The following is a 139,623-nucleotide window of genomic DNA, read 5'->3' as shown; positions in this document are numbered from 1 at the left end:
TTCAAGCTGGTCGTTTGGAGAGCAGGTACCGAGCCAATGTTTCTGTTTTACAACGGAATTTATTTTTAAAAGTCCGCTAGCTAAACCGGTCTCGTTTGCTTTGATGGTGTGTATATTTCTGTGCTGTTTAATCGAACGAAGCGCATTTTCGGGTATAATTCTGAGGTTAATTCTCTACAAATCACAGCCCCGTTTATATTAACGTGATAGGGGGGATAAATCGCCATATTGAACATATTTGATAAAGAAAAACACAGTTTGAAGCTGTTTTAACTGGTCTAGGTCTTTAAAAATGCGGCCCAGTTAGTGCGCAACATGCAGTTGAAACGCCATTTGGCTGCAGGCGGGCGGCGGGGCGACGGAGGCTCCGCGACTAAAGTTTGAATGAAGCTCCCGCCGGCCTCGGAGGCTCGTTCGGTGGCGGAAAAAGCCCGTTTGAGGTCGGCCAGCGCTTATGTGCGGGTTTTGCGCCGAGCGGCGCGGAGTTGGGGAAGTTCTGGACGCAGTTGCGTTTAGGCGGGAAGATACAAAATGGAGTCGCGTCTTTTTGTTTAGTGAGGCAGAAAGCCGATTATAGCTTGGAAGCGGCGCGCGCTTGCCGCCTCACGCTAAACAAGCGGACATGATCTGTTTATTTCTGCGGGAAACGAAAACCGTTCAGACGTGACTTGCATTTCCACCGCCATTCTAGTGACCTCGTTGTTGTTTTCCAGACAAATCGAAGCCATGACTAAAGACCCAAACAAGCCGCGAGGAAAAACATCCGCTTACGCCTACTTTGTGGCGACGTGCCGCGAGGAGCACAAGAAGAAGCATCCGGGAACCAGCGTGAACTTTGCGGAGTTCTCCAAGAAGTGTTCCGAGAGATGGAAGGTCGGCCCCGCATACCTTTTCCTCCTTTTTGAGGGTTTTAAACAAATTCTCCGTTTTGGAGCAGCTGTCCTCTGGAGTCACTGTTGTGTAACTTGTTATTTCTTTTACTTAGACAATGTCCTCCAAGGAGAAGGTGAAGTTCGACGAGCTGGCCAAAACTGACAAGGCCAGATATGACCGGGAGATGAAGACCTACGTCCCACCTAAAGGTGCCAAGAAGGTCAAGAAGAAGAAGGACCCCAACGCCCCCAAGAGGCCCCCGTAAGTGCTGACGGGGCTTTTTCCAGACGGTTTAGGGTCATGCTGGTGGTAACTGGCGTCTTTGCTCCGCAGATCTGCTTTCTTCGTCTTCTGCTCGGACCACCGTCCCAAGATCAAGGAGGATAACCCGGGCATCTCCATCGGCGACATCGCCAAGAAGCTGGGCGAGCTGTGGGCGACGCAAAGCGCCAAAGACAAGGCGCCGTACGAGGCCAAGGCGGCCAAGCTGAAGGAGAAGTACGAGAAGGTAAGCCGGCTCCGCCCGGGCGCCGCGACCGCACACGGGCAGCACGCTGACGCCGCTCTTCTCTGCAGGACGTCGCCGCCTACAGAGCCAAGGGGGGCTCCGGGAAGAGCGACGCCGGCAAGAAGAGCGGCCCCGGCCGGCCCGCCGCCAAGAAGGCCGTGCCCGTCCACGATGATGACGACGACGACGATGAGGAAGACGAGGACGACGAAGAAGATGACGACGAAGACGACGACGAGTAAAGCGCGTAAAGGAAGTGACGTTTGTTTGGCTTCAGTTTGATTTTGTGTGGCCTGCTCAGCGCCCCCCCCACCCCCACCCCCTCCTTCCATTCAGGGATTTAGCTTTTGTCCTGTTAGTCGCTGTTAAGTTTCTGCTGAACCGGGTTTGTTACATCTGATGCTTGTTGCTGTTGAGGCGGTGATCATATGGACTGGAGCTCCGTGCGCGGCAGGATGTTTTTTTTCTTTACTGTTTTCTGGAAGCACTGCGGTTTTCTGTTGGAGCGGTGCTCTTTCTTTCTGTCATTTTACCACCAGGAGTCTCTGTAGTGTGAATTCCAGCCGTTGGCGGCCATTTTTAATGTGGACGATGACACGTGTAGAACGAATTTTCTTTTTGTAATAAAAGTTTTTTATATTGACAGTTTAGTCTGGAGTCTTTGTTCAGGAGCCTAGAGGTGGAACCTGCAGGACGGACCTCTGACCGGACCGGCCGGGTCCGGTCAGAGGTCCGTCCTGCAGGTTCCTCCTGAACTTCACCGGCTGCTTCCATTCTCACTGAAATCATGAGTTAAATGAAAGTCACCCGTGGTACCGGTTCTTCTGCAATACTCCACAGATCCCAGATGAAAAGTGGTTATGGTAGTTCTGCAGAACCTTCCGGACTTCAAACCAAACTGGGTGAGACAGGAAGTGTGTCGAGGACGGGGGTCTGAAGTCCAGACGACTCACTTTCATAACCTCACCAGAATGAAGGAGAACCTTCACTGACTCACAGATCAGAATTTCAAACAGAACTTTTCGTGGGCCGGTCTGGTTCATGTCCATCAGCAGGAAGTGTCAGAATCCAGGTTGGACCCTCGCGGCTGATGTCAGACGGGTCCTGGTCCTCCGTCGAGGCGACATGGTGGTTAGGAGAACCCGTCCAAAGAACAAAGATGTTTCTGGATGAGCGTGAAGCCGGGGTCTCAGACAGGAGTGTCCACACTTCTCCAAACCTCCACGCAGAACACCTGAAACCGGACCTTTCAAAGCCCGGTTTGCTCCGGCTGCGTGGCGGCTCTTCTGTCGTGGGCCGACGCCAACGGTGGAACCATCCCAGAGGTCTGAGCTCTTTGGGTTTGTGGCTCCTCTTCCAGAACGTTTGGATGAAATGCTGTCAGTGGATCAGAACAAAAACCAACAGAACATGTAGCTAACTGGACTGAGTGACACCACCCATAAAAAAAACATTTCCTTCCAGCTCCAAATGAAATCAATTCAGTCGCCATGTTTTCACAATACGGCCGCCGCCTCGTTGGGAAGCAGAGATTGGTTAGTCAACAACCGGAACGCCACACCCCTTGCACTTGATAGCGTTTTGGCTGTGGGGCCAGCAGACTCCACCTACTTTGAGACATTTGATCAGTTCAGAACTACAAAAAAAAAACATAAGAAAAAAAAAAGGATTATCAAGAAGAAGTTCTAAGGTCTCAGACCCAGAACGGTTCTTCTGACCAATAGGAATGAGGAACAGCTGTTTGTTTCTCTAGACACATCTCTGGGATTTTGGCTTCTTGGAGCCACTTCCTGTTTGGAACGCCGGGGGGCGGGGCCACTCAGTCCAGCTCTCATACACAGTCAATGGTCAGGAAGGTGAACCCAAACCAGTCATGACAATTGAAAACAGAACTTTATCAGAACTGGTGCTGCTGATCTGCATCGAAACTAAACTACCGTTCATGATAGAGGAAGAGGAGGAAGGCGAGTTCTTCATCAGAGAAAAGGAGAGATGGGAGTGAAGAACGTAGCGTAGAACTTTCTGGCATACCTCCTTTATTGCAGCGCGGCAGGTATTTGGTTCCCCTGCCTCTGTGCTCCATCCATGCACATTGATGGTTCCATTCTTTTTACTGTGAGATCGTCCTGCTGCTAACTGACGTTATATCCACAGGTACAGTTACATTTATGTGAAATACAAGCGGATTTGAAGAACGGCAATAATGTAAAGAGTAACAGAAAAAAAAAAAGCTCCCTTCTCCGTCACACAAGAAGAACCCGACGCTTCAACAGCCGGAGGTAAACGTTTGCAGAGCAGGAACGTCCCATTTCAAAGTGAGCCGGATGTCACATCACCAAAAAGAAAGACGGGCAGAACAAAACCAACCGTCTTTGCAAGAGTGAGACCCAAGCAGAGAAAAAGTTCTGTTTCCATAAATGAACATTTAACACGAAGAATGGAGCCTTCGGCAGAAAAAACAATTCTAATGGACCAGAACTGGAAACCAAATCACGAAAAATAACCACATGACTAAACATCAAAGGAACTGATGGTTACACTAAATTTCCAAACGGATTTGCCCCCCCATCCAGATGATCAGAATCAGGTGTCCCCCTCACCTGGCCTGACCACAGGTGTCATGAAATCATCACTCAGACATGCAGACTGTTGAACAAACATTAGTGACAGAGCTCAGAGAGTTCCAGCGTGGAAACGTCACAGGACACCACCTGTGCAGCAGATCCACCGATGAAATCCATCAGAACAACATGGAAGAGTTTGGGAGCAACAGCGGCTCAGTGGTCGACCACGTAACCTGATGGAGAGGGGTCAGAGGACACTGAAGGTCAAAGAGGTCACCGACTTTCTGCAGTCAGAGGCTCCAGAGACAACGGTACATTTGGGACGGCAGGTGCTAAATTTGGTGGAGGAGGAATCATGGTGTGGGCTTGTTTTTTTGGGTTTGGTCCCTTAGTTCCAGTGAAAGGAACTCTGAATGCTTCAGGACACCAAGACATTCTGGACAATTCCATGGTCCCAACCTTGAGGGAACAGTTTGGAGCGGCTCCTTCCTCTTCCACCATGACTGAGCAGCAGTGACCAAAGAGAGGTCCATGAAGACATGGAGGACAGAGTCCTGAACCCCATAGAACGCCTTTAGGAGGAATTAGAGCAGAGACTGACAGCCAGGCCTTCTCCACCACCTCACCATTGGTGTGACCTCACCAATGACCTTTTGGAGGAAAGGTCAGAGACTCCTGGAAACGCTCCTCAACCTTGTGGACATCATTCCCAGAGGAGTTGAAGCTGCAGGAGGTGGAGGACATCGTACTGAACTCTGGGGGTCAGGAATGGGACGGTATGACGGGTCATACGTGAGTTAAAGCAGATGAGACGATACTTTGGTGATACGGTTTAGAAAGTTGAGTGAATCACAAACGGACAGGTTTTAACGGACATTAAACTGGTTTCTGCTGCTGCAGGTGACGGCTGACTGTCATTTAACAAACAGATGATCGTTGAACATTAGAACCATAATGACTTCATCATGTTCTTTGTCTCTGTTCTACTCTAATTGATCTCATTTCATTCTATTTACTGTTTTATCATGTTTATTTCCACATATTAATGACTATGTAGAACATGTAGAAATAAATAAAAATAAAAAAATCATCTGGAAGAACCAAGCCCGCTCCTTGTCTGGAGTTTTCTCGTTCTGAAGTTCTGGATCTGGTTTTAATGTCGGCGGTCAAACGCACCTAAAGGTTCTGGTTCCGATGACGTCATTTGACTGACGGCCCGCACCGCCAACGCGGAACACGAAAGGCGGTTCTGTGGACCAATCACAGCCGTCTCTGCAGTCTGGCCCGCGCGGACGACGGTCAGCACGAGCCGTTTCAGCACCTCGGAGCTGTCCAGCGCGCACGAGCCTGCGAACGCAGACGGTGAGAAGGTAAACGACACGCACGAGGACCTCGCGGGTAACGTTAGCCCGCCGATAAGAAGGGGGGGGGGGGGTGATCGCGCAGTGCCTCGGATTCATGTGCGCGCGGCGGAAACCTGTTGAAACCTTCCGCGTGCTCCTGATGCGCGCGGGGGAGAGGTCTGCTGGCCGCGCGCTCATTTACATATGAGACTCAGCGTCTGTGTTCGCACCAGCAGCGCGTGCGGCGTAAACCGGAAAATTCCCGGTTAACACAGTAAAACCGGGAGAAACTGCCGGTGACCCGGGCTGACAGCTGATGTGAGGGAGGTTACAGTGCAGAGGTGTTTCCCATTTTGAAGGTGCAGGTCACAGGGGACCCCCCCCCCCCATCCCCATCACAGAGACCCGTTCCTTCCTAAGAGGTTATTTAAGGTCACCACTGAACCGGGTTTCTGGACTGTTGGAGGAAGCTGGAGAACATGAGCTGGGATTTGAACCAGAACCTTCTCTCTGTGAAGTGAGGGTGCTGACCACTACACCCCTTCAGCCTTTCTGTTGGTAATCCATGCTTACAATAAACCTCCAACAGAACCAGAACCCAGATCCTCTCAGCTGTTCTTCAGACAGAACCAGAACCCAGCTGCTGCTCCTCTGACTGGACACTTTCCCGCTAAGCGGCTCTTCCTGTCATGATGGCGGTTTCAGGAGGACACTGCATCTGAAACAGAGGCGTGGCAGCGATTATCTCTAAAGAGGCGGCGGGAAGACGCCACTCAGACGGCGAGAATCCTGCTTCAAAGCCGACCTTCAAACACCAGAGGAGCCGTTAGCGCCAGTCGGTCCAGTCAGGTGCAAATCCGCCGATTTACATGGAAATGTGTCCTTTAAACTGCTAACTGTGAGCGGATGCAGAAGCAGGTGCAGCAGAAGAACAGCAGCAGCAGGAACAGCAGCAGGTGCTGCAGCAACAGCAGCAACGGGAACAGCAGCAGCAGGAACAACAGGTGCAGCAGCAGCTGCAGCAGGAACAGTAGCAACAGCAGCAGGAACAGCAGCAGGTGCAGCAGGAACAGTAGCAGGAACAACAGGTGCAGCAGCAGCTGCAGCAGGAGCAGCAGCTGCAGCAGGAACAGTAGCAACAGCAGCAGGTGCAGCAGCAGGAACAGCAGCAGCAGGAACAGCAGCAGCAGGAACAACAGGTGCAGCAGCAGCAGGAACAGCAGCAGCAGGAACAGCAGCAGGTGCAGCAGCAGGCGCTTCGATGGAGGCAGCAGGAGGCTCAGGCCGTCAGAAACCCCTCCACCGTAAACCAAGCGGCGGAGCTCTAACAGATGCTAGCATTAGCATGCTAACTGATTGTTTATTTTCAGAGGAACATTACTGAACCCTTTAATGACTTTGACCTTTGAACTCTAACGTTGTTAGTCATTCTTAATCTGGTGGAGTATTTAAAAACACACCTGATGCAACATTTAAGACAGAATTGAACTGATGTCACTTTAATAAAAACTTACAAAAATGTCCATCCACCTCAAAAATAGCAGATATTCTCCATATTTTGAAATGAGCTGCAATTATGATACATGTGAAAGGTTTAGGGTTTTTAAATTCTCGGGTTTTTTCAAGAGCTGACAGAACTCGAGACACATTTTCAACCTTAGAAGTGATGAACAGCAGACAGTTATCAGATGGTCGTCACGGTAACCACAGATAAGCAGCTGTTCTGACCAATCACAGCAGAGATTATTTCAATCCTCCTCTTAATCCTCTTACCCGTCTGTGTGATCCAGGAAGGAAATCAGGAACTGGACGCTGTCAGGTGTGTAGCAGAGGCAGGCTCACCTGTGTGTGTGTGTGTGTCACAGGTGAGGATGGCCAAAGTGAAGCAGGTGGGGCTGCTGGCGGCCGGCTGTCAGCCCTGGAACAAAGACGTGTGCGCAGCGAGTGGAGACCGCTTTGCCTACTGCGCCACTCTGGCCATTTACATCTACCAGGTAACCCCACCCCTCCCCACACACAAGGGTTGGTGCTGGGGGGGCTACCCCCCCCCCCCCCTCCATGATATGCAGAATTTGAATAATCTTTAATCAACAACAGCATGTTTGTGTGACTCTAAAATCCAGAAAGGATGGATTCCCAAGACTTCATGGTTCAGTTAGTGACAGCAGAAAGAGCCCATCTCATCAACCCTCCACCACCGTGCTTTGCTATACAGCTTAATCTGTCATTCCTGCTGTAGTTTGACAACTAAAGGAAAAACATCCTATTAAAAATAATGAAGATAATGGATGAAAAGCTCATGTTCAGGTTCTTTTGTCCTCAAAAAATGCCCACACGTGTTCTGCCGTCTTTGTCTGAACACGCTAACGGATCCACAGACGCTGACAAAGCAAATATATCTGGTCGAGGTCTTCTAGATCAGTGTTTTTCAACCAGTGGCCAGGTGTGCCGTGGGAAATGACCCATTAACTGATCTAAAAACATTTTCCATCTCCAGGATATCAGCTCTCTGTTCATCCAAACAGGCCCTGATAAAACACTGAGTAGTTAGAATATGAAAGATCAGAAAATACTTTTTTCTTTCTGTTTATTTGATACTATTAAAGACATTTTGATAAGAATGACGGTACCGCGATTTAACTGCAACTAAAGCCATTTTCTGGAAAGTCCCGCCCCTTTGACTGTCTCCACCAATCATTCTTGGAGGCTTAATCACATGTCATCAGTCTGACCAATCAGAAGTGGTTAAAGTCTTCACTTCCTTGTTCTTAATTCTGCTCATAAAGTCTCTCAGGTCCAACAGAAATACCAGCTAAAGCTCGTCTTTAGCGGTGTAGCTTTCCACAGAATCCGGTGTCAGACCGTGGAACAAGAGAACAAAACCATGAAGCTCATAGAAGAGAGTCTGTCTGACATCACTACATCTCCCATGATGCATTGGGTTAAAGTGACAGCATCTCGGCGCACAATGAGGTTGAAGGTAGAAAAACACTGATCTAGATATTTATCGTGAAAACGTAGCAGGAAGAGCGTTTGATGGTTGGCAAGACATCAGCCAGACGTCAAGCTGTGACCCTAAAAGAACGACCATCAAAGAGCAGAAGAAGGTTAAATCACAGAATGTTCTTCATTAATCCCCTACCCAAGAGACTCCTACACCTCCATCCATTCTCCATCCATCCATCCATTCTCCATCCATCCATCATCCATCCATCCAACAGTTTCTCTGTGATTGCTTAGAAATCCTTAGGAGGAGGAAAACCTAAGTCCAACCACATCGCTCAAAAACTGTATAATCAGAGCAGAAAATGGCATCAGTGGCTCAGTAATTCATGAATAATAGTTTATCAAGGCTAAATTGATCAGATGAACTGTCCTGACAGAACAGAATGATGTGAATCAGAAAATGTAGAAATGTTTGAAAGCAGGAGAACTACAATCACAGAAGAACCTGAAGAACAAACTATAAAACGTAGAACGTCTGTGTGCCCCCCCCGTCAGCTGGACCAGCAGTACAACCAGTTCAAGCTGAGGTCCATCATGTCTGAGCACAAGAAGACCATCACAGCCATCAGCTGGTGTCCCGACAACCTGGACTTGTTCGCGTCGGCGTCTGCCGATAACCTGCTCATCGTCTGGAATGTGGCAGAAAAGAAGGCCGTGGCAAGACTGGACAACACTAAAGGTGAGCAGACCGGCCTGGGGCCCCGCCCCCCGTGAGTGATCCTTCAGTTTGAAGTTTCATTGAAACCCTGAGACACACTCTTGAGATGTTTTCTGCCTCGTCTTCCTCAGGCATTCCCGTGTCTGTCAGTTGGTGCTGGAACTCTACGGATGGGGTGGCCTTCGTCTCCCAGCGAGGTCCTCTGTACGTCTGGGCCTACAGGGACCCTGACCCGGGGGTCACCGTGCATAAAGAGGCGCACTCCTTTCTGTCCGACATCTGTCTGTTCCGGTGGCACCCAACCAAGAAGGGCAAGCTGGTGTTCGGACACACGGACGGAAGTTTGTCGGTTTTCCAGCCAGGTTGGGAACAGGGTTGACGGGCGTCGGTCACAGAGGTCACCGCCTCTGACCTCTGCTTTCTGTTCAGGCAGCAAAAGCCAGAAGCACGTGCTGCGGCCCGAGTCCTTGGAAGGGACAGACGAGGAGGACCCGGTCAGCGCTCTGGAGTGGGACCTTCTGTCATCTGACTACTTACTAGGTCAGACTGTGGGTCAAAGGTCATTTCAGGGAGACAACTTGGAATGAATCAATTTGTTTAATGATCTGCTCTACAACAGCCATAAAAAGAGCTTAGAAGACATCAGGAAACATCTGAATACAAACGTCTGTTTTCTTATTTAAGTGAACGTTGTTACTTTAAAGAAAGACAGAAATACCTGAAGGTTTAGATAATTCTGGTTTACAAAAAATAACTTGTTTTTCATCTGTTTAAAAAAATCTTCTGACACGTGTATAACTCACAGATCCTCTTATCGTTTTTTACCAAACAGGATCTTTAAATACTTTACGAACTTCGTTTGTGCTTTACTATCACACTCTATTCATGTTCACACACACATGTTCACACACATTGCCCTTTAGTCAGGCAGACATTAGTTCTTCAGTCAGGTAGACATTAGTTCTTCAGTCAGGTAGACATTAGTTCTTTAGTCAGGCAGACATTAGTTCTTCAGTCAGGTAGACATTAGTTCTTAAGTCAGGTAGACATTAGTTCTTCAGTCAGGCAGACATTAGTTCTTCAGTCAGGTAGACATTAGTTCTTTAGTCAGGCAGACATTAGTTCTTCAGTCAGGTAGACATTAGTTCTTCAGTCAGGCAGACATTAGTTCTTCAGTCAGGCAGACATTAGTTCTTCAGTCAGGCAGACATTAGTTTCTCAGTCAGACAGACATTAGTTCTTTAGTCAGGCAGACATTAGTTCTTCAGTCAGGTAGACATTAGTTCTTCAGTCAGGTAGACATTAGTTCTTCAGTCAGGCAGACATTAGTTCTTCAGTCAGGTAGACATTAGTTCTTCAGTCAGGTAGACATTAGTTCTTCAGTCAGGTAGACATTAGTTCTTCAGTCAGGCAGACATTAGTTCTTCAGTCAGGTAGACATTAGTTCTTCAGTCAGGTAGACATTAGTTCTTCAGTCAGGTAGACATTAGTTTCTCAGTCAGACAGACATTAGTTCTTTAGTCAGGCAGACATTAGTTCTTCAGTCAGGTAGACATTAGTTCTTCAGTCAGGTAGACATTAGTTCTTCAGTCAGGCAGACATTAGTTCTTCAGTCAGGTAGACATTAGTTCTTCAGTCAGGCAGACATTAGTTTCTCAGTCAGACAGACATTAGTTCTTTAGTCAGGCAGACATTAGTTCTTTAGTCAGACAGACATTAGTTCTTCAGTCAGGCAGACATTAGTTCTTCAGTCAGGCAGACATTAGTTCTTCAGTCAGGTAGACATTAGTTCTTCAGTCAGGTAGACATTAGTTCTTCAGTCAGGTAGACATTAGTTTCTCAGTCAGACAGACATTAGTTCTTTAGTCAGGCAGACATTAGTTCTTCAGTCAGGTAGACATTAGTTCTTCAGTCAGGTAGACATTAGTTCTTCAGTCAGGCAGACATTAGTTCTTCAGTCAGGTAGACATTAGTTCTTCAGTCAGGTAGACATTAGTTCTTCAGGCAGTCATTAGTTCTTCAGGTTGACGTTCTCCCTGAATCTCACCTGTCTCCCTCTTAGTGTCTAATGTCCATAACGGCATCCGTCTGGTGGACAGCGAGGCGCTGACCTGCATTACGTCCTTCTGCTTTCCCTCGGCTGCAGCCTCGGTTCAGTGTCTGGCCTGGGTTCCTTCGGCGCCCGGCATGTTTATCACCGGAGGTAAGGACTTGTCTTCCCAACGGGAAGGGTTCGGACGCGTGACGTGTTTGCGGTGTGTCAGACTCACAGGTCGGCGTGCTGAGAGTTTGGAACGTGTCTCGCTCCACACCGCTAGACAGCTTCAAGCTGAAGAAGACCGGGTTCCACGCCCTGCACGTTCTTCACTCCCCGCTCACCAAAAAAGGTAGGAGTCTCAGAATTCCATGGATCAAGCAGACCTGCTGGGAGAACATCAGGTTTGGTTCTTTGCTGCTATGATGTTAGGAGGACAGATTTCAAAAGGTTCAGGTCTGTTTGAAGGCTGTTGCCTTTAGATTAGATAGAAATGACGTAAATTTTCTGTTGGTTTCGTAAACATTCATTTATGTTTAAAGTTTAGATGCGGCTTCTTGTCATCATGTGTCAACGTTACCCAGCTGTGGGCTGAAGCCCCGCCCTCTGTGTCTGCAGCTCAGAGCTCCAGTTCTCCCAGTAAGAGCCAGCACACCAGCTCCACCAGCGAGGCCGTGCCCCCCCCAACCCTGTCTCAGAACCGCTCTTTTTCTCTGCCCCCCGGCCACGCCGTCTGCTGTTTCATGGACGGGGGGGTGGGGCTTTATGACATGGGCGCCAAGAAATGGGACTTCCTACGAGACCTGGTACTCTGCACGCGCTCAGGAGCGCCCCCCCTGCATCTTCATGTCTGACTCCTCCCTTCTTGTCAGGGTCATGTGGAAACCATATTCGACTGCAAGTTCAAGCCTGACGACCCCAACCTGCTGGCCACCGCCAGCTTTGATGGAACCATCAAAATCTGGGACACAAACACGCTGACGGCGGTCAACACCTCCCCCGGCAACGAGGGCGTTGTCTACTCGCTGTCCTGGGCTCCAGGTATGGAAACACCATTGCAATGTTAACGGGCCGCTGCTGCACAGCGCCGTTTGAAACGGTGCTAAAAACACCATGTGAGAGTCCAGGTTTAATTCAAAACGTTTACAGAAAGAGGCTGGAAGCTGATTTGGTAAAATGTGTTACATGCATCCTGGTTATGTTCCAGGATTTTATGGGACATTTGTGGTACATGTGTGAACTTTTTCATATTCAACAGTTTTTAGATGCATTTGGCACGGTTTGAGTTTAACCAAAGGATGACGGTTTCCTATCATTTCAATCAAGGAAAGTCTTTAAACTGAGATGAAAGGAAGAGAACCATCATCACAGCTGCTGTTTGCTGAGCTCCATCCCGCCATCGTCCGTTTGTTTGTTTCCTAGGAGACCTAAACTGCATCGCCGGAGCAACGTCTCGGAACGGAGCGTTCATCTGGGACGTCCGTAAAGGGAAGATCATCACGCGCTTCAACGAGGTTTCTTCAAAGAACGATTGACCTTAGTGTCTGCGGTCCTGTGAAAGCGGTAGAGTTCAATCCTGTGTGTTCCTGCAGCACGGGAAGAACGGGATCTTCTGCATCTCCTGGAGCCACAAGGACTCCAAGAGGATTGCCACCTGCAGTGGAGACGGGTTCTGGTCAGTCTGGCCCGCTGAGGTTCTGGACGGTTCCGCCTTCGTGGAGAGCCACTGACAGTTTGACCTTGTGATGCAGCATCATCCGGACCATCGATGGGAAGATCCTGCACAAGTACAAACACCCGGCTGCCGTGTTCGGCTGCGACTGGAGCCAGAACAACAAGTAAGACCCGGATCATCAAAACAGCACCAGTTACTGCCCAGGAGGCCCAGTTCTAGTCAGATTCAGGCCGTTTGGACACTTACTAGAGCGAGTGTCCAGTTCTTAGAGGCAGGGGTCCTGCTCCTTTTCCATCTGCCTCAGTCCATTTCACCTGGTTCAGGTGGTGGGCAGCAGACGCAGAACACAAAGGAACATCTTCAGGGGCCTCATTTCTAAAACTTTGCGTAGGATTTGCGTCAGAAGTGGCGTACGGATGAAACAGAGGACGTGCGTACGCACAGAAATATTTGGATTTATAAAACCGTGCGCACGCACATCCTACGCATCTTTCCCTTAATAAATCACAACCAATTCTAAATGCAGCGCAGCTTTTGCGGCTTCATGACACGCCCATAGTTGCCCATAAATAGTCCGTGAAACGCCCACAAATGAATATTCATGGCTTGCTAAATCATGGCACAAACACAGAGAGGAAATCAAAAAAACGTAACTTCACTCAATGTGAAGTAAAAGTTATCGTTGACGAGGTGGAAAAGAGGAGAATAATGTTGTTTGGAGGGCACAGTGTGGGCATTACTAATGCCAAAAAGGCACGTGAGTGGCAGACGGCGGCAGACGCCGTTAATGCTGTAGCCTCACAACCTCGGACCGTGGCCGAAATGAAAAAGAAATGGTCGGACATCAAAGTCGAGGCTAAAAAAACCTCTGGCGCTGCATCGCCAGAGTGTGTCTGCCACGGGTGGGGGGTGGGGGGGCACCGGAGCTGACCCCTTGATGAGAGACTGGCGGCAATTATTGGGGAATGCCTTTAAAGACGAGTGGTGACTGAGGTGCAGGGGAACAACGATACGGCAGATGCACCGGGTGACACCCCCCCAAAAGCTCCAACAGGACGGCTGGAGGAAGTGGGAACCGGCTCATAAGCCACTCGTCCTCGTTTGCCAGCAAGTCTCCTTGCTGTCTAAAGATGCGTTCACTCCGAATTCTTCCATTTGCCACATCTTCTAAGAGCGCAAGATCAGCCATTGTGCGTCATTACGCATTGTGATGGGGCATTTTATTTCCCTCCATTTAATTAAATCTGACAAGCTACAGATGTCGGTAATAATCCACGTGGAAATGGGAAACTGTTCAGCGCAAATGTAGCGTAAATTCCGGACTACAAAGCGCACCCATCCATTTTCATGTGTTTAATTAGTTTTCTACATACACAAGCCGCGTCAGAGTACAAGCCGCACTTGTGTTTGGCGATATTGTCATCCTGACAGATCACGTCCTGAATCCCAGAGTGAGAGCAATTCTTTAGCACATTGTGGGTGGTTCCAGCTTTGCCTCAGGCTCATGTATTTGAATGTATCGACATCTGTCAAACAACATGGACCTCTATTCTGTTCACAAGTTCCTCAGTTATGGTGTTTTTATTTCATTTTTTTTTTACTTATTGACAATCTAGGTATCATACATAAAATTACAAACAGTAACCATATAATCAACATTACATCCCTCAGGTATAATGAGGAAATTTACATCCGCGATTCCACATTTCCCATGAGTCTTAGGGGCTAAAGGCGGGGCCAATGCCCGGCTCGCCATTCTGTTGTACGTGTTTAAGAATGAGCAGCAGCAGTGCATGGAGGGGTGAACGGGTACAGCTCTCCTTCCGCTTGTGTCGCAGCAGCGTTATGGGAGTAACAGGGCTGGTTAAAAAACACACCGGTAAAATACAGCAGCGGCGACTGAAAAGCGCGCGCCTCAGCGCGGCGCGTACGTCTGAATTCAGAAGCCTCTGCGCTCCGCTCCCGCCCCGCGCGCTCCTTGTCTCCCCTTCCTATCTACTCCGACACCTCTGGCCTGGGCGGCTTCAAGGAGGAAAACTTCGTCCCCATTGCGCCGGTGAACGGAGCAAATCGTTTCTGTGCAAAGCAATCGGACTTAATACTGTACGTTTTGTGTATGAGGGGCGGGTGCGTTGTTACGTGTGGGAGCCTTCAGACTGCCATCGGCCCCGCAGCTCAATCAGCAGGAGAAGATGTCTCCAGCTCACATGGAGGCTGTGAGTTTTTCAAAGCAAAGTTTCCTTAGAAACCGTAAATGGAGTGTAAATTCACTCCATGCGCTGTTCTCTCCGTCACGCAGCAAACCGGCTTTTCCAAACCCGTTGGTGACGGTGGACTTTTTCACGCTGCTTTTAACGATTGCTTTTAACTTGAAAGCTTCATCATATTGTAACGGCGATCTGGTGCACGTTGGGTCTAATGGCCCCAAAGGATTCTGGGATGCGGCCGGGCATGCGTGTTTCATTTTGTTGAACCATGACTGAAGTGTCTAAGACCTGAAGTGAGGTCCATGCTGTTTGGCTGCTTAGAGGTGTGTTGAATATAAATGTCTTGTGCTTGGTGTTAGATAGAGAATACAAACTATTCACTGAGTTCGATCGAAAGTACGTACATGGCGGCCGCTAATTAAATCCATAAATTAGCCGCGTCACTGAATAAGCCGCAGGGCTGTAAGCGCAGGAAAAAGTAGCGGCTTGTAGTCCGGAAATTACAGTAATTTCTTGTTGCTTTCTGAATGGTTGAGACATACGCCATACATTGTTTTATCAAAAATAAAACAAACTAAAGGCAAATGCATGAATACCATAATTCCATAGCTTATGAAGAAATGTTTTACTATGAAAACAACTTTCCCCAGTGGACAATTAATGCATCTGTCTGTCCGTCTTTCACGTGTTTCTTCTATCTGCCGACGGTGTCGCCGTTTCTCATTTCACCCGTTTTTGTGCGTACGCCTGGGTCAGAGCTTGAATGAAGGACCGCACATTTTCCCCTCAAGTTTGCTTTTTATAAATCTCAATTATTGCGTAGAGAGTGGCGTACGCCTTCTTTTGTGTGTACGCAACGTTTCTAAATGAGGCCCCTGATCAAGTTTGATCAACACTGACTGACAAAGCATTCACAACTCAGACAGTTCTACTGAAATTATTTTAAGTACGTTAAGTCCCAAAAACGGTCCAAGGTAAAAAAGGAACATAAAAAAGTCTGCGACTTCCGCCTGCGACCTCTGTCTGCAGTCTCAGTCTACAATTACTGTCTGCAACTTCTCTGTCTGCGTCCAATGTCTGCGATCTCTGTTTCCGTTCTCAGTCTGCGGTCCTTGTTTCAAAGGGTTACAGGCTGGGGTTTCAGGGGTTCCTTGTTCTAAACTTAGAAAGAGGACTTCTTGTAGTTGAACTGGATCTTCACGAGACACCGGTTGGTTCTGAACTTTCACTCGTCTTCAGGGACATGATCGCCACGGGCTGCGAGGATAAGAACGTGCGAGTGTACTACCTGGCCACCAGCTCAGACCAGCCTCTGAAGGTCTTCACGGGACACTTGGCAAAGGTTTTCCACGTGCGCTGGTCTCCCCTCAGAGAGGGCATCCTGTGCTCCGGATCAGACGACGGGTGAGTCCCACAGATCCAGAATGCTGCTTAGATGGTGGTAGAGGAGACGGTGAGGACCGCTCTGTTCCTTTGCAGCACCGTCCGGATCTGGGATTACACGCAGGACGCCTGCATCAACGTGCTGAGCGGTCACACGGCTCCGGTCCGGGGCCTCATGTGGAACACCGAGGTTCCGTACCTGCTCATTTCCGGTAAACACCTCTGAAGGTTCTGCCTCAAAGGTAGAGTTGACCTCAGGTTCAGGGGGTCCAACGGGTTCTGAGTGGAAACTTCTGTGGATGGAAATAAGCCCCTCAACAAGTTTGAGGAGCTGCACAAAAAAGAAAAACGAGAACCAATCCATCCCTTCTTTGAGCAGCTCAGTGGTCATCCATGTGCCACAAGAACGGAGGATTCTGGGTTCAAAACCCTCCAGACCAAAGAGCCTTTCCACTCAAAGCTCAACACGAAGGGCAATAGTTACCACTCAATGACTTCAGCCCTTTGACTTTGATCTATTTCTTTTATGTTAAATTTTGGGATTCTGGGTCTGCCGGACTTAAGAGACAGTTTGTCTGTTTGAAGGATCCTGGGATTACACCATCAGAGTCTGGGACACCAGAGACGGGACGTGTCTGGATACGGCGTACGACCACGGAGCGGACGTTTACGGTGAGACACGGCAGAGGGGGCGGTCCTTCAGGGGTTTGGGGACAAACAAAGTTTTAACACCCGATCAGACGGACCTCCTGTTTGGACCAAAGGGTTCCCCTAGAACTCGGTTCAAACCAATCAGGGTTGAGATTGTAAACCATTTTAGTTTCCGAAAACCCTTTTGAACACGCACAGCTGAGTTTTTTTGGCGTTAAATGAGTGAACCCTTTAGCACCCGAGCTGTGCTCAATGACAGGAAGTGACAGACGCTCCTCAAACGATCCTAACAGCGGTGGGTTGTGGCGTGGAAAAAAGCAGCTTCACGCTGACACTCGACACTTGACTGTAGTGAAGTGAAGGTAAGGGGGGGGGCGCTCTGGAACCTCAGGAACTGAGGTGAAGCAGCTGCAGCTCAGGTGTTCACCCTCTGCTCTCACCTGTGAAGGTCTGACGTGCCACCAGAGCCGGCCGTTCACCATGGCGAGCTGCAGCAGGGACAGCACGGTGCGGCTGTGGTCGCTCACGCCGCTCATCTCGCCCCTTCTGCTCAACGTTCTCACGGAGCAGCCGTGGGAGAAGGTCATCGGGAACACAGGTGAGGTTCTGGACCTGCAGCTCCCGGCTGCGGCGGCCGGAATAACCACGCCGGCTCCGTCTCTGCAGACATCGCCATGGTTCCCGGCGCGCCGCCGCTGCTGTGCGGGAAAGTCTCCAGAGACGTGAAGCAGGAGCTGGACAAGCTGAGCGGGGACGTCAGGGACAAGAAGCTGCGCTGGTTCTCCGAGTGCTTCTCGGTATTTGACCTGTTCTGGAGCTGCTTTCTCAAAGCCTGAAAACTGCACAGAGGTTCCACAAAGGTCAGGGAGGAACCTGGAGGAAGGTTCCTCCCTGACCTTTGTGGAACCTAGAGGATGTCTCCAGCTGGAGTCCTTTCTGGCTTCATGTCGACTCCCTGCAGACGTGACGGTTGTGAAGCTCTAGAAGCATTAAAGAGGATTTCTGCCGTAAATAATATTGAACTCTGAACCCAAACAGAACAACCACCGTCTGCTAAACTGCTGCTTTGCTGATTTTCATATTTTAGTCCAGCAGATTTTGCTGCCAGATTGTGTCCAGCAGTTCAGAAACCCAAATACAACAACCTGAAAGTGTTTGTTGGTTCATCTTTTCACAGTCTTGGTTTTATTTATGTATAGTTTTTCATCTTTCTGTCGGGAGTTGTTGCATTTGGGTTTGGCGCCGGAACGGCGTGAGGATGAAGGAGGAAGACTTGCACGCCCCCCCTTTGAGGCGTGAAGGTTGAGCATGGCGAGCGAAGCTGAGCGCGTAAATGTGTTTCAGCCTCCAGGGGGCAGCACCAACCTGTGGGACTTGGTGTTCGTCAACAACGGTCAGGACGACTCGCTGCTGCCGCCCAGCTACAGCAAAGGAGTGATGCACATGAAGCACCTGCTGAAGTTTAAGACGGTCAGCCAGCCACACACCCACGATGCACTGCTGCACGCCCCGCCCCTCACACGTCAATCGGATCAACAGAGCAGTTATTCTTGTGTTTTCTATTAGACTGGTCAGTCCAAACATCATCTAGTGACACGTTTATTTTAACATTGTTTGGGTGAAAAGGATGAAAAACCGTGAACACGTGATCCAGGGGCGTGTCTGGGGGGACAGAAAGGCCTCATGGGAAATGCTCTCCGATCCTTTACAGACATTTTTAATAATGGTGTTGAATCTGAGGCCTGAGCTTTATTCTGGAGGAAGTTGTGCTCTTATTTTGAAAGTGTGTTAGTTTTCTGACAGATTAGAGCCCCAAGCGGTTTGTCTGTCCGTGAAGTGAGCGCTGACGCGGTTTCCATCCGTCCTCCCCCCGTCTCAGTCGGAGGCTCAGGAGCTGACCATCGTCAAGATGTCCAAGTTTGGAGGAGGAATCGGAGCTCCCAGCAAAGAGGAGCGCCTGAAGGAGGCGGCGGACATCCACCTGAGGCTGGGGCAGATCCAGAGGTACTGCGAGCTGATGGTGGAGCTGGGACAGGTCCGTGATGCCTTCAGTGACCCTCTGAAACCAGCGCTGACTCTAAGTCCATGGAGAGAGGGCGGAGCCTGATGGCTGTGTGTGTTTCAGTGGGAGAAGGCGCTATCTGTGGCGCCTGGCGTCTCCATGAAGTACTGGAAGAAGCTCATGCAGAGGTGAAGCTGCCGTCAGCCTCCCATCATCACACCTTTGGATTTTCTCCTGATCGGATCCTGAACGTTTTCCCGCCGTCTGCAGACGAGCCGACCAGCTGATGGACGAGGACAACGACGACGCCATCCCGTTCTGCATCGCTACCGGAGACGTGCAAAAGTTGGTGACGTTCTTCACGCGCCGAGGACAGCTGCTGGAGGCCCTCCTGATCGCACAGGTATGGGGGCGGGGCCACAGGGGCCCGATGACCAGCGCTGAAGACTTTGATCAATATCCGCTGCGTTCAGGGAGCCTGCGAGGGAAACATCCGGGCGCCGCAAACGTCCGCCGTCAACAACACCAGCAACGACGCGGACAAGAGACAACAGTTCCACAGGTGAGACGCAGCAACCGATCGATCAAGAAGGTCTGATCGATCAGATGATCAGTGAAGGTCTGATCGATCATTGAAGGTCTAATCGATCAGTGAAGGTTTAATCGATCAGTGAAGGTCTGATCGATCAGTGAAGGTCTGATTGATCAGTGAAGGTTTAATCGATCAGTGAAGGTCTGATTGATCAGTGAAGGTCTGATTGATCAGTGAAGGTCTGATTGATCAGTGAAGGTTTAATCGATCAGTGAAGGTTTAATCGATCAGTGAAGGTTTAATCGATCAGTGAAGGTCTGATCGATCAAGAAGGTCTGATCGATCAGATGATCAGTGAAGGTCTGATCGATCAAGAAGGTCTGATCGATCAGATGATCAGTGAAGGTCTGATCGATCAGTGAAGGTCTGATTGATCAGTGAAGGTCTGATTGATCAGTGAAGGTTTAATCGATCAGTGAAGGTCTAATCGATCAGTGAAGGTCTGATTGATCAGTGAAGGTCTGATTGATCAGTGAAGGTTTAATCGATCAGTGAAGGTCTGATTGATCAGTGAAGGTCTGATTGATCAGTGAAGGTCTGATTGATCAGTGAAGGTTTAATCGATCAGTGAAGGTTTAATCGATCAGTGAAGGTTTAATCGATCAGTGAAGGTCTGATCGATCAAGAAGGTCTGATCGATCAGTGAAGGTCTGATCGATCAAGAAGGTCTGATCGATCAGATGATCAGTGAAGGTCTGATCGATCAAGAAGGTCTGATCGATCAGATGATCAGTGAAGGTCTGATCGATCAGTAAAGGTCTAATCGATCAGTAAAGGTCTGATTGATCAGTGAAGGTTTAATCGATCAGTGAAGGTCTAATCGATCAGTAAAGGTCTGATTGATCAGTGAAGGTCTGATCGAGGATCCTGTGTCCAGTTCTGCTCCTCGGCAGAGATCCGCCTGATCCCGGATCCCTCCGACCGGGTCTCTCTGACGTTCTGTGTTCTTCTGCCGTCAGCCTCCTCCATGACGTCTGCACGGAGCTGGCGGAGTGGTACTTCCAGGACGGGTGCTCCGTTCTGGCCGCCTGCTGCCACCTGGCCGTGGATAACGTGAAGGTACCGCCGTGCGCCGTCTGAGCGTGCACGTGTTCACCCGGAGGCTGTTGGTAAATGTGGGATCCGTTCCAGTTGGCCATGTCCAGCCTGATCCGGGGGAACGAGCTGGAGCTGGCCGCGAGCGTGGGCGTCGCCCTCGGAGAGGCAGCCAATCAGAGCACAGCTTACTGCCTGGAACTGCTGGCCAGGAAGTACATGACCCCCCCGACATGGTAAACGGTTAACGAAGAAACTTGTCCAGTGATCGGAAGAAGCTCGAGGTTATCCATCAATCTAAAAACATCAACAAAAATTCAAACCTGCTGAAGAAACGCGGCTCATGTAAAACCGGATACTTTACTTTAAATATGGAACAATGTTGCTAAGCAACGGGAACGTAAGGCAGCGCTGGACGGCCTTTTAGGAGTCGCAGAGTAACTCTACCGGTGGACCTTCTCCACTGCAGCAGTGTGGTGGGGGTTGAAGCCCATCACCATTTCTTCGGTTTAGTCCACGTTGATCTGTAGGTTATGGGATGTACACCCCACTGCTAGCTGCTCCTCCTCCGTTCTGTAAGCAGACTCCTCACTGATGCTGTCAGACCATCCATGAGACTGCGCAGTCATGCGTCAGCCGGCTGCGCAGTGGGCTCAGGACCCCCCCCCCCGTGGTGGGCCCGTGATCCTCACCTATCAAAGGAGACGTCGGCGTCGTCTACAGACCGTGGAGCGGCGAGCTCCGCACATGTGGGAGGGGCTACAGATGAGATGGCGGTTGGTGGTTTTCCAGAGGATCCAACAATCCCACACGACACGCTCAACTTCTGATGAGCCGTGTGACGCTGTGGCACCGCTGGTGGCGCCGCTGTGCAGCGCCCAAGACCGCCAGTGCCTACCGGGAAGCGCATCGCCATCCGGTTGTTGGTCATGCGACTCGTTTAATTGGAAGAGTCTTTCCATTGCAGTTTTGTAAATAATGCCTCAAAAACCGGCATCCAAGTGCAAATATATAGGGTTAGGATGAACACGACTTTCTCTAAATTCTCGTGTTCCCATTAGGCAAATTAATTATTGAAAATCCAATTAACGCAGTTTTATAGTGGATGGAGACACAGATATTGTTCCAATACAACCTCCCAGCATTTCTCTGCTGCCCCCTGCTGGGCCCCTGAGGTACCACACCCAATCGTTCTCCAACATTAGACTGTTTGTTCTGGGGCCGGCAGAGGTTCAAGCCGCTGTTCCGTCCTTTGCTCAGGACGCTGTCCGCTGACCTGCTGCAGATGATCCCCGACAACCACGCCCTCCTGGTCAAGCTGTGCGCCTTCATCCCCGGAAGTCCTGCAGAGATCCAGCAGCTCCACCAGAAGGTGGGCGTCTGCACGCTCACATCATCACAGAGCTTCTGCTGCTCCTAACGCTCGCCGTTTGTGCTTGAAGTGTGGGCTTCCTGCCCCGGAGGATTGTGGGAGTTTGGCGGAAGACGCTCTGAGGGACGGAGATTTGTTTTCTGCGCTGGAGCTCCACCTGCTGAGCTCCGAACCCGAGCGTGCTCTGCAGATCGGGGTCGCTCACGTTAAAGGTACATGATGACGCTCAGGTGGGGGTTTTCTGACACACCTGAACCCAAACAGAGGGCGGAGCTCATGGAAAACCCCGTTTGTTCCACAGAGCAGCTGGTTGGACCTGATTGGACGGTGGACGTCGTCCATCCAATCCTGGACCTGCTGAGCTACATCCGGACGGAGCGCCTGATCATGACCAAGATGACCGAGTACAAACATTTCCCGCTTTTCTCCTCCTGGAGTCCCAGAGATGTTTATTTGGGAGGTTTTCTTTCCTGGGGCAGAATCAGAGCAGATGTTTCTGAGCTCTTCAGAGCAGCTCTTGGTTGTCAGCGTTGTGTGTCTGTTGTGTTGCAGAGCTCGCAGTGAGCTGCTGATCCTGTGTGGTTACATCGGAGCCCTGCTGGCCATCAGGAGGAACTACACCAGCATCGTTCCTGCTCTGTACGAGTACACCAGGTGTGGAGGCCATACCTGCTTCCTCATCTGACTCAGAACCGTCCCCGAGTTCTGCTTGGTGCTGATCAGCTGCTTCACCTTTGACCCCAAATCTCTGCCTTTCTCAGTCAGCTGATGAAGAGGAGGGAGGTCAGCGTTCCTCTGAAGATCGAGCAGCTGTCCGTGGAGCTGGACGCCTGGAGGGCCTGTGCACAGAACAACGGCGTGTACGTCACACCACCATATTTTTTCAGACCGATTACTCTGACCAATCAGGTTGTTGAATTAGTCTGTCATTGTAAAGTACAGCCAAACTTGGGGCTGAGGCTCCGCCCACCCCCACAGCCACACTCACTCTTATATGAGCCCGCCCACAAAAGCTGGAAAGGTAAAATGATTGGCTAGAACTGAATAGTAAACAAGTGATTGATGCGTCTGAAATGAAGCACCGTCATCCATTTATCGTATACGGTACCGGTACCGCCGTATACGGTACCGGTACCGTATACGGCGGTACTGGTACCGTATACCAGAGAACCTCTGGGTTTAGAGACTGAGATGTTCTTTGTTACGCAGACGATATTCTGCTGTTTCTTTCAGGATGGAGTCACTGAAACTTTTTCAGAAGAGATTTGAAAACACAAACTTATTCAGCATTTCATTTAGTTTTTACATCCCATAGTTTCTATTTTATAGTCTTTTGTTTTTTTTCTGCTACTTTATTATTTCAGCAGCTGATTTAGCATCACTTAAAACTAGAAATGTGATTTTAAAGCTTCGTTCTACATGAACTCGTAGGAGGATTTATAAGCTCTATTCATTATTTTAACATTTGATTTGATACTTTTAAAAACAGATCTGAGGCGACTGCTTCGTCTACAGCATCTGTTTCTGCATCTGCAGCGTCTGCAGCATCTGCAGCGTCTGCAGCATCTGCGTCTGCATCTGCAGCGTCTGCAGCATCTGCATCTGCAGCGTCTGCAGCATCTGCGTCTGCATCTGCAGCGTCTGCAGCATCTGCGTCTGCATCTGCAGCGTCTGCAGCATACACACTCAACTGTCTGTTTTGCAGACCTCCGACTGAACATCAGAGGGAAGAGTTCAGCTGCCTGCAGAGGAGAATCCAGCCGACAGAACCCGGTAAGCGTTTGTGCGGCACCATCATTGGGAGCCTCACGGTAATCTGAACGTTCCCTAGAAATTCTGTAGAACGTCCCTGTAGAACGTTCTTCAGTGTTCTCCATGGTCCGTATGGATAGAAGGATCAAACGGGGAGAACCACCGAGGGACGATAACAGAATCAGATGATCCATGAAGGTCATCTGGAGCGTCGCGTTTGTTGCAGCTTTAATGACCTTTGTGATGAAGGTCAGACTGATGATGAAGGTCAGACTGATGATGAAGGTCAGACTGATGATGAAGGTCAGACTGATGATGAAGGTCAGACTGAGGATGAAGGTCAGACTGAGGATGAAGGTCAGACTGATGATGAAGGTCAGACTGATGATGAAGGTCAGGGTGATGATGAAGGTCAGACTGATGATGAAGGTCAGACTGATGATGAAGATCAGACTGATGATGAAGGTCAGACTGATGATGAAGGTCAGACTGATGATGAAGGTCAGACTGAGGATGAAGGTCAGACTGAGGATGAAGGTCAGACTGAGGATGAAGGTCAGACTGATGATGAAGGTCAGACTGATGATGAAGGTCAGACTGATGATGAAGGTCAGACTGAGGATGAAGGTCAGACTGAGGATGAAGGTCAGACTGAGGATGAAGGTCAGACTGAGGATGAAGGTCAGACTGAGGATGAAGGTCAGACTGATGATGAAGGTCAGACTGATGATGAAGGTCAGACTGATGATGAAGGTCAGGGTGATGATGAAGGTCAGACTGATGATGAAGGTCAGACTGATGATGAAGGTCAGGCTGATGATGAAGGTCAGACTGATGATGAAGGTCAGACTGATGATGAAGGTCAGACTGAGGATGAAGGTCAGACTGATGATGAAGGTCAGACTGATGATGAAGGTCAGACTGATGATGAAGGTCAGACTGAGGATGAAGGTCAGACTGATGATGAAGGTCAGACTGATGATGAAGGTCAGGCTGATGATGAAGGTCAGACTGATGATGAAGGTCAGACTGATGATGAAGGTCAGACTGAGGATGAAGGTCAGACTGAGGATGAAGGTCAGACTGAGGATGAAGGTCAGACTGATGATGAAGGTCAGACTGATGATGAAGGTCAGGCTGATGATGAAGGTCAGACTGATGATGAAGGTCAGACTGATGATGAAGGTCAGACTGAGGATGAAGGTCAGACTGAGGATGAAGGTCAGACTGAGGATGAAGGTCAGACTGATGATGAAGGTCAGACTGAGGATGAAGGTCAGACTGATGATGAAGGTCAGGGTGATGATGAAGGTCAGACTGATGATGAAGGTCAGACTGATGATGAAGGTCAGACTGATGATGAAGGTCAGGCTGATGATGAAGGTCAGACTGATGATGAAGGTCAGACTGATGATGAAGGTCAGACTGAGGATGAAGGTCAGACTGATGATGAAGGTCAGACTGATGATGAAGGTCAGACTGATGATGAAGGTCAGACTGAGGATGAAGGTCAGACTGAGGATGAAGGTCAGACTGAGGATGAAGGTCAGACTGATGATGAAGGTCAGACTGAGGATGAAGGTCAGACTGAGGATGAAGGTCAGACTGAGGATGAAGGTCAGACTGATGATGAAGGTCAGGGTGATGATGAAGGTCAGACTGATGATGAAGGTCAGACTGATGATGAAGGTCAGACTGATGATGAAGGTCAGACTGAGGATGAAGGTCAGACTGATGATGAAGGTCAGACTGAGGATGAAGGTCAGACTGAGGATGAAGGTCAGACTGATGATGAAGGTCAGGGTGATGATGAAGGTCAGACTGATGATGAAGGTCAGACTTATGATGAAGGTCAGACTGAGGATGAAGGTCAGACTGATGATGAAGGTCAGACTGAGGATGAAGGTCAGACTGATGCTCCTCAGAGACAGAAGCAGCTTCTTTATGAACATTTATGTCAGCCTGCTTAGTGATGGGGGCTCATGGGGGGGGGGCTCATGGGGGGGCTCATGGGGGGGGGTCATGGGGGGCCGTAACTCAGACTCGTTCTCCTCTCAGGTGCTGTGGTTCTGAGCGGCGCCGACTACGTGACAGGATCCAACCTGCCAAGCCACTCGGACCTTCAGCTGTCCTGCTTCACCGGACAGAGGATCCAGGTGGGTGTTGCTGGTTCTGACCCGCTGCTTGTGTTCTGACCCGCCACCGTGTTCTGACCCGGTCCCAATGTTTCTCCTCAGGGTCCCGTCTTCCTGCTGGAGGACAACAAATCTGCCATCTCCTTGAACGACGCTCTGATGTGGGCCAAGGTCAACCCCTTCTCCCCCCTCGGAACCGGACTGCGGATCAACCCCTTCTGAGGGGGCGGGGGGTGGGGCGCTGTTCTGGTGAAGGTTGCAGGTCTGAACTGTGACTCTGGATCAGGGTTCTCCTCTCAGGAGGAGGAGGAGGAGTGGATCTGGAAGGAGTCGGTCAGATCTTCACCTCCTCTGGTCCGCTCAGAGCAATGCCACAAACGTCCAGCAGAGGGCGCTGTGGACTGAAGGTTTGGTGTCTGATGAAGGTTTCGGGTCTCTGAGGATCCCTCAGCTGTCCAGGACCGGATCTGGACCAGGCGACCCGTACAGACCAGGATCAGGTCTGTGGAAAGACCTGACAGACGTTCAGCAGAAACAGACTTCCAGCTGGAAGGAAGAGAGTCCTGTTGTTGGCGGTTCTGCAGACCTTCCTCCTCCTCCTCTTCCTCGGAGCGGTGACCTCCACCAGACCTCGCCTGGTTCCTGGAGAGCGGCGTGTGAAAGGGTCGGAAGATTTACGAGGAATGTCAGCGTGGAACAAAGAGGTGTTCCACTGAGCGGTTTAAACAAATGAGGCTCCGGTTTCCTCCGTCACGACCCGAGGAAACGCTGGAAGAGGATATTTGTGCTGCGTTCAGAGCCGGACAGGAAACACGGCCGCTCCACCGCGGCGCACCGCCTCTGCAGGCGCCACACGCCTTCATTCTGTGTTTATAACCATGAACCTGTGACTGCTGCCGCTCTGCTGTGGGGAATCAAACCCACATCCAGGCTTCCCTGCGGCTCCGGCAGAGACGCCACCTGCTGGCAGAACTGCAGGACGGCACTGAGGCTCGTCTGAGAACCTGGACTCGATTCGGTTCCAGGAGAAAGTTCCAGACCTGAAGCATCTCCTAGACTCACGAGCCAGAACCTCGGGTTCTGTCTGTCGACCCGATCGTTAAGAGTTTGTGGTATTTTATTTTGAAATCATGAAAAAGGCTCTTTTGAATCTGAACTGCTCGACCTGTTCAGTGGAAATCAATAAAGTTTTGAAATGCTGGGGGTGGGGCTTAGAACAGCTGACTTTGAGGCAGATCAGAACAGAATCCGCTGCTTCCTGGTTGTTTTTAACCACAGATAAAAAGTGGGCGGGACTACGACTGAAACAGCTGCTGCCAGAGGTCAGTCAGGTCACGCTAGCTTAACGTCTCACCAGCGGAGCTTTAGCTCCAGATTTGACGTCCTCTTCAATGAACAGAACTCTGACGCAGACAAAAGCGTCACCCACAAAATATCGCATTTTGGCGCCGAAAGGCTTTTCTGTGCGCCACAATCACGTTAGCGGCGTGAACGGTAAGAGTTTTTCGTTTCACCGTCACCGGGGACGTCTCCAGTGGTAACGCCTGTGCTATCCTATGGGGTCCAGGTGACCCCCCCCTTCCATTGAGGTGTTCCCCCTACCATGACAAAGGTGGATAAAGGTGGAAAGATTTCATGTAATCCATGGACACCAGTGAAGATCACAAATCATTGAAGAAAAAAGGTTCAGAGCACTGTCTAGTGGGTCTAGATGACCCACTCCCAATGTTAAAGTGCCTAGGATAGCACAAGGGTTAAAGGGTTAAAACACAAATGTATCCTGAGGTGAGGCCACACCCATCACTGACAGCAGAGGGCGTGGCCTGCCCCTCAGGTTCATCAAAGAATGAAACATCCATCAGAGTTTACAGATTCTTTACTTTTCTGGACTTGGAGTCATGAAAACCAGAGAACCTGAAACAGGAGAACGTTTTGGTTTTTGCTTAGAACCTGATTTTGTTCCAAATGTCGGAAACGGTAAAAACGTCAAAGTGGCGGCGATAACTCTCCCGTCCACAGCTTCAGGTCCTCCAGCCTTTCCGGAGCAGAACCGTTGGTGAGAACGTCCGTTCATCCCTAAACTCTGGTTCCGTCACAATTTGGACTATCGGTCGCATGAAGCCGCAGCAGAACGTTCTAGAGCAGGAAGCTCCGAGGAGCGACGCTCGTGCTCCTCCCAGGTCTGTCTGGTCCTCCTGCAGGAGGAGGAGGTGTCCTGGTCGGGGCTCAGGTGGACATGGGCTCGTAGGTGTGGAAGTGGATTCCTTTGGAGCAGGTGATCTTCATCACGGCTCCGTTCAGCGAGGGGTCGGTGATCAGCGTCATCATCCCCTCGGCGATCAGCGACGGCCTGCAGAGGAAAAACAGTCGCAGCTTCAGTCTGACCGGCACCACATGCACACGTCTGCGCACGTGGCCTGCTGCTCAGGAGCTCGCTGGTGACAGACGTCACTCAACGACCACGCCTCCAAGGCCAAACCGCACCTTCAAAGACGGCGGCGCGGAAGTCAGCAGAAGCACGAGGACGACCGACCCGCTTTGGTGCCGATCTGAGGTTCTGCAGCTCAAACTGGATCCAGTTTCAGGATTTTTTTCTGCTCTTTTAATTCTATTTCCTGTCTTTGGGGTTTTTGGTACAAACATTAAGGGACGCCTCCTTCCAAACGCCCCACCAGAGCAGGGAAGGGCAAACTCCGGCCCGGGGGTCAGAACTGCTGTAGTCTGGCGTGTCCCCATAGATGGGTAGACCTGTTTAAGTGCAGAAAGTTCTTCAACCTTCATGTGACGCTGGAAGAACCGTTTTTCCAATTATTAACCCTACACCACATGAACACAGCATTTCTCTAGATTAACATTTTTCATCGACCAATTGACCCTGAAATAAAAAAAATGAAAATGAAATGAACATTTTCAATCAAAATTCAAGCAGAATCTTTCCGACTCCATGTTATTTCTTTCTCTTATGAGGTGGATTACCAAAACTGGCCAAGCATCCGCTCCTGCAGCGGCCCTTCTGTCAGGTTTTAGAAACCATTGTGGCCTAAGAGTCCAAACGTTGGCCCGGTTCTACAGCATTTGGTCCAATCAGCATATTTGAGATGACTCAGCATTAGAGGTGACAGACAAGGCGTGTCGCCTAGCGCTTCTCAGACATGCTCAAACACGCGGCGTTGTAGCAGGCGGGACTCGCTCGGTGACCTCCAACGGTTTTACGACGTTCTCATCAACCAGCAGTTCATGAAGGAAACGTTTCTCCACAAACCCAGTTTCCTCTGGAGACGAACATGTTCACCTCCAACCGAAAGGACGGTTGATCTTCAACTCCTCTAAAAGTATTTTTGTGAGGAGCAAAGAGTTCAGGTCCGAGAGAAGCTGCTGGAAATCCATTTAACCCTTTAACACCAGAGCCGTCACCGGTGACGGCAAAATAACAAATCTTTGGACTACCATAATTAACGAGAAAGCAGCGCTAGCTAGCATCAGAACCCATTTGAACGAGTGTCATGTAGTGTCTAACATACAGACGGCAATTGCGCCCCCTGCTGGTCACAGAAAAGGGGCGGCGGTGGGTGAACCGCAGTTACAGCGTCTTACGGCGCCCTGCAGTCCGTGTTGATTCACGGACGCCATCATCTGCATCACTGCCTACAACTTTATTTAAACCGTCACACGGACGATTCGGATCTTTCCTGAACCGATCCGATCTTTTCTGACAAACATTAGGAGACGACGTCAGGGGTTCAAACCCCCGGAACGTTCCTCTGAATCCTGTTCAGGACGTTCCTTCGGGTTCCCGCTCAAGAACGGTCAGTAAATCTGGAAGTGGACGTACTGCAGAACTCCAAACTTGTCCATGCTGCGTTTGAAGTCCTCCTTGAACTTGATGAACTTGCCCATGTTGTCCTCGTCCTCCACCGACTGTAGCAGGGGCGTGTCCACGAAGGCGGGGCACAGCGCGTTGATGCGAACGCCGTAGTTCCCCAGGATGGACGCGTCCTGCAAACAAACGGAGGTGTTGAGATCGCCTCAAAACCCGAAACCGAACCTCTGGTCCTGAGGCGAGTCTCACCGCCATCGCGCGGGTGAAGCCGATGACGCCGTGCTTGGTGGCGGTGTAAACCGGCTGGTGAGGCGAGTGCAAGAAGGCTGCGGCGAGAAGACAAACACGCTTAAAGCCGAGCAGAAAACAGAGTTTATAAAGCCTTTACATTCAGCAAACATGTAACGTCTGTCATTCACACTGACTCCGCCCTCTGCACTGTCACCATGGTGACCTCTGTGCTCCCGTAACCACAACTCATGACAAGTGAAGCTTTGTGCAGAGCGCCATGATTGGTCAGATAACAACACAAAGATGGCCGCCCTTCATTTAAACATGAACGCCGTAACCCGGAAACGACCTCCGGGTCACTTTTGTCCCAAGATGAACACAAGACTTCAAGCTGAAGAAGTGGGCGGGGCAAGTTAAGGCCACAACAGATTCAGAAATAAAGACTCCAAATGAAAGAAACCTAAAGCCGGTCAGTCGCTGCTTTGGAGCTTCAGAACGCCGTCGTTAAAAAACACCTGGGAGGCGGTTTGAGGCGCCATCAGGTGACCCCGATCCGGAGCTGCAGACTGCGGTCTGGCCTGACAGTTAAACTCTAAAGCCCGTCTTCATGGCGCCCCCCTGACCGTGTTCGGACACGTTCCAGGAATGACAGATGCGGGCGCTCGAGCATGAAGATGTTGTCTGCTGCAGGTGAAACGCCACGGAGGCCGAGGCGCCGTCACCGAGAACCACCGACAGGAACCGCAGGAGACCAGAATGAGTCCAGACCAGGAGCGAAGCTTCAAGACACGCAGAGAGAAGACGGAGGTCCTAACAAAGACAGCCATGAGGGCGGGGCTTACGCTGCCGCCGAGTCTACAGGAGGAAGCAAAAAGCAGAGACGAACCGGAGAAGCAGCCCCTTCTCTAAAGATTCTCCGGACTTTTCTTCTGCTGTGAGCTTTGATGAGGCAGACGTCCATATAAGGCAGGGGGGTCCAATTCCAGGCCTGGAGGGCCGCTGTCCTACATGTTTTCCAATCACCTGATCCAGGTAATCAGCAGCAGATGAGGCAGGGATTCTGGAGAACCAGCAGGTTGCCGGCCCCCCGGGCCTGGATTTGGATACCCCTGATGAGGGCATGAGACCGAAACGGCGCCGTAGAAACAGAGACGTGGTCACGACCAACGGCGAGCCAGAAGACGCCAAACAGGAAACACAAACATTCAGAGACCACAGGATAAATACTACAAACCAACGTGACATTCAAATATTTCTAAAGTATTAATGTATCACAAATGAATGACGACATATTTTTAAATATATTATATTATACTAATATTTTTAAAGTGTTATTAAAATATTATAAAGGATTAAAAAGCTATAAAAGTTTTAAAACGTTTTTAAAGTTGTATTCAAGTATTATAAATTAAACTATTAATAATAAACTATTATTAAAGTTTTAACAAAGTATTAATTTGTTTTAAAGTCATATAATATTACAACAGGAGAAACCTCTTTTTCGATGACATCATCACTAATATTGCGTTCAAGTCCAGAACAAACAAAGTGCAGACGTTTGTGGGAAGAACCGGATATCCAGCAGGATCCGGATCCAGACGGTTCTGCCGGCCTCAGGCGGAGGAAAGACGATAGCGGTGGGAACGTTCGCTCCTCGCCGCGGCGAGGGAGGCGTTCTCGCTGTGTGAGGCCAAACCCAGCAGGAAGAAGGTCCAGGTCTCCTATTCACACCTGCAGCTCCAGAACCGGGTTTCACTCAGGGTTCTAACAGGTTCTGCAGAACTCTGACAGATGTTCCAGCTGTGGCCGTATTTGGTTTTGTCAGTTGTGTTTATTCTGTGTTGTGTATTCTTTTCTATCTGAATGGGACTTTGTTGTTTTTGTGGATCTTTGTGTGTGTGTGTGTGTGTGTGTGTTTGTATTTCTACCCTTGTGGGATCCGTGTGTGTGTGTGTGAAGGTATCTGCTGTAAATCCAACTGATGCTCACATCCGTGTTTATGACGTAAATAATGACTGAATTCATTCATTTGTGGGAACGCCACACATGTTCTTTTTCCGTGTCAGGACAGCGGCTCCGTAGTTTGTTGTAGTCATGTTCAGTGAAGCTGTGGGGGGGGGGCCCTCATTTCCTGTAGTCCATGTTTTCTCCTGTTCATGTTAGACTAGAGAGGTTAGAGTTTCTCATGGATGTTCTGTCATTTACAGGTAAGATTCCATGTTTCAATGGGGGGGGGGGGGGGGGTTGTTATTCGGCCTCGGTTCACCCTGAAGCCTTTTAGCTTCACTTTTAGTTCTTGTTTATGTTTTTGTAAATAATGTGTTAATATTTGTATGGAGACATGCGTTTGGTGTTTTTGTTCATTTAAATTTGGTGGCAGAAAAACATTCTATTGTTCTGCGCCCCCCCCCCTAGAGCCCCTAGACAGAACAAAGGGGCGGGAATTCTTCCATCCAGCTGAGAAAAGGGAACCGAACGCTGTCAGAGCGCCGATCAGCAGAACCCAGAGCATCAGTTGGAGTCATTATCCTCTGAGCTGTGACGACGTCAGAGCAGCTTCATGTTTGGAGAACCCGGCAGAACAGGCAGGAACCCACTGAGGAACGTTCCCCGCGCAGAGAGCCCCCCAGGAGGAAGGTTCCCACCCCAACAGCCCCCAAGGAGGAACGTTTCCGCCCAGAGTGCCCCCCCAGGAGGAAGGTTCCCCGCGCAGAGAGCCCCCCAAGACGAAGGTTCCCCGCTGGGAGAGCCCCCCAGGAGGAAGATTCCCTGCTGGGAGAGCCCCCCAGGAGGAAGATTCCCTGCTTAGAGAGCCCCCCAGGAGGAAGATTCCCTGCTCAGAGAGCCCCCCAGGAGGAAGGTTCCCACCCCAACAGCCCCCCAAGAGGAACGTTCCCGCCCAGAGTGCCCCCCCAGGAGGAAGGTTCCCCGCGCAGAGAGCCCCCCAGGAGGAAGATTCCCTGCTCAGAGAGCCCCCCAGGAGGAAGGTTCCCACCCCAACAGCCCCCCAAGAGGAACGTTCCCGCCCAGAGAGCCCCCCCAGGAGGAACGTTCCCTGCTCAGAGAGCCCCCCAAGACGAAGGTTCCCCGCTGGGAGAGCCCCCCAGGAGGAAGATTCCCTGCTCAGAGAGCCCCCCAGGAGGAAGATTCCCTGCTCAGAGAGCCCCCCCAAGAGGAAGGTTCCCTGCTCAGAGAGCCCCCCCAAGAGGAAGGTTCCCCGCGCAGAGAGCCCCCCAAGAGGAAGGTTCCCTGCTCAGAGAGCCCCCCCAAGAGGAAGGTTCCCCGCGCAGAGAGCCCCCCAGGAGGAAGGTTCCCTGCTCAGAGAGCCCCCCCAAGAGGAAGGTTCCCCGCGCAGAGAGCCCCCCAAGAGGAAGGTGCCCTGCTCAGAGAGCCCCCCAGGAGGAAGGTTCCCTGCTCAGAGAGCCCCCCCAAGAGAAAGGTTCCCCGCGCAGAGAGCCCCCCAAGAGGAAGGTTCCCTGCTCAGAGAGCCCCCCCAAGAGGAAGGTTCCCCGCGCAGAGAGCCCCCCAAGAGGAAGGTTCCCTGCTCAGAGAGCCCCCCAAGAGGAAGGTTCCCTGCTCAGAGAGCCCCCCCAAGAGGAAGGTTCCCCGCGCAGAGAGCCCCCCAGGAGGAAGGTTCCCCGCTCAGAGAGCCCCCCAGGAGGAAGGTTCCCTGCTCAGAGAGCCCCCCAGGAGGAAGGTTCCCCGCGCAGAGAGCCCCCCAGGAGGAACGTTCCCCGCTCGGAAAGCCCCCCCAGGAGGAACGTTCCCACCCAGAGACCCCCCCCAGGAGGAACGTTCCCCCATCAGCAGCTCTCCTCCAGGTTCTTCTTTCACAGCGGCTTTCCTCTGAGCTAGATGTCCCATGATGCACTGCGCTTCACACCTCTACCGCAGCATCTCCTTCCTCTCTGCAGTGCAGAGCGTTCGTGCACGTGCACGTGCATGAGCAGGCTACCTGCCATGGAGGACACGTTGACGATGGTCCCCCCCCGCTTGCCGTGCTCCCGGCTCATGTGCTCCAGGCCCAGGTAGGTTCCCTTGATCAGCGAGGTCTGCAGACAGAGAGAGGAACCTCAGAGATCCGGTCTGATAAGACCCCCCCCCCCCCCCCCGCCCCCCCCCCCGGCGGTTTCAACAGGAAACAGAGGAAGAACGTCTAAAACAGAAAAACCACAACTGAGACGACAGGAAGTGAAGTGTTTGTTTAGGAACGGAGACGATCCAACACCAACATCAGGATCCCAGCAGCAGCTGGAACATCTGGAACAGATCCTCTGAACCGGACCAGAACCGGGTCTGATAACCGTATCAGACGGAGGAAGACGCTCCTCCAGGAACGGTTCCTAAACGCACAGATGCCCAGTTCTGGAGCGGCCCGCTGTAGCACGCCGCCGCCTCCAGGGGGCGACGTTTTGCCTCTCAGAGCCCAAAATGCTGCGACCAACGCTTGAAGAAGAAAAGGTCCAGAATGGTCTCCTGAGCTTGGACAGGTTAACGCGGTCCCGCCTGCTCATGCTAGCTCCGGTTTGGTTCTCACCGTCATTTCTGCGTCACGTTCTTACAGGGAACCAAACTTTTCTGCTTTTCTTCCTGAAGGTTCTGACCCTCCACCAGCTTCACCACGCCCACCTGTCTGCGCACGTACTTCCTGATTGCTGCTGATTGGCTCTCCACCCTCCATCTGCTCCAGTAGACCCTCCCCTGACTCCGCCCTCCTCTCTATGGAGAACCTTCCGGTTCCGTCTCAGTGTCTGCTGTGGTCTTACCAGGTTGACGTCGATGGTCTTCTCCCAGTTCTTCTCGTTGTTGATGCCGGCGTTGTTGATGACGATGTCCAGACGTCCAAACAGCTCCACGGTCTTCTGGAAGGCGTCTGTGAGAGGAGAAGCGGTCAGACGGAGGCGGTTCTAGAAAAGACCTTCTGACCTTTGGCTCTGTAAACGGGTCTGTGTAACTTCTAGAGAAAGTCTGTGACGCCCCCCCCCCCCCGTCATCAACAGTGATTTGAGGACGTTATGAACTTTTAGATTCTCTGTCAAAGTCTAACCGGAGAACTCGGAACCTTCGGTTCTGTTTGAACTTCACACCGAAAAGAGGCTTTCTGGATGCTGCCCCCCCCCTGCCCTGAAGCTCAGGGTAGGTGGGCGGCTTCCAGTAACGCCCCGACAAGAGCAGCTGCGGTGGTGGTGGGGGGGCTGAAGATCTACCCCGGTTCTGATCTGCAGAGCTTCTGCCTCTGTGTGCGCACGCGGGGACGCGTCGCGTCCTTTGGACTGTAACGCCCCCCTCCCCCCCGCACAGCAGCGGCATGCATTCCTCAGCTGCAGAGCTGCAGGGATTTACCTGAGAGTCCCCCTCCCCCTCCCCCTGAGGTCACCGTCACCGTCCCAGGTAGACCCGCCCCCACAAAGGAGGGAACATGTGAAGATCAGGACTTTCGGTCCTGGGACTGCCGTTCGTGCAGATGCTGCAGCCCGCAGGCGCGGCTGCGCTCACCTCTCAGAGCGTGTCCGTCGGTGACGTCACACTGGATGAAGGCGCAGTTGTCGCCTCCGAACTCGGCGTCCAGTTCGGACTTGCAGACGTCGCCACAGCTCTGGTTGATGTCCACCACGGAGACCTGGAGGAGGAGAAGGAGCAGAAGGAGCAGCTGAGCCTCCGCTTCCTGCTCCTCCAGGACTCAACTTTCTGAAGTTCCTCACCTTCGCGCCGCTCCTCAGGAGCGCCTCCACCACCGCCCTGCCGATGCCCTGCGCCCCCCCGGTCACCAGAGCCACCCTCCCCATCACAGACATGTCGCGCGGCCGCTCTGCGTCCCGATCCGGTCCTTCTGCCGCCGCGTGAGTCGCTGCGCGCGCGCTCTGCAGCGCCTTCACACGCTCCCCCCTCCCTTCCTGTGCGCGTGTCACCTCCGCGGCGCGGTTCAGTCACACGAACACTACAGGTTCCAGTCAGCCCGCCGTACCTGCCCCGCCCCCTGCACCTGAGCGCGCGGCGGTGTTTGTGCGAGGTTGCGCAAGCCCCGTCGTTCACTGACGTCACTTGGCAGCACATTCCGTATCTGTTCCAGCTGCAGGTCCGTGCACGTGCGGTGCAGGTGGAGGGCGGGACCGCCGGTGCGCGTGCATCAAAGAGCAGCTTCTAAAAAGTTTTAAAAAGTTCAACCAAGCGGACACGCGCGTGCACGGAAAAGGCTTTCTTCCATTCAGATGCCCCAAAACAGCAAATGAAGGACTTCCGGGGCGGAGACTGCCCAATAGCCCCGCCCCCGTAATCATTTTTTGAATAGTCGGAACTGATTTTTTTGGGGTTTGTTTGTGCCTTACGAGTGTGTGTCTGTGTGTGTGTGTGTAGGGGGGGGGGGGGGGGGGTCCTACAGAACCCTGCAGAGCTGCATCTGTAGACTCCTGCATGGTCCGGTTCACTGCAGGTTCTGGACCTGCATCATCACGGTTGGACCTCCTGGAACTCCTCGTCTGACTTCATTGATGGAGTCAATAAGGAGGCCCCCCCCTCCAGAACCATGAGAGGTCAGCAGAAGGTCAAGTAGACCTGACACGACGGGAAAAAGAGCAGACGCAGCAACGGCCCACCTTCACCTTCATCACCACCATCACCTTCACCATAACCTTCATCACCATCACCTTCATCACCCCCAGCCAGCAGCTGAGTGAGAAGCTGCAGGAGTTTCTGGCTGGCTCAGGGTTAAAGGTCAGCTCACTCGTACCGTGGCGCCGTTCCTCCACGAGGCGCCGCGTCGCACAGGGTTTTTTCCAGAACTGCATTTAGATGGGAGCCTGACGGGTCGCCGGGTTTTCAAAGGTTCTGGAGTTCTGGTTTGTTCCTAACTTCCGTCGGTGTTTCAGGAACAACAGGCCAGAGTCTGAGCTGCTGTGAAACTTTATTGACAAGAACAACAGGAAGTACATGTTCTCTTTGACAGTAAACATGGCGGTGAGGAGCCCCCCTCCTGACAAAAACCTTCCCAGGAGGCATCTCAGCTTCAGCCAGGAAGTTCTGGTTCAGGGGCCGGTCGATCCGGATCCACGGATGGAAACGCTTTCCCCACATTTTCCACTGCAGTGGGATGAACACCTGAGGTTCTGCAGAACAGCGTTCACAACGGTCGGATTCACCAAGAAGAACCTCCGCTTCAGCTCAAGGTGGCTCCCTGCGGTTCTTTTTTTTTTTTTTTTTAACTTGTCCTGTCCAACAGCTGGGCAGACAGATGAGAGCTGAGGGCCTCTTGTGTTGGACATATTTTACTTTAACAAGAGGGGTTATTAATCTACAGACAAACCAGAGGTATGTCTGAATAAACCCCTTTTGGAATTGAGGCCAAACTTTATTAATTTCAATCATGTCTGAAAATCTTTGGTGTTGGACCGGACGGAAAAGGAAAGAGGGGAAGAAGAGAGAGGGACGTTAGAGAGAGGGGGGGTAGGGGGTGATAATAGGAGGGGAAGGGGGTAAGACCATGAAGCAGCATAGAGCAGACAGGTTTACTGGTTGTTAATCATTATGGTAAGGTTCAAATGTTGTACAAAAAGGGCGGGGCCTGTCCACACACACTCAAATGTTATAAACACACCTGCTAGCTGCAAGAAATGTTCACATGTCAACATGTACACAAAACAGATAGTGTTCACACACGCACACTTATGCCTTAAAACCAACTAGTGTGAAATATTTCAGTCATTCAATCATGCAAACTATTAGTGCAAAGGTGAGCTAACACCTGTGCTCAGGTGAGTGTTTATGTTCTTCTAAAATGGATGGTGGAATGTGAAAAGAAGGAGGGAGAGTGCCCAGCCATCCCCACCCCAAGACCCCCACCGCAGCAGCATCGGCAGCCGGATTCCCCCCAACGCCACACGGGAACCGGCAGGGAACAACCGCCGCCCGGGCGACCAAGCCCGCCACCCAGGCCAGGGCCAGCAGGACCGCCGCAAGGCCCCCAGAGCCAGAGAGCAGGGAGGCACGGAGGGAAAGAGAGTGCCGCCCCAGCCCAACCAGGAGAGCAGCCGCCGCGCCGGGAGAACCCAACGCAGGGCCCCACCGGAGAAGGACGCCCACAGCCCCAGACGAGCACCCCACCACCACCCAGGAGTTCCGGGCATCCCTCCGCCCCTACCCCAGGTACGAGCCAGGACCCCCCAAGGGAGACCCGCTCCGCACTCCAGGCAGCCATCCGCCCGGCCCACGGTTGGTCCAGGGAGGAGCAAGGCAGGGGCCCGCCGCCCCCGCCCAGGAGGGGGGAACCCCGGGGAAAAAAGAGGGCCCACAAGGGGTGTTATAAATATGGCCCGACCAGACTCGGCCATGTTGGAAGTTTGGCGGGGCCCAGCGCTCAGGGGCAAGGACCAGGACCCACCCCCCAGGGACACGAACACCCCCGGCTCAGGTGTAATATGAACCCCCCACCGTACGGAGAGAGCACCGCCGGGCCCAGGGAGCCAGCACCCAAGGGACACGGCCGCCATCGCCAAGGGGCCCGCACCCCCCCACCAGGGAAGGGGTAGGGGACAGATGGACCCAGGTCCCACCTTCCTTGCAAAATGTGTGTGCGTGTATGTGTGTTTGAAAGGGTGTGTGTGTGCATGTGTGTGTGTTTATGTTGGAATGTATATATTGAAGGGGGAGGGGTGTGTGTACTAAGGGGGGTGCAGTTAAAATTGGCGAGTAGGGCACTAAGGGGACATCTCCTGATTACTCACAGTGATGTCCCCTCACCCTCCCCACCAAGGGGCCCTAAATGTCTAAGGTGCGGTTAAAATTGGCGGGTAGGGTGCCAGGAGGACATCTGCTGCTTGCTGGCAGTGATGTCCAAGCACCCCCCCTACCAAGGACCCTACATGTCTAAGGTGCAAATAAAACCGAAAGAGGGGGGGCCCACTCCATACGGCAACCATAGGAGGGGGCCCACTGCCAAGTAGCCCCCCCCCAAGGCGCATCGCAGGCTAGACCCCCCACCCCCTCACCCCAATATGAGGTTATATGAGGAAGGGGGTAAGTTGGGGACAGCTGATAGACTGTCCCCCGGTGGTCAAACAGCTGTCCCCCAGCCCCCCCCCCCCCCCCCCCCCCAGCAAAGGGGCCAGGGCCACCCAGCCCAGGGGCCCCACCCCCGGAGGCGCCGACACCCCAGGCCCAGCACCACCCCCCCACACAGAGAGAGAGGAGCCAGAAAGCGTCGCCCCCCCCGGAGCAAGCCCAGGCCCCCACCCCCAAACGCCGGCCCTAGAAGAGCTCTGGTCAGGCCTCGACGGGACCAAGGCAGCCAGCCCTCCCTGCGGTTCTGAAGACCCGAGGTCCAGATCAGCCGGACCTTCTGAAGGCCGGTTTCCTGCAGCTGCTGACCACAGCAGAACTGGATCATTTCCTGTCAGGCGGCACCGCTCTGACCCGCTCAGAACTGCTCCTCGTCTCCGTCGGGGTTGTCTTGGGGGTGGGGGAGGGGGTGCAGCTGGAAACACTGATGTTTTGGCTTCATGAGCCAAAAATCTGAGAAAATCAACGATCACGTTTGGGATCTGGACGCCGCGGCGGCGAACATCTGGACGCCGCGCTGGAGGGGTCTGATCAAATAGGTTTGGACTTTAAACACAGTGAATGAAAACCAGAACCAGGCTGCTGCCTTAAACATGAAGAGCTCATGTGTGAAGAATGAAAGCGGTCCACCGAACACGGGTCAGAACCCGACCAGAACCTGCTGGATCCAGGTTCTGTTTGCAAACAGAGAAACCTTCCAGCTCCTGAGGAGCTGTGGGGGGAGGGGGGTATATGTGTGTGTAGGGGGTATGTGTGTTTGGGGGGGGTATGTGTGTGTGTGTGTGGGGGGGTATACGTGTGTGTGTGTGTGTGGGGGGGGTTTGTGGGGGTATACGTGTGTGTGTGTGTGGGGGGGGGGGTTTGTGGGGGTATGCGTGTGTGTATGTGGGGGGGGGTTTGTGGGGGTATGCGTGTGTGGGGGGGAGGTTTGTGGGGGTATACGTGTGTGTGTGGGGGGGGGGGTTTGTGGGGGTATACGTGTGTGTGTGTGGGGGGGGGGGGTTGTGGGGGTATACGTGTGTGTGTGTGGGGGGGGAGTTTGTGGGGGTATGCGTGTGTGTGTGTGGGGGGGAGGTTTGTGGGGGTATACGTGTGTGTGTGTGTGGGGGGGGTTTGTGGGGGTATACGTGTGTGTGTGTGGGGGGGGGGTTTGTGGGGGTATACGTGTGTGTGTGTGTGGGGGGGTTTGTGGGGGTATACGTGTGTGTGTGTGGGGGGGGGGTTTGTGGGGGTATACGTGTGTGTGTGTGTGGGGGGGGTTTGTGGGGGTGTGGGTGTGTGGGGGGAGGTTTGTGGGGGTATACGTGTGTGTGTGTGGGGGGGGGTTTGTGGGGGTATACGTGTGTGTGTGTGGGGGGGGGGTTTGTGGGGGTATGCGTGTGTGTGTGTGGGGGGGAGGTTTGTGGGGGTATACGTGTGTGTGTGTGTGTGGGGGGTTTGTGGGGGTATACGTGTGTGTGTGTGTGGGGGGGGTTTGTGGGGGTATGCGTGTGTGTGTGTGTGTGTAGGGGGGGTATGCGTGTGTGTGTGTGGGGGGGAGGTTTGTGGGGGTATACGTGTGTGTGTGTGTGGGGGGGGTTTGTGGGGGTATACGTGTGTGTGTGTGGGGGGGGGGTTTGTGGGGGTATACGTGTGTGTGTGTGTGGGGGGGTTTGTGGGGGTATACGTGTGTGTGTGTGGGGGGGGGTTTGTGGGGGTATACGTGTGTGTGTGTGGGGGGGGGGTTTGTGGGGGTATGCGTGTGTGGGGGGGAGGTTTGTGGGGGTATACGTGTGTGTGTGTGTGGGGGGGTTTGTGGGGGTATACGTGTGTGTGTGTGAGGGGGGGGTTTGTGGGGGTATACGTGTGTGTGTGTGGGGGGGGTTTGTGGGGGTATGCGTGTGTGTGTGTGGGGGGGAGGTTTGTGGGGGTATACGTGTGTGTGTGTGTGTGGGGGGTTTGTGGGGGTATACGTGTGTGTGTGTGGGGGGGGGGGTTTGTGGGGGTATGCGTGTGTGTGTGTGTGTGTAGGGGGGGTATGCGTGTGTGTGTGTGGGGGGGAGGTTTGTGGGGGTATACGTGTGTGTGTGTGGGGGGGGGTTTGTGGGGGTATGTGTGTGTGTGTGTGTGTGTAGGGGGGGTATGCGTGTGTGTGTGTGGGGGGGAGGTTTGTGGGGGTATACGTGTGTGTGTGTGGGGGGGGGGGTTTGTGGGGGTATACGTGTGTGTGTGTGGGGGGGGGGGTATGCGTGTGTGTTTGTGGGGTCCTCCACGTACAAGGCCTGACCTGAAACCCTCAAGTGGGTCATCTCCGCTCGCCCTGCCTCACCTGAGCAGGTAATCAGCAGCAGGACCCTCCCCCCCTTTAAGTGTAGCCTCAAACAAAAACAGGAAGTGACATCACAAGGTAAGCAGCCTGAGAACTCCTCATGGTTTCCCTGAACTTGAACAGAGTCCTCCATCTGCAGCAAATCCCCCACCTTCTGTGGGTCAATGATCCACCAGCTGCAGGCGCTGCGGCCAACAAACAGGAACTTTGAGCGGTTCTGCTGTTCTGAACACAAACAGTGAAGTCCAGAACGGCGCCAACATGAAACCCGAGGGTTCAAGTCCTCTCTGCAGAGCTGGGGGGGTCCTGAACCCAGATGGTTCTGCTGAAGTCCAGATCAACACAACGGGTCAGCGCTGGAGCAGGACCAACCGGTTCTGGATGTTCCATCAGGTTTCCATCCAACCACTGAAGTTCTAACACGGCCGACGAATCCTGAGCCGGAACAGAAACCTGTACCTAGACCCAGAACTGTTTGTTCTAGAACCGGTTCCACCACTGAAAGTCCTCGTAAAACCACAAAAGCAAACACACCACCCCCCCCATGACCTCATTTCACCCATCTGACTGTTCTGGATCTGCTGCCAGGGGGAGAAATAGGCCACGCCCCCTCCCCCAACAGTCAGTTCTGCTCCACGGTTCTCCTGGGAACTTCACCTCCACAGTCCTGAGGAAGAAGATCTCTGCCGGCGCCTTACCTGACCTCTGACCCCAATGTTGACCCCTGAGCTCTGGGTTGGGGTGTGCGTGCATGTGTGTGTCTGTGTGTGCATGTGTGTCTGTGTGCGTGGGTGTGTGTGCTGTGTGTGCATGTGTGTGCGTGTGTGCATGTGTGTGTCTGTGTGCGTGTGTCTGTGGTGTGCGTGTGCGTCTGTGGTGTGTGCTGTGTGTGCATGGGCGTGTGTCTGTAGTGTGCGTGGGCGTGTGTGTCTGTGCTGTGTGTGCGTGTGTGTCTGTGGTGTGCGTGGGTGTCTGTGCTGTGTGTGTCTGTGTGCGTGTGTCTGTGGTGTGTGCGTGGGCGTGTGTGTGCTGTGTGTGCGTGTGTGTCTGTGGTGTGCGTGGGCGTGTGTGTCTGTGCTATGTGTGTCGGTGTGCGTGTGTGCATGTGTGTGTCTGTGCGTGTGTGTCTGTGGTGTGTGCTGTGTGTGCATGGGCGTGTGTCTGTAGTGTGCGTGGGCGTGTGTGTCTGTGCTGTGTGTGCGTGTGTGTCTGTGGTGTGCGTGGGTGTCTGTGCTGTGTGTGTCTGTGTGCGTGTGTGCGTGTGTGTGTCTGTGTGCGTGTGTCTGTGGTGTGTGCGTGGGCGTGTGTGTGCTGTGTGTGCGTGTGTGTCTGTGGTGTGCGTGGGCGTGTGTGTCTGTGCTATGTGTGTCGGTGTGCGTGTGTGCATGTGTGTGTCTGTGGTGTGTGCGTGGGTGTGTGAGTCTGTGTGTGTGTGTGTGTTAGAATCATTGCATAAAATGTTGGATTTCTAAACTGATAAAGTCAAAAGAACAAAGCGGAGCAGCAGTTCACCTGTGACACACCTGAACCTCCATCCTGTGGAAACGTTAATCTGAGAGCTGTGATGTCATCAGGCTGGGAGGCGGGGCTTCAGTGGGGCTTGTTTTCCGTTGGGGATCATCACAGTACTCTGCAGAAATCGTTTCCTGATGAAACTGTGGAATCTCCTCCTGAGGCGGCACGCTGCTGCACAGCCTCTGCTGCCCTCTACAGGACAGCAACCCAAACTGCAGCAGAACATGCAAACGTGTACAGATGTTCTGCATGTTCTGCTGCTTTGGACCAGAGAAAACATGGAACAAAACAGCAGGAAGTTCTGCAGATGAACCACAGGGACAAATCCACGTCTGCTCACTGTAAACCCAGAAGATCCTGAATGAGGAACCAGAGACGCCGCCTCCTTCAGGCCAGAACTCCAAGTGACCCTGCAGAAGACCGGCTGTCACTCCAGAACCACAGGTGAGTTCCTGGCAGACGGCTCCAGAACCACGAAGGAGCAGCCAGGAGGTTTGTGGAAGACGATGAAGACCAACAACCTGGAAGCATCCTGAGGGGATGTGGCGCCGCTCCAACGGGGTTTCCGAGGCAGTGACGCAGGGGCCTGCACTCTGCAGCTCAGTGCACAACGCTAACGAACCCTGACACGAGAGGTCATGGCGAGCGGAGCCACCAGATGATTCATGGAGACGGGATCGGAAACAAACACCAGGAAGCCGTGATGCTGGCTGAAGGCAGCAGATGCTGCAGGCGAGGAGGAGGAGTCGGGAAGGGGCGCCTCGCCATGGAGACGGGAGCAGATGTGACAGTCATCCCACTGTGAGGTCCATTAGATGCACCGGCGCTGGTGGCTCCATCTTTGCCCTGAGGATTCCCAGAAAGCGGAAAAGAGAATCATCCTCAGATCTTTCTGCTGGAAGCCATCGGGTCGGAGAAGCAGCTGCTCTGCTGGACGCCGCTGGACGCCGCTGGAAAACCATCATCCATGAAAGGTTTTTAGGAGGATTATTGGAAAGGACCTCCCTCTGTTCTCCTCCCCCTTCTAGATCTCCTCCCCCCTCTGGTTCCCCTTCTCCCAGAGGTGACCCGTACCAGGGTACCCTGGAGGAGGTGAGAACCATCAGACCATCAGTCGGTTCCTCTCTTCTTTAGGTCAAGGTGGAACATCGTGAATCAGGAGAACAGGAGGGTAAGTGGGATGGGAATGTGTTTGGACGGTAACCATGGCGACACGTCTCCGTGCCAGAGGTCCCGTCAAACCCTGATGTTTGCTCAACAGTCCCTGAGCTTTGCTTCATCACCTCTGAATCTGCTGAGTCATCTTTCCAAGTTGTGCTTAAAAGTCTTGTTTTTTTGTAGATCCTCTGGCTCAGACTGAGTTCCTCCTGATGGAGGCGGGGCCTCGGTCCTCCCGCCTCAGCAGGACGGCGCGTCAGTCCTCGCCGTCTCTACTGCTTGTGGAAGTCTTCGTGCCGCAGGATCTTGTAAAGAACCCAGTAGAAGATGTTAAAGAACAGGAAGGCCAGAGGGAAGCCGGCCCGCGACACCGTGTCGATCTTCTTCGCTCTGTCGATGAACAGCTTCCTCATCTCCTCGGTGCTCCTGCCCCCGCCCCCTGCTGCAGGTGCATTCTGGGTAGTGTTGGCTGCAGGGGCGACGGCGTTGTTGACGCTGGCCTTGGAGTCTTTGCTGATGCTGGGAGTGGACGTCATGACCGCCGTGGAGGTCAGCTTGCTCTCACCGACTTCTTCCTGTGGAAGAAAGGGGGGGGTTACCATGGATACGCATTAAAGCCCATGACGCTGAACTCACAGGAAGTCCTTTAAGCTGCATGTGTCTGACTGCTTCCAGGTGGTTCCTCCTCTCAGCGGTCAGTGGTGGTGTACCACAGGGCTCTGTGCTCGGGCCGCTCAGCTTTTTCTGCAGACTTTTACGGAACAACATGCTAGAACCGAACGGACTCGACACGTCTGTAAAAATGTGACATGAAAGCGGTCTGTGGCCTGAGGCCGCCGGTTGGCGTGTAAACGCCAGAGAATGGCGTTAACAGAGAGGCTGAAAACATCAAAGCTCTGCTAGCATCAGTGTTTTATTTGGACGTCAGAAAGGATTTTTAACGTCGCGTTTTTCTACAGCTAGTAGTGCAGAGGTTGACAGAAAGGTCATTTTAACAGAATTCTCCTCATTTGAACAGTTTTCCACTTTTATTCAGTAATGAAGTTACATTTCAAACAGTCTATATCAGCAACATCAACGTTTTAAGCTTTAAAATGTTTTATAAAGTCTATTCCTCACCAAATATCCCTATAGCCGTATTTTGGATCCATTTCTGAGGATTCCTCTACAAACCTGCTCTCTGAGCACCAGCCCCTCCCAATCCACCAAAATGAGTGGATCCTCACATTGTGACATCACAAAGTGAGGAACCGCCCCTTCCAGGAAGTCTTTGCATCCAGCCCCGCCCCCAGGCTAACAGACACGCCCACTTTCTCTGTGGAGCTAGCGGTGATCGGATAAACGCTTTAATTTATATCCACTTTATGAACATCCACCTTTGTGAAAGCTCGGATGTTTGTTTGGGAGAAACGAAGCCAACTATAGGATGACATCATGAAATGGGCGGGACCCACATGGAGCGAAAGGCGGAGCCTCAAAAATCAAGTAGTCTTACTTCCGGGTAGGAAAAGAGTTCATGGAAATAACTCATATTTAATTAATAATGCGTTCTTTAGTGTGCTAAAGGTCATAGATGAGTCTATAGTTTAACCTGAAAGGCTTAAGATAAGCAGGATACAGACCTTTATCCATATTCTGTGCTGTTCTTTCCTCGGTTTCATAGATTAGATTTTTAGAATCTATTTAATGGTAAGTTGTTGACATTTTGAATTACCAGCATTTGATTCTGAAATATCTTTGTGTATTCAGACCAAACGGTTGGAATTTGAGGACTTTCCTTTTCCAGGTTTAGTGAAAAGTTGTTTTATTGACAGTGAAACTTTGTCTGAAAAGCTTGTTTCGATAAAGTTTTACAGATTTCAGATGCAGAGTGACCACGGCGTTCTTGGGGGTGGAGTCACAGGGATGAGGCGTCAGTCTTCAGCTGCCATTGTTCCTGTTCTCCATCATTCTTGTTCAGCCGTTGTTTTTAAACAGAGTTTCGTCCTCATCTGTTGAAACGCTAACCGTCATGCTGGACCGAGGTCAGTTTGGAGCTAACTATGCTAACTTTAGCCTTTAGCTTTCTGTTCGTTCATGTTCAGGTCATCATCAGTAGTTTGGTTCTTCAGTCGCAGCTTCATCCTTGAGGAAGAGGAGATCTCTTCCTCAAGGATGAAGTGAACACGGATGACGACGGACATTTCTTCAGAGTCACAAGCTCATGCACACTCACATGCACACTCACATGCACTGTGCCTTTACCCTCAGGTGGCTGCTGGAGAAGCTGTTCATAGATCCAAACAGCGGTTCTGCTGCTCTCAGGCCGCCGTCCGTGTTCACCCGGCGTAGGGACTCGGCGAGCTCCTCTGGATCAACGGCACCGTGGCAGCTCTACCGGCCAACGGCGTGCACGCCATCAACAGACAGAAACCAACAGGAACAGACTTCAAAGGCACAGAGAACGACCGTTCATCCAGTCAGCATCAGAACCGCCTCCTCCTGATCAAATGGTTTCATTTTTGCTCCAAACAGAGAATTCACCCACAGACGTTTGGACAAGAGGTCAACCGGACGTCTGTTTCAGCTTAGATTCCACTTTGCAGTCGAATAAAAGCCTCATGATGAACATGATCCCTTGATGTCATTATAGTGTTTAAACAACAGCTTTCAATCCAGACCGCCTGTTCCCACAAAGCGGGCTGCAGTTCCCCAAAAGACCACTAGAGGCCAGAAAGAAACCATAAAATGCTAGAGTTTACACAGGGGGTGTCAAACTCCAGACCTGGGGGGCCGACCTCCTGCAGGTTCTCCAGAAACTCCGCCTCATTTGCTGCTGATCACCTGGATCAGGTGTGTTCAGCCAATAAGCAGCTTCACTGGGGGGCTGGTTGGAAAACATGCAGGCCGCTGGATTCAGACCCCCCCCTGCGGTTCACACCAAAAATCTTCTGATGTGTTGGAGCTCAAATTGTTGCGTATCTAGAGGGGGGGTTTCTTTAATTGACAGGCAGGTGGAGCCTAAAGCTGCACTAACTAACTCTCCCTTTTCTTAGTTTTGCTCATGTTTGGACTGGGGGGGGGGGCAGCTTTGACTTCAGCTGTGTTTTCTTGATGCAGTTTGTTTTCAGCCCCCCCCCCAGATGTTCTTGCTGTGTTTGTGTGTTTTTGTCGTAACCGGATTCTTTGTCTCAGCTGAAACACAACAATCGTTCCATCACAGACGTTTCATGGACGCTGACTGGATGATGAGTCCATTCTTTTACGTGCACAGATCGTGCACGGAGACGTGCACATCTGTTGGAATGACAGAACATCACCACAGCACATGCTTGATGCACGGATCATGCACACCAGGAGAACACATGACACCCCCCACCCCCCGTGTGAGACGAACCCCAGCTGAGTGGAGGCGGGTCAGAAGGTGTGCAAAGCCCCGCCCCCCCCCTCGTTAAGGGACCCTCCTCTACCTTTGTCTTGCTCTTGTGGCGCCTGAAGCGCAGCAGCTCTTTGTGTTGCCTCGACACAAAGTTGACGGCGGCATACTCCAGCAGCGCGGAGAAGACGAAGAGGAGGCACACCGCCATCCAGATGTCGATGGCCTTCACATAGGACACCTGAAACACACAAACGCTAAGACAACGCAGGCCCCCCAGTCCTTCTATCAGCAGAAACTCAGGAAGTAAAAACTAAAAAAATATATGGAAGACAGATTAAATACAAACTATGGGGGGGGGGGTTAAAGAGGCTCCCATGCTTTTATTTTGAAGCGGCTCCAACAGCCATGCTTTTATTCTGAAGCAGCTCCAACAGCCATGCTTTTATTCTGAAGCAGCTCCAACAGCCATGCTTTTATTCTGAAGCGGCTCCAACAGCCATGCTTTTATTCTGAAGCGACTCCAACAGCCATGCTTTTATTCTGAAGCAGCTCCAACAGCCATGCTTTTATTCTGAAGCTGCTCCAACAGCCATGCTTTTATTCTGAAGCGGCTCCAACAGCCATTCTTTTATTCTGAAGCGGCTCCAGCAGCCATGCTTTTATTCTGAAGCGGCTCCAACAGCCATGCTTTTATTCTGAAGCGGCTCCAACAGCCATGCTTTTATTCTGAAGCGGCTCCAACAGCCATGCTTTTATTCTGAAGCGGCTCCAACAGCCATGCTTTTCTTCTGAAGCGGCTCCAACAGCCATGCTTTTATTCTGAAGCGGCTCCAACAGCCATGCTTTTATTCTGAAGCGGCTCCAACAGCCATGCTTTTATTCTGAAGCGGCTCCAGCAGCCATGCTTTTATTCTGAAGCGTCTCCAACAGCCATGCTTTTATTCTGAAGTGGCTCCAACAGCCATGCTTTTATTCTGAAGCGGCTCCAACAGCCATGCTTTTATTCTGAAGTGGCTCCAACAGCCATGCTTTTATTCTGAAGCAGCTCCAACAGCCATGCTTTTATTCTGAAGCGGCTCCAACAGCCATGCTTTTATTCTGAAGTGGCTCCAACAGCCATGCTTTTATTCTGAAGCGGCTCCAACAGCCATGCTTTTATTCTGAAGTGGCTCCAACAGCCATGCTTTTATTCTGAAGCGGCTCCAACAGCCATGCTTTTATTCTGAAGCGGCTCCAACAGCCATTCTTTTATTCTGAAGCGGCTCCAACAGCCATGCTTTTATTCTGAAGCGGCTCCAACAGCCATGCTTTTATTCTGAAGCGGCTCCAGCAGCCATGCTTTTATTCTGAAGCGGCTCCAGCAGCCATGCTTTTATTCTGAAGCGGCTCCAACAGCCATGCTTTTATTCTGAAGTGGCTCCAACAGCCATGCTTTTATTCTGAAGCAGCTCCAACAGCCATGCTTTTATTCTGAAGCGGCTCCAACAGCCATGCTTTTCTTGTCTGTCTCATAAATACAACCAAATAAATTCAGTGAAACTTTGTCTGAAAAGCTTGTTTCGATAAAGTTTTACAGATTTCAGATGCAGAGTGACCACGCCGTTCTTGGGAGTGGAGTCACAGCGATGAAGGTCAGTCTTCAGCCGCCGTTCGGCCGTCACTTTTAAATAAAGTTTCATCCTCCTTCTTCATCGGAAGCTCCCCCCTTCCCTCACCTGCCCCCACCTTTCCCCTCTCAGAGACGTGCATCAACAGTGTTCGTGCACGTGGTTGCAGGTATGGCGGCGTGCCCGCCCTGCTGAGTAGCGTGTGGCGGTGTCAGGAGCGTGCAGCATGGTTAAGCGTGAAAGGATGACTTATGCAGACGTGACCGAGGCGGCGGCGGAGTGCAAACCGCTGTCGAGCAGCAGAAACACGAGAAAGCTCGCTGCCTCCAAGCGTGCGCGCGTGCACGTGCACGAGGACCTCTGCTCATCTGTGTTACGCAACGTGGCGCTCTGTGTCCGATTCCTCCTCATGCATAGCAGATACCAGGAGCGGGGGGGGAGGGGGGGACCCGGCAGATGCATAATGTGTGTAAACACTACATGCTCGTGCACAGACGTGCACGGTGCTCATCAGAGCAGGATAAATCAGACCAAGTCGTCTCCATGGAAACCAGCTGCCGTAATTATGAATTGATTTTCCAAACCGATCGATCAGAAGTTAACAGGAACTTAAACCTTTAAAATCCTTTCAAAATAAAATCAATCATTGATCAATGCTGGAAAATACCATCAGGTTTGAGGTACAGTCTGTTATTGACTATAAGATAAAAACGACCAAGTGCATCAGCGGACGACACAGGATGCAGGTTAGAGAACTGAGCCAATCAGATCGTTCAAACTGAATCAATATCCAAAGGATTCGTCCGGTAAAGCGATTGGTCCTCATCTCCAGCTGAAGGTTCTCAAACATGACTTCATCATCATCCTCATCTTCATCCATCATCTGTTGACACTTCCTGTCCTTGCTGGCTGCATTCCCCTGTTTCTGTCAAAGTAATCGCATTACTTCTGGACTCAGTTTGATCTGACACTTGAATGAAACCTCTGAAGAACATCCTGACTGCAGGAGACCTCTGCTAGAACATCTGTCTACCCCCCACCCCCCACTGACCTTGGGCAGCGACGTCCTGGAGCCCGAGCTTTGCGTCGTCATGGTGAGCACGGTGGTGATGCCCAGCGCCACTCTAGCGGGGGCGGCGTCCATGTTGATCCAGAAAGAGACCCAGGACAGGATGACGATGAGGAGGGAGGGGATGTACATCTGGATCAGGTAGTAGCCCATCTGCCGCTCCAGGTGGAAGCGCACCTCAATGCAGGTGAATTTACCTGACGGACAGAGACGAATGTGGATCAAATGAATTCACGGCACTGACTAAAGCTGACAGCTGGGCTTTTATTTTTACAACCAACTTCCTGTTCTGCCGCGTGAACATGTTCAAAACAAGTAAGCCCAAGTAAATGAACCAAAATGAGATCTTTGATTTAAAATTATAATCTGGTTAACCTGAATAATCGGGTTAATACACATAATCTGGTTAACCTGAATAATCGGGTTAACACACATAATCTGGTTAACCTGAATAATCGGGTTAACACACATAATCTGGTTAACCTGAATAATCGGGTTAACACACATAATCTGGTTAACCTGAATAATCGGGTTAACACACATAATCTGGTTAACCTGAATAATCGGGTAAACGCACATAATCTGGTTAACCTGAATAATCGGGTTAACACACATAATCTGGTTAACCTGAATAATCGGGTTAACACACATAATCTGGTTAACCTGAATAATCGGGTTAACACACATAATCTGGTTAACCTGAATAATCGGGTTAATACACATAATCTGGTTAACCTGAATAATCGGGTTAACACACATAATCTGGTTAACCTGAATAATCGGGTTAACACACATAATCTGGTTAACCTGAATAATCGGGTTAACACACATAATCTGGTTAACCTGAATAATCGGGTTAATACACATAATCTGGTTAACCTGAATAATCGGGTAAACGCACATAATCTGGTTAACCTGAATAATCGGGTTAACACACATAATCTGGTTAACCTGAATAATCGGGTTAACACACATAATCTGGTTAACCTGAATAATCGGGTTAACACACATAATCTGGTTAACCTGAATAATCGGGTTAATACACATAATCTGGTTAACCTGAATAATCGGGTTAATACACATAATCTGGTTAACCTGAATAATCGGGTTAACACACATAATCTGGTTAACCTGAATAATCGGGTTAACACACATAATCTGGTTAACCTGAATAATCGGGTTAACACACATAATCTGGTTAACCTGAATAATCGGGTTAACACACATAATCTGGTTAACCTGAATAATGGAGAACCACCTAAACTTCAAGCACAGAATTAAACCCTCAGATTGTCCTCCAGGCTTCAGTTTGTGTCTTTGCGTGTGTTGGTTTTTGTGTGTTTGTGTGCTACCTGTGTTGTAGTGCTTGGTGCAGTACCGCAGGTCCGACTCGTCCTTGAGGATGAACTGGGGGAGGGTCAGGCCCTCGGCCACCTGCACCGGGCCGTTCTCCTGCCACTGGAAGATCAGGTCGTTCATGGTGTATCCGACTGGAGGACAAAGGAGCAGGTGGGTTCTGTCACGGTTCTTCTGGTTCCAACACTCATGTGAGTTCTGATGTCTGTTTTAAAAGTATCCTCTTTTATTTTGACGGTTTCCTGTTCTCCAAATGAGAAACGGATCAGGACTTCTCTAAACTCTGGTGAAGAGTTTCTGTCCAAAAACCAGCAGCTTTAGTTTGTTTGCATCTCTTACAGCTTTTACTTTGGTAATCTGTTTGTCTTTTATTCGTTCATTTTAGTTTTTTGCTGCAAGAAATTATTTTTTCATTTCTTTGGCAACCCCCCCCATGAGTCAGATAGCCTATAGTCTCTATGCATGTTTAAAGCCCACTTTCAGGCTCTACATGCTTTGAACGTTGAATGAAAGCTCAGCCAATCAAGGACTGAAAGAATAATCAATGATTGCAGTTTTATTCAACAACATTCAAAACATGAGTCTTCATCCATCAGAATGTCCCCCCCCCCTACATGACAGACCACTCCTGCAGCACCTCCTGCAGGAGTCACTGCTGCAGCTGCAATGAGTAACGCTTCCACCATCCAGTCAGGAGCCGCCGCATTAGTCGGTCGTCCTCCTGCGGTCCCCCCAGCACTCATAGACCTGCTTTTGTTGGGACATGGGGGAAGGGGGTTGGTTCATGCAGCACACCCCCAGGTCTTCGCCCCCCTGTGCCTGTCCCCAGCCCGGATCCAAGGACCAGGATGTTGACATCTCTGGACTTGGAGGCTTCTGCTTTGACCATCAAACCCGGACGATGCTCCTCTGGACCAAAGGTTCTGTCGGGGTCCAGTGGACTCCTCTGGGACTCGGCATCAGTGCAGAACCAACCCTCCTCTGACTGCAGCCCTGAGATAGAGAGGAGCCCCCACCCCCCTGAACATCTCTGTGACATACTTACAGCTCTCTAGCTGCATGATGCAGGTCTGGACGTCCATGGGGAAGTTCTTCAGGTCCATGGGACACGACAGAGTCAACGTTAGTCTGAAACCAGGACAGACACAGACATCCGGGGTCAATGTGGGGGTCAAAGACACGATCGACTTCCTCTTCGTAGGGAAGCAGCGCTGATGTGCGTGACGTTTCCTGGTGCATCAGCACCTCTGCTCTGACGGCGTGGGGCGTCTTTGACCCGGAGACTTCCTGTCATGGTATCATCCCACCACACAGCAGGCTGCTCTCTGACCGGACAGACCGACTTCACAAAGAATGGAGGAGGCGATCACGGACGCCGCTGTGATCCCAGCTAGGGATGAAACCCATATTTAAATTTATCGCCATGTTGTTTATCCAAAGGAGGTTTTGAGTCTATTGCCATAGACTTTTATTTTGAAGGGTCCAAAAATGAACAGTTGCCAGTTGTGAGCATTTTCCCGTCTTTGGCGAGTAAATGTTAGAGGGTTAGTCGCCGCGTGGCGAGGAAAACGTTTGCGTAAATGTATGTTTGCCCTTTTGGCGAATTTCTTTTGTCCTCTACCGTCTCCACGCAAATCCGTCCATCGCTAGTTATTAGCTCGTGATCGTCTGACATAAAAACCATCTGTCATATAAAAACTGTTACACCCCCCAGCACTAATGCCAGCACGTCGGGGGCGTGAAGAAGCCGAGAGCGCATCAGCCAGCGTGCACGCCTCCGCTCGGACTGCAGGCCACCAGGTCTGGTGGAGACATTCAGAGGTCACATGGGGTCACACGCTCACCGGATGGAGTACAGAACGTTGCCGTTCTTGAAGATCCTCAGGAGCTTGTTGTCCGTGGTGACTTCGTGGAAGTGGGCTCCCTTCTCGTTGGCGAAGAACAGGTCCGGTTTCCAGATGGAGTCCAGCATGGACGGGTCCAGGTCCAGGGAGTCGTCCGGATACTCGGCATAGGCCAGCCGGGGGTCGTTCCACTGCTGACGGAGGAAGATGTTGACGCGGTAATCCTGCAAACCGACAGCAGAACAGGGTTTGAGAAGGTCCGGACCCGGGACCGAGAACACAAACGAGTCCAGGTTTCCCTGAGAGAAGACTAAAGGGGTGTAGCCCCACCACTCAGCACTACCTTAAAGAACAGTGACCATGATAGGGGGGTGGGGTTCACTGAGCTGTGGTAGCTCCCAATCGGGTTACCCATTTATCTAAAAAGTTACGGCGTCACAGAACTCAAGTAGAGAATCATGGCTTCAAAAAAAATATGATACCAGACAACCACTGAAAACTGAACATTTGAACCTCAAAACAACCAGAAATAAAGGTCTCTATAGCTTTGTTCTCTACTCGTCCTCTCTGCTTAAAAATATAAACACTTGAGAAAAATGTAAATGTCAAAACTAAACTGAACATTCATAACCTGGTTTCAAACATTCTCATACAAACACAGATGTATGACAACTTTGTCACCACGTTATGACAAATAACACTGGGCCCATACTCTACTCTACTCTACTCTACTCTACTCTACTCTACTCTACTCTACTCTACTCTACTCTACTCTACTCTACTCTACTCTACTCTACTCTACTCTACTCTACTCTACTCTACTCTACTCTACTCTACTCTACTCTACTCTACTCTACTCTACTCTACTCTACTCTACTCTACTCTACTCTACTCTGTTGAGGTTACATAATCCAAAAATAAATCAATAAACAACAATAACATTGTTATTTACAATCATCAGCCAGACTTATTACAACTTATTCGTTTAAGTCCATCTCCATCCATCTTCCTCTTCCATCGTCCTCTTATCCAGGACCGGGTCGCGGGGGCAGCAGTCTAAGCAGAGATGCCCAGACTTCCCTCGCCCCGCCCGCTTCCTCCAGCTCCTCTGGGGGGACCCCAAGGCGTTCCCCGGGGCCTCCGCCCAGTGGGACATGTCCAGAACACCTCTCCAGGGAGTCGTCCAGGGGGCATCCAGACTAGATGGCCGAGCCACCTCAGCTGGCTCCTTTCGATGTGGAGGAGAAGCGGTTCTACTCCGACCTCTCCGCGGGTGACAGAGCTTCTCACCATGTCTCTAAGGGAGCCCAGCCCCCCATGGAGGAAGCTCATTTCAGCCGCTTGTAATCTTTCGGTCATGACCCATAGCTCATGACCATAGGTGATTATTGGAATTATTGGAATGAAGATATAACTCTGAATGATAAATGATCAATATTAATACTGATATTGATCATTTATGGGATTCATTTATTTAACCTCTTCTTTTTCTTCTCGGGGCTACAGGGGGGGGGGGGGGGGTAATCAGAGTTCACCCCCCCACCACCACCACACACCCACACACACACACACTTCCCTACATTTAAGCTAAAGGCTGCAGTCAAAACGTTGGATTATTTATCAAAGTAGGAGTCCAAAACAACAACAGACACGTCTGCGTTGACCAGAAACCAGAACCCGTGGCAGACCGACCAAACTTTCCAACACTTCCCAAGATGTTGTGGAGAAGCATTTCTACCTGAAAGGGGGAAAAAGCTTCCTAACTCCACCTCCAACGCCATAACCCAGAGGAGGTGATGTGGACCTGAACCAAAGGAGAACCGAGGAACTTTAGGGGCTCGGAGTCTGTCGTTCCCCGGTTCCGTCTGCTCGATCCGTTACAGGAACAGGAAGCTGCAGACTGAGGCCTGCAGGGGCTGAGAAGATGCTGGAGTGTTTTATTGATGGGAGCCGGACCGGTCCATCTCCTCCAGCCGGTCCCGTGGAGGGAGCTGCTCCTGAGGGCGGAGCCTCCCCGCTGCAGCGGCCCAGGACTTCAGGCTGGAGCCGGGGGGGCTAACCTTCCTTCAGCACATCAGAGCGAGCAGTGAGCTGGAAGTGCAGGAACGTCGCTTCCACTCAGTGAGCAGGACTGCAGGCCGCTGCTCCCAGTGCATTGTGGGAGTCGGGCTCCAAACAAATGGCTGAGCGTGTTCCTCCATGCAGATCCCTTACTTCACCTGAGAAAAGACAAAACCGGTGCAAACCGCTGCTTCACGAGTGGACCGAACCACCAAAGGTCTGGAGCTGAGGTGGACATCCAGAACCTCTCTGGCTGACGGGCCTCAGAGCCTGGATGCCTGCTGGTGCTGAAATGTGGTCGCTGCAGAATCTGAGCCTGCAGGCGGGTCAAAGTTTCAGAACCTTCGTCCACACGAGATCCTTACCGGCAGTTCAGGAACCGCAAGTTCTGGAAAGACCCGAGAAGATCTCTGTCCACTCATGCAGCTTCAGTGTGAGCCGATCCAACCCGACCAGAACAGAAGATTGAAATAACAGCTGAAGGTGGAGTTTAGCTCTCTGAACGTTCTGAAAGCCGTTCTCCTCAGACCCCTGAACCGAGGCCGTGTTTCACCAGCAGGTGTCGCTGTTGAGGCAGAAAGAATATCTATAAAGTCTGAATAAACCGCCTTTCCCTCAGAATTCAGAATAGAACTATTTAAAGGGGGCGGAGCTCACTCTGTTTCAGCAGCGCCGTGGAAACGCCGCGACCGTTTCATGAAACTCAGAAAAGGTTCTGATGAAGCTGAACTCTTATCAGTGCAGAGATGCAGAACCTCATCGGGCTCTGCTCAGAACCGCCGTGTTCTCATCCAGCAGCTCAGCTGCTCCAGCTGTTCATCAGCTGTGCTCAGCGGAGCACGTGCACCTCAGACAGCGACGCGCACGGAGCAGGGAGCCGGAACCAAAGAGCCGGAACCAAAGAGCCAGAACCAGAGAGCCGGAACCAAGAACTGGAACCAAAGAACCGGAATGGAGCAAAGGTTCCCCTCTGCAGCTGTGAGCCAGAGAACACGAGGTGGGTTCAGACCTTCCCTGAGAGCAGTAGACCCCCCACAGACACACCTGGACCCCCCCAGACCCCCACAGACCCACCGTGGAACCCCCCCAGACCCACCGTGGGACCCCCCCCACACAGACACCGTGGGACCCCCCCCAGACCCCACCCGACACACCCTGGGACCCCCCCCACCGACACACCCTGGGACCCCCCCCACACACACCGTGGGACCCCCCCCAGCCCCCCCATGACACCCCTAGGGACCCCCCCCACCGACACACCCTGGGACCCCCCCCACACACACCGTGGAACCCCCCCCAGACCCCCAGAGACACACCGTGGAACCCCCCCCCCAGACCCACCGTGGATTAAAGGACACAAATGAGGAACAGGAAGCTAAATCTGTTTACAGAGGAGGGCAGAGGAGAGTGAAGCAAGCTGGCCCGGGGCCCTGTGAGTGTGTGCACGTGTGAGTGTGCACGTGTGAGTGTGCATGTGTGCGTGCACAGCAGGCTCTCTCTCCCTGTGATGTAATCACAGCACAGTGAAGAAGAAGCACCACATCCTTTCCTAGACGAGGCGTTTCCACAGATGCCTGACAGTAACCAGTAATCAGAGTAGTAATCAGAGTATCATCATATTCCCGCCGGTTATAGTTTTCCTGACCGAGTTCTGCTTTGACCGAACCGACATGATGACCACGAACGCCTAGAACTGCAGGCGGCCAGCGAGAAGGGTTTGTTTACTGAAAACAGACATCAGGATCCGGTTTCCTCAGAAATGCAGGAAGGAGCTTTTTTCTGTCCTCAGACGACCCACAGCCCACAAAAAACCAAGAAACATCCAACCAATCAATCAGGATTTCACAATCCAGTTCCAAAACGCTCAGATTGGGGTTTTGATGATGGCCTGTTGAAATGAACAACAGATTATATCAAAGGGATTCGGCTGTAATCCCTGCAGTGATCAGGCTAAACCTTGTTTATGCTGCTAATCTCAGTTTGTCATCGATGGCAGAGCAGGGAGGAGCGGTCAGGTGACTCATGACCTCACCTGACCTCACTGACCTGTGCTGTGAATGTCAGCTAGGATTCCAAGACTTCTAATAATCCCAATCTGTGTGTTTCCTGTTTAACTCCATCCATCCTGTCACACTGTCGTCATGGATACAGACAGACGGACGTCAGTGAAATGACACAAACTGCATCAATCATCTAAACTCATGTGAAAGCTCTGCTGCTCATCTGAGGATGCAGACTTTTTCCCAGAATCCTCTCTGCTCATGACAGGATGCTCTCAGATAAATGAGGGTCAATAGTGAGTGGATGTTGGATTTCAAACCAATGTCTTCTGCATTGATTCCTTCTTTCATGATGCTGCATAGCTTTAAGGCTTCGAACCTCTGCAGGTCTGAAGCCTCGTCTGAAGCTTCGTCTGAAGCTTCGTCTGAAGCCTCGTCTGAAGCTTCGTCTGAAGCCTCGTCTGAAGCTTCGTCTGAAGCTTCGTCTGAAGCCTCGTCTGAAGCCTCGTCTGAAGCCTCGTCTAAAGCCTCGTCTGAAGCCTCGTCTGAAGCCTCGTCTGAAGCCTCGTCTGAAGCCTCGTCTGAAGCCTCGTCTGAAGCCTCGTCTGAAGCTTCGTCTGAAGCTTCGTCTGAAGCTTCGTCTGAAGCTTCGTCTGAAGCCTCGTCTGAAGCTTCGTCTGAAGCTTCGTCTGAAGCTTCGTCTGAAGCCTCGTCTGAAGCCTCGTCTGAAGCTTCGTCTGAAGCCTCGTCTGAAGCCTCATCTGAAGCCTCGTCTGAAGCTTCGTCTGAAGCTTCGTCTGAAGCTTCGTCTGAAGCCTCGTCTGAAGCTTCGTCTGAAGCTTCGTCTGAAGCTTCGTCTGAAGCCTCGTCTGAAGCCTCGTCTGAAGCTTCGTCTGAAGCCTCATCTGAAGCCTCGTCTGAAGCCTCGTCTGAAGCTTCGTCTGAAGCCTCGTCTGAAGCCTCGTCTGAAGCCTCGTCTGAAGCCTCGTCTGAAGCTTCGTCTGAAGCCTCGTCTGAAGCCTCGTCTGAAGCCTCGTCTGAAGCTTCGTCTGAAGCCTCGTCTGAAGCCTCGTCTGAAGCTTCGTCTGAAGCTTCGTCTGAAGCCTCGTCTGAAGCCTCGTCTGAAGCCTCGTCTGAAGCTTCGTCTGAAGCTTCGTCTGAAGCTTCGTCTGAAGCCTCGTCTGAAGCCTCGTCTGAAGCCTCGTCTGAAGCTTCGTCTGAAGCTTCGTCTGAAGCCTCGTCTGAAGCCTCGTCTGAAGCCTCGTCTGAAGCCTCGTCTGAAGCTTCGTCTGAAGCTTCGTCTGAAGCTTCGTCTGAAGCCTCGTCTGAAGCCTCGTCTGAAGCTTCGTCTGAAGCTTCGTCTGAAGCTTCGTCTGAAGCCTCGTCTGAAGCCTCGTCTGAAGCCTCGTCTGAAGCCTCGTCTGAAGCTTCGTCTGAAGCTTCGTCTGAAGCTTCGTCTGAAGCCTCGTCTGAAGCCTCGTCTGAAGCTTCGTCTGAAGCTTCGTCTGAAGCCTCGTCTGAAGCCTCGTCTAAAGCTTCGTCTGAAGCTTCGTCTGAAGCCTCGTCTGAAGCCTCGTCTGAAGCCTCATCTGAAGCCTCGTCTGAAGCCTCGTCTGAAGCCTCGTCTGAAGCCTCGTCTGAAGCTTCGTCTGAAGCTTCGTCTGAAGCCTCGTCTGAAGCCTCGTCTGAAGCTTCGTCTGAAGCTTCGTCTGAAGCCTCGTCTGAAGCCTCGTCTGAAGCCTCGTCTGAAGCTTCGTCTGAAGCTTCGTCTGAAGCTTCGTCTGAAGCCTCGTCTGAAGCCTCGTCTGAAGCCTCGTCTGAAGCTTCGTCTGAAGCTTCGTCTGAAGCCTCGTCTGAAGCCTCGTCTGAAGCCTCGTCTGAAGCTTCGTCTGAAGCTTCGTCTGAAGCTTCGTCTGAAGCCTCGTCTGAAGCTTCGTCTGAAGCTTCGTCTGAAGCTTCGTCTGAAGCCTCGTCTGAAGCCTCGTCTGAAGCCTCGTCTGAAGCTTCGTCTGAAGCCTCGTCTGAAGCTTCGTCTGAAGCTTCGTCTGAAGCTTCGTCTGAAGCCTCGTCTGAAGCCTCGTCTGAAGCTTCGTCTGAAGCTTCGTCTGAAGCTTCGTCTGAAGCCTCGTCTGAAGCCTCGTCTGAAGCCTCGTCTAAAGCTTCGTCTGAAGCTTCGTCTGAAGCCTCATCTGAAGCCTCGTCTGAAGCTTCGTCTGAAGCCTCATCTGAAGCCTCGTCTGAAGCCTCGTCTGAAGCTTCGTCTGAAGCCTCGTCTGAAGCCTCGTCTGAAGCCTCATCTGAAGCCTCGTCTGAAGCTTCGTCTGAAGCCTCGTCTGAAGCCTCGTCTGAAGCCTCGTCTGAAGCTTCGTCTGAAGCCTCATCTGAAGCTTCGTCTGAAGCCTCATCTGAAGCCTCATCTGAAGCCTCGTCTGAAGCTTCGTCTGAAGCCTCGTCTGAAGCCTCGTCTGAAGCCTCGTCTGAAGCCTCGTCTGAAGCCTCGTCTGAAGCTTCGTCTGAAGCCTCATCTGAAGCTTCGTCTGAAGCCTCGTCTGAAGCCTCGTCTGAAGCCTCGTCTGAAGCTTCGTCTGAAGCCTCATCTGAAGCCTCGTCTGAAGCCTCGTCTGAAGCTTCGTCTGAAGCCTCGTCTGAAGCCTCGTCTGAAGCCTCATCTGAAGCCTCGTCTGAAGCTTCGTCTGAAGCCTCGTCTGAAGCCTCGTCTGAAGCCTCGTCTGAAGCCTCGTCTGAAGCTTCGTCTGAAGCTTCGTCTGAAGCTTCGTCTGAAGCCTCGTCTGAAGCCTCGTCTGAAGCTTCGTCTGAAGCCTCGTCTGAAGCCTCGTCTGAAGCCTCGTCTGAAGCCTCGTCTAAATCTTCGTCTGAAGCCTCGTCTGAAGCCTCGTCTGAAGCTTCGTCTGAAGCCTCGTCTGAAGCCTCGTCTGAAGCCTCGTCTGAAGCCTCGTCTAAATCTTCGTCTGAAGCCTCGTCTGAAGCCTCGTCTGAAGCCTCGTCTGAAGCGGTGAATTCCTGAAAGTGGAGACGCCGTTCCTCCGTTTGTCGGTGACATCACAGCGCTTTGTTCGGCTCGTGACCCTGATGGGAGAGCGCCTTTCAGTGAGTAACACGCAGAACAAACAGGGAGAGTGCAGCCGGCCTCTCCTGGCGTCTCTCTGCTGTCAGAGCCGCTAAACGTCTTTGCTGCACGTCTGCTATTCCTGTCTGCGCAGCTGTCTCCTCCCATCTTCATCTCTGTCTGCTCCTCTCCATCATTCTTCTGTCAGGGGCTTTCCTCTCTGCAAATGAAGCTGCTTCCATTCTGTGGATGCTTCTATTGAGGACATCCCATAATGTTTGCTCTGATCGACGTCTCGTGTGTCTGAGGCGGAGCTGGGATGTCTAAGGAGACCACCTGCTTTAGGAGATCTGCCCAGAAACCGTCCTCCTGATCAGGAACGACATTCAGCCATGCAGAGGGGATGGGAAGGGGGGCGGGCCGCCATTAAGTGCCATTCATTTCTATTTTTCAGTAAACCTGCAGTCGTCTATGTACGCAGAGCAACACCCACCCATCCATTCAGAATAATGACTTTAAATTCCGTCTTAAAGTGTTTTAACTCATTTCTCTTTTCTTCATCTTCTCCGTTACAGATTTTTTAACAGAAGACTGATCAGTTCTACAGAGCTTTTAAAACCAGATCTGCAGGTCTGAGGTCACAGAAAAGCAGGAAAATGCTGAATTCCAACAACAGTGTTGTTTCCTCTGCAGACGGTCTGTCTGCAGACAGACAGACAGACAGACAGACAGTCTGCAGACAGACAGACCGTCTGCAGACAGACGGTCGCTGTTTCAGGGTAAAATCCTGAAAACATTTCCTTTTTAACTCATATTTATGAACGAAAGCTCCAAATGTTTGAGGCGGTCCCTGAAGAGAGAGCAGTCTGGGTGACCCTCACTTACCATGGTGGTCTCTGCTATGGAGCCGAAGCTGTTGATGAAGATGTTACAGGAGACGTTGACCGGAGGTCCTGCAGGACGACACGGAGACACGACCGTCAGAAGAGCATCCACGAAAAGACGGAACTTCTGAAGCTGAGTAGAGTTAAAAAGGGCTACAGATTCAAAAAGAAGCCATGAAAAACTACAAGAATCCAACAGAAATGCTCAATTTAGCTCAATCCAGTTTAGCGGAGAACCTTTAAAGTTGGGTCTTATCCGAGCGTCGTATCCCGACGTTCTTCCCATCAGTTTGTCCAAGAAGTCAGAAGGAGACATGGGGGCGTGCCGCGCCCTCACAGCGGCGTCCATCTCCTTACACCGACTCACACTGTCAACACACACGAGAGGAACGTCAGACTGGAACCGGTCCATGGAGGTTCTCCTTCATCCAGGTCATCAAGTGGAGTCGCCGCATCCCGACTTGTCGTCTAATTCTTAGAATCTTTTCCACCTTGAACCCAAAAAGCTTCAACTTCCAGACATTTGGGTTCCAGAACACGAGGACTGTCGGGACAAAAAAGAGGTGGAGGGGCAGCAGAACCAACGTTTGTGATGTGATCAGGAGCAGAACGGTTCCAAAGCCTCTGGAAAAAGTCTCAATGACAACTTTAGTCAAACTTCAGTAAAACACAGCAATAGCACTAAACTAAACGGCTTTCTCTACTTCCTGTCACATTCACAATAATACGATCAACTGAGGGAATAACAGGAAAGACAGAGAGGTGGATCCAGAATTAAGATTCTGAAGGATCCTAAATGGGAAAATGATCAATAAAGAACAGTAAAGGTTAGAGAGAGAGAGAGAGAGAGAGAGAGAGAGAGAGAGAGAGAGAGAGAGAGAGAGAGAGAGAGAGAGAGAGAGAGAGAGAGAGAGAGAGAGAGAGAGAGAGAGAGAGAGAGAGAGAGAGAGAGAGAGAGAGATAGAGAGATAGAGAGATAGAGAGAGAGAGAGATAGATAGATAGATAGATAGATAGATAGATAGATAGATAGATAGATAGATAGATAGATCTTTATCATATATCAGTGATTATTGGCAGAAGAGTCTTTGGATGAATATTTTTCCATCTTAAAGGCAGAACTAGAACCACATGGGTGTCATTTATCTCTTATTTTAGTTCTCCAGGCCTCTGTTTGCTGCAGTCCCACTCATGCTTCGTCTCTCTTTTCCCTCCGATGGAACGGGACGGGAAAGAGGTAATCATGTGATGAAGGCGACGCTCTTCATCACTCCTCATCCTCAAACCGGCGGACCTGTCAGGTGAGATCCGGGCGCCCCGCTCCCAGCAGCCCTTCGCCGCTCATCAGCGCTTCCTTCCACTTCATTAACCACTGCTCTTTGGTCAGATGACTCTGGCAGGTTAACCGCGACACTCAGCCGGCTGGCATTTAACCAACACCCCCCCGCGTCCTCCTGGGTGGAAGCCTCTAAATGTCAGAGCCGTGTCCGTCAGCTGGGATGAGTGGGAACGTCATCAGCTTCCTGTCAGCTGCACTCAGAGCTGAAGAAGCAAACACGACACTTTGATCAAGCGTTTAGGATCACGCCGTCAGCGGCGAGGAGCGACAGAGGTCGTCACACAGGACGCGTCGACGTGTGAGCTCCTCATCTACCCAGCACCAGTCTGTAGTCCTCATCAGAGGAACTACAGAGAGCTGGAGGGACAAAAGACCACTGGAACCAGATTTCTGTGGCTGGAAATACAGAATCGTACCAACAGCGTTTACCTACGGCTCTGTCCACACCACACACTGAAAGTAGCAGAGCTGCAGTGGGAGGAGCTAACCAGCATACTGGGACCTGTGTGGCGTTCAGCATCTCATTTTCAGCACATGAGCAAGCAGAGCAGGAATCAAACCTGCAAACCTCAACGCTCCCTCTGCTCCACAGCTGCAGAACGTAAAGACTAGTGCATCGTCTGCAAAGAAGTTTCCATTTTCCTCCCATACGCTTAGCTAATGCATCCAGCAGAGGATAAACTGGAGGGGTCCCAGGCTGGACCCTGGGGGACTCCAAGGGTCCCAACTGTGGTGACATGTTCCTCAACCTCTGAAGCATCATCCAACCTCCTGATTGGACCAGAAGCTGACTCCTCCCCCCATATCACCTGAACTTCCAAAGATACTGTTTAATAGCTGCAGAGTCTCAGTCGTTCTTTGGTCATTCGTCATTAATCATTTTATTTTAATTTGTTCTTCTTTTAATTATTGTATAAAGTGCTCAGCCTGTGATCTAAACAAAATGCATTCAAAGTAATTATAGTCTGGAAATGAATTTCTTTAAAGAAATATTTGTGATAAAAACAGAAAACAAAAACAAAAACCTGCAAAAAATATAATAAAGTTCAGATTTTTTTCCATGAACAGAAAGTTCCAGGATAGACAGAGAGACAGAGAGACAGAGATGGGAAGGACGTGCAACAGATAAGGGTGATTAAGGACAGAGATGGAAAGGTGCTAACAACCCAGGAGAGTGTACAGAAAAGATGGAAGGAGTATTTTGAGGAGCTGATGAACGTGGAAAATGACAGGGAAAGAAGGGAGGAAGATGTGGTTGTTGTGGAGCAGGAAGTAGCAGAGATTGGAAAGGATGAGGTTAGGAAGGCTCTGAAAAGGATGAAGAGCGGAAAGGCCGTTGGTCCTGATGACGTACCTGTGGAGGTATGGAAGTGCTTAGGAGAGACAGCAGTGGAATTTCTAACGAGTTTTTTCAATAGGATTCTAGAGAGTGAGAAGATGCCTGAGGAATGGAGGAGAAGCGTTCTGGTTCCGATCTTTAAGAACAAGGGTGACACGCAGAACTGCAGCAACTATAGAGGAATAAAGTTGATGAGCCACACAATGAAGCTGTGGGAAAGAGTAGTGGAAGCCAGGCTTAGGAAGAAGGTGGAGATTTGTGAGCAGCAGTATGGTTTCATGCCCCGTAAGAGCACCACTGATGCCATTTTTGCTTTGAGAATGTTGATGGAAAAGTACAGAGAAGGTCAGAAGGAGCTGCATTGTGTGTTCGTAGATTTAGAGAAGGCGTATGACAGGGTGCCGAGGGAGGAGCTGTGGTACTGTATGAGGTCGTCTGGAGTGGCAGAGAAGTATGTCAGAGTAGTTCAGGACACGTATGAGAGAAGTATGACGGTGGTGAGATGTGCGGTAGGTCAGACAGAGGAGTTCAAGGTGGAGGTGGGACTACACCAAGGATCAGCTTTGAGTCCTTTTTTGTTTGCTATGCTGATGGACAGGCTGACAGACGAGGTAAGACAGGACTCTCCCTGGACAATGATGTTTGCGGATGACATTGTAATTTGCAGTGAGAGTAGAGAGCAGGTGGAGGAACAGCTAGAGAGGTGGAGGTTTGCTCTGGAAAGAAGAGGCATGAAGGTCAGTCGTAGTAAGACAGAATACATGTGTCTGAACGAGAGGGATCAAGGTAGAAGCGTTAGGTTACAGGGGGCTGAGGTGAAGAAGGTGCAGGAGTTTAAGTACTTGGGGTCAACAGTTCAGTGTGATGGGGAGTGTGGAAAAGAGGTGAAGAGGCGAGTGCAGGCAGGTTGGAGCGGTTGGAGGAAAGTGTCAGGAGTGTTGTGTGACAGAAGAGTGCCAGCAAGACTCAAAGGAAAGGTGTACAAGACAGTGGTGAGACCAGCTCTGCTCTATGGGTTAGAGACGGTAGCAGTGAGACAGAGACAAGAGGCTGAGATGGAGGTAGCGGAGATGAAGATGTTGAGGTTCTCCTTAGGAGTGACCAGGTTAGACAGGATAAGGAACGAGTACATCAGAGGGACGGCTCATGTTGCCTGTGTTAGCGACAAAGTCAGAGAAGCCAGACTGAGATGGTTTGGACATGTTCAGAGGAGGGATGGTGGATATATTGGTAGAAGGATGTTGGAGATGGAGCTGCCTGGCCGGAGGGCAAGAGGACGGCCAAAGAGGAGATATATGGATGTCTTAACAGAGGACATGAAGTTGGCTAACGTTAGGGTAAAAGATGTCCATGATAGAGTGAGGTGGAAAAGGATGATTCGCTGTGGCGACCCCTGATGGGAAAAGCCCAAAGAGAAAGAAGAAGAAGAAGGAAGTTTGTGAAGAATAGTTAGAAACTGCCTTTAACTTTTATTACACTAATGGTTTAAACTTAATTCACTGAGCATGTATTGTCATCTCAAAATTATATTACATTTGAAGAAAGCACAGCCAAACTATTGTTCTAACAGTTTCTTCCCATACTCCCTCTTTTCTGTGCATGTTTTCTGCTGAGCAGGCCTCAGACTTATCTTCACTTTAGCCTTGGAGCTTCCCTCCAGCAGTAACCTGTGGGCGTGATTTTCACACGAAGATCCTCAGACCATCTTCTGAATATGCTAATGCAGGGTTTTTATACCAAAGCCCATCCCTGAGCTCGTTGGTTCGGACTTTGAATGTACCATGTTCATGTCTGTCCCCTTCGTGTTTGTGCGAAGTAAAACCTCCACAAAAGCTAAGTTACTGTCTCTGAGTCATTATTCATTATTTCTGTGTGTAAGAAACTGACGGGGTAACGAACCTAAAAATATTCCTATTTTACAGTCCTTTCTAGAAAATCCAGTTTCTTCACATTTGGTCCTTCTGAGCCGGCCGGCGCGCGCCCTGGACATCGCTGGAACCCCTGGGGGGGGTTGCCTGAAAACCGCTAGCGGTCTGAGATCACAGCCTCAGCATTGACCAATCCGCCTTCAGGATCGGCGGCCCTCGCCCTTGGGTCCGGTGGTGCCCCCGGTGACGTCGGACCCTCATCAAATAGCGACGTTCATTGCTTGAAGTGAGTACGCCACACAGAAAGTCTGTCCTCTCTTTACTTGTTAGGGTTTTATGTTGACTGTGTCTGTGTCTTGTGTGTGGGTGCCTCATCTCTTGGGGAAGAACAGAGAGAGCCGTGTGCAGTCACAGTGCTGCGCGTGCACGCTGACCACAGGAGCGCCTGCAGTCAGCCTGCTGCGGGTGCATGTGTCCTCCTTCACGGGAGATGACAGGGAGAAGTGTGTAGCGTCAGAGAAAAACCCGTCGGAAGCTGTGTGTCCCCGACGTAGGGATAGATTCGGTTGAAACCGGTCGGAAGCTGTGTGTCCCCGACGTAGGGATAGATTAGGTTGAAACCCGTCGGAAGCTGTGTGTCCCCGACGTAGGGATAGATTCGGTTGAAACCCGTCGGAAGCTGTGTGTCCCCGACGTAGGGATAGATTCGGTTGAAACCCGTCGGAAGCTGTGTGTCCCCGACGTAGGGATAGATTAGGTTGAAACCCGTCGGAAGCTGTGTGTCCCCGACGTAGGGATAGATTAGGTTGAAACCCGTCGGAAGCTGTGTGTCCCCGACGTAGGGATAGATTAGGTTGAAACCCGTCGGAAGCTGTGTGTCCCCGACGTAGGGATAGATTAGGTTGAAACCCGTCGGAAGCTGTGTGTCCCCGACGTAGGGATAGATTAGGTTGAAACCCGTCGGAAGCTGTGTGTCCCCGACGTAGGGATAGATTAGGTTGAAACCCGTCGGAAGCTGTGTGTCCCCGACGTAGGGATAGATTAGGTTGAAACCCGTCGGAAGCTGTGTGTCCCCGACGTAGGGATAGATTAGGTTGAAACCCGTCGGAAGCTGTGTGTCCCGACGTAGGGACAGAATCGGTTGAAACGTGCTGTCGGCTGTGTGGACGGCTTAGGGACAGATTCGGTTAAGGCGCGTCGTGCACGGCATTTGGGAACAAACGGAGCTCCGGGGAATTCATGTGTGTGTAACGTTTTTTATGTCTTGTCTGTGTCTGCTTTCTGCGACGGCTTCTGTGGTGTATGCTCGCTTTGATTAATGCCTCATGATGGCTTTGATTCATATCTTATTCTAAATAAATGCATAATGAATATGGTGACTCAGTTGACAAATAATTAGGCTTCTTTTCTGATTCTCCAAGCTTTTTCTGCTGATTAGATTCAGCGCTGGAGGATCCATAAAAAGGGTTACTTGGGTGGGAGCTCTGGTTTGTGATTGAAATTGAGAAGCTGGTTCTCAGGACAGCCACATCCGCAAGGGATTTAGCTCTTGTAGAAGCCTGGTGTGGTCTATGAATTCCTGAGAACGTTGTGGCTGATCGTCATTCATAACCCTAGAAAACATGGGTGGGACTCATTCACAAAATCTCACTAAAAGGAAAAAAAGCACATTGATCAGGTCCAGAAAACTTTTCATAAAGTTTGGAAGTATGTGGGAAGTCAGGATCAGACATAAATCAAGTATTTGGATAAATGGTTTAAAGATTATGGATTTCATAGAAAGTTAAGCAGCCTCAGAGTGCAGGACAGAGTAGAAGGAGGGGGGGACAGCTTCACAGATCAGAGTGCGCGTGCCCGAGCCTGCAGACAGGCTGATGAGGACTCGCAGAAAGGAGGGGTGATTTCTCCATTGTAAGCAGATATAAAAGCTTTCTCTGCTCTCCGAATAATGATAGGACGTGTTTTAGTATGTTTTTTGGGGGTATTTTAGTGTTTAGGACATGGACTAGGGTAGATGTTCAGAAAAAGCAATAGAAAGTATCATTTCTTACAAAGCAGATGTGGATCATTTTGTGGAGGACAGACCTCCCTCTTGTATAAACATGATCAGACTCGGATGGCTGGTGCAGGTTTCCCTTTTTTTAGTTCACTCTCCCCTGCTCATAAAAAGTTTGATTGCAGCCTTCTGACCCCACTAATCAGGTCCCTGCATTTCTGCTTGTAAATCAGGATTGACCCCTTAAAAGCATTCCTGAGGATCTCTGGTTCACTAACTCGCCTTACATTTTACATTTTTTTAATGGACATGTCTGCTAATCTTTCTAAGTTTCAACTCTCAGGGCAATAAGTGTAGTAAAACTAAACTCCAGTTGGCCCAAGCACAAGTTAAAATTTTCGGGACATTTAGTTTCTGTTTCTAGCAAAATTATTTCTCTCCCCGGACCTCACCACCTTATCTGATCAGCCCCCACCTTTACTCACTCGCTGTAAGCTGCAGCTGCTTGCGCGGCTGATAGTTGAAACAATGTCACCTGTGATTCTCTTGTGCGAATTCTCCAGAATCACATGCAGTGTGCTCTACTCCCTTCCGTCCAAGCATTACCATTAGTCAAACTGTTATCAGCCTGTTCATGCTGCTGTTAAAATGAGACGCAGTTCTTGTCTGTTTCACTTTCAATGTGTTTTTTCACAATTTTTATTTTTTAATTTTTATTTATTTTATTTTTTTCCTGATTTTTTTTTTTTTTTCTACTCTCATGCCTGGCTCTACTGAAACCATTGATGATTTACATGATTGTTTGAAGAAAGCTGTGAGAACAAAGGAAACATTGAGTCTGCCTCCAGCTCTCTCCTCCCCACAGACTCTGCATCCTGACCAGAAGGCCTCTGTCGGTGACCTGCTTTACCCTGAAGACCATTTAACGGACTGATTGGTCACACCCAGGTGGACAGGCCCCTACAAGGTTCTCCTCACCATGCCACCTACAGTACACATTGCTGAACGACCCTCCTGGATTCACGTAAGCCACTGTAAATTGCTGAGAGCCTATGAGACTGACATTTTGAGACGCATCCCTGGTTGAAGTCCAACTACGAAGCCGCCGCAGTGTGACACTACTCTTGGCGAGGGGCGCTCCCTGGTGTGTTTCCTCTAGCGCTGCTCTCTTCCAGCTACAGTGAGCTTCGAACCAGCTAACATGGGTCCAGCTGTTCCTCGTGGTTTCATCTTGTACTTTTATTCCCTCTTCTTCTGGAGATCTCATTCACATCATCAGCGAGGTCAAGGCCCTTAAATCACAAATTTCTTCTCAGATGACTGACGCCTACTGGTCTGGGTCCCCACTTTATTGGTTTACTTCTGGTGGAGTGTACTGATAAAACTAGTCACTCCGGTCCTCTGTGTGTTGTTTTTCTTTTTTCTTTTCGTCACCTGTTTGATTCCATGTGTCAAATGAATTATCGCTGTCAGGCCGACTCTATCAGCATTATGCCAACACTTAACCTAATTCGCATCCGCTCGTGGTTGAAACTGGTCTTTACAGATTTATTTTATTGTTTTTCTTTTGTTCGATTTCAATTTGTTTATTTTCTTTATTTCTTATTATGTTTCTTGTTCTATGTAACTTTAATTAATAATTTTGTGCCGAGGTCTGGACTGGTGATGCATGTGTATCTCTAGTGATGGCTGCTGAGGGGCACAGAGCCGTTGATGAGTTTTGCCCTCCCTGACTGCTCACTGAATGTTTCACACAGATGGTATAAGTTTAGCCCTGGAGGTTTTCGCATCAACACACATGTTTCACCTACCACCTCTGATATGCTCATTTATTCACGTTGATTTTATGTTTTCTTTTGTATTTACATGTACCTCTACATTTTTGTTTTCGATGCAGAGCCGATATGCTGCCTATACTGAAAATCTTCGTGAAATGGTGTATGGTTGATGATGACAGGAGTTCTGCTGACTATCCATGTATAATTTTGATATGACAAACAGGGGGGTATGTGAAGAATAGTTAGAAACTGCCTTTAACTTTTATTACACTAATGGTTTAAACTTAATTCACTGAGCATGTATTGTCATCTCAAAATTATATTACATTTGAAGAAAGCACAGCCAAACTATTGTTCTAACAGTTTCTTCCCATACTCCCTCTTTTCTGTGCATGTTTTCTGCTGAGCAGGCCTCAGACTTATCTTCACTTTAGCCTTGGAGCTTCCCTCCAGCAGTAACCTGTGGGCGTGATTTTCACACGAAGATCCTCAGACCATCTTCTGAATATGCTAATGCAGGGTTTTTATACCAAAGCCCATCCCTGAGCTCGTTGGTTCGGACTTTGAATGTACCATGTTCATGTCTGTCCCCTTCGTGTTTGTGCGAAGTAAAACCTCCACAAAAGCTAAGTTACTGTCTCTGAGTCATTATTCATTATTTCTGTGTGTAAGAAACTGACGGGGTAACGAACCTAAAAATATTCCTATTTTACAGTCCTTTCTAGAAAATCCAGTTTCTTCACAAAGTTCCAGGATGAGCATGAAAACATGAATATTGATCCATCTGACGGTAACCAGCTGAGGGGGCGTGTCTGCTGGCGCTGGTCGTATGCTTTCCCCCCCGCTCTGCTGTCACTCAAAAAAAAAAAATCCAGCAGCTTCCAAAACTGAAGATCTGAGAGAATTATTTAACCCTCTCTGGTTACGCAACAAGCGGCGTGAAGAGACAGAGGACAGTTCTGCATCTGGAGACCGCCGTTATCCCGCCTCTTATGTAATCCTGCCCCCCACCCCCCATCACTACATCCCCACGGAGCGCGGTCTGTCCGACCGTGACCACGAGATAAACAACAACTGTTTATCACAAACGGGCTGCCAGCATCTGGAACGGCTGGAAACGCCTTCAATGACATCATCCACCTCCTGACCCAGAACCCCACAGGGAAGCTGGGAAACAGAGTCTGCAGAACCATCTACAGTCTGCAGAACCGCCCAGAGTCTGCAGAACCGCCCAGAGTCTGCAGAACCGTCCACAGTCTGCAGAACCGCCCAGAGTCTGCAGAACCGCCCAGAGTCTGCAGAACCGCCCAGAGTCTGCAGAACCGCCCAGAGTCTGCAGAACCGTCCACAGTCTGCAGAATCGTCCAGTCTGCAGAACCGCCCAGAGTCTGCAGAACCGTCCAGAGTCTGCAGAACCATCTACAGTTTGCAGAACCGCCCAGAGTCTGCAGAACCATCTACAGTTTGCAGAACCGCCCAGAGTCTGCAGAACTGCCCAGAGTCTGCAGAACCATCTACAGTCTGCAGAACCGCCCAGAGTCTGCAGAACCGTCCACAGTCTGCAGAACCATCTACAGTCTGCAGAACCGCCCAGAGTCTGCAGAACCGCCCAGAGTCTGCAGAACCGCCCAGAGTCTGCCGAACCGCCCAGAGTCTGCAGAATCGTCCAGTCTGCAGAACCGCCCAGAGTCTGCAGAACCGTCCACAGTCTGCAGAACCATCTACAGTCTGCAGAACCGCCCAGAGTCTGCAGAACCGCCCAGAGTCTGCAGAACCGCCCAGAGTCTGCAGAACCGTCCACAGTCTGCAGAACCGCCCAGAGTCTGCAGAACCGTCCACAGTCTGCAGAACCGCCCACAGTCTGCAGAACCGCCCACAGTCTGCAGAACCGCCCAGTCTGCAGAACCGCCCACAGTCTGCAGAACCGCCCACAGTCTGCAGAACCGCCCACAGTCTGCAGAACCGCCCACAGTCTGCAGAACCATCTACAGTCTGCGTCCGATGTTCAACTTTATTTAAACAGTAACAGTTTACAAAGAACCGCTCTCAGAACCCGATCCACAAACACGTGGACCAAACATCCTTTAGACCTTCAATGCATCACTTTGCCTTAAAGATGGCAGCCAGGGGGAGGAGTTTAAACCTCAGAGACAAACAACAATGCTTTTTGTTTTTAAACAACAGGGATCCTCGTGTTCAGAAAATGTCCCTAAACTCTGCTAACAGACAGAAGAGACTTCCTCTGGTGTTCAGACACATAAACCCAAACATATCTCTGATTCTTCTAGAAATCCAGATCTGTCCTGGACTCAGCCAATCCCATGGGCACTGAAAGGACGGAGGGGCCTTGAACACATCACTCCTGAATACCTAGGCTTCATAAAGGCTTCGTTTCTCTCAACAGACTCGCTACATAATGGAGCAACGGGGTCGGCCCCCGCCTGCAGGCAAACGTCCACTTAGATGCACCCCCATCCCAGTCCCCCCCCCCCCCCCCCCGGCCCTTTTTACCAAACTCAAGCTGCTTCAACGTTACACAAGAATGTGGTGGTGATAATCGCACAGCAACACAAAGTGCGGGTCAGGCTGACCCACAAAAACACGTCTGCTGAGGAAACGTGTCGAACCCTGACGGATGCCGAGTCATCAGGATCTAAAGGAAATTTATACAACGATTAATAATTAACTCACAAACTGTGGGAAAGAAAATGTATAAAACAAACGGATGTCTCATGTTAAAATGACAAAGTTAAAAAAGCTAAAGAAGATTTAAAAACAGCAAAAGGAGGGATTTTAAAATCCAGAAAATAACATCTGATTTTTAAAGAATTTATTTCTAAATTATGGTGGAAAATAAGTATTTGGTCAACAACAAAAGTTCAACTCAATACTTTGTTATATTCATAATGACAGCAGTCAAACATTTTCTAGGTTTGACTGCTGGGTTTTTCCACAAACTGTTGCTGGTATTTTGGCCCCTTCCTCCATGCAGATCTCCTCTAGAGCAGTGTTTTTTACGGTGGCCGAGAGGTGCAAGACACGCTTACATTTAAGATACAGCAACAGCAAATCCCAGTACAAATGAACAAATCACGAAACACAACAGCAAATCACGAAACCTACGGTGGCAGGGAGGTGCAAGACACATTTATATTTAGGATACAACCAACAATAAATCCCAAACTAATAAATCACGAAGCACTAATAACAATCTCGGAACAAATGAACAAATCCAGAAACAATTCAATTCAATTCAATTTTATTTGTATAGCTCAAAATCACAACAACAGTCGTCTCGATGGGCTTCGAAGTAAAACATGAAATCAAAAGGATCACGAATACAAAGAGTTCAATAGAAAAATACTAAAATGAACTAACAAACTGACTAAGCTATACTGGCATCTCTGCCCTCAGACCCCCCTTCGCGGTAAGGAAAAACTCCCAAAAAAAACGGATTCCGGTAAATACGAAGAAACCTCAGGGGTGTCCACATGAAGGAGGGATCCTCCCCCAGGACGGACAGGCGATTTACCGGAAATCTTAGAGAAGAATTAACTTATCTAAATCTACAACTACATATATAAAAGTCCAGCAGACGAGCTTCATCCAGCCGTGGTTATCGGGACAGTCAAAGGCGCGAGTCGAGCCAGAGACAGGAACCACAGCCAGGTGTAGGAGCAGGAGCAGAGGCGAGGTAAACGGTCAGGAACTGGAGCACGGATGAACCAACTGGAGTCTGGAAGCACTCCCACTCCCCAGGAGGGGAAAGAGGAAAAGAGGGACAATACATGAATCACTGCACCAAACAGAGACGTGGAGAACTAAATGATGAATTATGATCAAGAATAGAGGAGAGGAAGGGTAGAAGTAAAAACAGGAAAGAGGACAGAACCCCAGAGCACCATAGTTACCCCAGCTTCAACTTCTAGCAGCCTTTTAAAAGAAATAGTTATTATTAAGTTTAATTTAAACACATTAACATTAAGTTAAATAATCTCTGAATACTAACTAGTCTGACAATAAGCCTGTCCACAGAGGAATGTTTTCAGTCAACTTTGAATGTAGAAACTGAGTCGGCCTCTCTTCCATGAGCTGGGAGTTTATTCCATAAAACAGGGGCTTGGTGGCTAAACGCTCTACCTCCAACCGTACTTTTACTAATTCTAGGAACCACAAGCAGTCCTGCATTTAGTGAGTGAAGTGTTCTGATTGGATGGTAAGGGACTATGAGGTCCTTAATATAGGACGGGGCCATTCCATGTAAGGCCTTATAGGTTAACAGGAGGATCTTGAACTTAATTCTAGAATCAACTGGGATCCAGTGAAGTGAAACCAACACAGGAGTGATGTGATCTCTTCTGCTAGTTCCTGCTAACAATCTAGCTGCTGCGTTCTGAACAAGCTGGAGACTTCTTAAGGAACTCTTAGGACACGCTGCTAACAAGGAGTTACAGTAATCCAGCCTCGACGTAACAAATGCATGGATGAGTTTTTCAGCATCACTCTTAGAAAGTAGATTTCTGATCTTAGCAATATTCCGCAGGTGAAAAAAGGCAGTTCTGCACGCCTGAGATATGTGAGCCTTAAATGATAAATCCTGGTCAAGTAAAACCCCAAGGTTTCTAACTGTGGAATTGGGGGCTATACTTATGCCATCCAGGGAGACTATCTGAGCAGACAGAGCATCTCTGAGGTTTTTAGGATCTAGTATAATGACCTCAGTTTTTTCTGGGTTCAAGAGGAGGTCATTAATTGTCATCCAGGTCTTGATGTCTCTGATGCAGGCGTTCAGTTTCTCTATCTGGTCATTCTGGTCAGGCTTCATGGATAAATACAACTGCGTATCGTCGGCATAACAATGAAAATTAATGCTGTGTTTCCTGATTATGTTTCCTAGGGGTAGCATATAAAGCGTAAACAGGATCGGTCCTAACACTGAGCCCTGTGGGACTCCATAGTTGACTCGAGTGCACTGAGAGGACTGTCCATTTACATTAACGAACTGATACCTATCAGACAGATAGGATTTAAACCACTGGAGAGCAGATCCTCTGATCCCTATGTCCTGCTCTAATCTATGGAGTAAAATACCGTGGTCGATAGTGTCAAAGGCTGCACTGAGGTCCAACAGGACCAGAATAGAAAGTAGTCCCTTTTCTGAGGCCAATAACAAGTCATTAGAGACTCTAACTAGTGCCGTTTCCGTACTGTGGTGAGGTCTAAACCCCGACTGAAAGTCTTCAAAGTGGCTGTTGTCCTGTAGGTGGCAGTAAAGCTGCTTAACTACAACTCTTTCTAGGATTTTAGAAATAAAGGGCAGGTTTGATATCGGTCTATAGTTGGCCAAGATGCTAGGATCCAAACTGGGCTTTTTCAGAAGAGGTTTAACAACTGCATATTTAAAAGACTGTGGCACGTAACCCGTTTCCAGAGAGGCATTTATCATTGTTAATATGGGATCATTAATTAGGGGAAAAGTTTCTTTAAAAAGTCTAGTGGGAATTGGGTCTAACAGACACGTTGAGGATTTGGAGGACGTAATAATTGATGTTATTTCCGCTTGATCCACAATAGTGAAGCAGTCTAATGTTACAGAGGTTTCTATGGATGCCTCCATTTCTACCGCTTCAGCCTGTTCTGGGCTGATAGTAGGAATAACTTGATTCAACTTATGTCTAATATTTGAGATTTTACTGTCGAAAAATGTAAGAAAATCATCAGAGCTGAGAGAAACAGGAACATGTGGTTCTACTGAGCTCTGACTGCGAGTTAATTTAGCTATAGTGCTAAAAAGAAATCTTGGATTGTTTCCATTCTCTGATATTAAGGTTGAATAGTACTGGCTTCTAGCTCTACGCAGAGCTTTTTTATAATTTAATAGGCTATGTTTCCAGATATCCAGAGACTGCTCTGAACCGGAGCGGCGCCATTCCCTTTCCAACTTACGGGTTTCTTGTTTAAGAGAACGAGTTTCAGCGTTAAACAAACAAATTAAGGAAAGCGGAGAAACGGCGTCTAACAGAAAGGGAACGTCGACTTTTTACATTTCCTTATTACTGTCTTTTTTATGTGGACATTTTCAATACATGAGACAGTCCAAAAGCCTTTCTTCAATTGTATAACTACAATAAAAATTACAACATCGTTTAGCAAGGTAAAGTTTTTGCTTCACTTCCGGTATTAAGGGTCTTCCCTCTCCGTTAAGACCACTCTAGCAAGAATGCTTCAGGATTGTTTCATGTATTTAAAATGTCCACATAAAGAAAACAGTAATTAATAACATTAAAAAAATCATACACAATTAGTTTTATATTACGTCCATTTCTGTTAGAAGCCGTGTCTCCACTTTTATTGTTGTGTTTCTGGTTTTGGTCATGTGTAACGGGGTTATTTTTTTGTAATTCGGTATTCCGTAATTACTCATGATTTGCTGTTGTGTTTCGTGATTTGTTCATTTGTACTGGGATTTGCTGTTGCTGTATCTTAAATGTAAGCGTGTCTTGCACCTCTCAGCCACTGTAGTTTTTATACCAGTGTGCCGCAGCACACTAGTCTGCCGTGGGAAATTAACCTCAATAACTGATCTAAAAACATTTCCATCTCCAGGATATCAGCTCTGTGTTCATCCAAACAGGCCCTGATAAAACACTGAGTAGTTAGGAATATGAATGATCAGAAAATACTTTTTCTTTTTATTTGATTCTATTAAAGACACTTTGATAGTAATGACGGTACCGCGATTTAGCCGCAGCTTCAGCTCTGTTTTAGGGAAAGTCCCGCCCCAAAACAATGAAGCTCAGAGAAGAGAGTCTGTCTGCCATCACTACATCTCCCATGATGCATTGGGTTAAAGTGACAGCATCTCTGCTCTACTATGAGTCTCCCCTGTTGAACCACAACAAACACATCAACCAGTTTTTCAATCTTCTTGATGAAATCAGAGGTCAGAGGTCAACAGTTCAGTTCTCCTTCCAGGTTTGTGTTTCTTAACACCCAACCATCCCAGAGTTTGGTCCAAGTCATCTTTCTGACTGAAACACTTTTCTAATAATGGCTGGATTATTTTAGATGTTAAACTGAAGAAGTAAGAACAACATTTAAGAAACAGGATGAAGATGAAACAGACAATTAAACTAAATTTAAACAATTTAATCATCTAAAAAAAAAACATTTTTGTTAAAGTTTTCAAAGACTTTGATTAAGACATAAGAAAAACTAATAAAACTTCAACATGTTCACCTTTTATGTAGCTATAGAAAACATAAATGTTAGTCTTTTTGTGTAAATTTTATCAATCATATTGTGATCATATTGTTCAAAAATGACAGTTTCCTTTGCACCAACATCTAAAAATATATTTTAAAATAAATCACTAGGTTTTCACTCCAAATCTGGCCATTCATGGCTCCATCCATTCTTTCCTTTACACGGATCAGTCGTCCTGGTCCCTTTGCTGAAAAACAGCCCAAAGCATGATGCTTCCACCCCCATGCTTTACAGTAGGTCTGGTGTTCTTTGGATGCAGCTCAGCATTCTTTCTCCTCCAAACAGTAGAGTTTTTACCAAAAAGTTCTCTTGTAGTTTCATCTGACCATAGGCCATTCTCCCAATCCTCTTGTGGATCCTCCAAATGCTCTCTAGCAGACTGTAGACAGTTCTGCACATGGACTGGCTTTAGCAGGGGGACACGTCTGGCCCTGCAGGGTTTGAGTCCCTAGTGGTGTAGTGTGTTACTGATGGTACCTTTGTCACTTTGGTCCCAGCCCTCTGCAGGGCATTCACTAGGTCCCCCATGGGATTCTGGGATCTTTGCTCACCGTTCTTGTGATCATTCAGACCCCACGGGGTGAGATCTTGGGGGGAGCCCCAGATGGAGGGAGGTCATCAGTGGTCTTGTTTGTCCTCCATTTCCTAATAACTGCTTCACTCCAAGCTGCTTTCCTGTTGCAGATTCAGGCTTCCAGTCTGCTGCAGGTCAAGAGTTTGGTTTCTGGTGTCCTTAGACAGCTCTTTGGTCTCCATAGTGTGACTGTCTGAGGTTGTGGACAGGTGTCTTTCTATAGATAACCAGTTCAAACAGGAGCCATTAGTACAGGTAACAGGTGGAGGACAGAGAATCCTGTACTGCAGAAGTTACAGGTCTGTGAGAGACAGAAATAAGTCTTGTTTGTAGGTGAAAAAATAATTTTTTAAACCATAATTTTCAAATAATTTCTTTAAAAATCAGACGATGTGATTTTATTTCTCTTTTTATCTTTCATACTTGAGGTTTACATGTTATATAACTTTTTAAGATGCAAACTGCTCAATTGGTGGCTGACTGAATACTTTAGCCCCACTGTATGTTAATGTAAGTTGAATATTTGGAATCAATACTTCACTCATTAAAACAGTAAAGCCATCCTTATTCAAAACCTGATGTGTGTCTTTAACTCGTTTAATTTCTGCGTAAAAAGGAAAACAGGAGTGTTATGTCACCTGATTCCCACATCCAATCAGGTTTCAGATCAAAGACGGATCAAACAAAACCCTTCATCAGAAGGTTTCAGTGAATTGAAACGGATTCCTCCCGTCGTCTTCAGATAGAAGCTAAAGGTTTCTCTGGTTAAAGGAAGGTCGTCTCTAAGGGAGTTCCTGCGTCAAAACACACTTTACCCATTTTTAAAACAGTTTTACGACGGTCCGGGTGAATCCTCCACTCTGATTGGCTGCCGAGTGTGGATTCAAAAGTGATGATGCACGCCTAAAAAAGTAGTTCCGGTCACTTAGCTTAAATGTTCTGTATCACTGCGCTGGTTTCTTTAAAAAAATGTCATCTTCCTCATCTGGACAAAAACAAGCAGGAAGTTGTGAACTTTCTCTCTGAACTGATTATGTAACCATCAGCATATGTATCGCTTTCCTGTACGATGCGGCTCCGCTGTTACCATGGCAACGGCCATGGTTCAGCTGCGTAAACTTTTCTACCTTTCCTTGAAGCCCAAAAGCGCCTCGCAGTCCCATCTGCTGCCGAACACTGACATCAACCTGAAACCACCACCATGGGCCTCTGCGTCCGGCACGAGGACACTTCAGCACAAAATGGGAATCAAACCTGCAATCCTTCGACCACCCTACCTCTGCACCACAGCCGCCCAGTCCAATAGTCTGCTTTTTGTCAAATGAACGTGAACACCAAATCATTGATCATGAGATTAAACCCACTCGCCTCATCTCCTTCCGAAACATCAAGAATATAAATGTGGAGATGTTTTCTTCTCATTTAGAGCGCATTCCTTTCCTGAACTCGTCCAACCCTGATGAATTGGTTTCTTTTTATAATAACAGCCTTTTAGATGTTCTTAACAGTTTCGCTCCTGTAAAAACTCGGTCTGTTTCATTTGTTAAATCTTCCCCCTGGTTCACCCCTGAACTCCATAAACTGAAAGCCAAATGCCGCCAGTTGGAACGGCTCTGCAGAAAAACTGGCTCCCCGTTCATAAGGAAATCTACAATGAGCAGATTCTACAATACAAGGACTTGGTTTCTAACACTAAAACAAACTATTTCTCTGAACTGATTGATGCAAATAAGGGAAATTCCAAAATGCTGTTTTCTTTAATGGATAATGTCTTTCAACCCCGTAACAGTTTTCCCCCTCATTTTTATTCAGATGTAATTCTCTTCAGTTATTCTTTAACCAGAAAATTCTAGATATCCATCAGCATCTCCATTCCTCCACCTCTCCCCCCCGTCTGACTCGTTTTCTGTAACTCATATATTCACTTCCTTTCTCCTCCCTGATCCCAGTGAAATTTCCCGCCTCATCCATAAGTCCAAACCATCCACATGTTTGCTCGATCCCCTCCCAACATCCCTGGTTAAATCCTGCCTTCCTTCTCTTCTTCCTTTCATTTCTGCCATTATTCACTCCTCATTGACATCAGGTATTGTCCCCTCACTCCTTAAGACCGCTGCCGTCAGACCCATCCTAAAAAAACCCGGCTCAGACCCCAACTCCTTTCAAAATCTTCGTCCTATTTCTAACCTCCCCTTCATTTCAAAAATTCTTGAAAAAATAGTCGCCTCCCAACTTTCCCATCATCTCACCCAAAATGATCTTTTTGAACCCTTTCAATCTGGTTTCCGTCCCCTTCATAGCACAGAAACTGCCCTACTAAAAATCACCAATGACCTTCTCCTTGCAGCTGATTCTGGACTCTTCACCATCCTCATCCTCCTCGACTTGAGCGCAGCATTTGACACCATATCTCACTCCATCCTCCTCCACAGACTTTCAGCCCTCGGTATCGAGTCCACCCCCCCTCCGTTGGTTTCATTCCTATTTTTCAAGCCGCACTCAGTTTATTCAACTGAATTCTTTTAAATCCCAACCCTCACTCATTTCATCTGGTGTTCCTCAAGGTTCTGTTCTCGGTCCCCTCCTCTTCATTACCTACCTGCTACCCCTTGGTAATATATTCCGTAAATTCAATATTGATTTTCATTGTTTCGCGGATGACACTCAGCTCTATCTGTCCAGTAAACCCAACTCTTCTATTCCACCTGCCTCCCTCTCCTCCTGCCTGTCTGAAATAAAAACCTGGTTCACCCTAAACTTCCTCAAACTTAACAGTGATAAAACCGAATTACTCCTCGTAGGTTCCAGATCCACCCTTTCCAAAGTTTCTAATTTTACCCTTTCCATCGATTCCTCTCCAGTTTTCCCCTCCCCTCAAGTAAAGAGTCTGGGTGTCATCCTTGATAGTACATTATCATTTCAATCCCACATCAATAGCATTACTCGGTCAGCCTAATTTCATCTACGTAATATTAATCGTCTCCGCCCCTCCCTCACCATCCACTCCGCCTCCATTTTAGTTCATAGTCTGGTCACTTCTCGTCTCGACTATTGTAATGCTCTTCTCTTTGGTCTTCCCAACAAAACTCTAAATAAGCTTCAATTGGTCCAGAATTCAGCTGCCCGCATCATCACCAGAACCCCCTCCTTCCATCACATCACTCCCGTTCTCCAGCAGTTGCACTGGCTTCCAGTAGCCTTTAGGATTAAGTTCAAGCTCCTTCTCTCCACTTTCAAAGCCCTCCATAGCCTGGCTCCCTCCTATCTCTCTAATCTCCTCCATGTTAACACTCCCTCTCGCTCTCTTCGGTCTTCTTCCTCCCTTCAGCTCTCTGTCCCTCCGGCCCGTATGGTTACCATGGGGAGCCGTGCCTTCAGTCGCTCTGCCCCCCAACTCTGGAACTCTCTCCCCCCAGACCTCCGTAACACTGACTCCTTTATGATCTTTAAATCCGGACTAAAAACTTATCTGTTTAAGCTCACATTTCCGGAACACAATTTCACATTTTCTGTCATCTGATTTTACTAATGAATCCAATTTATTTATTGTTTTTAACATGTTGTGATTTTATTGTGTTAAACCTCTAACTTTCTACGGTGACCTTGGGTCTTTTGAAAGGCGCTTTTAAATAAAATGTATTATTATTATTAGAATTGATCTTTCTGTACATAACAGGATATAGATCCATAAATCAATAATTTACTTTCAAAAACGTAGTTCCGCTTAAAGAGGCGACAGTTTCACATCTTTCACGGGGGAATCCTCTCTGCACTAACAATGACTCCGCCCCCTGGGTGTGGTCGTCAACCTGAAGCGATGACGGCTCAAAGATCTCTTCATCCTCCTCTCCTCTGCTCTCAGATGGGCCAACAGCCTGCAGCCGCGTCGTTTCCCTCCACTCATCTTCCTCTGGTGTCCTGCTCTGGGCTGACGTGAGTGCTGGTGGCACCACATCTCTATGAGCACACTGAGCACGTGCAGTGGCGAGCTAAGAGCACCCTTTGGATGTTTGGAAGAGAAAAAAACAAACCCTGGAGAGAGCTGGTGCACAGACCGCAGCCTCGCTCCAGAAATGGAGCTGAGACGTTCCTTTGTGGGACCGCCCCCCTCCATGCTGATCCCTGAGTGAGGTGGATTAGCCCTGGTGGAGTCTGCTCCTGCCTTCATCACCTTTTCATGAGGTCACCATCTTCTTCTCCGTCGGTGGAGCTGGCACACTGAGGCAGACGCGGAGAAGTAACAATCCGCCGTTTGGGTGTAGCGGGGCGTTTAAACGGGTCTGCTAAGCCGCCGCACGCTCGCCACCTGAGGAGGGAACATCTGAATAAAACCGTTCTGAAGCAGATCCGGAACCATCCGTGACCCGGAACCTCATGGACGAAGAACCGTCCATCCGTGACCCGGAACCTCATGGACGAAGAACCGTCCATCCGTGACCCGGAACCTCATGGACGAAGAACCGTCCATCCGTGACCCGGAACCTCATGGACGAAGAACCGTCCATCCGTGAGCCTGACAGCAGATCCAAGAGGATCAGAGAATTTTCCCTCAGAGAAACGGAGGAGAACATCCCGGCTGAGCTCCTCTGGGGTTCTCAGGAAATCCTCATCCATGAATTAAAGATGACAGAATAAAGAAGGGCTTTAATATAATGAACGGCATGCTGGGAATTCAGAGCGTCCCGTTTGGGCTTTCAGAGCAGAAACTCCCTGTGACTGTGGGCGGCGAGGGGGAACGGCGCCCTCCAATCCAGACAAGATGTTTGCAACAACGTGGACTGCAGAGGACCTCAGGTCCAGATCCACAGAGTCCAAGTTCCTTCTTTGGCTCCGGATCAGAAGCATAAAAACCCTCAGCAACTCCACAGAAGTGGAGGGAATCGGACCCAGCACGAACACCTGACCAGGGTGACACCTGACACCTGAGACACCTGACCAGGTGTTGAAGGTCACGTGTCATCAGATAACTGCAGTTACACATCAATTCAGACATTACACAATACACAACACTTTACAATATTTGTCAGTTCCGTTTGTGTCCATGACTCTGAATCCAGCAGAACTCCTAAAAGTCCAGAAGGTTCGGATGTTCTGCCGGGCTGACAGCCGATGACAAACATTTACTTTCATCTCTTCGGTTCTGTTCTGGATTTGAAGACAGAATTCTTCACCAAACACTGAAAACCAAACTCCTCCCGCTGCCTTTAACCTGAAGCGCGTGCACGCTCACACCTTAAGGCATATGAACACAGCGCGTGAGACTGACGCGCACGCGCCTCTCACCTGAGCAGCAGAAGCAGCTTCCAGACGACTGACGGGCACGCGCCGCACAGCTCCCTCCTCTTCATCATCTCCGGTTCTGTTCTGGAGGCTCTCAGCACCGAGAACAGCGCTCGCGCTCAAACTTCGCCGGGGGGGGCACGCACGCGCATACTGGGAGTCCAACAACTTCACGCGCGCTGTTGCGTGACATGAAGGGGAGCAGTGGCGTGTCGCGCGGGGCGCAGCTGCTCGGTCTGCTCCACGCTCGAGCTCTGCTCCGCGTGAGCCTTCCAGAGCCCCGCCCTCGGTTCCCAGTGGATTGAATGACAGCTGCTCGACGAATGAGAGGCTGTTTCAGTGAAGATCCTCCTCCTCCTCCTTAATGAGGGAGTTTGAACAGCACGCAGGAGATTAAATACCACATTTTCAATAAACAAAACAAACAAAATCATATCAAAAACCAAACATCAGCTGTAAACAAAACGACAACCAAAGGCTCTTCTGTGAGGCAGCCGCTGCTTCAGGCTGAGACGTCACTGCAGGTGAGCAGGTGACCACAGCCAGGTGTGCTTTGGATCAGACAAGGCTTCAGATCAGACAAAGCTTCAAAGCAAACAAAGCTTCAAAGCAAACGAGGCTTCAAAGCAAACGAAGCTTCAAAGCAAACGACGCTTCAGATCAGACAAAGCTTCAAAGCAAACGAAGCTTCAAAGCAAACGAAGCTTCAAAGCAAACGAAGCTTCAAAGCAAACGACGCTTCAGATCAGACAAAGCTTCAAAGCAAACGAAGCTTCAAAGCAAACGAAGCTTCAAAGCAAACGAAGCTTCAGATCAGAAAAAGCTTCAAAGCAAACGAAGCTTCAAAGCAAATGAAGCTTCAAAGCAAACGAAGCTTCAAAGCAAACGAAGCTTCAGATCAGACAAAGCTTCAAAGCAAACGAAGCTTCAAAGCAAACGAAGCTTCAGATCAGACAAAGCTTCAAAGCAAACGAAGCTTCAAAGCAAACGAAGCTTCAAAGCAAACGAAGCTTCAGATCAGACAAAGCTTCAAAGCAAACGAAGCTTCAAAGCAAACGAGGCTTCAAAGCAAACGAAGCTTCAAAGCAAACGACGCTTCAGATCAGACAAAGCTTCAGATCAGACAAAGCTTCAAAGCAAACGAAGCTTCAAAGCAAACAAAGCTTCAAAGCAAATGAAGCTTCAGATCAGACGACTAGTTGAAGCTGCAGCGTCTTAAAGGCCCTTGTACTGAGCAGAACCTCCGTCATGAAACAGTTTGATCCCCGTCCTCGGTTGGATGCATAGAACCAGCTCTGGGGCCGCTTCAGACCCAGATCTTCATCTTAGGTCCTAAAACCTCCAGCATCCTCATCCTCAGACATCCATCGTGACCTCCTGCTTCAGCTGCTCCTCCTGCAGATGCGGTTCCTTCATGTGCTGCTGAACCGGCCGTTCTCCTCCAGCAGGAGCAGCATCTCCTCCGACATTTCAACAGACTCTTCACACATGGGGGGTAACCTTCCTGGGGGGGTCGTCCTTGTTTGGTCCATTCTGCAGCTGACAGTGAAACGCTGAGCAGCCCTGCTGGAAGTCTTGTTCGCCGCTCTTCCTTCTGGTCAATGGGCTAGTGGGGGGAACCCCCCCATGTTGTGACACAAACATGATTCAGTGCTGGGGGGGTCTGGAGACTCTGCTGTCTCTGACTCTCACAGTCTTCAGTCTGTGGCCATGGAGAACATGAACTCTGTTAGTGGGCGGGGCTTCCTGCAGGTTCTTCCGTCGGACGTATCGGGTCGTGACCATCCCAGCGCTACAGACAGGATGTTTTCACCTTCCTCTGCAGAAGACACGCCTCCTCTTCCTGCTCATTCCCATCATGTGAAACAGAAGCAACCGTGGGGATGGGGTCAGTGGTGGGGGGGCATGGTTCAGTCATGCTCTGCCCCTCCCCCTATTTCTGTTGTTGAAGTGGGCGGAGCAGACTCTGGTCAGCGTTCCCATCCCCCTTCAGGCCGCACCTCACCTGTTGGATACTGGACACTAAAATGAAGCCCGAAATGGGCAGGACATGCTGACCCCATTTGGCTCTGCCCACTTTCTCCCATTGCCCGCCCACCTGCCAATCAAAAAAGCAGAAATGATCCTGTATTTGGAGCCATTTCAGGCCCCGCCCTAAAGACCCAGGATAGCTCTGATATGGATCCCTGTTGCTGTTGCACCCCTAATGTTAGTTTTGGGGGGGTGAGGGGCTGGAAGCTAGCGGGATAGCGTGCAACAGATGGATGACAGGTAGTGCGGGCAGGGTTGCTCTATAAAACAACACAGTTTTTTTTTTTTTTTTTAACTTGTCCTGTCCAACAGCTGGGCAGACAGATGAGAGCTGAGGGCCTCTTGTGTTGGACATATTTTACTTTAACAAGAGGGGTTATTAATCTTCAGACAAACCAAAGGTATGTCTGAATAAACCCCTTTTGTAATTGAGGCCAAACTTTATTAATTTCAATCATGTCTGAAAATCTTTGGTGTTGGACCGGACGGAAAAGGAAAGAGGGGAAGAAGAGAGAGGGACGTTAGAGAGAGGGGGGGGTAGGAGGGTGATAATAGGAGGGGAAGGGGGGTAAGACCATGAAGCAGCATAGAGCAACAAGTTTACTGGTTGTTAATCATTATGGTAAGGTTCAAATGTAGAAAAAAAAAAAAAAAAAAAAAAAAAAAGGGGCGGAGCCTGTCCACACACACACTCAAATGTTATAAACACACCTGCTAGCTGCAAAATGTCCACCTGTCAAGATGTACACAAAACAGATAGTGTTCACACGCATACTTATGCCTTAAAACCAACTAGTGTGAAATATTTCAGTCATTCAGTCATGCAAACTATTAGTGCAAAGGTGAGCTAACACCTGTGCTCAGGTGAGTGTTTATGTTCTTCTAAAATGGATGGTGGAACATGAAAAGAAGGAGGGAGAGTGCCCAGCCATCCCCACCCCAAGACCCCCAACGCAGCAGCAGCGGCAGCCGGAATCCCCCCAACGCCACACGGGAACCGGCAGGGAACAACCGCCGCCCGGGCGACCAAGCCCGCCACCCAGGCCAGGGCCAGCAGGGCCGCCGCAAGGCCCCCAGAGCCAGAGAGCAGGGAGGCACGGAGGGAAAGAGAGCGCCGCCCCAGCCCAACCAGGAGAGCAGCCCCCCCGCCGCGCCGGGAGAACCCAACGCAGGGCCCCACCGGAGAAGGACGCCCACAGCCCCAAACGAGCACCCCATCACCACCCAGGAGTTCCGGGCATCCCCCCGCCCCAACCCCAGGTACGAGCCAGGACCCCCCAAGGGAGACCCGCTCCGCACTCCAGGCAGCCACCCGCCCGGCCCACGGTTGGTCCAGGGAGGAGCGAGGCAGGGGCCCGCCGCCCCCGCCCAGGAGGGGGGAACCCCGGGGAAAAAAAGAGGGCCCACAAGGGGTGTTGTAAATATGGCCCGACCAGGCTCGGCCACAGTTGGAAATTTGGCGGGGCCCAGCACTCAGGAGCAAGGACCAGAACCCACCCCCCAGGGACCAGACACCCTTGGCTCAGATGTAATGTGAACCCCCCCACCGCGCGGAGAGAGCACCGCCGGGCCCAGGAAGCCGGCACCCCGGGGACACGGCCGCCGCTGCAAAGGGGCCCGTACCCCCCACCAGGGAAGAGGCAGGGGACAGACGGACCCAGGTCCCACCTTCCTTGCAAAATGTGTGTGCGTGTATGTGTGTTTGAAAGGGTGTGTGTGTGCATGTGTGTGTGTTTATGTTGGGATGTATATATTGAGGGGGGAGGGGTGTGTGTACTAAAGGGGGTGCGGTTAAAATTGGCGGGTAGGGCACTAAGGGGACATCTCCTGATTACTCACAGTGACGTCCCCTCACCCTCCCCACCAAAGGGCCCTAAATGTCTAAGGTGCGGTTAAAATTGGCGGGTAGGGCACTAAGGGGACGTCTCCTGATTACTCACAGTGACGTCCCCTCACCCTCCCCACCAAGGGGCCCTAAATGTCTAAGGTGCGGTTAAAATTGGCGGGTAGGGTGCTAGGAGGACATCCGCTGCTTGCTGGCAGTGATGTCCAAGCACCCCCCCTACCAAGGGCCCTACATGTCTAAGGTGCAAATAAAACCGAAAGAAGGGGGGCCCACTCCATACGGCAACCACAGGAGGGGGGCCACTGCCTAGTAACCCCCCCCCCCCCAAGGCTAATCGCAGGGTAAGCCCCCCACCCCCTCACCCTATTATGAGGTTATATGAGGAAGGGGGTAAGTTGGGGACAGATGATAGACTGTCCCCCGGTGGTCAACAGCTGTCCCCCGCCCCCCCCCCCCAGCAAGGGGGCCAGGCCCACCCAGCCCCGGGGCCCCACCCCCGGAGGCGCAGACACCCCAGGCCCAGCACCACCACCCCCACACAGAGAGAGAGGAGCCAGAAAGCGTCGCCCCCCCCCGGAGCAAGCCCAGGCCCCCACCCCCAAACGCCGGCCCTAGAAGAGCTCTGGTCAGGCCTCGACGGGACCGAGGCAGCCAACCGGCCGGGGAAACCGCCGATGGCCTCAGCGGAGACCCCGACCCGTCAACCCCCCCTGCCCCGTACCAATAGTGCCCCCCCCCCCCTCCCCCAGAATGCCCCCCCACAGGACAGGGCCGACAAGACCCTCACCCCACCCCCCCCCCAGACCCCGCAGCCGAAGCGGATGACACCCAGAGCGACCGGGGGCCCCAAGAGGGTTGCCCCGTCCCGCCCCAGAGCCAGGGAAGGGCCGATCCCAGCCCCAGGTGTAGATGGGAAGCCCATCCAGCGCGCGCTGGGCCCCCCCCCCGAGCAGCGCCCCCCGCCAACCCCCCCCAGGACAGGCAAAGGGACCACCCCCCCAAGCCAAGCCAGACCCCCCCCCCCCCCCCCACGCACCCCCACACCCAAGCCCAGAGGACCACGCAGCGCCCCAGGCCGCCCCACCCAGGCGCCGGACCCGACCCCCCGACCAACGGAGCCCCCACCACCCCCGGCCAGGCACCGGAGGCCCCGACCCCCACCCCGGCCCACGGCAGAAGGGCAAGGAGCAGCGACGACCATGCCCCCCCCACCCCCTAAGTCACGGAGTTAGCTATGGGAGACCAGAGAGACCGAATTCTTTCAAAGTTACTTGAACTTTGGGCTGATATTTTTTCCAAGCTGATATGATCAAGCAGCAGATTTCTGTGTTGACTTATATTTATATTTTTTTTGCTTTTCCAATTTATTAAAATAGTTTTTTTAGCAATGCAAAGAGTTATGAAAATGATAGAGCCTAATCCTCCTTCTACATCGATGGCACTCATGTCACCAAGCACACAAAGTGACGGTGAAGCTGTGATTGAAACCTTAAGCCAGACTGATAGATCGGCACATACCTGCTGCCAGAGAGCCTGGACAGGCGTGCAGAACCATAGTGCATGCATGTAATTGTCGGGTAGATTACTGTCACAGTTCTGACAAATGTCTGAGTTAATGAGACCCATCTTGAACATCCTCTGTCCAGTGTAGTAAATTCTGTGAAGGGTTTTAAAATGGATTAGCTGCAGATTTGGACTTTTTGTCATTTTAAAGGTGTTTAGACAAAGTTCTGACCAAAAACTTTCATCTGTGCTGATGCTCAAATCCGCATCCCATTTTGTTGTCGGAAGTGAAATATTGTTATCTAAATTACATAAAAGTTTGTATATTTTGGAGAGAGTTTTATTCATTGAGAAATTAATCAGAGTGGTAACTACATCTGGTAGCTTTAAATCGTTGTCTCTGTATTTAAACTTTTTAGTAATAATTGATTTAAGTTGCTGATATTCCAAGAAGTTATATATTCCATGTTTGTCTTGAAGTTCCTGGGGAGTTATGAATCTTCTATCAATAATTATGTGCTCTAGTTGTTTTATGCCCCCTGCTTGCCAAGCTGGGAAGTGAATCATTTTTTTGTTAATAAGGATGTCCGGGTTGTTCCAGATGGGTGTCATTTTGCACGGTTGAATTGATGATTTTGATATTTTGAGAAATTCCCACCAGGCTGTTAAAATGGCATTTATATTAGTACTTTTGAAACAATCCTGTTTTTTAACTGTTTGGCTAATAAATGGTAGATCAGACAGGTTGATCTTTCCACATAACGCCTGTTCCAAGTCTAACCATGAGTTGGTTTCTGGATTATTTTTTAACCATTTTAAGATGTATTGTAATCTATTTGCAAGAAAGTAATTGTGGAAGTTAGGTAATTCTAATCCTCCACAGCTTTTTGCAGATTTTAAAGTTTTTAGACTAATTCTTGCAGGTTTATTGTTCCATAGAAAGCTTGATATGGATGAGTCTAATGTTTTGAACCATTTTAATGGCGGTTGTGTGGGAATCATTGAGAAGAGATAATTAACTTTGGGTAAGATTTTCATTTTAACCGTGGGTACCTTGCCCATAAGGGACAAAGGCAGGTTGGTCCAGCGTGTTAGATCGTCCTGTATGTTTTTCAGTAATGGGGTGTAGTTTAGCTGCACCAGTTCTGATATTTTGGGGGAAAAATAAATACCTAGATATTTTATATTTCCTGTTTTAACTGGAATTGTGAGTCTTTGCTCCGCATTACTGTTCAGTGGTAATAAAACAGATTTATTCCAATTAATGGAATAGTCTGATATAGAAGAGAATTCATTAATGATTGTTGCCGTTTCATTAACAGAATGTATATTACTTAAAAACAGTAATATGTCATCCGCATAGAGACTAATTTTATGATGGCTGTGTTTGGTTTTAATTCCTTTAATACTCTCATTCTGTCTTATTGCTGCAGCTAGAGGCTCGATAAATATTGCAAAAAGAGAGGGGGAGAGTGGGCAACCCTGTCTAGTTCCTCTTCCAAGAAAAAACCTGTTGGAAGTCTGTTTATTAGTTCTAACTGATGCATTGGGGTTGTGATATAATATTTTGATCCAATTGATGAATGATTCTCCAAACCCAAACTTATGGAGGGCAGCAATGAGGAACTTCCAGTTTACTCTATCAAAGGCTTTTTCAGCATCCAGCGATAGTATAGTCATTTCCTGGTTTTTGATGGTGGCAAAGTCTATTATGTTAACGAGTCTGCGGACATTATCATCCGAGTGTCTGCCCTTGATGAATCCAGTTTGATCAAAGTGAATTATGTGAGGAGTGACTTTTTCTATTCTCTGTGCTAGTGCTTTGCAGATAATTTTTACATCTGCATTAATTAAAGAAATGGGGCGATAGCTTGAAGGACTCGTGGGGTCTTTGTCTGGTTTTAGAAGAAGGATAATGTTGGCAGAGTTCATGTTAGGTGGTAGAGATTGGCTTTCATTGATAAATTTTACCGTTTTATAAAACGTTGGTGCCAGTTGTTCCCAGAATTCCTTATAAAACTCTGCAGGAAAGCCGTCAGGCCCTGGTGCTTTACCATTAGGCATAAGTGACAGAGCTTCATGAAGCTCAGACAACGAGAGCGGAGAGTCTAAATTTGTGATTTGATCTTCGTTTAACTTGGGCAGGTTTATATTGTTGAGAAATGAGTTGATGCTTTGTTCTGATGGATTGATCTGTGGAGTGTATAAGTTTTTATAAAAGTCTTTAAACGCATTATTAATTTTTGCCGGGTCATGGGTGACATTCCCTGTTTGGTCCATAATCGAAGTGATTGTTGATTTTTCTTTATTAATTTTAAGTTGATTAGCTAGAAATTTGCCAGATTTATTTGAGTTTTCATATCTTTCCAGTCGAAGCCTTTGTATTTGAAATTGTGTTTGTTTATTGATGATGTCATTTAACTGCAGCTTTAAATTTTTCAGGTCCCCCAGTATGTGTTCCTGTGCAGAAGCAGCATAAGCAGTCTCCAGAGTTTTTATTTTATTTCCTAATTCTAATAAATCTGCTTTCTCCTTGCGTTTTTTATGCGTTGAATAAGAGATGATTTTCCCTCTCATGACTGCTTTTGCTGTTTCCCAAAGAATACTTGGTGATATTTCAGAAGTATCGTTGAATTCTAAGAAGGTTGCCCACTCTTTTTTAAAGAATTCAATAAATTCCTGGTCTTTTAACAGAGATGTATTAAACCTCCAGGTTGAACCCGAGGGTCTGGGTACTTCCCTTGAAATAGTAACAGAAACTGGTGCATGGTCACTGATAATAATTGGATGAATGTTGGAACTTTTAATTTCTTTCAAAAGGGAGTTACTGACTAATAAATAATCTAAACGAGATTGTGAATGATGAACTGGAGAAAAAAAGGTGAACCCCTTAGTGTTTGGATGACATGAGCGCCAAGCGTCGCAGAGACCCAGATCATTCATGTACTGCTTTAGAATACTTGCAGACCGCCATGTACGCTGATTTGCTGCTGTGCTGAGTCTGTCAAGTTCAGGGTCCAAAACAAGGTTGACGTCTCCTCCTATAATGATTGTGGAGTCAGAGTTTACTCACAGTTTTTTCTTTACCTCATCAGACTTCTCTAAAAAGTGGGTCAGGCTGTTCTACAGTTTCAGACTGTGAAACTAAATCAAACATCCAGCTTTAGTACTTTGGGGAACTCGTGTCCCCCCCGGGCAGATCAGCGTCTCTGACCGTCTCTACGACCAAACGTGGAGCAGAGCTGCAGAGGAAGGTGCCGCCGGACCCAGTTCTTCCTGTCTGAATGTAAACCAGCGCCGCCGGGGTTGGGCCTGTCAGTCCGATCAGGTGTGAGGACGAAAAGTGTGCACGAGGAGCGTGCACGAAGTAGACAGAGCATCCTTCCAGCTGCAGGCGGCAGACTCTGGAGCTTCTTATTTCTCGTTATATTTAGCTGTGACCTTTCCTGCAGCCGCTCCTGTGACCTGCTGTTTTTCTGGACGTCTCCTCCTCTGAAGCTCCTCTTCCTCCTGTTCCACAAACCTCCTGATGAAGCACGAGGAGATGCAGGAGGTGGAGGCTGACGGCCAACCACGGAACAGAGCTGTTCAAGGCCCCCCAGGGGGTGAACTGCTGATGATGGGAGCTGAGGGGGAGGAGGGGGGGTTGGTTCAAACATCTGCAATGACAGGTGAAAGCTGACACGGCAAATGTTGCAGTTCCTCCAGAGACCAGTGGGGGTGTGTTGCAGTCAGAAGAAGAAAACGTGAACATTCTGATGTTTAAATATTAAAATCTTCTGATTGGTTCCTCTTCATTACAGCGGACTCACTTCCACCTCCAACCCCAACGCCGCCATGTCGGAGCCAGATCCATAAAAACGTGGATTGAGTCCACTTTCCTATGACAACCACTCTCACCAATCAGGAGTGAGCTTGTTGGAAGGCCACACCCCTACCACTGAAAGTGACTCTGGAGAATCAGTCAATCAAACGCTTTAAATGTTCGACTTAATGAGGCTTCCGATTGGTCCGTTTAGAACTCAATTAATTTCATTTACAAAAAAATATGAAACTCACATGTGATTGGCCAAGAAAAGGCTGGAATGGGCTGTGATTGGATAGAATGTTTTCAGCTGGTGACACACTCACACAGACCATCTGGACAGAATTCAGTAATCTACCCGGCAACCGGAGGATTGACGGTCTTGCTGACATTTTTACTTTTTCATTGCGTTTGGGTTTTTCTATTTTCTTTCTTCTTTAGGATCATTTCTCGTTCTTCAGCTTCAGTTTCTTTGGTTCTCAGTCAGACACCATCTCTCAGCTTCACCACATGAAGTCAAAGGAAGTTCTCCGTAGTCTGGAGAACGTCTGACATGTTCTGTAAAACAGGATAACAAAGATGGAAATCGGGCGAAAGGGGAACTTCAAACCTGAACTTTGACCTCTCTCATACCGGTAGCAGTCAGAGTGTGTGTGCGTGTGTGTGTGGTTCCGATAAGAATCACACTGTAGGAATGTGGGCGTGGCCTAACTCTTACCTTCCAGACGTGTATCTGCAGCTGCCGCCAGTCGGAAGAGCAAATCCGTCTGTGATGGACTCTGGGAGCAAAACGGGGAAGGTTTACCTGCGGCCGCACAAAGCAGGAAAAGTAAGTCCACCTGTGTGTGCTCCTGTGTGTGTGTGTGATTGTGTTCTTGTGTGTGTGCGTGTTGGCAGCAGGAGACGCCTGCTGTCATGGAGGGAAGTCCTGAGTTTGTCTTAAACTGATGTTTGAAGCTTCATGAAGCCTCTGAACACCAAAGTCTGACTTCTCAGGTGAGGAAGTCGGCGTTTGCTCTGCAGGTGAGGACTTCTGTTTGCCGCTCAGGAGGCTCCAGAGTTCTGGAGGAACAAGTTGAAACACAGCGGCGTTACCGCAGCACGCATTCCTGCACGCGCTCAGACGAAGCGTCAGGCTGGAGCTGATCCAAATCACAGAACTGCAGCTAACTTTTGGTCTTTCAAAGATTCACCAACAATGACACGAGGCTCTTTTGTTTTGAAGAAGTGGGTGTGGCCTATCCTGATGCACAGAGGACATGACTAATATTTACCTGAGTGGGACGGTTGTGGAGAGCAGTTTCAGGTGTGTGTTGGGGGGGGAGGGGTTAATGTGTGACTCTTTGGCATGGGCTGCATTCACACTCATGAGGGAGAGGCCACGCCCCCTGTGGACACAAAGCCCGCCTTCTGGCCTGGAATGAAAACAGGAGGAGTGACACGCATCCATCCTTCATCCATCATGGGTTCAGTTATTGACGTCATCTTTATTTTTTAGAATTCTTCCAGATGTTTTAGGCGGGTAAAGTCCTCACTTCACACTTTCTACGCTTTTCTCACACAGACATGAACATTTTCACATGTTTCTCTCAAAGTTTAACCCTTCATAGGAAAACAGGAAGAAGTTCAGCCGTGGTCACAAACACAGAAGCAAATTCATTACAGGAGACCGCAGTCTAACCGCCATTGGTTTGTTGATTGTTTTTGGTATTTTAATTGGTCAGCCAAAGGAAGTGGAGGCGGGATTTACTAACTATAGACAGGTGATGGCCCCGCCCTGATGCGAGTGTGACAGACGGCATTTCAGTTTGAGCTTTGGGTGGAATAAAGCGTGGCGTGCTGTAAATGTAAATGCATGACATGGGAGGGGGGGTTCAAACAGCAGATTACAATGCAATAGATTTAAGTTACTTTACAATGAATTTCAAAGGTTGATTTATTGAAATGTCATTTTTAGCATCACTGACTGCAGGGACCAGATTGTTTTCACAGTTGGAAAAATTTCTGCGTCTTTGAGCGAAGATTTGACCCCCGCCATGCACGAAAAGTCCCCCAAATTTTCTCACACCGAGGACCCGGCAAAAATGAATTAACGGCAAAGGGAACGACGCCCCATCTGTGACGATGACATCACAGCGAGGGATAACGTAAAAGAAATCAATGGGCCGAAAAACACGAATGGAGTTTAAAAAAAACGTTGTAAAGAGTAAACATGCGGTTCCCTGACCCACACGGGTCAAAACAATGTAACATACGAAGTAAAGATTGTGGGCGGGGCTAACCAAAAACCTTCTGCAAAAAGAGCCATTAGTACCAGATACAAACGAAAACTCCTCATTGGGATTTTAATTGTTCTTGTCGTGACTTTTCGGGCATCAATGGCAGGGTACAGTGGAAAAAATTTTGCAATCCAAAGTTCTAGATTTTGAATTGGCTGGAAGGCGAGTTCACAAATGTGGCGCGATCTTATAACTCATTTATTTTTCAATGGAATATTGTGAAAACTGAATGCATGCATCCATGGCTGAATATGTTTAAGTATACTGGATATGGACAAATAAGGAATGTGGGCGTGGTTAGCAAAAAACTTCCATTGCTAAGGAAATCAAAAAATTTACTTTTTCCGATTCGCCTGAAACTGATGTCGTTCTATTTGTTATCCCCAGGTGACCAAAACATGAAATAGTTGCTATGGAGATAAAATCAACAGAAAAGCCGCCATTTTGAAAATTTTTCTCTCAACTTATCACATGTAGCTCTTACCAATGTGAGACTCTTCAGCACCGTGTTTTCCTGAGTGAGTTGATAAAGCTGATCGCTATGCTGGTAAATTTAGCCACATGCAGCTTATTAGTCTTACAGAAAGAGATGAGTGAGTTAGATGTGTGTAGTGACATCTCAGCCAATAGGTTTGGGTGGTGCGTAGAGGCTGGCGGGGAGGGCAAGTAGCGCCTTTGGGCCATCCAACGCCGCTCGTGGCTTTATTTAGTTTTGCATTGTGAATTGCAAACCAATGTAAAATGCAGTTTGTTTGTTTTTAAATTGTTATTTTTAAAACTGCAAAATTTTTCTTGAGGGTTTTATGTTGAGGAACGTCACCAACCAGCTCTGATCTTCTCCTCTCTCTCCTCTCAGAAATGGAAGCCGGTGTTGTTGTCCCTGTTCCCCCCCAGCAGCAGTGGAGTGGGCCGACTGGAGATCCAGGATATGGCAGGTGAGCGGGCGAAACCAAAGACGGTTCTGTGGACGGACAGACAACTGGAAGGTTCCTGATAGAGGAGCGACAGAAAGGAAGCTGCTTGTTAAGGAGGAGAGCTAAAGCACTGAATCATTGAATCGCTGAATCGTTGAATCGCTGAATCACTGAATCACTGAATCATTGAATCACTGAATCACTGAATCACTGAATCATTGAATCACTGAATCACTGAATCACTGAATCACTGAATCATTGAATCATTGAATAACTGAATCGCTGAAGTGCTAAAGCACTGAATCATTGAATCGCTGAATCGTTGAATCGCTGAATCACTGAATCACTGAATCATTGAATCACTGAATCACTGAATCACTGAATCATTGAATCACTGAATCACTGAATCACTGAATCACTGAATCGCTGAAGTGCTAAAGCACTGAATCACTGAATCACTGAATCATTGAATCACTGAATCACTGAATCACTGAATCACTGAATCACTGAATCATTGAATCACTGAATCACTGAATCACTGAATCACTGAATAATTGAATCACTGAATCACTGAATCACTGAATCGTTGAATCACTGAATCACTGAATCACTGAATCACTGAATCATTGAATCGCTGAATCGTTGAATCGCTGAATCACTGAATCACTGAATCACTGAATCACTGAATCACTGAATCACTGAATCATTGAATCACTGAATCACTGAATCACTGAATCACTGAATCATTGAATCATTGAATCACTGAATCACTGAATCACTGAATCATTGAATCATTGAATCACTGAATCACTGAATCACTGAATCGTTGAATCACTGAATCACTGAATCACTGAATCACTGAATCGCTGAAGTGCTAAAGCACTGAATCATTGAATCGCTGAATCGTTGAATCGCTGAATCACTGAATCACTGAATCATTGAATCACTGAATCACTGAATCACTGAATCACTGAATCACTGAATCGGTGAATCGTTGAATCACTGAATCGTTGAATCACTGAATAACTGAATCGCTGAAGTGCTAAAGCACTGAATCATTGAATCGCTGAATCGTTGAATCGCTGAATCACTGAATCACTGAATCATTGAATCGCTGAATCGTTGAATCACTGAATCACTGAATCACTGAATCATTGAATCATTGAATCACTGAATCACTGAATCACTGAATCATTGAATCATTGAATCACTGAATCACTGAATCACTGAATCGTTGAATCACTGAATCGTTGAATCACTGAATAACTGAATCGCTGAAGTGCTAAAGCACTGAATCATTGAATCGCTGAATCGTTGAATCGCTGAATCACTGAATCACTGAATCATTGAATCACTGAATCACTGAATCACTGAATCACTGAATCACTGAATCATTGAATCACTGAATCACTGAATCACTGAATCATTGAATCATTGAATCATTGAATCACTGAATCGTTGAATCACTGAATCACTGAATCACTGAATCACTGAATCGTTGAATCACTGAATCACTGAATCATTGAATCATTGAATCACTGAATCACTGAATCACTGAATCGTTGAATCACTGAATCACTGAATCATTGAATCATTGAATCACTGAATCACTGAATCATTGAATCATTGAATCACTGAATCACTGAATCACTGAATCGTTGAATCACTGAATCACTGAATCATTGAATCATTGAATCACTGAATCACTGAATCACTGAATCGTTGAATCACTGAATCACTGAATCATTGAATCATTGAATCACTGAATCACTGAATCACTGAATCGTTGAATCACTGAATAACTGAATCATTGAATCATTGAATCATTGAATCATTGAATCACTGAAGTGCTAAAGCACTGAAGGACTGAAACGAGCAGAGTGAAGTATTTTTCTGAAGCATCGTTCCTGCTTTCCCTCATGAATAAGACTTTCAGAGAGGTGGATGGTTTCACCTCCACCTCAGCATCATGTGAGTCCAACCCTTTGACTGAATCTAGGACCTGGACTGAGGGACCCCGCCCCCCTGACGTTCCAAACAGGAAGTAAAATCCCATAGAAATAAACAGTCCTTCTATTGGTCAGAATAAACATTCTTGATCTGATTCTTTTTTAAACATCTTCTAGATAACCTTTTTTTTAGGATATTACAAACTGACCAATGAGAAGCTTCAATTAAAAGTGGGTGGAGCCTGTTAAGCCTCCCGGTTCTTCACATCTATTTGAAGGTTTTTTTTCCCAACACATGTTTTAAATTTCCCGTTCAGATTGACACTCACAGGAGTGTCCTTTGGTTCCTTCATCGCTGGAATGGAAACTCTTGAGGGTCAGAGGGTTTCATGTGTTGAGAGGAACCAACAAACCTTTGAGGATGTTTTTCCAAACCCGGATGGACGAATGATGTTCACGAGAGAATCACTAATTTAAAGCAGCTTTTAGGTCTCCATGTTTTTCTGCTGAGCATCACAGACGGGCGGGGGGGTGATTGGAGAATCATGTTGTGTCATGGAGAATCATGGAAGAGCAGCACAGGTGTCTACAGTGTGTTTTGGGGGGGGGGGGGGTATTAGGACCAACTCCTGAGCAGAAACACTGGGTTATGTAAGCACTGGCACCTCCCCCATTCCCACTCACGTGCACCATGAGCGCGCTCGCTTCACTGGAACATGCAGGAAGTGACATGAAGCTTTCCTTTTTTTTGTGGGGGGGGGGGGTAAAATTATTCATAAGAGCAAAAGAATCAATGAGAAACTGTTGAGCTGAGAGGAGCCCCCCCTCGCAGAGCAGAAGGATGCTGCACCCACTGCTGCCCCCTGCTGGTTGGTGCTGCTGCTCCAACCATCAGACTGTAGCTCTGCATCCAAACCAACCAAAACACTCCGAGGTCTTCGAGACTTCCTGGAGCTTCAGTCTGACAGAAAGCTGAAGGTTCTCTGCTCCGGTTCCGGTTCTTCTCTCTGATACAGATCCAAGTTTCTCCAGGAGAAAAAGAAATGTGAAGTAGAAGTTATCGTTGGCGAGGTGGAAAAGAGGAGAATAATGTTGTTTGGAGGGCACAGTGTATGCCAAAAAGGCACGTGAGTGGCAGACGGCGGCAGACGCTGTAAATGCTGCAGCCTCACAACCTCGGACCGTGGCCGAAATAAAAAAGAAGGAAATAAAAAAGAAAGAAGGAAATAAAAAAGAAAAGTCAAGGCAAAGAAAACGTCTAGCGCTGAACCCCCCCCCCCACACACACACACACACACCCGTGTCTGCCACGGGTGTGTGTGTGGGGGGGGGACACCGGAGCTGACCCCTCCTGATGAGAGACTGGCGGCAATAATTGGGGAATCCCTTTTAAGACGAGTGGTGACTGAGGCGGAGGGGGACACCGACGCGCCAGATGCACCGGGTGACACCCCCCAAAAGCCCACAGAGGTCCAACAGGACGGCTGGAGGAAGTGGGAACCGGCTCATAAGCCACTCGTCCTCGTTTGCCAGCAAGTCTTCTTGCTGTCTAAAGATGCGTTCACTCCGAATTCTTCCATTTGCCACATCTTCTAAGAGCGCCAGATCAGCCATTGTGCGTCATTACGCATTGTGATGGGGCATTTTATTTCCATCCATTTAATTACATCTGACAAGCTACAGATGTCGGTAATAATCCACGTGAAAATGGGAAATTGATCAGCAAATGTAATTTCTTGTTGCTTTCTGAATGGTTGAGACATACGCCATACATTGTTTTATCAAAAATAAAACAAACTAAAGGCATATGCATGAATACCATAATTCTGTAGCTTATGAAGAAATGTTTTACTATGAAAACAACTTTCCCCAGTGGACAATTAATACATCTCTCTCTATCTATCCATCTGTCTGATTGCACCTATATCTGCTCCGCCAGACGGACACACTGACGAGAATATCAGTTTTGTACATTTTTTCGTTCTGTTAACTATATTATTCATGAGGATGAATTGCACAACATGCCAATATTGCAGAACATATTTCACTTTTCTTTTTGCAAATAAGTGTTCATTTGAATTTCTGTTGTAATTTTCGTTTGATTTTTTTGTTTGTTTCACTGCTGATCGATCAAACGGGTGTTGGTGTAGCTGTTAATTGTCAGACTTGTTTTGTGAAGTCTTCATGTTATTTCTGAGAGGCAGTATTGTCATTTTCACTTTCACGTGTTTCTTCCATCTGCCGACGGTGTCGCCGTTTCTCATTTCACCCGTTTTTGTGCGTACGCCTGGGTCAGAGCTTGAAGGACCGCACATTTTCCCCTCAAGTTTGCTTTTTATAAATCTCAACTATTGCGTAGAGAGTGGCGTACGCCTTCTTTTGTGCGTACGCAACGTTTATAAATGAGGCCCTTGGAGAGCAGCTGCTGAAAGAGGCTAAACACTGACCTCTGGTGGACAAACTGAGGAACAACATTCTGTTCAAGATCAATGAGAGGAAGCCTGAACCAGAGGAGACATCCTCCAGGAAGAGCAGGGAGCTGCTGTGGGAACTGCTGTGGGAGCTGCTGTAGGAGCTGTGGGAACTGCTGTGGGAGCTGCTGTGGGAGCTATGGGAGCTGCTGTGGGAGCTGTGGGAACTGCTGTGGGAGCTGTGGGAGAGCTGCTGTGGGAGCTGCTGTGGGAGCTGCTGTGGGAGCTGCTGTGGGAGCTGTGGGAGAGCTGCTGTGGGAGCTGCTGTGGGAGCTGCTGTAGGAGCTGTGGGAGAGCTGCTGTGGGAGCTGTGGGAGAGCTGCTGTGGGAGATGATGTGGGAGCTGCTGTGGGAGCTATGGGAGCTGCTGTGGGAGCTGTGGGAGAGGTGGGAGAGCTGCTGTGGGAGCTGCTGTGGGAACTGCTGTGGGAGCTGCTGTGGGAACTGCTGTGGGAGCTATGGGAGCTGCTGTGGGAGCTGTGGGAGCTGCTGTGGGAGCTGTGGGAACTGCTGTGGGAGCTGCTGTAGGAGCTGTGGGAACTGCTGTGGGAGCTGCTGTGGGAGCTATGGGAGCTGCTGTGGGAGCTGTGGGAACTGCTGTGGGAGCTGTGGGAGAGCTGCTGTGGGAGCTGCTGTGGGAGCTGCTGTGGGAGCTGCTGTGTGAGCTGTGGGAGAGCTGCTGTTGGAGATGATGTGGGAGCTGCTGTGGGAGCTATGGGAGCTGCTGTGGGAGCTGTGGGAGAGGTGGGAGAGCTGCTGTGGGAGCTGCTGTGGGAACTGCTGTGGGAGCTGCTGTGGGAACTGCTGTGGGAGCTGCTGTGGGAACTGCTGTGGGAGCTATGGGAGCTGCTGTGGGAGCTGTGGGAACTGCTGTGGGAGCTGTGGGAGAGCTGCTGTGGGAGCTGCTGTGGGAGCTGCTGTGGGAACTGCTGTGGGAGCTATGGGAGCTGCTGTGGGAGCTGTGGGAGCTGCTGTGGGAGCTGTGGGAACTGCTGTGGGAGCTGCTGTAGGAGCTGTGGGAACTGCTGTGGGAGCTGCTGTGGGAGCTATGGGAGCTGCTGTGGGAGCTGTGGGAACTGCTGTGGGAGCTGTGGGAGCTGCTGTGGGAGCTGCTGTGGGAGCTATGGGAGCTGCTGTGGGAGCTGTGGGAACTGCTGTGGGAGCTGCTGTGGGAGCTGCTGTGGGAGCTGCTGTGTGAGCTGTGGGAGAGCTGCTGTGGGAGCTGTGGGAGAGCTGCTGTTGGAGATGATGTGGGAGCTGCTGTGGGAGCTATGGGAGCTGCTGTGGGAGCTGTGGGAGAGGTGGGAGAGCTGCTGTGGGAGCTGCTGTGGGAACTGCTGTGGGAGCTGCTGTGGGAACTGCTGTGGGAGCTATGGGAGCTGCTGTGGGAGCTGTGGGAACTGCTGTGGGAGCTGTGGGAGAGCTGCTGTGGGAGCTGCTGTGGGAGCTGCTGTGGGAGCTGCTGTGGGAACTGCTGTGGGAGCTATGGGAGCTGCTGTGGGAGCTGCTGTGGGAACTGCTGTGGGAGCTATGGGAGCTGCTGTGGGAGCTGCTGTGGGAGCTGCTGTGGGAGCTGTGGGAGCTGCTGTGGGAGCTATGGGAGCTGCTGTGGGAGCTGCTGTGGGAGCTGCTGTGGGAGCTGTGGGAGCTGCTGTGGGAGCTATGGGAGCTGCTGTGGGAGCTGCTGTGGGAGCTGTGGGAGCTGCTGTGGGAGCTATGGGAGCTGCTGTGGGAGCTGCTGTGGGAGCTGTGGGAGCTGCTGTGGGAGCTGCTGTGGGAACTGCTGTGGGAGCTATGGGAGCTGCTGTGGGAACTGCTGTGGGAGCTATGGGAGCTGCTGTGGGAGCTGCTGTGGGAGCTGCTGTGGGAGCTGTGGGAGCTGCTGTGGGAGCTGCTGTGGGAGCTGTGGGAGCTGCTGTGGGAGAGTTGCTGTGGGAGAGCTGCTGTGGGAGCTGTGGGAGAGCTGCTGTGGGAGCTGTGGGAGCTGCTGTGGGAGCTATGGGAGCTGCTGTGGGAGCTGCTGTGGGAGCTGTGGGAGCTGCTGTGGGAGCTGCTGTGGGAGCTGCTGTGGGAACTGCTGTGGGAGCTATGGGAGCTGCTGTGGGAGCTGCTGTGGGAGCTGTGGGAGCTGCTGTGGGAGAGTTGCTGTGGGAGAGCTGCTGTGGGAGCTGTGGGAGAGCTGCTGTGGGAGCTGTGGGAGCTGCTGTGGGAGCTGCTGTGGGAGCTGCTGTGGGAGCTATGGGAGCTGCTATGGGAGCTGCTGTGGGAGCTGTGGGAGCTGCTGTGGGAGCTGTGGGAGAGCTGCTGTGGGAGCTGTGGGAGCTGCTGTGGGAGCTGCTGTGGGAGCTGTGGGAGCTGCTGTGGGAGCTATGGGAGCTGCTGTGGGAGCTGCTGTGGGAGCTGTGGGAGCTGTGGGAGCTATGGGAGCTGCTGTGGGAGCTGCTGTGGGAGCTGTGGGAGCTGCTGTGGGAGCTGCTGTGGGAGCTGCTGTGGGAGCTGCTGTGGGAGCTGCTGTGGGAGCTGTGGGAGCTGCTGTGGGAGCTATGGGAGCTGCTGTGGGAGCTGCTGTGGGAGCTGTGGGAGCTGCTGTGGGAGCTATGGGAGCTGCTGTGGGAGCTGCTGTGGGAGCTGTGGGAGCTGCTGTGGGAGCTGCTGTGGGAACTGCTGTGGGAGCTATGGGAGCTGCTGTGGGAGCTGCTGTGGGAGCTGTGGGAGCTGCTGTGGGAGAGCTGCTGTGGGAGAGCTGCTGTGGGAGCTGTGGGAGAGCTGCTGTGGGAGCTGTGGGAGCTGCTGTGGGAGCTGCTGTGGGAGCTGCTGTGGGAGCTATGGGAGCTGCTGTGGGAGCTGCTGTGGGAGCTGTGGGAGCTGCTGTGGGAGCTGTGGGAGAGCTGCTGTGGGAGCTGTGGGAGCTGCTGTGGGAGCTGTGGGAGCTGCTGTGGGAGCTGTGGGAGCTGCTGTGGGAGCTGTGGGAGCTGCTGTGGGAGCTGTGGGAGAGCTGCTGTGGGAGCTGTGGGAGCTGCTGTGGGAGCTGTGGGAGCTGCTGTGGGAGCTGTTTCCTTACAGCTTCTTTCAAGACAGACATGGTGGTGGCGTCTGCAAACAGTGACAAAGCAGATGACGTTCTGATGGTTCTGCAGAGAACGTCTTTGAACTCCAGCATGAACATAGGGATGCATCCCTTCAGTAATCATACAGAGCAGAGGACGTTGCACGCTGTGCTTGACGGGGGCTATGGGCGGAGCTTCTAAGTGGGAACACCCCCCCCCTCACCTGTTTACCCGCACTCACATGAGATTCAGGTGTGAAGATCTGCAGCCACTTAGCTCACTGACCTTTGACCTGCTGTTTCCTTGCTCTCCAGGGGGCGGGGCAGCAGGTGATCTTGGTAGTGGAATCAGGAGGCACCACCCTCACCTGGACAGGAAGGTAAAGGTGGTGCGACTGTCGGAGCTGATCAGCGTCCTCAGACTCCCCCCAAACGCAGAGGCCTGTCCCATGGTGAGTGTCCGCCCTGCTGGCGACCTGCTCAAAGATCTGTGCTAAGCTCCGCCCTGCTCGCAGGAGAACATGTCTGCTTTCTGCGTGGAGAGCCAGGACCGAACGCTGGTGTTTGCTGCTCTCAAAGACGACTGTTTGGACTGGGTGGACAAGCTGTGTCTCAGCAGCTTCAAGGTCAAAAATCAATCTTCCCACTCTGTGGTTCCACTTCCTCCCGCTCACTTCCTGCTCTGATGCGTCTCAGACAGGAAACAATTCAGGAAATGTTCACGCTCACCTGGAGGAGAACCAGATCTACGCCTCTGCAGGTGAAGGTAGGACCTTCTATCTGGGTTTTCATCTCACTCAGGTTTGGTTCCTTATTCACGCTTTCTGACATAAAGGGGGCGGGGCTTACAGCCATGGAGAACTTCAGAAAATATGTGACGGACTAACCATGGATCTAAAAACGTCCTCTGTTCAAGGAGGGAATCAAGATCTGAGTTTTTATCTGGACAACTCAGGGGAACTGAGTAGAACCTGTTGTCTTGTCTTCCACCTGAGATCAATAAAGTTTGATTCAAACACCTCTGCTGCTGTTGGAGTTTGCTGAGTCATGGCTGTCAATCAAATGGCTGAGGTCACAAAAGAACCCTGGAGGTCAAAGGCAGCAGACATGTTGGGGTCACGCTGGTGTTCTCCTCCCCCATCTAGCCCGGCAGTTCTGGGTGGCGGTGCAGAAGACGGAGGCTGCGACTCGCTGTGGCCTGGAGGGCTCCTATTGGCTGGAGGTGGGCGGAGCCTCGCTGCTGCTCAGAGAAGCGCAGAAGAAGAAGCTGGTTGGAGAATGGCCGTACGAGCAGCTGAGGAGATATGGGAGCCATCAGGTACCTGACTGACCCCCCCATGCAGATTCTGTTTTTGACAGACCTCACCACTGTCATGTCCCCCCCCCCAGTCGGTCCTGACCATCGAAGCGGGTCGGCGCTGCGGTTCTGGTCCGGGAATCTTCAACTTTGAAAGCTCTCAGGCTGAAAAGATCTTCTCTCTGATTCAGAGCAGCATCAAACAGAGGGCCCCCCCCTCTGCCCCCCTGACCCAGGAGGCCCCCCTGCAGCCCCGCTCCCCCCACCCCAAAACACCCAACATGGCTGCAGCTCTGGAAGCCAAGCTGAAGATCCAGGACAGGAAGTCCCCGTCCTTGGAGGACGGCCCCCACGCTCAGGAAGACCGGGGGGGTCAGCCGGACGCCGCTCCTGCTCCCATAACGCTTATGCCCCTCCCACTGCTGCCCACACAGAACCCCCCCTCCAGGAAGGTCCCAGTCGACGAGTCAGATGGGATTTATGCTGATCCAGCTGAATGTGCCCCGCCCATCATGAGGCTCCTCCCATCCAAAGCTCTGTACATCGACCCCACCAGCGTCCTTCCTCTGAAACCCCCGGGGGCCGCCGAAAGTCCCCCCCCACAGACAGACGACCACGATTCCGTTTACTCTGAGGTACTGGACCGGGTCAGCACCCATCGGAACCAGCAGAGCGGCGACCCGAACAAAGAGAAACCAGAGGAACCCGTCTACGCCGAGCCCACGGCGGGGGCGGAGCCAGACCGTGACGGGACTGAAAGCACACCCGACCCGTTTGCCCACCTCTATGCCAAAGTCTGCAAACCAGCGCCGCCAAGAGGACCGTCCCCCGAGAGCGAGGCCCGGCCCAGTGCCGCCCCTCCCCCCACTCGTCTGACCAGAGGCGAGGAAGCGCCGGATGACGTCATCTACGAAAACCTGGGCATCATTTGACCCATGAGGTCAGAAGAATCCTTGACCGGGTTCTGCTCAGACGGATCCAGAGTTCTCCAGAACTTCAAGACTCACGTTCCTTCACTTCCTCTGCTCTGAGCGTGACCTGAGCGTGACCTTAGCGTGACCTGAGCGTGACCTGAGCGTGACCTGAGTCATGTGGTGACTCCAGATATCTGAGAAACGTTTTTTTCTGCTGAATCAGCAGATTTCTGACCAGAATCAGAGGTTTGTTGGATGTTTTTAAAACATAAAACTTGATATTATCGATTTTATCCAGTTCTGTGTCTTTGATGAATGTCAGATACATAAATAAACATAAATCCGTGTTTCAGACAAAGTTCTAGGATTTTTTTTCATTTAATACGTCTATAAATATGAGCTGAACTAGAATAGTTTTTACTTCTTCTTCCATTTTGTAATTAAACCTTTAGATTTGTCCCTCGTTTCAGACGAGAACTGAACCACTGAAAACATCTCCACGAACTTTCTGGACCCTTCTTGTATTTCTGCTGTTTGTCCACCAGGTGGAGCCAAATCTCCCTTTTCTCGGTCTTGGTGGCTCCTGGCTCCATCACTGCTTTCTCCATTTTCTCTTCCAGTGTTTGTCCCCACCTCTAAAAAGGAACTAATGATGTTTACAAAAATAAGTTCAAATTCGTTTCAAGCTCAGGTGGTTTTAACCTGCTTTTAACAATTTATTTTATTAAATATCAGTTATTTTCCTGAGTTCTTTTCCTACCAGGAACTAAGACGACTCAATCTCTGAGGCTCCGCCTTTCATGGCGTAATCCTAGAGCCGGCCTCGGTGGCGTGTCTGCATTTTGCTTACAAGAACAAACATTTGATACTTTTGCAAAGATGGATGTGCATCTTAGCGATGGTTAGATGAAGCCTCGTGAAGCGTTTCGGCACATTGCCCAAACTGTAACGGTGCTGTGTCACTCAAGGCTGACCCCTGCTGGACCGAAAACATCAGTGCAGGTAAGATCCGGTAATTGACTTCCTGGCTTCTCCTGTTATCAGACATGGTTGTGTTGTTGTCACATATCTGACGTGTTTCGACGTCACACAACCGTGTCTGATAAGTCAGTTAATAACAAAGACACTATGAACTTTTTGGAACTAAGATCCGCTAATTTTTCTAAATAAAAAAAGTTTAGACTTACATTTAAACTGACTAAAACCCGGCAAATTGATGAGGCCTCCTGCTGGTCTTTCAGAAACCCCGCCCCATCTGCTGCTGGTTACCTGGACCTGGGGCCTGTTTCAGAAAGGAGGTTCAACCAACTCTGAGGTTGAACTTGAACTCCGAGTTGGTCAATCGGGAGATTAACAACTCTGAGTTTTCTGTTTCAGAGAAGCTGATCCGAGTTAGGTCAATCAACTCTGAGTGGACTGATTCGGAGGTGAGCGTGAGCACCGCGACTATAAGAAGCCATTATCAATGGAGCGCAGATATCACGAGTCACCATGGCAACTGTGGAAAAAAGAGGTCTGCGTATTTTTCTCCATCTGAACTTGACGTGCTGCTGCAGAGTTACAGTGAATATGAGCACATATTATTCCAGAAGAAAAGCAACACCGCTGCATCTGCAAAACAGAGACAGTTAGCGTGGAAAACATAGCTGCTCAAGTTAATGCGTAAGTTTGCATTTAAATCATTGTTATGAAATATTGGCTGTAATAACTTTTTAAATAGCGTAAGGTGTGAAATAGCAAATGGTGATATTTAGGTGTACTTTTGAAGTGTTATTCCTGGTGTAAATGCATGAAATGCTGCATAGTGTACAGAACCAATCGGGGGGGGATGCATTTAACGTTGATAATGTTTAGAGGACTTTTTTTTATTAACCTTCCCCTCTTGCAAACGTTGGTCAGTTTAATATTAATACATGCAATTGTGTTTTTAAAAGTGAACTTTTGTCTACCCTTGTATTGATCAAGTGGTATAGGTTTATATGGGATTAAGAAAGTAAGCAGTGCTAGCAAATTGTGTTTACAAAAAGTAATTGTTACATTAATCTAATTCAATGTCCCTGATTTCATTTTCATGTAGATGCAATCCTGCAGGAATTAAAAGAACATGGCAGCAGCTAAAAATGAAGTATAAAAACATAATTCAATCAGGTAAATGTGAGCATGTCATGGATGTAGGCTTTGTTGACAATATTTGACATATGAAACATCTACATAGCAATACATATCTAATGTTGTTTTCATTGTATATATGTAATTGACTGCAACGAAAAACGATAACGCTCAAATAAAGACGTATGGGGAAATGACACAAAATCGAGTCTAGGTCTCAAAATCCTCGCACGACGTAAATGTAATTCTCTAGGAATGAATGCAGCCTCCTCGTCTATTGGGTCCTCCAAAAAAGGACAAGCCATTCTTGTCACTTAGACCGTCTCTGTGTGACGGAAATGTGGGCAATGAAGGTTAAAGCGAAAAATACCGCTTCGTCTTTAAAAAGGGGAGGGGACCGGCAGAAACCTTGAGTTTGGAGAATAAAACCTGCTCCCGACCAGGTTAGTTTCACAGCGTAAGTAACCATGGACACTGACTCCGAGTATAAGTTACCTCTCTTTCAGAAACGGGTTTGACTTACTCTGCTTTCTCTGGTTTAACAAACCTCCCATTCTGAAACGGAAAACCCAGGGTTTCCCTGATTTCAGGGTTAACGCACTCAGAGTTTACACTTAACCTCCTTTCTGAAACAGGCCCCAGGTGTGTATAGCCAATAAGGAGCTTCAACGGGAGGTTGGTTGGGAAACATGTCGGACACCGGCCCTCCAGGCCTGGATTTGGGGACCCCCCCTGGTTTATCCGATCACCGCTAGCTCCACAGAGAAAGTAGTCGTTGTTGCATTAGCCTGGGGGCGGGGCTTGATGCACAGAACATCATAAAACACTCAAAAGACAAAATAACGTAAATATAGGTGTTAGAATGAAGACACGAACTCCAAAGTTCCCTTATTAACAAGTACACAAGTGTTTTATTTCATTTTATTTATATTTGCAAGCAAGTTGATGTTTTTACAAATAAAAAAGCCACTGTCTGCCCGAGCTGTTGGCACAGATATGTACAGAGATGGAGGAGGGACTCAGACAGCGCCGCTACGAAGCTCACGAGTGGACAGAACTAGAACACTATGGGGGGGGTTCTGACGTCCTGCGTGTCGGGGCTGACCCGGCCCGAGCCTGGTTCTGAAGCAGCGGGTCCCGGCTGAGCGCCCAGGGGGCCGCCCCTTCACAGATGGTTGGGGGTGTCTCGCTGACAGGATCAGGAGGCGGGTCCTGGAATGGTTCAGCCCATGTTCAGCAGGAAGACAGAGAGGACGCGGGGGGGGCACGAACCTTACGGGAGACGTGAGGGGACGCGGGACTCAGACACACGGAAGGCGAGCCGCTCACGCCCCCGGCCCGGATGGTGGATCTGCCGCTGGTTCTGAGGGCCTGCAGTGGCCCCCAGGGCCACCTCTGCCGCCCGTAGTCAGACGGTTGCTAGGCGACAGGAAGCCTCAGCAGAGGGGGGGGGTGAGCAGACAGGACAAAGGTTGGCCAGAGCAATACATTAAAGCCACGCCCACCGTCCGCCGCCGAGAGTCCAGGTGACAGAACCACGTCGCCTTGCAGGCAGAAACTCATGCATTTAAGGGGGGGGGGGGGGGCAGATTCCTGCCTTAACGGTTTGCTCTGGTTCCACTGAGCAAGCAAAGAGCTTAGCAACACGTTAGCAACAGGAACCGCGATACTGCACACTGAGGGGGGGGGTTAAACAGCAGAACAGCGCCAGTGGGGGGTGTGGGGGGGGTTGGTTTGACTCTTTAGGATTATGACCATTGAATGCATAACCATGCCACAAACAACAACGATATTCACGGTTCTTCTTCAGTATTAGGAACTTTTCATGATCTCAGGTTAGAACCAATGCTGCAAGACTATACACAGGCCCCCCCCCACGGGGGGGTCCAATGCACTTACACACCAAGAATAAGAGAGAGAGAGAGCGCTCACAATGGTCAATAAGTGCACAAAAACTATTTTTTTCTTTTATCTGAGGTTAAAAACACTGACAGACATCCATTGTCAGGCAATGACATGATAGAATACTGTTACTGTAAAACTAGACCCTTAAAAATACTGACGGTGAGCAGCCGGGATGCACCTGAACGCAACACGAGTCTGCAGGGGACGGCGGCGTTTGGCCACGCCCCCTCACTGACGTTTCTACAAACTTTTCTCTTTTTCTCAAATTTTCTGATTTTTCCTGCTTTTCCAGGATCCAGTTTGATCCTGATCTGCCCCGGCTTGGCCCCGCCCCCCCTCCAACTTTCACATTGTCCTGCATGTTGGTCGAATGGAAGCTCCGCCTCTTCCCAGAGGGTCCTTCAGGCGGCCAACGGCGCCCCCTAGCAGGCCGGTGATGTAAAAACACCCCGGTGGGATTTCGGGTCAAACTGGTTCGTTTGTGTTAGTGGCGCTGTGCACATGACTCTAAACGCCGTTTGCGCCGCGGTACGTTTACTGCAAATTTCTTTACTTTGAGCGGAAACATAAATAGTTCAGAACCAAAGGTTCTAGCAAAACCGGAAATGTTTGGACTTCACTTCCCTTCGCTTGTTGAAAAGACTTTTAGTTTGCTGTCCGAGCGGCTCGTGTGTTTGAGCACACCTGAGCGGGACGTGAAGGCTCCGCCCCCTGCAGACTCCTCCCCCGGCTGCTGCCTCACCTGTTCACATATATGTATATCTTTATACAGCTGATGCAGGTGCAGCGTGTGAAACTGCCCACGACAGACAAAAAACACGTTTCTTCTTCTAAATAAATAATTTCACATTTAAAAAGTCTCAAAGATTAAAAGTTGATAATAAAATAGTGAGATGTCATCGGTGGAAAGAAAAGATCAAAGAGTTATGGCTCAGAGTGACGGTGGTGCTGGAGTGTGTGTGCGTGTGCATGTGTGTGTGTGTGTGTGCTGGTAGTCTCTTCTGTTCAAACTGACGTCTTTACGGCGAGCTAGCAAAAACCCGGATCACCAGAACCCACCTGGAGGTTCTGACCCTCCAAACACGGAGCTGCTGGCCTCACTATCCGAGAACCTTCTGGTTCTGGTTCTGGTTCACGGTCCAAAGGGATCCAGCCCAGAAGAACCTGCGCTGACCCGGACCGTGCAGAACCTTCTGACCCGCTTTCGCCTCTTCCTCAGATTCCTGCTGAAACTTTTGGTCACTTTCAGTTTGGATAAAAACAAAAGAAGTTCTGGGATGAAAAAGGGATTTGGTCACGTGACCGCGTGGACTGTAAGCCCCGCCCCCTAAAGCCCCGCGGTGAGAAAACGACACAGAAATGTGGTTGAAAAACCTCAAAAGGTGAAAACTTTGTGCTGCTTCTGAGAACCAATCACACCTTTATACAACCGGGGGGGTCAGCTGTCCCTACTGAGGCTGGGGCAGACCACTAATGAAAAAAGGCAGGGAGGGGGGTAAAGAGAAGGAGGGGGGCACTTCCTCAGGGACAGCAGCCATCAAAGTGTTGAAACGACACGAACAGCATGACAGAACCGACAAGAGCGCCGCACGACACCAACCATCCATCACATCGACGCGTGTGTGTGTGTGTGTGACCTGACCCACCCCCCACATGATGACCTCACAGACACGCCCTCATCCCCCGTCTGCCGTGGACTCTTCTTACAAAAATAGGACTTTTCTTTGGGTTTTGATTCGGTTCTTCTAATCGCTTTTGGGTTTCTGGAAGCCGGTTCTGGTGGTTGTGGAGCAGAATCCGCTGCAGACACGAGGATGACGGAGGTGTCTGTGCCTTCATCCTCCATCTTCCTCCTTCTCATGTGTGTGTGTGTGTGTGTGTGTGTGTGTGTGTGTGTGTGACGGTAAGCGTGTGTCTCTTCTGGCGGCGGCGTGTCTATGTGTAGGCGTTCAGCCGTTCTTTGGAGCGCGTGGAGTGGATGTCATGCAGCTCCTGCTCCTCTTTGGACTTGATGTCCTCGTACTTCTGCAGCCGGCTGGCGTCCTTCAGGTAGCCCCAGTTGGCGGCCAGAGCCATCAGGAAGTGGACCTGCGAGGAGGACCAGGGCAAAGGTCAGAGAGGATGAGGAGTCAGATCTTCACTCCTGGACCAGGTTTTCTGGCCTGATGGGATGACAGACCGACAGATGTGGCTCTGACGTCACGTCCTCCTAAAACAGCTTTGGGTGAAGAAAGAGACGGAATTCAACCGAAGCAAATCAATTTCCCGCCCATCTGGACCGATGAAGCTTCATGGAAGAAGGCTGGAGGACCAGCAGAACCGCCTCTCCGTTTAAAAGATTGTGTTTCCTCGATTAGAAAAGTCTGAATGTATAATAATGATAATAATAATCAGCATTTAGAAACGGATTTCAGGTCAGACGCGTCACCAGCATCGACCCAGAACCCGATGGGCTCAGACTATTTCCTGAAAGAGGCTGGATAAAGTCACATGTGGCACTTTTCAAACAACGAAGCTGCTTCTCAAAGTGTTTCAAAGAAAAACTATTTACAAAGTTTAGAAACCAAGAAACAGCATCAAAACATCAAAGAGTTTATTAAAAAATAAAATGGTTGTTTTTTTAAACATCAAACTATTTTTAAAGATAAAAGTGTTTTAATAAACCTCAACGTTTTTTTAAACATTAAAGTGGTTTGAAAAAACATCAAAGTTGTTTAAAAAAACATTTTAATGTTTTAAAAACATTAAATTGTTTTTTTTTAAATCTGTGGGTTTTTTGAAAACATCAAAGAGTTGTTAGAAACAACATCCAACAGATCCATCAGATCCATCAGATCCATCAGATCCATCAGATCCAACAGATCCATCAGATCCAACAGATCCATCAGAACCATCAGAACTGGGGCTCTGGTTTGTTTCAACTCAGAATTTCTAACTTCTTTTAGTTGAACCTTCATTTTTGTTTTCCTGGAACTTGATGGAGTTCCTTCTGCTTCCAATGATGACCTTTGACCTTTCCAGGCTTTGATCACCAATTCTTATTTTTGGATCTTTGAAGGCCGTCAGTTTCTTCTTTGACTCTGAAAACAGGAAGCTGCTCCTTCAAAGTAGTGTCGTTTCTGCTGCTGCCAACTGTAGGAAGCTGTCATTGCAATCTTTCAAAATAAGAGTCATGTTTGGGATCGTTTACTTCAGAGCAAAGTAACGATCATGAAAACGACGTCCTTCGCTCTGAAGAAGATTCAGATCCACCAGCGTTCAGGAGTTTGTTGATGCGTATGGAAGCATTTCTGTCACATAATTCTAAACCAAAGTCAACACCGGGAATGCTTCCATAGATGTGTGTGTGTGGGGGGGTATTCTGTGAGGACTCCACCCCCCAAAAGTCTGAGCAGAAACAAACAAGGAATGCAGAGATGCAGTTCTATGGAAAACCAAAAGCCCCCCCTCAAAGCCCTGAAACCTGCAGGGGGCGCCACCGAGCTTTGGAGAAAAACCTGCAAGTGCTGGGAAAACGTTGTGGTTCTCACCATGGCGATGACTGCGGCCCCCGCCCCCGCCAGAGCGCACACAAACAGGTGGAAGGTCAAGTCAAGCTGCAGGACACAAACAGGCCGGTTACTGTGATGCCCCCTTCCTCACGCACGCGCACGTGCACGCCACTCACCTCGTTGGATTCGCACATCTTGACAAACCTCTCGGACGCCGTGCACAGCTTCCTGTCCTCAGAGATGGTCACCGCCCCTGAGAAGGAACAGCGTTCATTTAAGAGGCTCAAGAGCAGGACCGACCCGGGGCGGACCCGATCGGACCGGACGGAGACATTTCAGGACAGATCTGGACAGACGGACCGGAACCAAAAACACATTACGGTACCGATAACGGATCAGAAAAACGCGGAGAATGCACGCGCCGCACATGTCTGGATTTGAACCGACATCATGTTCTGACGTCTGACCTGCTTTGCTACAGAGGCTCCGGGTCACGGGGGCCCGGGCCCTAGCAAAGGGGCTCTGAAAGGCGACAGTGTTTACAGAGGAGGGCAAAAACTCGCCCCCTACATTTTAACAGTGCATCATGCTCTGATTCCTGATTGGCTGTAGACCTTGTCAATCATCTCCGTTCAGTTTGACGCGATTCTTCGATCACGGCCAGATCTGAGTTTTACTTTGCGTTGCGTAAAAACACGAAGGAGCAGATTAATGGCGGAAAAAGTCGGAATGTTTCACTGGAGATCTTCCTGGAAAACCTGCAGAACATCAGTCCAAAGAAATATGAAAGTACGGTTTAAGGATTACGATCTTTCAACCTCATTTATATTTTTTTACCGCCTAAACGTACATCAGGAGACAAAAATGTTTGACCTGAATCTTCGTCTTTAACACCTGAGATGTCTCCGGCGACGCCTGATTGACAGACGCTCTTTGATGTACCGGAGCTCTTTTTCCCACCAATGTCAATCAGCTGATTGTGACGGCGAGAAAAGCGGTTTTTCACATCGGTCTGCAAAAGTGTCGCATATTTGCACAAAGCCGCTTTGCTCCGCGACAGAATCGGCTGGAATTAGGTAAACTGCATAAACGGTTGAAGAGTTCCGGTTCATGAAAGAACGTCAACACTGGAGCTAAAACTCTATTTGAGCTCAGTCATTGGAACACTGCTTATAGAGATGCACGGCGGTGGCGCCTTCATGGTACGGAAAAGAAAACCTAGTGAGAACAATCCATTTTGTCATGTGACCTCAGAGTCTGAAGAAAGGAGAGGACAGGAAAAGGCGTCGGTCTCCTGCAGGTGGAGACCGGTACTGCACCTCCACAGACGCAGGTGTGAACGTACCGAACTGACGCAGGTCCAGGCAGAGGTTGGCTTTGTCCACCAAGCTGGTGTTCTGACACATGGACCAAACGTTGAAGTACATGAAGACCGGCAGGCTGGTGAAGGCCGTCACGCCCAGCCACACCAGGAAGAACAGGTAGGCCAGGAACATCAGCTGTGGACACAAGGAGGAGCCTGGATGAGAGGCAGCAGGGGGGTCCAGGACCCTGAGGGTCTAAGGGTTTCAGTCAGGAACCGCTGGTGAAGGACAGAAGCCTGCGAACTTCAGACTTCAGAACAGACCAAAGAGCGTCTGAAAGCAGAAACTTCAGGAACCGAACGCCTGCGAGACGCCGGCCGGACAGGAAGTCTGTCTCTGAACGTGTTTGCTTACGAATGCGGTCAGGCAGCGTCCGCAGGCGGTGATCTTGAACTCGCCGTACAGATCCCGGATGGCGCCGGTGGTGAAGAAGCCCTCCACCAGAAGCAGCACGCCGAACACGAAGAAGCCGGCGGCCAGACCGTAAATGATGTACTTCAGGATGTTGATGCTGTGGGGAGACACACACACACACACACACACGTGCACACACAGACGCACACACACACACACCAGCATTTCAGAGTTCAGGCTTTGCTTCTCTTCGTTCTTTCATGTGTTTGTGAAGTTCTAGCCTGGTGGAGCTTTGGAACCAGGTGATGTCTGCATGGTTCTTCAGGAACCCTGAGACTGTCTGGAGGAACCCAACGTTCTGCAGGTTCCTGTTTCTACAGAGGTTCTGTGCACAGACCCTCTGTGTTTGCTCCTCAACATCACTTTTGAAATCTTCTGCATATGTTTTAACGGTCATTTTCTAGACATTGAATCCGTTACGGTTCCTTTACGTGTCTTCACTGATTGTCTTTGCTTAAAGCAGAACCTGTTTCTGTTCAGAGGGAACCTTCGGTTCCTCTGCAGCATCACAAACGCTCACATGGTGAAGACGTCCACCGAGTCTCCAGCGGCCGGGGCGACGTCAAAGTAGCTCTGGAGGATGTTGACGGTGCCGCTCAGGGCTTCGTGGCCACACCCACAGAACAAGGCCACGCCCATGTAGAGGAGGATGGTGGCGATGAGAGACGCCCAGGGGAGGCTGCCCACGCATCGCTCGCAGCACTCCTTACAGCCTGGAGAGAGAATCGGGCCGTTAGAGACGCCGCTCTGCAGAACCTGGAGCGGCCGGTCCGGCTGGGACAGAAACGTTGAAACTCTTCGGTTATGAAGACTAAAACCGGATCTGCTCCAAAAACACAAACATGACAGAAAATCCTAAACAAACCCCGAACCCCATGAATCTCTGCCGTCCTTCTCAGTTTTGACACTAGATGGAGCTGCAGCGTCCGCACCAACCAGAACCAGGAAAAGAACCCAGGAACCCCAGTCGGCACCATTTATGCTTCTTTAACCAAAACACACAGTTTTTACACACCTTACCGACCCCTCCCCGTCTGAACGACCCCTCCCCACCTGAGCGACCCCTCCCCGCCTGAACGACCCCTCCCCGCCTGAACGACCCCTCCCCGCCTGAAGACGACCCGTCAGCCATCCAGAGGCAGCAGAGGCCTGGATCAAACTGACATGACGTTCCGTCAGGACGTTCTACCTGAACTACAGGTACCAGACTCATCCTGGTTCTACAGGCTCAGCTGGAGAACATCCTCTGCTGTTCCACGGTTCTATCAGGGACGGAGCAGAACCACAGCTTGATCACATCTGGCTCAGCAAAGATGAGATCCGAACAAACCACTGACGTGGTTCTCCATAAATGAACGGCAGCAATCAGGAGAAATCCTTCAAAATAAAACAGGAAGTCAACACGGAACAAGGAGAACATTCAGACCAGCAGATCTTCATCCATCCCAGAGCCAAATGTTATTTCAGGGTTTTTTCAAAAGCTTTATCACATTTTTTATCATTATTGTTTACAGTTTCATCTATTATTGTTGTAACTGATGACTGATTCATCTGTCTGCTGTGGGTCTGATTGACAGGAGCCTCAGCCAATTGGAGCCTCCTGCTCCTCCCTCCCCTCAACCCCACAAAGGAGAAAGTAAAACATTGATCAGAGAAAATCCGCAATTCTGTCAAAGAGAAAGAGCGATAACTGCTTCGTGCACGCCCTCGTTGCGTGTGCACGTGTGAATTAGTAGGTAGGACTGACCGGCCTTGTTGCCATGCAAACAGGGGTGTGGCAGGAGCCTGATGACCCACTTTGCCTGTAGCGTTGTCATGGCAACAGAGCGGCTCTGAGAGTGCTACAGCCCCGACGACGCCTGCTCAGACACACAAAGCGCTCATCTTCACCAACAGCCCCCGTTCTCAGTGTGTGAGAGAGAAGAAGCGTGCACAGGCGAGGGCGCGGCGGCGCAGAAATGAAGATGGCGGCTGCGCCCAGCAGAAAGGCTGCGTCTCCCGCCATCAACACAAAATGAGAAATAAAGGATTTGTTCATTTGTGAGTCAGAGTAAGTAGCTCGCACAATCACAAACATGCAGCACTGAGGGGAGGGGGCTCTCTGAATTTGTGTTAGGGGTGGGGGGCAGGGGATATTTACGTTCCTGTATTATAGTCATCATATCATAAATTGCACTGTCCGTTCCGTTTGTATCTTCACGTTCCGCTTGTGTTTTTACGTTCCATTTGTATTAAAATGTTCCGCTTGTGTTGTTACGTTCTGTTTGTATCGTCACATTCCGTTTGTATCGTCACATTCCGTTTGTAGCGTCGCGTTCCGTTTGTATTGTCCTGTTCTGCTTGTATCGTCATGTTCCGTTTGTGTCGTCATGTTCCGCTTCTGTTGTCTCGTTCTGTTTTATATCGTCGCGTTTCGTTTGTATCAACACTTTCCGCTTGTGTTGTCACGTTCTGTTTGTATCCTCAAGTTCCGCTTGTGTTGTCACGTTCCGTGTGTGTTGTCACGTTCTGATTGTATTGTCGCGTTCTGTTTGTGTCGTCCTGTTCTGTTTGTATCGTTCCGTTCCGTTTGTATCGTCATGTTTTGTTTGTATCATCGTGTTCTTTTTGTATCAAAATGTTCCGCTTGTGTTGTTACGTTCTGTTTGTTTCAACACGTTCCGTTTGTATCGTCACGTTCCGTGTGTATCGTTCCGTTCCGTTTGTATCGTCATGTTTTGTTTGTATCATCGTGTTCTTTTTGTATCAAAATGTTCCGCTTGTGTTGTTACGTTCTGTTTGTTTCAACACGTTCCGTTTGTATCGTCATGTTCTGTTTGTGTTGTTACGTTCCGTTTTTTTCAACACGTTCCGTTTGTATCGTCATGTTCTGTTTGTGTTGTTACGTTCCGTTTTTTATAGTCGCGTTCTGTTTGTATCGTCATGTTCTGTTTGTTACAACATGTTCCGTTTGTATCGTCATGTTCCGTTTGTATCGTCACATTCTGTTTGTAGCGTTGTGTTCCGTTTGTATAGTCGCGTTCTGTTTGTATCGTCATATTCGGTAGTAACGTCGCGTTCCGTTTGTATTGTCACGTTCTGTTTGTATCGTTACGTTCTGTTTGTGTTTTTACGTTCGGTTTGTATTAAAATGTTCCGCTTGTGTTGTTACGTTCTGTTTGTATCGTCACATTCCGTTTGTATCGTCACATTCCGTTTGTATCGTCACATTCCGTTTGTAGCGTCGCGTTCCGTTTCTATTGTCCTGTTCTGCTTGTATCGTCATGTTCCGTTTGTGTCGTCATGTTCCGCTTCTGTTGTCTCGTTCTGTTTTATATCGTCGCGTTTCGTTTGTATCGTCGCGTTCCGTTTGTATCAACTTTTTCCGCTTGTGTTGTCACATTCTGTTTGTATCCTCAAGTTCCGCTTGTGTTGTCACGTTCCGTGTGTGTTGTCACGTTCTGATTGTATTTTCGCATTCTGTTTGTGTCGTCCTGTTCTGTTTGTATCGTTCCGTTCCGTTTGTATCGTCATGTTTTGTTTGTATCATCGTGTTCTTTTTGTATCAAAATGTTCCGCTTGTGTTGTTACGTTCTGTTTGTTTCAACACGTTCCGTTTGTATCGTCACGTTCTGTGTGTATCGTTCCGTTCCGTTTGTATCGTTCTGTTCCGTTTGTATAGTTCCGTTGCGTTCGTATCATCGAGTTCTGTTTGTATCGAAATGTTCCGCTTGTGTTGTTACGTTCTGTTTGTTTCAACACGTTCCGTTTGTATCGTCATGTTCTGTTTGTGTTGTTACGTTCCGTTTTTTATAGTCGCGTTCTGTTTGTATCGTCATGTTCTGTTTGTTACAACATGTTCCGTTTGTATCGTCATGTTCTGTTTGTATCGTCACATTCTGTTTGTAGCGTTGTGTTCCATTTGTATAGTCGCGTTCTGTTTGTATCGTCGTATTCGGTAGTAACGTCGCGTTCCGTTTGTATTGTCACGTTCTGTTTGTATCATGACGTTCCGCTTCTGTTGTCACATTAAGTTTGTGTCGTAATGTTCTGTTTGTATCGTCATGTATCACCGTTTGTATCATCACGTTCTGTTTGTATCATCACGTTCCATTTCTGTTGTCACGTTCTGATTGTTTAATCGTGTTCTGTTTGTGTCGTTCCGTTCCGTTTGTATCGTTCCGTTCCGTTTGTATCGTTACGTTCCGTTTGTATCGTTACGTTCCGTTTGAATCGTTACGTTCCGTTTGTATCGTTACGTTCTGTTTGTATCGTTACGTTCTGTTTGTATCGTTACGTTCCGTTTGAATCGTTACGTTCCGTTTGTATCGTTATGTTCCGTTTGTATCGTTACGTTCCGTTTGAATCGTTACGTTACGTTTGTATTGTTACGTTCTGTTTGTATCGTTCCGTTCCGTTTGTATCGTTCCGTTCCGTTTGTATCGTTCCGTTCCGTTTGTATCGTTACGTTCCGTTTGAATCGTTACGTTCCGTTTGTATCGTTACGCTCTGTTTGTATCGTTACGTTCCGTTTGTATCGTTCCGTTCCGTTTGTATCGTTACGTTACGTTTGAATCGTTACGTTCCGTTTGTATCGTTACGTTCTGTTTGTATCGTTCCGTTCCGTTTGTATCGTTCCGTTCCGTTTGTATCGTTACGTTCCGTTTGAATCGTTACGTTCCGTTTGTATCGTTACGTTCCGTTTGTATCGTTACGTTCCGTTTGTATCGTTACGTTCCGTTTGTATCGTTACGTTCCGTTTGTATCGTTCCGTTCCGTTTGTATCGTTCCGTTCCGTTTGTATCGTTACGTTCTGTTTGTATCGTTACGTTCCGTTTGTATCGTTCCGTTCCGTTTGTATCGTTACGTTCCGTTTGAATCGTTACGTTCTGTTTGTATCGTTACGTTCTGTTTGTATCGTTACGTTCCGTTTGTATCGTTACGTTCCGTTTGTATCGTTCCGTTCCGTTTGTATCGTTCCGTTCCGTTTGTATCGTTCGGTTCCGTTTGTATCGTTACGTTCCGTTTGTATCGTTACGTTCCGTTTGTATCGTTCCGTTCCGTTTGTATCGTTACGTTACGTTTGAATCGTTACGTTATGTTTGTATTATTTCGTTGTGTTCAGTCCAGAGTTTTTCTGGGTTCTTTTGGATCAGCAGCTGATCAGATGTTGACAGAACTTACTGGGTTCTCCTGCTTTCATCCTCATCAACACCTTAAATGCATCGCTCACCTGTCTTCCTCGTATTCTTCCGCCTCAGTGCTCTGTTACCCTAATCAAAGATTATAACCGCGTTCAAAAGAATGCTGGAGTTCACATCATCGTTTCTGTTGTCATGGTTACCTCTGGAGGAGGTCCAGTCTGGCTTCATCACTGCAGCCTTTGATCCAGAAGGTTCTGCTGCTGGTTGGACAGAGACGTCTGTGGGGGCAGAGGTCAGCAGGGGTGGGGGGATCCATTGATCCCATAATAAACATATTTAACCAGCACAGACAGTTATAGCTGAGGTGTTATTATGGGATGGATTGAATCTTCTATTGTGTTCTATACATGAGGTTCACATAACCAAAGTGTTCATGAACTTCTGTGAGGACGTTGAATCTTTGCCAGACTAAACGCCGTCAGAAGAAGCTGGTTTGAAGTTCTCTGTTGTTCCTGAGTGATAAAGACGGACCGGCCTTCTCTTGGAGTCCGGGTCAGAACTCCAGAACGAGAACCCAAAACTCCTGAAACGGAGCAGCTAAAGAAACAAAGAAAAAACCACCAACGACATTCTACAAAGAATAAAACTTCCTCTGGCGCCTCACTGGTTCATGATTTCACCTCAAAGACTGTTTTATCGATGAAACAGTGAATTTCAAAAACTCATGTTAGCATGAAGACAACAATCTGATTCCATGCTCACATTAATCAAACGTTTTGTGAACTTATTTCACAAATTTATCCCAAAGTTGGAGGAACGACGTAATGTTCAATAAAAATAGGGGGGCCGTGGTGCAGCGGTAGGGCGGTCGACCCATGATCGTAAAATTGCAGGTTTGATTTCCGCCTTGCACGCCCATGTGTTGAAGTGTCCTGAACCCCACCTTGCCTCTGGTGGGAGGTCGACACATGGGTGTGCAAGGCGGGAATCGAACCTGCAATCTTACAATCATGGGTCGACCGCCCTATCACTGCAGCACGGCCGCCCCCACATGGGGGGCACATGGTCACACATTCGGTCAGAATAAATGATTCACACATGCGCAGTAGTGTTGAAATCCCAGAAGAGGAAACGAGTCCCGTTGTAATCAAACAGCTGCCGCATACATTTATTTTATGCAGCAGTTCGGTAACATACCAGACGATCTTCCAAACACGCTTTTTATTAATGTAATGAATATTATGAAGCGCCTGTTCGCTCATTGTTTTATATTTAATCCGTGTGGTCAGTGCGTTTTTGTGGAAGAAGAACGGAGCTGGAAGAGGTCAGTGTTAGGAGAAGCTAACACGCTAACTACATTAGCCTTGTTTGATCATGGACACAAAATTCAGGACCAGGAAACTCTGCAATTTGCATCCTGGCTGCATGTAAATGTGTGGAATAACATCAGCCTTTATTTAGTCGGGACACGACTGGAAACACAAATCCACGTGATTGTTTGAACAGTTTCTCAGCACTAAGAGGCATTTCTGCTTCGAAAAGTTTGCACGCCGTCCCAAAGCCGCTGTGTGAGCTGGCGGTCAGAGCTCTGCCCGGACACACGGTTCTCCTGAAGCCGGCCGCCGCTAACCCAGAGCGGCGGGACGGATCGCAGTCCAAGTCTCCCACACATAACAAAACAACAAAACGCACACGTAACAAAGCATCCTCCCCTCCCCTCAAACACACATTAATAAATCCAGCTGCTCTGCTCAGAGACACAGTTCGCTCGGTGTCGGTCCACTGGCACCTGAGCCCGAACGCAGAGCTCGGGTGCAGGGTCCGGACGTCAGTGGGCACGAAGCGCTCCTCCCCCGCATCTCCCTCGTGAGGGTGTAAGATAGCGGAGATGCGAAAAGCCAGCGCGGCGAGAGCGGAGCGGCGCTTTTCACGGGGCGTCCGCAGAGCAGCCGGCCGGTCCCGTCTGCGCTCCAAAACTTTCTCTCAGCGAAACACCGTCTATGCGTGACGTAAACCAGAGCAGTAGATCGGAAGGAACCGTTTACATGAACAACAAGCGGATCAACAATCAGCATAACTATCTCCATCGGAATGAAATTTTGATCCAAACGAGTCTGATGGGGGCAGATTATTCCGAACGGCGTGTTTACATGACGCATTTTCCTTCCAATCAGGCGTTCTTTCCGATTACTTTTGTCCATGTAAACACAGCTAGTGTGTAAGTGTGTGTGTGTGTGACTGTGTGTGTGAATGTGTGTGGTACTGGGTCTCTTACTGTAAAGCGCTTTGTGCCTTTGAGGAAGGTAGACAAGCGCTATAGCATTCGCCATTTACGCCATAATAAAACCCCAAAGTTAAACTTTTACAACTTTTTAAAGTTAACAAAAAAAGTATTTTAATCCATAAAATGTGAAATGAAGTTCTGATTGTAAAAACACATTTAAGACTGAAGGTTTGTTCAAATGGAAGAAAAACACACACAAACACACACACTCCCACTGAGGCTCATTAGGGAACGTTTTGGTCATTCTTGTCGGACCTAACAAACTGGTGTACACACAAAGTGTGTATTTGTGTGTGGATCACTGGGGGGGGGTCTCACACTGACACACAACTACACAAAGTGAGAGGCTACAAAATGGCCTGCAGATGCACTCAGGAGTCAAAGTGCTGCTCTAATGGAAAAGGACAAGTTCAGCCCAACTGAACCATTAGGACCAGAACACGGATGACCGCACTGAGCGCTCGCTCACACGCACACACACACACATGCACGTGCACGCACACACACACATGCACTGGAATGGTTCGACATGAGGTGAGCGAACCGCAGACATGAAGACGGAGGATCTCTGGGAACTCCGAGGATCCTGATGGACACATCTGAGGAACGCGGATTTGTTTGCTCCGCCCACTTTCCCAGCATTCCAAGAGGATTGAAGCTCTGTCAAACAAAACCGTCTGCAGAGATTGTTCCAGAATCCCCCTGAAGAGCCTCCACTGGGCTTCAGGAACTGCAGCCTCTGGGTTTTGGTGGTTCTGCTTCAGCAGAACATGCAGGAAACATGGGTCTGCTGGGAATCAGCTCCTTAGGCCGGCGGGGGTTGTATAATGGTATGGGCTTTTGAAATGTTTCAAGAACACCGAAGTTCCTGCGTTCCTTATTCCACTGCAGGACTTCCAGCTCACAGATGTTCCTCTGATGGTTCCTCTGATGTTCCTCTGATGTTCCTCTGATGGTTCCTCTGATGTTCCTCTGATGGTTCCTCTGATGGTTCCTCTGATGTTCCTCTGATGGTTCCTCTGATGTTCCTCTGATGGTTCCTCTGATGTTCCTCTGATGGTTCCTCTGATGTTCCTCTGATGGTTCCTCTGATGGTTCCTCTAATGGTTCCTCTGATGTTCCTCTGATGGTTCCTCTGATGGTTCCTCTGATGGTTCCTCTGATGTTCCTCTGATGTTCCTCTGATGGTTCCTCTGATGGTTCCTCTGATGGTTCCTCTAATGGTTCCTCTGATGTTCCTCTGATGTTCCTCTGATGGTTCCTCTGATGTTCCTCTGATGTTCCTCTGATGGTTCCTCTGATGTTCCTCTGATGGTTCCTCTGATGGTTCCTCTGACGGTTCCTCTGATGGTTCCTCTAATGGTTCCTCTGATGTTCCTCTGATGGTTCCTCTGATGTTCCTCTGATGTTCCTCTGATGGTTCCTCTGATGTTCCTCGCACACTAGTCTCCACTGTCCTCAAAGTTTCAGTGGAATGGTTTTTGTTCTTCTCATTTTTGGGAACTGTTGAACCAGTTCCCAAAAAAACCAGTTTAGCAGCTTTTCTGTTGACAGTTTCTTATGTTTGCATTCTTTGTGTTTTGATAAGAATTTAATTAAACTTCAGGCTCTTCTATAGACAACGAACAGGAAGTAAAAAACATTTAACATCAGCGGTGAAATGTGCTGCTTTTGATCTTTTTTAAATTTAAGCTTAATTGATAAAATATATTGAAAATGTATGATTATTCAATTATTACAGCGTTAGAGCTGGATCTGTTTTATTGGCCATGTATTCTTTAAAGACCTCATATTAATTATATGTATGTATATATATATATATATATATATATATATATATATATATATATATATATATATATATATATACATATTGTGACAAAATTCTGTCAGTTATTTTACATCTTTGTGAATTATTGTAAAACGGAGAATGAAGTTTTAGAAAAATTATGCTAAATTCACATATTCCTGCGAGGAGCAGTGAGGAGCAGGGGGGAGCAGGAAGGAGCAGGAAGGAGCAGAGAGGAGCAGGGGGGAGCAGGAAGGAGCAGAGAGGAGCAGTGAGGAGTAGGGGGGAGCAGAGAGGAGCAGAGAGGAGCAGGAAGGAGCAGAGAGGAGCAGGGGGGAGCAGGAAGGAGCAGTGAGGAGCAGGGGGGAGCAGGAAGGAGCAGGAAGGAGCAGAGAGGAGCAGTGAGGAGCAGGGGGGAGCAGGAAGGAGCAGGAAGGAGCAGTGAGGAGCAGGGGGGAGCAGGAAGGAGCAGAGAGGAGCAGTGAGGAGCAGGGGGGAGCAGAGAGGAGCAGAGAGGAGCAGGAAGGAGCAGAGAGGAGCAGGGGGGAGCAGGAAGGAGCAGGAAGGAGCAGAGAGGAGCAGTGAGGAGCAGTGAGGAGCAGGGGGGAGCAGGAAGGAGCAGTGAGGAGCAGGGGGGAGCAGGAAGGAGCAGGAAGGAGCAGTGAGGAGCAGGGGGGAGCAGAGAGGAGCAGAGAGGAGCAGGGGGGAGCAGGAAGGAGCAGTGAGGAGCAGGGGGGAGCAGGAAGGAGCAGTGAGGAGCAGGGGGGAGCAGGAAGGAGCAGTGAGGAGCAGTGAGGAGCAGGAAGGAGCAGGAAGGAGCAGGAAGGAGCAGTGAGGAGCAGTGAGGAGCAGGGGGGAGCAGGAAGGAGCAGTGAGGAGCAGGGGGGAGCAGGAAGGAGCAGGAAGGAGCAGGAAGGAGCAGGAAGGAGCAGAGAGGAGCAGTGAGGAGCAGGGGGGAGCAGGAAGGAGCAGGAAGGAGCAGTGAGGAGCAGTGAGGAGCAGGGGGGAGCAGGAAGGAGCAGTGAGGAGCAGGGGGGAGCAGGAAGGAGCAGGAAGGAGCAGGAAGGAGCAGGAAGGAGCAGGAAGGAGCAGAGAGGAGCAGTGAGGAGCAGTGAGGAGCAGAGAGGAGCAGTGAGGAGCAGTGAGGAGCAGAGAGGAGCAGTCGGAGCACAAATTATTCATGCAAAGAATGTTCAAAGCGCCGCCTGGTTCCTCCATGGGGGAGGGGGTGCAGCCCCCTCATTCCTGACAGGCTGTGGTCACGATGGCGTCCTGGCAGCTTAGGGTTCGGCGCCGCCGGCGGGCCGTTGCTCACGGGGGCGAGCTGAGTCCAGGAGCAGAAGATGGAAGGATGGGCTGGTGCTCCTGGGAGCGGCGAGGCCTCAGGAGAGCGCCGGTTCAGGTTTCCTGTTAGTGGAAGCGGCTGCAGTGAAAGTGAGTCGGTATCGACGTTCTCGTTCCCGTCAAGTTCCTTTCTATTAGCGGTCATAGTAATGAAGTGGATCAGGATCAGTTACTCTGCAGAGCCTGCAGGGGGAGGGGCTTGTTCGGTCTTCCTCCGCCGTTGGACCCGGGTTCGGTCTGGGTTCCTCCTGATGGGGAACGTACCCGGGTGCAGCGGGTTCTCTGGAGAAACCCACAGGAGAACTCCACACAGAACAAACCCAGCTGGGATTTGGACCAGGACCCTCTTGGTGTGAGGCGAGCGGGCTAACCACTACATCACTGTGCCGCCCCATAGAGGTTAGAACTTCCCAGGTTCCCTGATGCCGTGAAGCCTCTGCTGCCGTCCTGGGCGTGGTCAAATCAAATGACTCCGCCCACCTGCTCCTTGGTGGGTTTTTTTCCTGCGTTTGAGCAGAACCGTGTTCTGGGAAACCTCATGAGGCAGAACTTTGGACCCTGAAGGTTCTGAGCTGCTGGAGAACTGAGAAGATCCAAACCAAAAAGGGTTCCTTTACCTTTACTGATAAACTACATCTAGAACAGGAAGGCAGCAGCTTTACCGACCCGGTTCTGACTCTGGCTCAGTTCTGTCACCTGAAGCCTGAAGTTTGCTGAAGCGGGACCGGTCCAGTTTCCCCAGATTCTGAATGTGAAGTTTCTCATTTCTTGGTTTTTAAAGCTCGTCCAGATGAGCAGCAGAACCACAAAGGCGTTCAGGTTCAGACCCGGAAAGCAGCAAAGCTCAGAAGAACCGCAGAGCAGACGAAGATGTGAAACGGGTTCCGGGCACCAAATCCCAACCAGAACCATCCAGACGCTTCATCTGTCACTCAACCAATTCAGAGGCTGCAGATCCAAAACTCAGACTAGGTTCTGTCACTTTGAGAGACTCCGTGGTTCTGTTCGGACCTGTGACATCACAGCTTTGTCCCCGCCCACATGCTCATCAGCTGATTTGGGCTGTAAGGCAAAGAGCTGAGGAAGACGTCTGCTTTGGAGATCCTTCATCAGTTTGTGACAGCAGACGCTTCCTCCGGTTCCTCCTTTTGTTTGCTCAGAACCCAGATTCAGAACCCATTAAGGCATGTCGTCTGGGATCTGGACTGGACCAGCGAAGTTCTAAATGTTCCATTTTGATTCTTTAAAGTGTTCTTGTTTTGGTTCAGATGACGTTGGTGTGATCCAGACAGGATCCGGTGAGGATCCGGTGAGGATCCGGTGAAGAACTTGGAAGTCTGGGTCCGCCTCCACCCTCACACTTACGTAAAAAAACCTGCTGGGAGCCCCGCCCCTCTGCACATGAGACCCCTAAGCAGAGCATGAGTTCTGGTTCTGATGCAGCTGCCGACTCAGCAAACAACCAGAACTGTGTTTACAGGTGAGCCCCCCCCCCCGTTAATAACTCACTCCGGACCTCTGAGCCCCCGTGTGACCCACCACACACCACAGCTCGTGGGTCGTGCCCCGTCGGCCCAACTGTTCTGTTCTGTGTGAAGCTGCTTCCATGGAGCGGCAGCAGGAGTGGGGGGTGAAAATCCCGTTCTCTTCAACAACATGTCTCCTGGTTCGCCTTTTGATTGGACAAAACGCATTTCTGCCAGCAAAACAGGCACGAGTCCACCTATCAGGCAGGAGAGGACGAAGCCCTCGCTGCGTTACCATGGAAACAGCGCTGCAAACAGAAATGCAGAAAATGAAAGATTGATTCCCAGCAAACACGGCATGAGCGGGGGGTTGCTGGGAGTCAGCGTGAAAGCGCCACCAAACGGCGTGCTCACGGCCAAGGTGCGACGAAGCTGATGGACACGCCCATTCAGGGCGCCATTGACAACAACAAGGAGTGAGCTGAACGAACAGGAAGACGTCATCTGCAGAAAAACGTTCAGCTGGAGCAGAAGGAGAAAGACGGATGAGGGATGGATGGATGATGGATGGATGATGGATGATGGATGGATGATGGATGGATGGATGATGGATGGATGGATGGATGATGGATGATGGATGGATGATGGATGGATGGATGATGGATGGATGATGGATAGATGGATGATGGATGGATGGATGATGGATGGATGGATGATGGATGGATGGATGATGGATGATGGATGGATGGATGGATGATGGATGGATGGATGGATGATGGATGATGGATGGATGGATGGATGGATGGATAGATGGATGATGGATGGATGATGGATGATGGATGATGGATGGATGATGGATGGATGATGGATGGATGATGGATGATGGATGGATGGATGGATGATGGATGGATGGATGGATGATGGATAGATGGATAGATGGATGATGGATGGATGATGGATGATGGATGATGGATGGATGATGGATGGATGATGGATGGATGATGGATGATGGATGGATGGATGGATGATGGATGGATGGATGATGGATGATGGATAGATGGATGATGGATGGATGGATGATGGATGATGGATGGATGGATGATGGATGATGGATGGATGGATGGATGATGGATGGATGATGGATGATGGATGGATGATGGATGGATGATGGATGATGGATGGATGATGGATGAATGGATGGATGGATGATGGATGATGGATAGATGGATGATGGATGGATGGATGATGGATGGATGGATGATGGATGATGGATGGATGGATGGATGGATGGATGATGGATGATGGATGATGGATGGATGGATGGATGATGGATGATGGATAGATGGATGATGGATGGATGGATGGATGATGGATGATGGATGGATGGATGGATGGATGGATGGATGGATGGATGATGGATGGATGATGGATGGATGATGAATGGATGATGGGTGGATGATGGATAGATGGATGATGGATGGATGGATGATGGATGGATGGATGATGGATGATGGATGGATGGATGGATGATGGATGGATGATGGATGATGGATGGATGGATGGATGATGGATGATGGATAGATGGATGATGGATGGATGGATGATGGATGGATGGATGATGGATGATGGATGGATGGATGATGGATGGATGATGGATGATGGATGGATGATGGATGATGGATGATGGATGGATGGATGATGGATGGATGATGGATGATGGATGGATGATGGATGATGGATGGATGATGGATGGATGATGGATGGATGATGGATAGATGATGGATGATGGATAGATGATGGATGATGGATGGATGATGGATGATGGCTGGATGATGGATGATGGATGGATGATGGATGGATGGATGGATGATGGATGATGGATGGATGGAGGATGATGGATGGATGGATGGATGATGGATGGATGATGGATGGATGATGAATGGATGATGGGTGGATGATGGATGGATGGATGGATGATGGATGATGGATGGATGGATGGATGATGGATGATGGATGGATGGATGGATGATGGATGGATGGATGGATGGATGATGGATGATGGATGGATGGATGATGGATGATGGATGGATGGATGGATGATGGATGGATGATGGATGATGGATGGATGGATGGATGATGGATGATGGATAGATGGATGATGGATGGATGGATGATGGATGGATGGATGGATGATGGATGGATGATGGATGGATGGATGGATGATGGATGATGGATGGATGGATGGATGATGGATGATGGATAGATGGATGATGGATGGATGATGGATGATGGATGATGGATGGATGATGGATGATGGATGGATGATGGATGGATGATGGATGATGGATGATGGATAGATGATGGATGATGGATGGATGATGGATGATGGCTGGATGATGGATGATGGATGGATGATGGATGGATGGATGGATGATGGATGATGGATGGATGGAGGATGATGGATGGATGGATGGATGGATGGATGGATGGATGATGGATGGATGATGGATGGATGATGAATGGATGATGGGTGGATGATGGATGGATGATGGATGATGGGTGGATGCTGGGTGGGCGGAGACAGAGGAAGAGGAGACCCTCCACCTGAAAGAAAACAGAGATGTGAGGAAAATGGAGGGAAGGGAAAGTGTGGGGGGGTCGGAGGGGGGGTTCAGACAAGCGTGAAGCTTCACAATGGAGGCTAACAAAGAAAAGCCCCACGGAGGCATCAGTCACAGCCCCTCTTACCCCCCCCCCCTTCATTTTCTCTCCTTATTTCAAGGCATCCCTCCACCCCCACCCCCCAGCCACTCCCACCTCCAGGATCCATCTCTCCATCCATCTGTCCGTCCATCTGTCCGTTCAGCCTCCAAAACAACACGACCCCCACCCCCCCCACCCCAAACGCTGCTCATTAATGAGTCTGTTCATTGAATCCCAGCAGCAGACATGCCCCCCTCCCCCACACCCCTGCAGAAAACAACCGACGGTCGGTTCGGAACCACAAGAACCTCCTGCCGCTCTGTCGGAACCGAGCTATTTCTCTCTTTTTCCTCCACCCCCCCCCCCCCTCCTCCATCTTCATCGCAGCCTTTATCACAGGAAGAATTCCCATGATGCCTTCTGGCAGAACAAAGGCACCGCGGCCGATGGCGGGCAGAAAAGCCCGCGCTTCTCCTACCTTTCTGGCTCTGGGATTCGTCCATGTTCTCCTCCATGGTTGCGGGTTCTAGTCCTTTTGTCTGCGTCCGAGTGAAGCCGACTGCAGCCTTCCGCTCGCTGTCAGCGCCGGGTGTGTGTGAGGGGGGGCGGTGTTGGTGCTTTTCCCTCCCTGCAGATGATGGAGGATCAGGGAAGTCCCTGTTTGGACGCTCCCTCTCCTCCAGCCCCCCCCCCCCAGCATCCATCCTGACCAACCAGCGGAGGACGCGGGAACCGGGACCCTCACGGGTCCAGACTCTGGAAAAACCTGACTGAAAGGATGAAGATTGTTCAGTGTTGGCATGAATCTACACAAACCAGACGCTCTGGTTCTACACATGGGGGGGTTAACAGGACTGAAGGGGGTCAGTTTGTCTCTACAGCCCTATGGAGGCTGTGGACCCCTGTGAGGAGGAACTGGACCACCGGGTCCACCATGGCTCTGACTTTGGTTCTGGTCCATCCCGTCCAGAAACCAAGTCTTGTCATCCAGACTTCAACTGAACTCTGGGTCCTTGTCTCACTGGATAAACCGTCTTCACATCATTTTAGTTTTAAATCAGTTTGTCCTTTCAGTCCAGGACCTGTTGTTGGTTCCTGTTCTTGTAGCCATGACAGCCAATCACACGCCACCTCCATCCGCCTTTGATGTTGGAGACTCCAATGATGGATGGAGGATCATCAGACCAGCGTCTGAAGTCCTGTTGGAGACTATTTGACTGGCATGTAAAAGAAAACAGTCATACTTCCTGACACCAGCAGGGGGCAGTAACTTGGTAGTTTTGTTCTCCCATCAACAGACTTGTCTGTACAGGGGGGGTATTCCAGAGAGCAGGTTATGCTAGCTCCCACGGTAAGTTTGAGGCTAAGGAAGTTGATAACCTCAGTTTTTGGTTCCAGAAATGGAGGTATGTTTCAGGGTAGGTCAAGTTGCCATGGCAACTCATGCTCTGAACATAACCTGGTCGGGAGCAGCAGGGGGGTATTCCAGGAAGCATGTTTAAACTAGCCTGACTTTAAGCCTGAACTCTGGCTGAAATCCACCTGAACTTGTTTACTCTGGGTATGTCGGTTCCAAAAGACCGGATATGAGTTGGCGTAATTACGCTCGACTTGGTAACCCTGGGTTAACGCACGGTACATAAAGACATTCTCAATAGATCGCCGATTTCTGGAGTCACCATGGAAACGCGTGGAGAAAAAAAGAAAGCGCGACACTTGAGACGGAAGTGAGACGGAGTCTGAGATTTTAATGACGGCGGTTAAAAATTATAAGTCCATCAAAAAAGTAACACGGCTGAAAAATAATTTAAATAATTTAGTTAAATTTATTCAAACTCAATAATTGTTTATACAACTCAAATTTACGTATTTATCTAACTAAATGACACAGTACTCCATTAATCTTTTTTCCATCTTAATTACTTATATTTCTTGAACTTTCATATGTCTAAGTTTGAGCCGGCAGATATGCTCATTTTTACAACAATAAAAAGAACGGAAAAAAATGCACCGAGTGCAAAAACTCACCAAAGAACTTTCCGTCACTGTCATATAAGTATTTAGCGGTAGGGGTGCTTTATAAACTCATCATCTATCCTTTACTCTCACTCATGGTGCAGAGACGTAAGCATAGTAGGACAAAATAGCTCGGCCAAACACGGTGAAACACAGTAAAACAGCTACACAACTAAACACATTTGGTCAAAAACCCACACTTAAACCCAAATCCGTCCCTTGCGGTGCTGATCTAACAGCAGCATCAAAGTTACACCTACTTAATTGAATTAATTTGAACGAAAGGAAAATAACTGTCTGAAAACTACGTGTAATTTTTAACAAAAAAATTTCTAACAAAAAAAAATGATTTATCTTAACTGAATCAAATAATGAAGTTAGATCAAAGTATAAAGTTTCTCTTTCCAACATCCATATGTGGTCTTATCACCGTCTCCTGGTGGAAAAAGTATTATCTGAGCTTCTTCATCCACTAAATCATCTTCAAATAGACACGCCATGCTGCTTCACTTCTCTGAAAACAAACTAACCTTCAACTAAACCTGCTCCGGACCAGGTTATGTTCAGGGCATGAGTTGCTATGGCAACTTGACGTACCCTGAAACATACCTCCATTTCTGGAACCTAAAGCTGAGGTTATCAACTTTCTTAGCCTCAAACTTACCGTGGGAGCTAGCAGAACCTGCTTTCTGGAATACCCCCCCCTGGTGTTCTATGGCAGGTAAAGTGTCCCAGTGCTGTCTTCACATCTGAGCTTCAGTGACGTCAGAAAACAAAAGAATTAAACAGAAACACAGACCGACACGTGGACAATAACGGACAGACGTGAACAGTTGAGGGATTTAGCCAGTATAGCTTAGTCAGTTTGTTAGTTCATTTTAGTATTTTCCTATTGAACTCTTTGTATTCGTGATCCTTTTGAGTTCATGTTTGACTAAGAAGCCCATCGAGACGACTGTTGATGTGATTTTGGGCTATACAAATAAAACTGAATTGAATTGAATTGAAACTGTGGCTGAAGCTTGAACCCTTGAAACACCAGAGGCGTCGCCACCTGAGTAACACGCTACACGACATACAGGAACTCTGCATTCACATGATCACTGAATCAATAGATTCTGGCGCAGAGAAACTTTGCATCTCAGCTTTGTTCATTTTTAACGTAAAGTGTTGCAAAACGACACATACAGTGGTAGGAGAAAGTTTGGGCCCCCCTGATAATTCCACATATTTCTTCATAAATCATTGGTTGTTGGGATCATCAATTACAGGTAAATATATCGTCTAGCAGATGAACACAGTGATATTTGAGAAGTGAAGTGAAGTTTATCGGATTTAAAGAAACTGTGCAATAATTACTTAAACAAAAATAGGCAGGTGGGTAAATGTGGCCCCCCCTGTTGTTTTATTGCTTTGACTACCTTTAGCAATAATTATTGGAACACAAAATTTGTTTTACAAGCTCATTGACCCTTGACCTCCATACACATGTGAAGCCAATCATGAGAAGAAGTGTTTAAGGAGGTCAAGAGCGAGTTTTTCTCCTCTTTCATCTTCTCTGTAGAATGTCAACATGGGAACCTCCAAACAGCTGTCAGAGGACCTGAAAAACAAAGATTGTTCAACATCACAGTTTAGGTGAAGGATCCAAAAAGCTTGCTAAGACATTTCAGCTGTCAATTTCCACTGTGAGGAACAAATGGAAGACCACAGGCACAGTTCAAGCAAAGGCCCGGAGTGGCCGGCCCAGAAAAACCTCAGATAGGCGAAGGATGGTGAGAACCATCAGACTCCACCCACAGAGCAGCTCCAAAGACCTACAAGGTGATCTGGCTGCTGATGGTGTCACTGTGCATCCTTCAACCAATCAGCACACTTTGCACAAGGAGATGCTGGATGGAAGAGGAATGCGGAAGAAGCCTTTTCTGCTCATATGCCACAAACAAAGACGCTTGAGGTCTGCTGAAGCACATTTGGATGAGCCAGCTTCATTCTGGGATGAGGCGCTGAGGACTGATGAAACTAAAATGGACATAACAAGGGAGGCTATGCTTGGCCAACAAAGAACACAGCATTCCAAGACAAACACTTCCTACCCACAGTCACATTTGGTCCCATCATGCTTTGGGGCTGTGTGGCCAGTGCAGGTTCTGCAAATCTGGTCAAAGTTGAAGGTGGCATGGACTCCAGTCAGTATCAGCAGATTCTTACAATGCTCAAGAATCAGTGACAAAGTTGAAGTTGGATCCTTCAACAAGACAATGACCCTAAACACTGCTCTAATTCTACAAAGGCCTGCATGCAGAGGGACAAGTCCAATGTTCTGGAACGGCCATCTCAGTCCCCAGACATGAATATGATTGAAAATCTGTGGTGGGATTTGTCCGTGCTGGGAAGCATCAAATCAGACTGAACTGGAGATGTTTGCAAAGAGGAATGGTCCAAAAGACCTTCAACCAGAATCCAGGCCCTGATTGGAAGCAATAGGAAGAGATTGGAGGCTGTCATTTCTGCAAAAGGAGGATCTACTAAATATTTATGGCATGTTTCTGTTGGGGGGGCCACAGTTTCTTTAAACTTCACTTCACTTCTCAAAAATCACTGTGTTCATCTGCTAGATAATATATTTAACTGACATTGATGATCCAAACAACCAATGATTTATGAAGGAAAATCTGGAAAATTATCAGGGGGCCAAACTTTCTCATATCAATGAAGCTGCTTTTCTCTGCAACATAATCAGCTGGTTTACAATAAATGAAGAGTTACTTTAGACCAGGGGTTCTCAAAGTGCGGCCTTGGGGCCACCAATAAATCCTTATTTATGGGTTTTAAACCAGCTGTAGATTGCTTGGAAAAATATTGTTCCGTGGCCGGGATAGGCTCCGGCAGCCCCGTGACCCCGAAAGGGAAAAACGGTTAAGAAAATGACTGACTGAATGAATTAATGAATATTGTTCCGTGGTTTCTGGCGACATCTGCAGGAAAAAAAGGGTAACTACACTCTGTGTCAACAGCACAGTGTATTAATTTCAGACATTTTCTTTGTCAATGCCTCTGCAGAAGGAAGGAGCGTGACGACGGCAGTAGAAAAGGACTCAGAGCAGATTCAGACAGAGCCAGAGCAGGTTCCTTTGAGGAAAAACGTTGTGTTGGCCAGGAGAAAAGGCGTTTTCTAGCTAAGTGGACAAATGCTAACTTTGTCGTACCTCATGGATAAAGTCATTTACCTTATCTGCATGCAGGTAAATGCAATGCTGAAAGAATTCATTATAAATCGTCACTGTGTTACAAATCATAGAAACTATGACAAATCTATGGTTGAGGAGAACAACAATGAGCTCCAACAACGACAACGAGGCGATGCTGCACAGCCGATGTCCACAGAAATGACTACATCCAGTGAAGCTGAGACAGAAGCTCTACATTGTGGTTCTGGAAACGGCGTAGTCTGTAAATGATACAAATACTAGACGAGTAGAAGATCTGGACAGTAACCTCTGGAAAACATCTGGAGGGTCTGGTTAACTGTACAAATGACATTCAGTCATTAAAGTTAATAAAAACTACTTTTACGGTTTATCCATTTTTTTCACCAAAATTGTCCCCCACTCTAATGTGGAGTTACTAATTTGGCCCTCCGCTGCAAAAACTTTGAGAACCTCTGATTTAGACCAAAGAATGATCGTCTTCTGTCAAATCTTTGGTCACATACACCTGTACAGGTTCTGCAGGTTTTGGGTTGTCCGGGTCCATGGAGGGTCGTAGAGGAGCGGCTGCACCTTCAGGGGAGCGCAGGTGTGTCTGCAGTTCCCTTGAGGCTCGTACAGCCACCCTAAAGGACGTCATAAAAATGGAACGTACCATTGTGGTGAATGTATCATGAAGTATTCATGAAGATTCTGGAAGTTACACACACTTCTGATGTATGTTTGATGCTAACGTACGGCATCCTGACGCGACTCTGTAGTGGTTAGTAAGGTGTGAGTTCTGGCTCCTTACTGACATGATCTATGCCCAGAGGACGCCTGTAGGATGTCCACATAAATGACACTCCGACTGTCTAATTCCCTCATCGACGTGCAATAAGGGGAGGCAGCGTATAGCTTACAAAATACATCAATTAAAGTAGATGAACATACCATTTGAAAGTAAAAATACAAGTCAAATATTATTTTTTAGACATGTCTTCTACTCTGCGGGTGAGGCTCCAGCCGTCCATGCCTCCCCTGCTCCCAGACTCCACCTTACACACTGACTGAGCTGCAGCTGACGCATGTTTCGTTTTTTTGTCATAAAATTAGCTTTATTTGTAATGATGTCTCGCCAACTGTCTGATTCCATTGGTGCCAGTTTGTGACTCATTTAGTATTTCCTATCCGTTATAAATGAGCATTAGAAACACACTGAGGCCTGCGTAGTCTGATAGAAAAGAAAGTTGCAGACGCCGTTCATATTATATTTAGAAAATACCAGTTTTAGACGGCTTGGTCATCTTACTTTGCTATATTTATCCGTTTCACCTTAAAAACATTGTAAAAAAGATGGACAGCTCAACCCCCCCCTTCTTCTATTTCTAAATAGGAAGTACCGTGGCTTCCTGATATGGGCGTCGTCATTGCCGTAGTAGTTGGCATAGATTCATTGACTCAGACTTTGACCAATCACTGTTGACTGCTTTCAACGTGGTGGCGCCCGTATAAAAAAGCAATGGCGAGGGATTTGGCCTGATTTCATTAGAGCTGGAGATGCAGCCTTTTGTATCGATGGCGCCACGCCTCCATTCAAGTTAGTATCCACTTTGACGTTAAAGGTAAATTTCTTCATCACGACGCGCAAGTTTAAACCATTAAACTAGCCCCCAATGTATGTTTTGTTATGTTGTATGAACATGTGTGTACGTAACCATGTGAGTTCGTAACCGTGTGAGTACGTAACCGTGTGTGTATGTAAAAGTGTGTGTACGCAACTTGTGTGTACGTAAAAGTGTGTGTACGCAACTTGTGTGTACGTAAACTTGTGTGTACGTAAACGTGTGTGTACGTAATCGTGTGTGTACGTAACCATGTGTGTACGTAAAAATGTGTGTACGCAACTTGTGTATACGTAAAAGTGTGTGTACGCAACTTGTGTGTACGTAAACGTGTGTGTACGTAAACGTGTGTGTACGTAACCGTGTATACGTAAAAGTGTGTGTACGCAACTTGTGTGTACGTAAACCTGTGTGTACGTAAACATGTGTGTACGTTAACGTGTGTGTACGTAAACGTGTTTGTACGTAAAAGTGTGTGTACGCAACTTGTGTGTACGTAAAAGTGTGTGTACGCAACTTGTGTGTACGTAAACTTGTGTGTACGTAAACGTGTGTGTACGTAATCGTGTGTGTACGTAACCATGTGTGCACGTAAAAATGTGTGTACGCAACTTGTGTATACGTAAAAGTGTGTGTACGCAACTTGTGTGTACGTAAACGTGTGTGTACGTAAACGTGTGTGTACGTAACCATGTGAGTTCGTAACCGTGTGAGTATGTAACCATGTGTGTATGTAAAAGTGTGTGTACGCAACTTGTGTGTACGTAAAAGTGTGTGTATGCAACTTGTGTGTACGTAAACTTGTGTGTACGTAATCGTGTGTGTACGTAACCATGTGTGTACGTAAAAATGTGTGTACGCAACTTGTGTATACGTAAAAGTGTGTGTACGCAACTTGTGTGTACGTAAACGTGTGTGTACGTAAACGTGTGTGTACGTAACCGTGTATACGTAAAAGTGTGTGTACGCAACTTGTGTGTACGTAAACCTGTGTGTACGTAAACATGTGTGTACGTTAACGTGTGTGTACGTAAACGTGTTTGTACGTAAAAGTGTGTGTACGCAACTTGTGTGTACGTAAAAGTGTGTGTACGCAACTTGTGTGTACGTAAACTTGTGTGTACGTAAACGTGTGTGTACGTAATCGTGTGTGTACGTAACCATGTGTGCACGTAAAAATGTGTGTACGCAACTTGTGTATACGTAAAAGTGTGTGTACGCAACTTGTGTGTACGTAAACGTGTGTGTACGTAAACGTGTGTGTACGTAACCGTGTATACGTAAAAGTGTGTGTACGCAACTTGTGTGTACGTAAACCTGTGTGTACGTAAACATGTGTGTACGTTAACGTGTGTGTACGTAAACGTGTTTGTACGTAAAAGTGTGTGTACGCAACTTGTGTGTACGTAAAAGTGTGTGTACGCAACTTGTGTGTACGTAAACTTGTGTGTACGTAAACGTGTGTGTACGTAATCGTGTGTGTACGTAACCATGTGTGCACATAAAAATGTGTGTACGCAACTTGTGTATACGTAAAAGTGTGTGTACGCAACTTGTGTGTACGTAAACGTGTGTGTACGTAAACGTGTGTGTACGTAACCATGTGAGTTCGTAACCGTGTGAGTATGTAACCATGTGTGTATGTAAAAGTGTGTGTACGCAACTTGTGTGTACGTAAAAGTGTGTGTATGCAACTTGTGTGTACGTAAACTTGTGTGTACGTAATCGTGTGTGTACGTAACCATGTGTGTACGTAAAAATGTGTGTACGCAACTTGTGTATACGTAAAAGTGTGTGTACGCAACTTGTGTGTACGTAAACGTGTGTGTACGTAAACGTGTGTGTACGTAACCGTGTATACGTAAAAGTGTGTGTACGCAACTTGTGTGTACGTAAACCTGTGTGTACGTAAACATGTGTGTACGTTAACGTGTGTGTACGTAAACGTGTTTGTACGTAAAAGTGTGTGTACGCAACTTGTGTGTACGTAAAAGTGTGTGTACGCAACTTGTGTGTACGTAAACTTGTGTGTACGTAAACGTGTGTGTACGTAATCGTGTGTGTACGTAACCATGTGTGCACGTAAAAATGTGTGTACGCAACTTGTGTATACGTAAAAGTGTGTGTACGCAACTTGTGTGTACGTAAACGTGTGTGTACGTAAACGTGTGTGTACGTAACCATGTGAGTTCGTAACCGTGTGAGTATGTAACCATGTGTGTATGTAAAAGTGTGTGTACGCAACTTGTGTGTACGTAAAAGTGTGTGTATGCAACTTGTGTGTACGTAAACTTGTGTGTACGTAATCGTGTGTGTACGTAACCATGTGTGTACGTAAAAATGTGTGTACGCAACTTGTGTATACGTAAGTGTGTGTACGCAACTTGTGTGTACGTAAACGTGTGTGTACGTAAACGTGTGTGTACGTAACCGTGTATACGTAAAAGTGTGTGTACGCAACTTGTGTGTACGTAAACCTGTGTGTACGTAAACGTGTGTACGTTAACGTGTGTGTACGTAAACGTGTTTGTACGTAAAAGTGTGTACGTAAATGTGTGTGTGTAAACGTGTACGTAAACGTGTGTGTACGTAAACGTGTGTACGTAAGCGTGTGTACGTAAAAGTGTGTGTACGCAACTTGTGTATACGTAAAAGTGTGTGTACGCAACTTGTGTGTACGTAAACTTGTGTGTAAGTAAACGTGTGTGTACGTAAACGTGTGTGTACGTAAACGTGTGTACGTAAGCGTGTGTACGTAAACAGGTGTGTACGTAAACAAGTGTGTATGTAACCATGTGTGTACGTAAAAATGTGTGTACTTAAACGTGTGTGTACGTAAGCGTGTGTACGTAAGCGTGTGTACGTAAACAGGTGTGTACGTAACCATGTGTGTACATAACCATGTGTGTACTTAAACGTGTGTAACTTCAACATAATAAAAATAAGACAGAAAACTTACATTTCTTCAGTACGTAAACGTCCAGCATTCTGCTTCAGCATGAACCTCATCATGTGACGCATTGGAGACAGAAACATCTTTGGTTTCTACTACAGACGTGTTTGGAGCTGAGAGGAGGAACGCTGCTCCATCCTCTGCGTTTATCTACCCTGTGACCCATAGTGACATCTCAAGGAGGAAGTTGGAGGCTGGATTTAGAGAATTTCGGAAGGTGGGTGGCCCCGCCCTGATGACCGTCTGACAGTTTGCATTTCATGCTACGAAAATGCAGACACCAGGGGGCGCTGTTTTACAATTTCCTTTGAATTCTGACCCTAAAACAGCATCTTACAGTGTCATAGATTTTAAGGTACTTTAAAAACCACGGATTGAAATGTCCTTTTTAAATATTGAATTCTAAATTGCAGAAGGGATTTTCATTTTCAAGGCCTGAATTCCAAATGACCGAAAAAACCCCAAGATTTTCTTTCCCTGAGTTCTGGTAGAGATTCAGGAGTGAGTCAGATTTTGAATGACTGTCCCTTCAGGATTACTCTGTCTGCCTAAGTTACCCCCACCGTTGGGCAGCACGATCCGCCAACACCAACCTGTTCTGTGTGTTCCTTGCAAATCGTTCTCTGTGGTTCTCTCATTTCTGTCAGCTCCTCTCAGAAGAGACAGAACTTTTTAAACACTGATGGCAAAAACTGAAACGAATAAAATTTTATTCAAAATGATATTGATAACCGAGCAGGAGGAGCCGGTGGATCTCCTGCCAGAAGGTTCCATGTTCTAGGACCAGACGAGGAACCGTGAGGAACCGTTCTCCTGGCGGTCAGGAAGCCGTTTGCAGCTACAGTCCTGGATATTCAAAGACGGCAGCGGCCCCCATGCCGGTCCCGATACACATGGACACAACGCCGTACGCCCTGCAGACCGGGGGTGGGGGGGGGCAGAGAGTTCACAGAAACGCCTTAACCTTTTGGGGGGGGAGAGCGGCGATGAAGACCCACCTCCTGCCTCTGCGCCGCAGCTCGTTCAGCAGAGTCACCACCTGCCGCGCCCCCGTACAGCCCAGGGGGTGGCCCAGGGCGATGGCCCCCCCACAGGGGTTCACCTTCTCCATGGGGATGCCCAGCTTCTCCACGCAGTACACCGCCTGAGGAGCAGCCGCACACCTGTTTACCTGACTCCGCCCCTCTGACCCCCACACCTGACAGAGGCTTCACCACAAAACCCAACCCTCCTGG

General features: G+C 49.2%; 7 protein-coding genes and 2 long non-coding RNA genes across 17 annotated transcripts in view; 5 read left to right on the top strand and 4 right to left on the bottom strand.

The window, feature by feature from the left end:
• Positions 1 to 2,026, top strand: part of LOC101157589 (high mobility group protein B2) — a 2,161-nt gene extending 135 nt beyond the window's left edge. Inside the window, exons 1-5 of one of the 3 annotated variants that reach the window (XM_020700139.2) lie at positions 1 to 25; positions 714 to 873; positions 986 to 1,134; positions 1,207 to 1,381; positions 1,450 to 2,026. The exon at positions 1 to 25 is cut by the window's left edge and continues 135 nt beyond it. In XM_020700139.2, the coding sequence (XP_020555798.1) occupies positions 727 to 873; positions 986 to 1,134; positions 1,207 to 1,381; positions 1,450 to 1,623 (645 nt within the window). In that variant the 5' untranslated portion in view covers positions 1 to 25; positions 714 to 726 and the 3' untranslated portion in view covers positions 1,624 to 2,026. Of the gene's footprint in view, positions 107 to 327; positions 441 to 713; positions 874 to 985; positions 1,135 to 1,206; positions 1,382 to 1,449 lie in introns of those variants that run through there. The other 2 variants (XM_020700140.2, XM_020700138.2) reach the window with 2 other exon arrangements.
• Positions 2,027 to 5,200: 3,174 nt separating this feature from the next.
• wdr17 (WD repeat domain 17) lies at positions 5,201 to 27,038 on the top strand. Of its 5 annotated transcripts, XM_023953831.1 has the most exons (33): positions 5,219 to 5,315; positions 5,994 to 6,137; positions 7,154 to 7,282; positions 8,790 to 8,973; positions 9,084 to 9,314; positions 9,382 to 9,492; positions 11,015 to 11,155; positions 11,217 to 11,339; positions 11,606 to 11,793; positions 11,860 to 12,028; positions 12,410 to 12,501; positions 12,580 to 12,662; positions 12,739 to 12,825; positions 16,109 to 16,273; positions 16,349 to 16,464; positions 16,838 to 16,924; positions 17,352 to 17,501; positions 17,570 to 17,700; positions 18,248 to 18,373; positions 18,783 to 18,938; positions 19,029 to 19,093; positions 19,176 to 19,308; positions 19,379 to 19,467; positions 20,457 to 20,556; positions 20,629 to 20,768; positions 21,793 to 21,904; positions 21,975 to 22,116; positions 22,206 to 22,308; positions 22,457 to 22,558; positions 22,666 to 22,764; positions 23,610 to 23,677; positions 25,715 to 25,812; positions 25,894 to 27,038. In XM_023953831.1, exons 3-33 carry the CDS (start codon positions 7,160 to 7,162, stop codon positions 26,011 to 26,013), a joined length of 3,834 nt encoding a protein of 1,277 aa, XP_023809599.1. In that variant the 5' UTR covers positions 5,219 to 5,315; positions 5,994 to 6,137; positions 7,154 to 7,159; the 3' UTR covers positions 26,014 to 27,038. The 5 variants fall into 5 exon arrangements, 4 of the variants coding, with proteins under 4 accessions (XP_023809598.1, XP_023809599.1, XP_023809600.1 ...); XM_023953830.1 differs by lacking the exon at positions 5,994 to 6,137 and having other exon boundaries at positions 5,201 to 5,315; XM_023953832.1 differs by lacking the exon at positions 5,994 to 6,137 and having other exon boundaries at positions 5,221 to 5,307.
• Positions 27,039 to 27,649: 611 nt separating this feature from the next.
• hpgd (15-hydroxyprostaglandin dehydrogenase) lies at positions 27,650 to 35,766 on the bottom strand. The gene is made up of 7 exons (XM_023953839.1): positions 35,545 to 35,766; positions 35,339 to 35,462; positions 34,609 to 34,715; positions 33,798 to 33,894; positions 29,861 to 29,937; positions 29,624 to 29,787; positions 27,650 to 28,141 (listed from the first exon to the last, which is right to left on the bottom strand). The coding sequence occupies exons 1-7, from the start codon at positions 35,635 to 35,637 to the stop codon at positions 28,018 to 28,020; spliced, it is 786 nt and encodes a 261-aa protein (XP_023809607.1). The 5' UTR covers positions 35,638 to 35,766; the 3' UTR covers positions 27,650 to 28,017.
• An 8,115-nt stretch (positions 35,767 to 43,881) lies between these two features.
• LOC101174559 (glycine receptor subunit alpha-3) lies at positions 43,882 to 82,987 on the bottom strand. Of its 2 annotated transcripts, XM_011493311.3 has the most exons (10): positions 82,563 to 82,987; positions 61,358 to 61,488; positions 61,122 to 61,189; positions 53,109 to 53,332; positions 52,310 to 52,392; positions 51,261 to 51,398; positions 49,891 to 50,105; positions 47,324 to 47,470; positions 46,119 to 46,247; positions 43,882 to 44,449 (listed from the first exon to the last, which is right to left on the bottom strand). In XM_011493311.3, the coding sequence occupies exons 1-10, from the start codon at positions 82,628 to 82,630 to the stop codon at positions 44,147 to 44,149; spliced, it is 1,506 nt and encodes a 501-aa protein (XP_011491613.1). In that variant the 5' UTR covers positions 82,631 to 82,987; the 3' UTR covers positions 43,882 to 44,146. The 2 variants fall into 2 exon arrangements, with proteins under 2 accessions (XP_011491613.1, XP_011491615.1); XM_011493313.3 differs by lacking the exon at positions 46,119 to 46,247 and having other exon boundaries at positions 82,563 to 82,984.
• Positions 44,448 to 46,487, top strand: LOC105357879. Its single transcript, XR_911685.3, has 2 exons — positions 44,448 to 45,898; positions 46,125 to 46,487. It is a non-coding gene; the product is annotated as an uncharacterized LOC105357879 (long non-coding RNA).
• Positions 65,561 to 69,110, top strand: LOC111947315. The gene is made up of 2 exons (XR_002873118.1): positions 65,561 to 65,951; positions 68,527 to 69,110. It is a non-coding gene; the product is annotated as an uncharacterized LOC111947315 (long non-coding RNA).
• Positions 82,988 to 92,471: 9,484 nt separating the features above from the next.
• On the top strand, positions 92,472 to 104,972 carry LOC110014047 (docking protein 3). The gene is made up of 7 exons (XM_023953829.1): positions 92,472 to 92,573; positions 94,880 to 94,958; positions 102,719 to 102,855; positions 102,919 to 103,029; positions 103,100 to 103,169; positions 103,549 to 103,721; positions 103,793 to 104,972. Exons 1-7 carry the CDS (start codon positions 92,517 to 92,519, stop codon positions 104,630 to 104,632), a joined length of 1,467 nt encoding a protein of 488 aa, XP_023809597.1. The 5' UTR covers positions 92,472 to 92,516; the 3' UTR covers positions 104,633 to 104,972.
• Positions 104,973 to 107,606: 2,634 nt separating this feature from the next.
• LOC101155741 (neuronal membrane glycoprotein M6-a) lies at positions 107,607 to 129,258 on the bottom strand. 2 transcript variants are annotated; one of them, XM_023953827.1, is made up of 7 exons: positions 129,085 to 129,258; positions 114,418 to 114,610; positions 113,838 to 113,994; positions 113,465 to 113,618; positions 112,296 to 112,372; positions 112,159 to 112,224; positions 107,607 to 110,716 (listed from the first exon to the last, which is right to left on the bottom strand). In XM_023953827.1, the coding sequence occupies exons 1-7, from the start codon at positions 129,119 to 129,121 to the stop codon at positions 110,564 to 110,566; spliced, it is 837 nt and encodes a 278-aa protein (XP_023809595.1). In that variant the 5' UTR covers positions 129,122 to 129,258; the 3' UTR covers positions 107,607 to 110,563. The 2 variants fall into 2 exon arrangements, with proteins under 2 accessions (XP_023809595.1, XP_023809596.1); XM_023953828.1 differs by lacking the exon at positions 129,085 to 129,258 and adding an exon at positions 119,221 to 119,263.
• Positions 129,259 to 139,081: 9,823 nt separating this feature from the next.
• Positions 139,082 to 139,623, bottom strand: part of acaa1 (acetyl-CoA acyltransferase 1) — a 5,208-nt gene continuing 4,666 nt past the window's right edge. Inside the window, exons 11-12 of the mRNA XM_023953826.1 lie at positions 139,387 to 139,532; positions 139,082 to 139,302 (exon numbers count right to left, since the gene is read on the bottom strand). Coding sequence (XP_023809594.1) covers positions 139,227 to 139,302; positions 139,387 to 139,532 — 222 coding nt within the window. The 3' untranslated portion in view covers positions 139,082 to 139,226. The remainder of the gene's footprint in view (positions 139,303 to 139,386; positions 139,533 to 139,623) is intronic.

The sequence above is a fragment of the Oryzias latipes genome, chromosome 1 (genome assembly GCF_002234675.1).
Source record: "Oryzias latipes chromosome 1, ASM223467v1".
NCBI classification, from domain to species: domain Eukaryota; kingdom Metazoa; phylum Chordata; class Actinopteri; order Beloniformes; family Adrianichthyidae; genus Oryzias; species Oryzias latipes.
The sequence above is the reverse complement of the archived record's forward strand: the minus strand, read 5'-3'. Positions and strand labels throughout refer to the sequence as shown.

Excerpts from the sequence above, each read along its gene's own strand:
- wdr17 (XM_023953830.1), top strand. The coding sequence starts at position 7,160 with ATGGCCAAAGTGAAGCAGGTGGGGCTGCTGGCGGCCGGCTGTCAGCCC. Across the intron at positions 12,663-12,738 it reads TGCAGTGGAGACGGGTTCTG|CATCATCCGGACCATCGATG; the intron begins GTCAGTCTGGCC and ends CTTGTGATGCAG. Across the intron at positions 19,094-19,175 it reads TGGAAGAAGCTCATGCAGAG|ACGAGCCGACCAGCTGATGG; the intron begins GTGAAGCTGCCG and ends CGCCGTCTGCAG.
- LOC110014047 (XM_023953829.1), top strand. The coding sequence starts at position 92,517 with ATGGACTCTGGGAGCAAAACGGGGAAGGTTTACCTGCGGCCGCACAAA. Across the intron at positions 103,170-103,548 it reads CTACGCCTCTGCAGGTGAAG|CCCGGCAGTTCTGGGTGGCG; the intron begins GTAGGACCTTCT and ends TCCCCCATCTAG. Across the intron at positions 103,722-103,792 it reads GGAGATATGGGAGCCATCAG|TCGGTCCTGACCATCGAAGC; the intron begins GTACCTGACTGA and ends CCCCCCCCCCAG.
- LOC101155741 (XM_023953827.1), bottom strand. The coding sequence starts at position 129,121 with ATGGAGGAGAACATGGACGAATCCCAGAGCCAGAAAG. Across the intron at positions 114,611-129,084 it reads CGAATCCCAGAGCCAGAAAG|GCTGTAAGGAGTGCTGCGAG; the intron begins GTAGGAGAAGCG and ends TTCTCTCTCCAG. Across the intron at positions 112,225-112,295 it reads AGATGTGCGAATCCAACGAG|CTTGACTTGACCTTCCACCT; the intron begins GTGAGTGGCGTG and ends TGTGTCCTGCAG.
- LOC101174559 (XM_011493311.3), bottom strand. The coding sequence starts at position 82,630 with ATGATGAAGAGGAGGGAGCTGTGCGGCGCGTGCCCGTCAGTCGTCTGG. Across the intron at positions 61,190-61,357 it reads GATAAGACCCAACTTTAAAG|GACCTCCGGTCAACGTCTCC; the intron begins GTTCTCCGCTAA and ends GTCGTCCTGCAG. Across the intron at positions 53,333-61,121 it reads CCATAGCAGAGACCACCATG|GATTACCGCGTCAACATCTT; the intron begins GTAAGTGAGGGT and ends GTCGGTTTGCAG.
- hpgd (XM_023953839.1), bottom strand. The coding sequence starts at position 35,637 with ATGTCTGTGATGGGGAGGGTGGCTCTGGTGACCGGGGGGGCGCAGGGC. Across the intron at positions 29,938-33,797 it reads CAACGTGTCCTCCATGGCAG|CCTTCTTGCACTCGCCTCAC; the intron begins GTAGCCTGCTCA and ends TTCTCGCCGCAG. Across the intron at positions 29,788-29,860 it reads GCTTCACCCGCGCGATGGCG|GACGCGTCCATCCTGGGGAA; the intron begins GTGAGACTCGCC and ends GTTTGTTTGCAG.